Raw genomic sequence first — 142,249 nt, 5'->3', positions numbered from 1 at the left:
AGAACCAGAAGGTCACGCAGGTTTTGAAGCATGACGAACACACAAACACTCATAAGAAATCCCTTTAACACGGAGATGTTTAAATTCACTTATTAGTATTCAGTCTGCGAGTGTTTGCGTGAAGCAGTCTGACATTTTGACCTCAATTTCACACATCCCCCCAGCGAATGTTTAACACACACACATAAATACATACAAACACACACACATAAGCCCCCTGGTGCCCTGCAAGATTACAGAGGTTTACATCTTCCTCCATCTTCAAAACCCTTTTACAAGTTAATACCTCAGGTGCAAACATGCTCAAATACACACACATAAACAGCAGGCAGGTCAGCATTTGCACACAAATTGCCATGGCTGCTGCCGTGTGTGTGTTTTGGTGAAACCTCGGGAGGATTCGAGTCTTGAGATGCCGACATGTTTTCAGGGAAATAAAATCCCAGCAGGAAACCAGGTCTGTCTTCAGATCATCTCTGAAGAGCTTCATATAAAGAACAATCACCTCCCCCGTCGCTGTCTGTCTCACCTTCATTCATGACTCGCTCCCTGCAGAGAGAGCAGAGAGGAAAGTGGAGATAAGTTTCAAAGTTTTCTTCAACATAGTTTCTTATTTTTAAGATCTGACCAGGACGGCAGCATAAAACATTATAGACAGGACAATAAAACATCAGGCACACATTTAAATATAGTAAAAACCAGGGAACAATACTAAGAAGACTAAAATTACCTCAATAATAAGCAGTTCTGAATGTGTTCTGTATGAAATGACTACTTTATTTCAATATACAGTATTGATGTTTCTCCTGTAATAAGGTTACAGGCCATTTTCACACCTGTAGAGGCGACTGTAAGCTGAGCTCTTAAAATGAAACATATCATATGTAAACAAGTGTATTAAAGTAGATTAAACTCCTTTGCTGCATTATACATATTAAACTTCAATGGTACATTGTTGCACTACTTTCTTGTCGGTATTTATGCACTAGTCTACTTCCAATCATTTCTTATTCTAATAATAATGATATAAAACTTCTGTCTAGTGTCTTTCTCACTTGTTGTATCACTTGATTATCTCGTCTGGCTTGTAAGTCTCTTTGGATAAAAGCCAAATGACAAAAATGTCAAAAAGTTTGGGATTTAAGTCAGTTGTGAGCAGTTCAACCACTTGTATTGAAGTATTTCACAAGAAAAAAGTAAAGATTAGAGAAAAGTCTTTAAAAATTAACATAATTTTGTATATTTTGTATCGTCTCTCTGGTTTATCTTGCAACCTTTTGGGGGTCCCAACCCTCAGGTTGGACACTGCTCTCAGCTGACGACAGTGTGTTCACCTGCGACACAGAGCAGAAACTTTAGATGCAAGTGGACACAAATTCACATGAGACGACATGAACTGAAGCCCAAGTTTATGAGCCGAGCTTTACTTCATAAACGTAGAATCCTTCACTGCCATCAGGTTTCACTTCCTCCTTCCTTTTATACTGCCTCAACATCTTTCTTTCTTTCACTTCTCATATTAATCGTCACTTCCTTCCCTTCTTCATGTCTCTCTTCCTGCACATTTCTGTCTTCCTCCGTCGTGTCCACGTCTCTTGTGATCTCTCCTTACTCGCTTGTTCGCGTTGTTCTGGAGTCTAATTGGCTTCTGATGCATTTTTAATGTCCAGTCACCCGAACCCCGGTCTGCTTCCACCAGGTTCGGTGTGAGCATCAAAGTAAGTGTGAAAAAATAATGTAATTGTGTGTCTGTATTTATACTGCTGTTTGTGTATAAGTGTGTGTGTGTATGTGTGTAATCTTGTGACAGGAAGTCAATTTGCACTCATCTCTTCTTGCTTCAACCCACACTCTCAGCGGACGCCTTAATGGCAAACGGAGAGAGTTGAGTAACAGACAGGAAGTCAAGAGTGTTTCATGTCCTTTGCTGCTGAAAGTTGGTGGTTAACAGCTTTTCCTCAAACTATTTGACGGTGGCTCAGCTTCATTACATGAACTCACAGTGTCCCGCCGAGCTGCCAGCAAACTGGGTCACATCAATGTGTAAGTGAGAGTTGTTTTTTTTTTTTTTTTTTTAAATTACATTTATTTTTCAGCTCCACTCACCCTGCCATCAATATAATACAGAGAGTTTGTGTCACTCTCAGGGGTCCAAACTAGCGATGTCCTGAACCAATATAGATCTCCAAATATATTGGATCGGCTTCATTTCAGCTGATATTGTTCCTTTAATATTTTGGAAAGATCAATATCAGCTTCCTTTAATATTTTAAAGGATCAATATCAGCTAAAATGAAGCCGATCCAATGTATTTGGATGTTAGTGATGTGCAGAGAGTCCAGTATTTGTATCTGTATCTGTATTTGTTGAAGCAGCACAATTATTTGTATTTGTATTTGAATAAAAGTGGAAAGAGGTTTAAAAATCCTGTTTTTGCTTTTATTACACTTTTAATTTTAGAAAATTAAATTGTTACAATAAGTGTTTATGAATAAAACTCCCAGATCATAGAAAACTACTGAGCTAAAACTTTACTCTTCACGTCTTTGCAGATTGACCTCTAACTAACAAATATTTTTAAAAATATTTGTATGGAACAAATATTCGTAAAAAAAACCCAGTATTTTTGCTTTGCCGAATAATGTACTTGTATTCAGGCACACCCCTATCGGATGTCTCTAACTCTCTCTGGGAGGGTTTTTTTTATGCGTTCTCTCAGTTCGCACATTAAAAAATGTGAGTGGAAATTTGATTAGCATGTGTGATAATCATGATTGGATGAGTCTATTTTCATGGTGTAAAGACAGTAAACCTTTCATTGCTGAAGTAAACTTACTGGAAAATGAGGCTAAAATTAGAGGAAGAAGAGAATAATTATTAAATGACAGATATTATATATAGTATTTAAAACGCTGATATGTTTGGTCTCTGAAGGGTTCCTCTCTGTTATATCTGTATTGACTTGAGCCTGTGAGTCTGGGATGCCTGCTGGACTGGTAATATTTCAGATTTCAGTCGTCCTTTTGGTCAATTTATTATACATTGTACTTTTTGCACAGAGGACATAATCTGTCTGAATTTTTATTTATTTTGTTTTTCCGTAAAACTTGAAAGAAAAGCAGAGGTTGTGTTCTGACTTTGCACCTCTGGAAACCTGGTAAAAAGTGCTCCAATGCTGTTGTTCAACAAAGAGTTCACATTGACAAGATTTACGTTTATTTTTGTATAATGTATTTATTAAAATTAATTTTCTGTTTGCAGCTCAGAAATCCTAACAGAATTTTAAGTTTAAGTGAACTTTGAAGTTCAAAATATTAACTTGATTCATATTGTGATATACATCGATATCGACTGACATGGAAAAAATTACTGTAACAAACTTTTTTGCCATATTGCCCAGCTGTAATACAACATTAATTTGCATTTTCTTTTATCAATTTTCTGAAATTTCGGTTAAATTTGTGATACATTTGGATGGAAGTCTGACTTCTGTCTCATTAGCAAAAAGCAGCAGAGTAAAAAAAACCATTTAGCTGATTGCTGAACTTTTACCAGTTAAAACGACAAATGTCGCCAGCAGCGGATCATATCAGCTGTCACTCATTAACTCTGTGAATAACCTGATGAGTCGCCATAGTGACGGTTTTGTTCCATTTACAGTAGATGCAGCACATTTGGACTCTACCTGTGGAGCATACGTTCTTCTTAAAATCAACCTTAAAAAATCTACTCAGATATGTGCTCATGTTTTTTTATTGATCAACCTTGACTTTATTTATAGTGTTTTATTGTCTGATTGTTAGTTGTTAACAGTAGTTACTGTTTGTGCTTATTTTGATTTAACATCTATAAATCAAGTGTTTTATCTATTTGTCAATTTTAAATTGGGACTACAGGTGCAAATTAGCTTTTAAGCTAACCCCAGCACATATACATTGATGTTGTTGATTAATGTGCACTATCCCCTATAAATAAACAAATAAATAACTACAAATACAAAAACCACAACCTTCGCTCACTGACAACATCGCACAACCTACATTACAGCTGGAGATGCTGCACATTCGACTGGGCGGATGGATACGCTGTTGTTCATCAAAACATAGTTCCACTACATAATTCCCCTCTAACACCATAAATGGTTGGTTGGTATATTTTCTGCTCTGAATAAATATCATGTGTGAGAGGATGTACTGTGTATGGGTCTTAATTACCATATAAAGTGTGAATGTGTTCATGTAAGTGTGAATTCTTGCTTGGGTCTGCAGCTCATTAATGAAGTGTGGACGTGTGAATATGGTGTTATGTAAAAAAAAAAAAAACTCTGAATACACAAAATTGTGTATGTGGATTTTGTCAGAAGAAATTAATTAGGTTGACTGCAAACTGTGTGTGTGTGAAGCAAAGAGAAGATGAATGATCCAGAATGAAGTTTCCATTAATTATTCTTGAATATTTCTCACACATCACTGATTTCTACGAGAGAGTGAAGAAGATAAATTGCAGACAACAGACAGATTCTTGTCACAATAAGATGATCTTGCTTTTTGTGTTCATGTTTCAGTTGTGGGTACGTTCGCCTTCATTATTCTTGCATTGTTAATGATTGTTGTTTGTTTTCATGTTGGTCTCGAATGATTTTTTTGACACAACCAACTGTTGTGCTTTGTAATTTTCATTGCATTGCAATAACTGCATTATAGACGCACGCATAATAAATTATGAATCAATCAGTCAGCAACATTTCCCAACAGATCTAGACTATGAATCCAGTCATTAACTTACCAATGCTCTTGTGTGTGTATATATATATTAAGACAGGTAAGAATGATACAAGAGATGAGATAGACAGGTACATTGCACACTTAATTACAGTTTGAATAGGAAGATAGCTTCAATTTTTCTTACATGGTTTTTCATTGTGTGTGTGTGTGTGTGTGGGGGGGGGGGGGCGGCTGTACTGTACTGTCAGCAGGAAGTTGTGATGCGTCCAGTGCTTTCTGCTAAGCGAGCTATTCCATGTAGAGATGCCTGCAATCCTCCTCCTTCAGCTTCAGATATGGAATGGCAGCAGGTACAGGCCAAAGATGTTCCTAGCCAAACCATGCACACGGGTGGAAATGGAGTGATGGTCATTGAGATTAGGGGATGGAGCTTCCATTGTGTCTGAGCAGCCCCACACTGCTCACCCCTGATGGGGAAGGACTGGAAAACGGTGGCCCAAAATTCATCTGCTAACTCCAGACGGTAAGCCGGAAACGTCAGAACATCCCTCTCTGCGGTCGAAGAACCAAAATTTACCTACACGTTGCTTTGTGCAATGACCGAACACTCCTGGATATGGCTGAAACACCTGGCAGCACTTGTGGCCCTCGAACTTTTCAAGTACGACGTTGACATTGCAGCACTCAGCGAGACCAGGGGACTCCCTGACAGAAGTTGGTGCCAGTACACTTTCTTCTGGAAAGGAGTAGCTGAAGGTACACGTCACCTCCACAGAGAAGGCTTCGCTATGAAGACCCAACTGCTGCAGTGCATCCCAGAATTTAACCTTAAACCTAAAACTAAACCACGTTAACCCTTGTTTGAAGAAGTGGCAACGGGACAAAATGCCCTCACTTCACAAAAATGTCCACACAATCCACCACTGTCCTCACTTTCCTAATATTTCCTCACTTTTCCAAAGGGGCTTTTTTCCAGAAATGCCTTTGTAAAAATATTGTCACTTTCTTCACTGTCTTCACTTTACAAACATGTACTCATGTTTCAGAAATTTGTAAATAAAGTCTTGACTTTACAAATGTCCTCACTGTCCAAGAATGTCCTTCCTTCTTAAAACTGTCCTTTCTTTCCCAAAAGAATCCTCACTTTTTAAAAAATACTCACTCACTTTACAAACAGATCCTCACAGTCAACGCCCCCCCTTCTCACAAACGTCCTCGCTTTGGAAAATATTCTCACTTCTCAAAAATATCATAATTTTCCAGAAACATCTTTTATAAAAATGTCTTCACTTCCCTCAAACGTCCTCATGATCCAAAAAGTGTCCTCAATCTCAAAATGAGCTCAATTTACAAAATCTTCACTCTCCAAGTATGTCTCCTCTTTTCCACGTCTTTGTAAAAATGTCTTCACTCTTCTTCAGTGTCTAAGTATAAAACTGTAATTGGCCGTAGAGAAATACAAGTATAATAATAGCACACACACACACACACACACACACACACACACACACTCACACGTAAATTACCCTCCAGCGAGACCACATCAGTGGTTTTTCATGCTGGTGGTTTTTCAGTGTTGTGTTTTTTTTTTTTTTTTTACATTACTGCCCAAGGTTTTAAATTAATGTCATACCTTCCAGGGACCCATCATTCAGTTATTTTCAACACATTATGAAAATGCATATAAATGAATAAAAACACTTTCTCTGTTCATGGAGATAATACAATACACTTGAGGTTAAAAAAGCAGAAAATGTTTATTTTACAGAAACACTGTTTCTGTTTCTTTGGACAACCCACAGACCTTGTTGTGAACAGTTTTTATTGAGGAAAAAAAACAGAAAAATAGCATCTTACATGGACAAAAAAATAAATAACAGAAACATCTTTTCAAACTGAGAGGGGCCACAGGAAAGCAAGGTCATAGTTCAAAGTCTCCTCCTGTGTAACCTCTGAGTGTTTCCTCCTTCTTTAACATGAAACCTGCTGCGCTGTAACACACTGAGCTGCATCTGGGCCTCAACATTCATTCTGAGAGAAGAGTTACTTCCCCACAGAGCGCCGAGGAGGTCAAGAGTTCAGTACAAAACAAAAACACTATCTCCTACATCATTATGACACTGGGGGAGATTTAATAATTTCAGAATGTGTCGTGGGATTTGAATCCAGACTCAGAATCTGGTGAGCTGATAAATTATGGATGGACTGAAGGGTAGGTCTTGCAGATGGAACATAATCTCTTGGCATCATATCTTTTCTCTGAGGATTGCACTGTATTGCAATTTACTAACTCAAAAAAACCAGGCGCTACATTGAAAATGTTATATCCCTTGTATCTATGTGGCATCAACAGAAACTAGAATGAAATTTGGTGGATAAACAGGAAGAGAAACTTTATCAAGTTATGTTTATGAAAAGGAATGTATGAAGGTAAGAAAGGAAAAATAAATACCACACAAGCCTTGTGTGTATATAGGGCAAAGTAAAAGAAGTAGTTTATCTGTTGGAGGTTTGCTGGTCATCTGCAGCTCTTCTTCAAACAACATCATCATCATTGTGGCTGTTTCTGCTTGTACTATTCTTACCTGCATTATCATTAACTGATCCACTCAACAAACAACTCCAAATATCTCCATATCTTGTTGTGTCGCCCGGTTTTTAGCACCACTAATGAAGCTCTGCTAGTTCAGTGAGGAACATGTTTCACTTCCTGTAAGTTGTTCAGAATAAAGTCTCCTATTATTTAGTCATTTAAAAGCTTTTAATAAGAAGCAATAAAGCAGGAAATGTTGGGTTTGCATCAGCGGTAATTTAACACAACTCTGATACGGATTCCCCTGGGCAGGCTTCCTGAAAGCTGGCCAATCAGAAGAGAGTGGGCTCATCAGGAGGCGGGCCTTAAAGAGACACCAGCTAAGACTGCCTGTTAGAGACAGAGGCTGAACTGAGGGGCTGCATAAAGGACCAGTATGAGATAACTTTTTGAACTGTAAATTATGCAAAGCTGCTCTAGTGGCATAAAAATATAGAGCTGGAAATAAGCATAATAGGTCCCCTTTGACTACGTCTCCCAAGGTGCATTTTGGTTAGAAACAGCCAATCATCGAGCTCACAAATATGTAAAATATTGTAGATGACGTGAAGCTTACCAATTTACACACCCCGTTAGCTCTTAATTAGCTTAATTGAAGCATTCAACAACTGTCCAGAAAAAAACAGAATAAATGTGATGCCATCAACTTTACACTTGTTATACAAATGAAATATAACTGTTGTGCAGTACTTAGTCATATGTAAAAAAAAAAACTTCAACAAGGAAAGTAAAGAAGTGATGAATTCCTCCCCAAATGAGACCAAAACAAGGTTGATGGGACTATTTATGACCAAATACCTGCAGGTAGCGCTGGATGAAAAGTTGAGGGATCACCAAACTTATTAGAGTTCAATCTTATCTCACATGTGTGTACCAAATTTCATGGCAATTCATCCAACTTTTAAGTCAAAAACCATTAATGTGATCTTCACAGTGGCATTAAATCAAAAAATCAGGAGAACACCAACTCATTAGGATGCATCATCTGGGAACAATGTCTCCACAAAATAATGTGCTAATCCATTTAATGGATGTTGAGATATTTCACTTGATTAGTGAATATTTTGACCTGATGCTGGCGCTAGATGAAAAGTCATAATCAGGCTTCATGAATGTCTGTAGTTGTTGAGATATTTCAGTCTGGAACACTTTGGTGGCCATCATTTATCCAGACTGGTAGATTGATCGATAGACCATTCATGACACTGTGCAGAAAGATAAAAGGACACATTTCTGTTATAAAATATACGAAAATGAACAGCGTTTAGTTGGCAAAAATAACCCCAGGACACAAGATAAAATGGGAAATGAATTTTTCATTTCATGGGACCTTTTTTAATTCCTGAGCATCATGGCTCAGTTGTTCTGTTGTTGTGTATTTATAAGTAGAACTGCTTCCCCAAGGAGAACAGTGGTCCTGAGTTCAGCTGTAACAACAAAGCCTGTCTCTTTGCATTATCCTGGCGTCGTGAGGTTTTACCAGGCCACGGCCTCTGAAGCTTCCCTTTGCTCTGCTCAGCTCATATTCTGCCTTGTCAAGCTTCTGTCTCAGGACTCTGCCCTGTGATGACGGTAATCAGGAAGCAGCAGTGTCCTTCTGTTTGACTCTATGGATAAAAGTGCCTGCTAGAACATTACTAAGATGTAAATGCAAACAACTGTATAGTATTTAAAACTGCGTTATTCAATTTTTGGCAGCCAGGGGGCAGAATAATTAATCTGGCTAACTTTAGCAAATGTTGTCCTCTCCAATCAAGCAGACACAGAGTGACATTATCACCCCACTGCAGTCATGTTTTTGTCTCTTTTGCTGCTAGATGCTACATTTTCTTCACCAGCTAGTAAACATATCACAACCTCGTGACTTTGTACTGAAGTACTTTGAGACATTTACCATGTAGCACAAAGAAGTTGTGATATGAAGCACAAAAAGCTAGTAAAGCTCTGTAAATGGAACAGAGTTCCCGCACATGCTCAGTGGCGTCTGCCTAACACAGAACTACTCTCTGGAGACTGAAAGCATGATCACTGTTATTAGTCTTTGGAGCCGTTTCTAAACAAACTCTTATGACCAAACTCTTCATAATGAAGGAACATGTCACCCAGTGCAGCGGTGTGACTCACTGACGTGTTTTTAATAGTTTTTGGACAACAACAGAGGTCTATGGCACAGAGGAATAAGATATATCAGGCTTTGGATACACACACAATACTTGTTAGTAGATCAGTTCATTGTTGATTTGACAGCTATATCCGTTAAGTAGATTAAATATTTCAAAACATCACACATTTTTGAACAATCCCGTCCATCCTATTCAAAGAATTTACCCTTTTTTCTCCATAACTGAAGACTGATCCCTCACTGTTTCAACAGGAAACACATAACGTGGACTTGTTTGTGTTTTCTTGTGCTTGCATCGCAGTCACTTAACCTTAAAAGACCTATACTCTTCCAAAATCATAATTAAGATTAATAACAATCATAATTCTAATAGACCTCTCTTGTGTGCCCAACGAGGAGGACTATTTCCCTATTAATATACATACTCTAATATGAGTTATGTCACTGGATGAATAATTTCATGTTGGAGTTGTGCACAATAATAATTCATAATTCCCCTCATAAAATCATAAAGATATTTGAGTGCACAAATTCCTAGAACAGGATTTCATGGGACTTTAAATCATACCCTGAGTCAGTAGTAGAAGGTCTAGTGGCTTTCAGCTACACCAAGAGAAGCTGGATGCTTGCCAGCACCTTGTTTCCTCTGATAATAATCAGGTACAAACATGTTCTTTCATAATTGTTTGTTTGAATCGGGAGAAGATACGACAAGTTGAAGAAAGCAATAAAATAGAGAAACTTTTAATGATTTCTAAAGTCTCTTGACTGTTAGACCAGATAATATTTTGACAAGAAATCTGTCTCCCCAACCTGAAGTGAGTACCTAAGCACTCACTAATCTGGGATCAGAACAGCCCAACACACATATACACATATATACACACACATGCACACTGTTACCTCTCCCAACATCTCAAAGTAATTTGGAGAAACAAACAGTGGTTGCTGCAGGGAAATAAAGGCAGGATGAAAGGAGAATGCTAATGATGTCACTGTGGGACATCTGCACATTGCCTGCACACTCGAACCAAACCTCAGATGGACAAAAGGAAATGAAAGTCTACAGTAAAATGTACCCAGACACAACCCTATCACAGTGGAATCCAATAAAAAAGATTAGTCTTTTATAGATATATATCTAATCGTCAATGTGTGTTCAGAATGAATGCAAAGCAATTTTAGAAGCAGCACAATTTCATTTGCCTGGTTTAAGACATCTGTACTACTTTCTCCATATCTGATTCATCCAGCGTTTCACATTGGTCTGGCGTTGGGTATTTGTGGCTGTTTTTTCCTGTTGAAGAAACAATTGACCAATCATAACCTTGTATGAAGGATTAAGAATGGAAACGCCATTTTCCTACATATCTACCTGGCTTCATTAAAAAGTACAGAAAAACGGCCACAAAAATGGAAACAGATGTGTTTCTTGTAAGTAGACTTGCAGAGATTAAGTTAAGTGTTCCTATAGCAAACGCTTCTACAGCTTCTGGGTTGATTGGAAAAAGATTTTGGTGGGACAAATATATAAGTCATAGCAAAACAAAAAACACAGAGCCCTGCACACTTGGGCTAACGTTAGCTAACTAACACAGCAGGCATTATAATCAAGTAACATTCAACTTAGTGAAATATTGCGACAATAGACCGACTCAGTCCTGGAGCCAGCTGTCAATCACAGCTGTCAATCAACACCCACATGGCAGACATCAAAATTATTGTAAGTCTTCAAATTTTATTAACAGAGCAATAATTTCCAATTGTCTCTCATTTTTAGAGTCTATTGTAGCATCTTGCGGCTGCAGTGGCACTTTACGGTACTTCCACATTGGCTTCAATTTCAAACCGTGGTTGTTGTGGCTTTTTTCAGATCTGCCCAAACTAGCCACACCAAGGAGGAAAACTAACCAAGATCCTCTTCAACCAGACTAAACTACACAGGTTTGAAAACAGCCAAAGTCCTGCGCTTTGAACGCCCACCCTGGCACACCTATGAATGAAAGGCATGTGGTACAAAAACGTAACTCAACAAAATGTTGCCAGTGAACATAACTCAGGCAACCCTACGCCTCCCTCAAAACATATTTGGTAAAATAAATTATTAGTATAGAAACATAATTTCTAGAAAACAATGGCCCTACCACTGATCTATCCCCCAACATTTTTCATACAGTCTCTAATTCTGTGGATGGCAGGAACAGAAAATAAACCCAAGCAAAGAAGAAGATGATTAAAGAAAGACATACAAAAGAGGGAAAGACTGACCAGTTTGACCACCCTACGAACCCTGTAATCTCTTTACGTTGCTGTGGAACTGTGTTTGAATAGCTGATCACTATTTGAATTAAGTTTCTGGAAACCCAGCAGTAGGTTTCTTCATGGTTTAGAGATCTCAGTATGCAGCTCAGCGGGCAGCAGAGCCTGGATCCTCTGCTTGAGGCCATTGAAGTTTGGTGTAAATAACATGTTCAGGGAGTGTTTCTGATGCTTTACTTTTAATATTTGATATATTTTACCCTGAATAATTGATCAGCTCTACCAAATTGTGAAAAATATACAGTATTTTTATCACTTACCTCTGCTGGAAGTTTGGACCTTTTTTTTTTTCCTGAAACGGAACAAATTCTGGTGGGAATATTTTCACCAATGTGAAATATGGGAGTCATACCAATTTGACACAAAATAAGAAACTGAAAGAATAATTACTTTTCGGCGGTGGCCACTCCACTGTGAACTGGAGGTCTTAGAGGATTTAGTCAGGCTCGAAGGGGCTTCGCAGGAATCTAAATCAAAGAAGATAAAGGCACGAATGGCCTTCTGTTGGGCAAAAAACAATAAAAACATCCAAAATCAAAACATTCTTATCAGCTTAAAAAAATGCAGACTGCTTAAAAAAAGTAATGTCTCTGTCAACTCCAGTCCTGCTCAACAGAGTTTTACTCAAAGAGTCTGAGTGTGGATGTGTTGACAACAAGCAGAAGGAAACATATGTGGTCATAGCTAAAACAAGAGCAGTTTGGCTAGCAGCAGAGTTAGCAAAATAAGGTATTTTCTAAATATAAATGAAAATATATTCTACTTTTAAGACTGCTGAAACTGTGAAATATTAAGCTTGTCAGCATTGTGATCCAAATGAAATAGTCTGTTGTGTTCAAAACGTGGCTCAGACAGCCGATTGTCGTCCAATTTCAAACTTTTCTTTCAACAATATTCTCAATGTTACTTAACATAGAAACACAGGACTCTCCTGAATGATCCTATAGGTTCATATTATAACCACCAGTTTCAGTTATTTGAACTCTGTTTCTGAGAAAGTATGTTTTATCTTACTGCTCTAAATACCACAATACCCATGAACCTTAGCTCGTTCATTGAATTAAAAGTGAACTAGTTCACAATGTTCTGCATTTTTCTTCCCTGAAAACACAGCTTTTCCAAAAGAACTACAGAACTACTCTCTGGAGACTGAAAACATGATCACTGTTATTAGTCTTTGGAGCCGTTTCTAAACAAACTCTCATAACCAAACTCTTCATAACGAAAGAACATGTCACCCAGTGCAGCGGTGTGACTCACTGACGTGTTTTTAATAGTTTTTGGACAACAACAGAGGTCTACAGCACAGAGGAATAAGAAATATCAGGCTTTGGATACACACACAATACTTGTTAGTAGATCAGTTCATTGTTGATTTGACAGCCAGATCCATTAAGTAGATTAAATATTTCAAAACATCACACATTTTTGAACAAGAAATGACCCTTTTTTTCTCCATAACTGAAGATTGATTCCTCACTATGTTTCAAGAGGAAACACATAACGTTAAGGAAGTAATAACAGGATTTCATGGGACCTTAAATCATACCCTGAGTCAGTAGTAGAAGGTCTACTGGCTTTCAGCCACACCAAGAGAAGCTGGATGTTTGCCAGCACCTTGTTTCCTCTGATAATAATCAGGTACAAACATGTTCTTTCATAACTGTTTCTTTTAAGTTTGAATCAGGAAAAGATACGACAAGTTGAAGAAAGCAATAAAATAAAGAAACTTTTAATGATTAATTTCCAAAATGGCCTCCAGAGTGTGTAAATGTGTAAACGCCGGCTTGGTGTTGTAGTGTGTACGGGGAAACACACACACTGTATGTGTGAGGTGTTATTAAAGATGAATGTCTTCAGTAGCTGAGAGTCACAGACATAAAGTTTTGAGAAATGGACTAACACACTGTTGGTGTTGGTCTGTTCACGGGGTTTGTTGGCAATGACTCACCCAGACTGAATGTTTAATGGATGCAACACCTGAGACTCACCTGACAGAGAGAGTGCAGGTGTGAGCCCCCGGTGGAAACACTCTTCAGTCTGTTGTCAGGATTAATGGAGCTCTCCGCTGCAGGAAAGCAACATTAAAAATGTTTTACATGAACAGCGGGAGAGAAAAATGTTGCAGCTCACAACCTGGTTTGAACTGTAATCATGTGTGTGTGTGTGTGTAGCTAATGTGCCAAATGAGGAGGAAAGAGTGAAAATGTGCTGTTAATTATTCATACGGACATGAGAGAAAAACGGGGGTGTGTGTATGCATCTGCGGCGTCCTGCCTGAATGCGTCTGCACACTTATTGAATCTTTCATCACTGTTAGTACATAATTGTGTTGTTGAGTGAGTTTTATCAGTCTGATCACTGTTAAGAGATGTTTGAGTCCAGCGCTGCTCTACTTGGACAATAACCTCACACTGCAGCTCCAACTTCACATTTTAAACTGATCTGATGTTTCGTAAACCAAACATTTGCATGAATTTACATGATCTTGCTCAAATGAACATATGGCATAAAACCATACTGTATCATCTGGCGTGCAACATGCTAAAATCTGAATTTCTAATGAGTAAATCTTGCCCCGCTCATGGGAGAAGTTGTCATTTTTTTGGCGACTATGGCAGCTTATTTGTTGAGATGCTTCGTTTCAGTCGGAACAAAGTCCCAAACCGGAACTGAAGTATGTTGGAGACGTGTAACTGCTGAAATGGATGTGACGGCTCTTGTTATTCCTGTTCCCTTGTTATTCTGTTTTTTCTTCATAGCTGTCAGTTCTTATTGGTATCAAATATGCATTACATCCTAGATTAGGGTCATCCATAATAAAAAAGATTTGGAATGGAACATTACTGCTTTCTTTGGTTAAAAAAAGGATGTTTTAGTAGATTTTGGAGACATTTTAGAGGGACTTTTTTTCCCAAAGAGGACATGTGTTTTAGAGATGAGACTTAATTTGAGCACCATGTCTGGAGAATTATCCCCCCTCCCAAACAGCCACAGGGCTCTGAAACTGTTGGACTCCTCTACAGAGTTGCCCTCCAAATAATTGATTATATTATTTATGTGCGAGTGATACCGTTAAATGTTAACAGTATTACTACCATTGTTACCAGTCAGAGACACTTTCTCTCCAGAAAAACAACTTTGGTCATTTGTTAAAGTGGCTGGAAATTAACCATGATTCCTCTTATGGTTTTGGGAACGAGTCTTCTTCAAAAAATGACAGAATTGGGTGTTTGTTTAAACAAGTCAAAGCAACATATTAAGAGTCCTCCACTGTTTTAGCACTGCACTCCAATAACACAATTGGACTCATGATGGACAGTTTTTTTTAAAAAAGGGGTCAAAATTGATGCAGAACCAGAGATATTGTCTTTTTTATTGCACCACTTGGTGCCTACATTACCCACAATTCAACTCAAACCCTGGCCAGTCTTCAGCCTCAAGTGACATCATAAAACTGGAGACACAAATGACTGTATACTACCCACAGTGCATTACACTGTATAACTCATAACAACTGACAATCTGTACATCAGGGCTTCTCAAAGTCTGGTCCTCGGTCCGCATCGGGACTGAACGGCAAGTCAATCCAGACCCAGCCAATACCTTCTGTTATGAATACAATATGTTATGAAGTGTAATGTTTTCTATTTTGAAATAAATTTTCTATTGATCAATAAATCATAAGTGACGTTGAATATACAGTGTAGCTGGAGATCATTCACAGCGACCCTGTCCTCAGATTAACATGGTTTTAATGCGGCTCATGTCCCTATCGATGACATTATGTTATTTCTGCCGAGTTCACGCATTAACGTTACACTGGAGAATTTGCTATCAGCTCCTAAATCACATTTACAGAATGTGTCTCATGTTCTCTAGTACACAATCTCTACAACTGGTGTAAATGTAGTTGTAAGCAGAGTGAGACCCGATGGACTGGTCACTCTGTGGGCCGCTTGAGCAGCACCATTATACAAAAACAAGAGCCAGAGAGATGTGTCGTTGGCCCGCTTTGATTATGTGCACTTGAATTGTCTTTGGAAGATATCATATGAGCCAAAAGTGTTTGTTTTTTTTGAGGAATATGTCATAAAGTATGCAAATTTAAACATAATATTCTATGTGTAAAACTTGTGTAGTTGTGCATGTATCCATATATGAATGTTATATAACGGTTTTCGAATGACAGGTGAGAAAAAAGCAGGAATAACAGTTAGAGGATGTATAAAGTAAGTCTGAGGTTTTCTTTGTGTGTTTTTGTCGTTGCTGTAATCTTCAGGGACTCAATTAGAAGCGAGTGATGCTCTTCTGAGCTGGAACCCCTCTGTGTGACTTACAAAAACAACATGCGCAGTGCAGCTTTAAGGCGACACACTGAGTTTCAGATCACCAGGACGACACCTCTTTGTCTTCAAAATCTTCCCAAATGTCTGTTTCTTGCTCCTTAAGAAGGCTGTGATGCGCGGAGGCCGGTGGGCCGACTGTGGGATGTTTTAATTGTGTCCGGTCATCTTCGTCTGGCCTTTGAAGGTCTGAAGATTGTTTCTGCCTCTGGGAGGTAATTAGTTCCACCACAAGACCAGAAGGTCAGCATCTATATTATATGAGAAATGAACCAGCAACACTGATAATGACGTTTGTGTGTCAGAGATTAACTGTTGTGTAGGATGGAACTTTTCCACTGTGACATAATTTCTTCATTAAGGATTTACTGCCACTACTGCTGTGACACAGCACCTATGTGTTTTATAGATCACAATGTAGTTAATTAGTGATGTAAATGTTGAGTCATTAGAATGAATATTATTTAAAATCATGTTTCTGCTCATCCCAGAAGTCTTCTTCCTCTTAGGATTTCCTGCGGTTGCCCTGCGTTAAGCCTCGCAGGCAGAAATCCTTAAATTCAACTATGGTCTGAACTCTCCATGCGATCACAAGATCACAAAAATTTGAATGTTTTTTTCCCCATTTGGCAACTTGTATTTATTTTAAGTCCAGTCTTGTGTGGCTATAATCTTTTAGTCTTATTTTCTTATCTTTCACCATCAGTGATGAGTGGATTCAAGGTTGTTTTCACTGAGTTGATACACAAGAGATATTGAAACTGACATGAATGTTTTCCCCATTTTTTTTTAGCTTGTATTGATGCTAAATCTAGCATAGTGAATGCAGTGTAGCATCCTGAATCTCAAGGATGTGAAATGTTTTAATAACTATGACTTGAATCAAATACTGTATGTTTTATCATTTGCTACTTTGTTAGTGGATGATGCAGTTTCCCACTTTAAGTCCAACTGAAATGAAACCACTGTTTTTGTCTGCTACAGCAACATATCTGCTGTGAAAATCAGTTGTCCTGTTCTCCTTTTATAAAAAAAAAAATTAGAAACCAAAAAGGGAGAAATTTATATTTCAAATTCTTTGATTTCATGATGGCGCCTCCTACTTTTACCTTCTTCTGATTAAATACCGTTCCATCACCTGTTTAAGTAGCTGGAGCCTTTATTTCTATACAGCAAATCAAATCTTCATGAAGTGATAATGTGACGTTCTATGACAGAGCAGATGGTCACACTGAGCCTGATTGCATCCTGCTACTCTGAACAACAACCCACATTAACTTTCCTGCTAAAGTCTCCTTCTTATCTAACTTAAAAACGTGAACACACGTCTTGTCCTGCAGCTTAGCCGTCAAACAAACATTCACAGAGGAAAAGTGCACCGCTAACATCATTTAGCAGCTAGATAGCCATTTATCAACAGCGTATAAACATACCTGCAAATGTCATTTTGGGCCTGTTGGATGCTGGTTTGGTTCTTACTCTTCGATACCACTGCTAACAACACGCTGTCTGTCCACAGTTTGTAGCTACAGCAGCTTGTTTGCTTTGTCTCCATTCTATATTATGTAACACTGGTAGCCTGTCAGCTAATGTCAATGAAACACAGACACCGACACGCCCCCTCTCAGCCAGCTGAGACAAAAAGAAGCACTTTGCACTGTTTCCATGGACCTTAATTCTTCATTAGCAGTACATTTAAAAACAAATCATTATTCTTGACTGCAAAGAGGGATTATTAAATGTGATCTCAGTTCAAACTTTTATGCAACACAGTCTGGACATGATGTTTTTAATGTCAGAGAAAAACTCAATGAAAGCCGTTGGCAAGAAAAGTTTGAACATATTAATTTCAGGGGTGGAAACGACGTCAGTGTCTGAGATGGAACAATGAGTTCCCAGAGAGGGAGGAGAGACTCCGACAGAGATAAATGTCATGAAGAAAAAGAGAGACAGGATGACAGGGAGAGGAAGAGATGATTAATGTTTACAGATGGATGATACCATAGAAAAATAGAAAAGAAAGACAGAGGAAGAGGAGGAGGAAAGAGAGAGAGAGATGAAGATGAAAAATAGAAACAGAGAGCGACTGACGTGTGTCTATTTTAAACGGCACTGTCTCATTCTTTCTTTATCTGTATGTGTGTGTGTTGCCTTTGATCGCCGGTGGACGGGTTTGTCTGACAATCACATAATTAATGAGGACATTTGTGAGGAAGACATTTTGAAAAGGCAGGGACATTTTTGGAGTAAGATGACTTTTGTGGAAAGTAAAGACATTTTGGGAAATGAGGACCATTTTTGGAGAAAAGGGACATTTTTTAGGAACTGAGGACATACATAGAAACTGAAGATATTGTTGGACATTTTTACAAAGTACAAAGAATTTTTTTGTAAAGTCAGGACATTTTTTTCTCACTTTTTCAAAGGGCTGTTTGAGGGTTAACACTTGGGTTGCTTTAAGTTAATTAGAATTAGGTTTAGGAAATGTATTACATCAAGGAGAGTCTTATAGACATAATATAGAGTATAAATGTGTGTGTGAATCTCTAACCAGCTATCACAAAGACCTACCTGATCCTGGACTTTGTGTTCCTGCTGTTCCTGTGGTTTGAACCATTTTGCCTGTTTATCACCTGCCTATCTGCCTTGCCACTTTGAACTGGTTACCTGTTTTGCCTTCTCATTTCACCGGTCTGTCCTGTCCTCATTCGTGACATATCTCAGAGAAATGGTGCTTGATTCTTGTTTTGTCCCAAACAGATTGCTGGGCTAGCAAGGGGTCAGTAACATGCTCTCAATTATTTACAAAACACACAATAAATTCATTTAGAACAATACAACAATTGAACAATTGTTGGACATAGAAAGATTAACTTTTACAATCAGAGACCACATAAAAAATGGAATAAGATTTACCCCAGAGATAGACTAAAATAACACATTTCAATCTACCCAAGATTTGCAATAAACAGGTACTCCTCCCCCACCCCCCTTTTTGTTGTTGTTGTTGTTTTTGGTTTGGTTGACTTTGTGTCTCTTAGGTATTTTCTGTTATTTATTATCTTAACTTGTATAAAAAGTATAAAAATGTGCAATGGACTCCGAAGTATACAATTGTCTGGAAGATGATGAAAGGAACACATTGCAATAAAGTAACTTTAGACTCCAATTCGTTTGCTGTGAAATATGTCTGAACTTTTCAACTTGTACACATGGGGAGGGAAAATCTGTAGAGACAACAAGAGACAGCAGGGGGGAGAGGAATGAGTGAAAAATTAAAGATTTAGGGAGAGAGAAATATGAGTGATGAAGGAGAGAGAGGGGTCATTTGGGGGAAATTGACGTAAGCCATTTTCTTCCTTATTGATGTCCTCTGATCCACCCCTCCATCCATCCATCCAGTCATCCCTTCATCTACTATTTGAGCTTCATAAACTTTATCAATCATTCAAACTTCAATTCATCCACGTTTGCATCTATAAATAATCCATCAATCCTGCAGTCCTTTTTTTCAAGTGTTCACTCCATCCTTTGATCCATCCATTCATCAATTATTCCATTTATGTCTTTGTACTCATCCGTTTTATTTTTCCATCGTTCATTCACCTAATATCCATCCTTCCTTTTCTTCCCTCCCCAATCATCTCAGTTTTTCATCCATCAGTAAGTCCATCCATCCATCCATCCATGCTACATTGGAAAGCTTGACAGGCATAACAAGAGTAACTAAGGGGCTTTTTAGCAAGCTAGCTAGCTTGCTCTGTTTCAAACTGGACATTAAAGCCTCAGGAAATTTGGCTTGAAATAGTAAAAATACATATGATAGCAAAGTCGAGTGTCTCATTAAGCATCCACAAAAATATGAGTGAAAATAAACATTCAAAACTATTAGAACACCTAGTTCAAAAAACAACTAAATTTGCTGTAACAGCACTAGCTACAGGGAGCGGGCTAACTACACACGCTAACGACTGGATTTCCATGGTGCAGAGCTGCGCCTCTCCTCCAACACGGTAAATATACTACATTTATTACATGTATCATTATCACTAAAGGAGGCAGGGGAATAGCTAAACATAACATGCAATGAGCAAGAGAGAGCAGGAGAGCGAGAGGGAGAGAGGGAAGCCATCGCTAACTGCTAAGCTAACGGAACTTGCCGATCTGAAAAGCATTTAAACAACTGTGTGATTGGCAAGTAAATCGTTAAATCAAGGAGAGAGCTAAGAGTGCTTAAGCAGAACTAGTTTACTGGGTTGAGATGCAGAAACGCTACCAATAACAGACACTCCGGCAACCAGAAATGAGACAAAATGCTAACGTCAGCGTGTCACGTTGTTTATGATTGGTTCACGGAATTTATCGCTTAATTTTCATAATAAACGTCCAAGCATAACCGCGCCCAAGTCAAACCCAGGAAAGTTAACAAAAATGTATTTGTTGTTGTATGTTTAAAAAATGACGATATTGTGAATTTTGATTGAAACTAATTTCTAATACTTTTTAGATGATTACTAATATGTACTCAACTATAGGCAGTCACATTGTGGCTCATATTTGAAAAGAAAAACAACTCAGTTTCAGTCTAAATTTGGATATTTTTTATCCTTTGAAGCCTCCATTCTCAGTGTCGGGTCAAATTGACCCGAACAGTATGTGTGTATTATAAAATTGGAGGGGTGCAAACACATAAGTCATTCTCCATTTACATATTCATTACACTAATTAAACCCAGCAGAAAAGGTTTCATGCTCCAAAACTTATAAAAAATATTTTTATATATTTTTTTCCCTGTATTTTTAAACTTTGATATGAGTTAATTGCACCCGCAGCATGACAGAAGGGTTAACTAAGCATTTCATCTGTCGTTATCTGACAGTCTCTGTTGTTTTGGTTCGAGTCATGCAATCTGACGTTTCTTCACTGTTGTGACTGTTTGAGATGAACTGAGTGATGGAGGATCAGGTTTGTTATTTGACTTTCTTGTAACAAATCATGAATCTGAGCTGCATCACACAACATGCAATCATTTTCAGTTTTACTCCAGGAACACACACACACACACACACACACACACACTTCATAAACCTTAATCTTCTACACTTGCATTTCATCTGCTGGCTGATAAAACATCTGAAATGGCAAAACATTTCCTGGTAAACCCTCCAGCGTTAACTTTTTCAATCCATTTGATTGAAAACTCAATAACTCGGATCTCATTGGTTTTTACATCAAAACTGTCATTCCTGCTTTTACTCGCTCCACTTCTCCTCTGCGCTCACTCAACGTGAGCTCAATAAGCAGAAATGCAACAGTCAGATGAGAGAACACAGCATTTAAAAATCATCTCTGAAACGATCACTGATGTTGACAAGTCATAAGTTCAGGAAATTGATTTGCAGATTGAGATTCCTTTTAGGTTTTACTAAAGCTCACAGCTGACTGAAATGACCTCTCAAAGTCCCAAATGCAGAGGTCACTGCAACTTTTAATTTAGCGCATAGTCAACGAAAACATACACAGACATGGCATGTTGGCATGATGACCAAATACCATCCATCTGCTGCCCAGGATATATTTAACCTCAAAACCGAGACATGTATGGATGCACATATGGATCACATCCATACAACAATTAAAATCCTGGACACGAACCCTCTGGGGTTTCATTAGCTGCCTCGTGTTGGGTTTTAATCCTTGCTAACAAACATTAAACTCTAATCAATCACAGTCAGATCTGTGTTCACTCTGCTGGTTTTCAGTTGGCTGCATGAGAAGAAGCCAAAAACGCCCCATGTGACTGACTTTCAAGTATCCACAGAAACTACTGATGGTGGGAAACCAAGAAATCTCTACTTGGAACCATTTTAAACTGGTTGAGAACTGTTATTTTTACTGTTCAGAATATAAATTCCCCTCAAAAAGTGTTGTCTCTCTTAACCCTCGTTCAACTTGATCTTTTTTTGATGCTGAGTCAGAATCAGTACAACCAGCTGTCAAACCAAGACTTGATGGTTCATTTCTGACCATGGAAGCGAAACCACCTCATTGGAAAAGATGGCAGCACTACTTATTTGTTCCAACACGTAAAACAACGCTATATTTACCTTTTCCTGACAACTTGTGATTGTACTAATGCTGACCGTCCTCTCAGAAACAAGTATGACATTGTTGTAGCACCAACCCGCTATGGTGAGCCTGGTCAAAATCCATTTGTATGTAGTGAGGAGCTAATTGGAAAGTTACTGTGGATGGTTAGCTAAATGGTAGCATGCTAGCTAGCCGGTAACATGCTAGTGCCAGACTGCCAAAACTAGCTTGTTAGCAAAACTAACAATGACAAAAGTGGAACAATTTGTGAAATAATTTGAATGGTGCGATACAGCTAGCATGATGGTTTTCTCCATTTTGGATTCCTTCAAAGGTTAGCATTGTCAAGAGGACACAAATTCACCAAAGTTGAACTCCACACAAAAGATTTTAATAATAATAATAATAACTACTTTTGTTCTGAAATTCTGTTTTGATATTTGATCTAAGAAAAGGAGAAAGCTTCTTGTACAAGCTTCTAAGTTTATATTGCAACTTTTCGACCTGCGAATATTTGTAGTTTATTGAAACATTGCAATAAATACTGTTTTTCTTCCTGCACTTGTATCTAACCATGGTTCAATGTGCACACTGTCCACCTCTTTTGCTTTCTTTTTTGTGGGGGGGAGGGGGGTTCCTTATCCGAACCACTGGTTTTACGTTAGAGGGTATCATATACTGTATATGACTGTAAAGCCCTTTAAGGTAAATTTATGATCTTGGGTCTCATAAGTAAAACTGAACTGACTTTATTGGACTTGAAAGTATCTGACTTTGATATCAGAGGCCATGGTTTGAATCCCGTCTCCTACAGTCAACGCTGGTGTCTTAACGATGACCACAATCTTTCTCTTACATTAATAATTAGTTTTAGTTGATTTATGCGTCTTCAACCATAGAGGTGACTTCAGAAAATGCTCACATGGGTCGTGTGAAAGGTAACGACAAACTACTGAATCTATTTTGTCTCTTTGCTTTGGGGACTTTTTAGAGTTTGGCTCCTTAAACAAAAAAGGTGTTGATCAAACAAAATATTTGCAAAGCCAAAGTGTCCTCCAGTGCAAGTTTCCCTAATGAATGTGGTTTTGTAATCTGTTGTTAAAACTTCATTCAAAAATAATTGTGTAATTCTTCAGCTGAAGCTCAACTTTTACCATTTGAAGTTTCCTCTTGTGTTTCCTGTACCTTTTAGCAGTTTATCATATCAGTGTCACTGCAGCAGGTGTAGGGTTGACCCTCTCTGTAAAATACACTTAAGTCTTAAATTTCCTGCTTTCAGAGTCCATGTGTGAACATGATGTGAGTGTTGCTTTGCTGTAAACGTCTGCAGGCAAATCTGAGGTGTCAAGTGGTGTCAAAACGTTTGACACTCTCAGCTTGAGCTTCGTTTTTGACTTCTGACATGGACAACGGCATGATGTAACACGATGAAGCAGATTAGAAAGTACAGTGGAGGAGTTTGCTTTCAAGATTTATTTTAGTGGAGCTTTAAATGGAAAACAAAAGCCTTTCTCTCTCTTTGTTCTCTCTCCTGTGTCTGACACGTTTTTCTCCGAGCCAGTGTTTCTGCTGTTTAAACAGCAAACACAGCCATCAACACACAGGCTCTCATCTGGTAAGACAGCTCGATTGAATTTCAAAATGAGAATGAAAGTCTCTTTTTTGAACGAATAACATCATATATTCATATAAACAAATTGCTTGGAGAAAATATTCTGCAACCCAGTAGCGGCTTCAAAAGCACCTTTAACCAATGCTAACAATAATTCCATTTCTATAGATGTGCTGTGCAGCCTGTGCATACAGAAGACTTCCAATTACAATAGGCTGCGCAAATATATTCTTACTAGAACTCATCAGAAACGAGCACAATACTCATGCAACCAAGACCAATAAATGAAATAAAGAAGCTATGGACACCACTGCAGGTATAACATGCATAAATACATAAATCAAATAACCTGAAAACTTCAATCAACAGCAGAATAGATTCATATGAACATAACAGCAGCTGCAGCTCAGCACACTTCAGAGCAGAGAGCCTGCACTTTTTTGTACGCTGCATAATGCAAACCAACAAAACCATCTTAACATTGCAGCCCATCAGCCAGGAAACATGAGCCTCAGGCGAGAACCACAGATCTGTACTTAAGAGGCATGTCTGAATGATTTAAGAAAAAGTTGTAGCCTTCATCAATTTTAGAATTTTCTTAGAAATTCTTAGAAGGCCCGAACTAAATGTACGAATTCAGACCTTCTTCACATGAGGAGGAACCAAGCGGCAACCTCCGGGGCTGTAAAATGAAGCCAAAAGCTGCAGTTCCTTGAACGGCCACTTGAGGCTCCAAAAGCGAGTCAATCCCCATAGACCCCCATGTTAAAATGCCCAACTTTACAGCAGAAATAAACATGTTTACAGCCTGGTACAAACAACGGTTTTGGTCTCTAAAGCTAATTTCCTCTTTCATGACATCTGTACGGGGGGTGAATGTTTTTATAACTCACCCGTTTAAATTTTATTAAGCCGTAAAGTTCTGCATAATGAAGGACATGGCTGCTTTGAGTGACAGGTCCGCCAGCCGCTAAGTGGCTTGTTTCAGCCATTCGGCCCGCCTCTTTGCCCATTTCTGATTGGCTGGGAGTTAGGCAGCGTCACGCACTGCCAAGATGGCGACGGCCGGAGCGGCTCACTTTGAGCTTCAAAACCGCTCTTCAGAAACCAACGAGTGACGTCACGTTAACTACGTCCATGTTTTTATACAGTCTATGGGCGTAACCCCAGATTCACAGAGTACAGGTGTAGCTGTGGAACCATGAAAGTTAATTGTAACATTTTGGTGGCCTAAAAGAGTCTTGTTAAGTGTTTGGTTGAACTAAAAGACCCTCTAAGGAGTCAGATGTTCAATTTTCCTGGTAAGTTTATTTTGTTTTAATGGTTTTAAGCCTGTTTTTCACTAGCGAAAATTAGCAATAGCGTTAGCATTATCACAATTAACCATAGACAGTAAATGTACCATGCTAACCAAGCTAACAGCTAGTGTTAGCGCCACCCTCTCATCCAAATATGTCACTTCTGGCTCCAAAAATCCAAGATGACAACGGTCAGAATGCAATTACAGTCTCTGGACGGCCGGAGTGACTCGCTTTGAGCTTCAACAGGTGACGTCATGGTAACTACGTCCATATTTTGTCTATGGGAACACTGTTGAAATCAGGACCAATTAAATTTTAAAAAAAAGTCTTAATCTGAATGAATTTGGAGTTGAAATATGATACGAAACTAAACTAAAATAAAATATATAACTAAAGCAAACTTAATGCAAAATTCACATTCTGATCATCATATATATCACAACGCTAAGTCCTCCAAACTCAACTTCTTAGCTCTTTTTTTTCAAGTTTTAGCTTGGAAAATGAGCACAATACTGACTGCTGTGAGTGATTTTGACACTTTCTACTCTAAATTCTGCCCCTCCTTTCTGAGCCCCACTGGTTTCTTTGTATGGCTGCAGTATTTTGGATGAACACGCTGGGCATTCTGACATCTGACAATATGAAAAAAGATGAAAAGCCAAGAGCTCAGTCGTTTTCACATGTGATGAGATATAAACAACCTTGAGATGCTCTTGCAGATAAAGAAAAATCTCTTTTTGTACTTTCACATCTAGTTTAGTCTATGGCTGTGTGAGAAGAACATAATGTTTACGTTGAATTCGACCCATTTTTACATTTGAGAGCAGTAAAACACAATAAACACTGGTCCTTTTTTTCTTTTTATATTTTTGTATATGCTATAGAGAGTGTTTGGGGTTAAATATGACCCGTATTTATTTAAAAAAAAAACACTTTTCAAAACAACTGTTGCATTCTCTACATTCAATAAAATTCACTGAAATAATTTAAGCTGTTCTTCTATTTTAGGCATGAATGTAAAGGATCTCTGCTGTCTGAAAGCTTAAGGATGAATCACCCATTTATTGATGACTGATGAGGTATTTATGAATGAAAAACAGATATGTACTTCAGAAACTGGTATAGAGATTAATTATGAAGGGATACTGTGAAGGGTCAGAATATGAACAGTGTGTAAGGGTTAAAAAGTGGTGATATAGGAGAATATTAATAAACCATTGAGACAGACAGCGAGTCGTCCACATTGACTCACTTAAAATATTATTTTCTAAAATATGATGTGATTTATATTACAACTAAAATACAAAAGATAATGAGGAGACACTGAAGTTTGTCCTGTTTCGCCAAACATTCAGAAGAAAGTTGTCTCAAAGACCAAAGAACAACACGTTACTGTCCGTCATGTGTGTGTGTCTGTGTGAGAGACGTAATTAAAATAAAGGAAGCGGCGCTCAGTCTGAGGAATGATTCATCTTTCAGTCAGACACCTGGAGACTCAGGAATAATTCAGTCTTGACATACCAAACAGAGAAAATAGTGTTTCGCTCCGACAACTTTTCTTTTTTAATGGGAACGTGTGGATACATGTAATGAGCAGATAAAATACAGATTTCGGGAGGTGTGTATAAATGTAAAGTGCACTTCAAGAGTCAGTGAACATCAGTTTAATTTTCTTTTATTAAAGTCACTGACACGAAAAATTAAAATATTCTAACTTTATTGGCTGTGTTTTAAATGCAGAACGAGATGATTTAAACAGACACCCGCCAATCACATTGTATCATCTATCTATACTGTCACATTTATAATTTAAATACTTAAAAAACAGACATTTTATTTTGTTTAAACCATTTAGAAACATACAAGGCAGGTTTACTTTCTATAAAACTGTGATTAGTGGGTGTCTCATGGTTTAACCCTGAGCAAGACTGAAGCTGTGCTCAGAATAATCAAGTGAATTTTAGCAAATGCCTATAAAGTAAAAAAAGGTTTCTCAGTTTGAGTGAAAAATTTATTCTTAGCCTGAAGCTTTATGACTGCAGTTCATAAACATACGGAGACAAGGAGAAAATAAGAAAACAACATAAAAAGTCTGAGGCTCAGCTGACCAGCACACAGTCATACCAGTCGTACCAGTGAACAGTTGTATTATTGATATTTCAGTAACAGGAAGTGTAAGAGATTACACATTACAGTCTCTGCGTTCAGCTGACAGACGCTCCAGCAAGGAGAAATTAGACTCACGGTGATTCCAAAAGTTGTGTTGTAGCTTAGCTGTCTTGCTAACGTTACGTTCAGGACTCACCTGACACTGGTTTAGCTCACAGTTGGAGGGTTTGTGAATCGTGCAGCTGAGGTCCAAACTGACTCCTGCCTGCTTGTTAAACCAGAAATGTCTCACTTTCTATTTCTACGTGTTAAATATAAAGACGCAACGTGTGGATGATTCTGAGCTGATGGCTGAGTAACAAAGTAATGAGTAATATAACACGTTACTTTTGCAGCTTTTTAGTTGGTAATTAATGTAATTACTTTTACAATGCGTAATGTGTAATCAGTAATTAATTACAATTTTTAAGTAACTTGCCCAACGCTGGTCGGTTGTCCTCTTCAGATGGGCCAATAAATCACCCACAACTTAGTATAAAACTCAAAACTTATAAGAGAAAGACTCAAAAAAGTTCAATGTGAATAGGTTTACTGTGTATATAAAACAATACAGAGCAAACCGAGGCCTTTTTGTCCCGGGACAAAGAAAAACCTGATGCAAAATCATTAAACCTCATGTTATATACTTTTCATAACTCCTCCTACTGTGGAGCTTAGTTTCTAGTCTCCGCCTCGTTTTTAATTGAATTCAACCATCTGGTCATTACTTCTGAGTTCATAAGTGACCTCGACGCTTTGGTGATAATACAAGTGTGACTTATCTTCACACATCTTCTTCACACAGGAAACCAAATTGCTATATCACAGATTAGCCTTCTTGCTAACTCCCTGGGAACTGTGTCTAATTGGCGTAATGCTATTTTTGCACACTCACTGGCACATTCGTCATGGGAAGGCAGTTTCAACCACACGGTACGTTAGCTGTTCAGGGACAACACTACTTATTAACACTAGCAAGTAACTCTAGATTTCGTGTTCAGTCTGAACACATCTTAGCGGTCTACAGCCATGCTAACGGTTCTGACTGGTGATACTTGAAAAACCCAAAAGATCATTTAAAGACACCGTTGTTCTGACGGTATTTTCAGAATCCTCAAAGATTCTTCTACAATATTCCATCTGCTGCACAATGAAGATTTTAACCAGTTTTCCAAGTCTGTTACCTCTACAGCTAGCTGACGGGCTGCCATCTTTGTTTTGATTTGGAAACTGAAACAGGCTGATTTGTACATTGTACAAACTAGTTTGTTTCAAGGATACTGAATCCTTCAACAGTTACTGTTCACCATCTTAGTTTAGTGTGTTAGCAGACTTGTATTTGTTGACCCATAAAAACACAAAGTACAGCTGAGGCTGATGGGAATTCAGTAGCTTTACAAGTATTTAGTCAAAAACCAAAGAATTGGACAAACTGAAAAAAGTCAGGGGATCACCAAAGTCATCATGACTCATCTCCAGGGAAACATGACTGTGTTTACCAAATTTGAAGGTTCCCTAGAGCTGAGACTCAAACCTAAACCACATCACAGAATTAATGTTCTGTTAATTTAACCTAATGTTATGTGATTTTACTATGACTTATCTTTCTCTACAATGTCCCCATGTAGCATCAAGTCAAATGCTTCCTCACCATTGATTTGAAGAACTGCTTGCTAGTTTTCTTCATTTTGCACAACAGAACAACAACAGCCTAGTTTACAGATGAACACTTAGACAATATGAATTTAGAATTTTATCAGATTATTCCAGTTTTTACACGTATAATCTGTAGTTTTACTTTTGAATTGAGTTTCAGATAAAATGTGACAAGCTTCTACCGCCACAAATCAGGTTGTTAACTACCCCCTCCCTTCCTGTGTGGAAACACACCATCAACAGGCTTTTTGAATATGTGACAAATGGAACACGTGTAAAAACATTCAGCGAGGTTACATCCCAGTGCCTGCTGTTTATTTTTAAAACCCTGTTTTTGGCAGCTCGAGCTTTCACAGTGGATCGCTTCACAATGAACAGTGAGCATTTCCTTTTTCCCCTAATCCAAAACACTCATTTCTGAGCTGCCGGTCCGTGTCCTGAGCCAGCATCCTATTTTCAACTGGAACTCTGTCAAATCAATCCTGAACACCATCAAAACGCTCTTTGCCTGCAAAACATAATCATGGTTCTGCATGTTTTAGTCCTCTAAACACTTTACCTAATTCTTTTTTTTCATCTCTGTAGTTTTCTGTCTTGAAATGAGCCTTGAAGTTGACTTTCATAGCAAATTGAAGGGAGGTGAAGCTGTTGCTTGTGCCTGAAATCTAAAAAACATAAGAAATGCTTTTGGGAAATGGTCAAGCAACAAACACAATTTGTAGTTAATGGACTAAAACCGGGCTGCATGCTCTTGAAGTCAGATACGATTTGTAGAAAATGATTTCCTCAAGCACAAACTCATTTTCTCATGATAAAAAGGCTGAAATCAGCACTGAAGTGGAAGCGAGGCCTGAATCTGCCTCTGAAAAGCCACAGAGACGATTGTGTATCATCGTGTTGACGGCGCTCACAGAGAAGGAGGTTAAAAGCAAATCCAAGTGACGCCGGTGCCAAGCATTGTCTGGGCCTCGCGGGGAGAGAACGTTCCCAGATGAAGACGGCCAACAAAAATCCTCTCATTAAGCAATCAGCTGAACAGCAGGAGACTGACGCTCGGCAGGGACAGAGCGGGACTTGGCCGAGCTCGCAGACAGAAGAAGCCTCAGACCAGCGAGAGCCGGGACTCTGTCTACTTCTGTTAGAGTTAAAAACAAAACACCTCCAGTTCCAGTCGCTTTAACTAAGGATGATGGACTTTTCTGCTGTGTCAAACCGAACCGTCTCTGCTGCTCAAACACATGCAACCACTAAACCTTGTAGTGTAACGTCCAGGCTTCCAGGCAAGAGTGGCTGCTGAGGACAGATACATAACATGAAACCTGCTTAGTTCATGAGTTTTACAAAAAAACTAAACAAAACATTGGACAGATCGGTTGAAGCTGCAACTAACATTTATTTTCATTGTTGATTAATCTGCCAGTTATTTCCTCTATTGACTGATTGAACATTTTGTCTTTGCAGTGTTAGATAATTGTGAAAAATGCCCAAACAGTTGAAGGTAATGTATTCAAATTACTCGTGTTGGTCGACCAACAGTCCAAAACTCAAATATATCTATTTATTCAGATATTATCAGACAGTAGCAGGACGCAGGACTAATGAGACGGGTGGAGAAACTCAAGCGAAGAGATTAAGGAGAACAGGAAAGAAGCTGATAGGGCAGAGGAAAACGCTGAGCAGGTGTGGAGGGAAAAGTAGGACAGACGCAAGAAAAACCCAGAACAGCAGAAAATTACTATAACTAACTACTTAATTACAATTTCATAATGATGCAGTTCTTCTCACACGGCAAACAGAAGCTGCAAATTATTCACATCCAAGCAAACTTTAATATCAGCTCGGAGGGCCGACTGCCACTCAGGGAGGAAGTCTGAGGGCATCTGGCCCAACTGGTGGAGGGACATGGAGCCAGACTGGGACAGAACCATCATGTATTCTGTTTTCAGAGGAAAACACAATTAGAGACCATCTGGTGAACAAGAGCCAGATATTTCCCTCAGGAGTTGGTGGACACTCGGGTTCAAGAAGGGGTCTTAAATGAAACCAAGTGATTGAATCGATCCATGAAACAAGACCACGGAGCGACCAGCAGCACCTCAAAAAAGGACAGAACGCTTTTTTTTTTAATGAAGATTTTTTTTTTTTTTCATGGAGGAAGATTTGCATTTGATTGGTTTCTCTCTCGGGAAACGACTGAGTGTAATTACAGGCAGCAACCGGCAATTTAACCGATCAGAGTGATCATTGCCCGTGTAATTTGCATAATTTTCTGCACTTTGCTAAATCCGTTGAAAATGTTGAGAGGTGTAATCAACCGTCTCAGCCTCTCACTGCCTCTCATACAGGCTCCCACACACACACACACACATCTCTCTATAAAGAACACACACACACACACACACATCTCTCTATAAAGAACACACACACACACACAGTCTATTGTCTGTAGACATCTAAGACTCAAACTCTTACTGAGTGGCAACAAACCACAATTAAAAGTTTAGCAACTTTAGTGTTGGAAGGGTTCAGTATAATGTATGTTTATTTTTTTAATTAACCATCCTGAGTCCAACAATGTTATATAAATGCTAATGCTAACTTTATGCTAACACTCCACAACATTTCAGAGGGAAATGTACATTTTACGCCGCTACAAACCCTACGATGAGCTTATAAAATATGATGTATTATTATCTATTACTACTCATCACTACCGTACCAGTCAACCTCCAGTTGGAGATAAAATAATTCAATTATGCAGCTCTTTAAGACTTTCCAAGCGTTATTGGACCGAATGGCTCAAAATCTGATATGAAAATGAGTCATTTTGCTCAGAAATATTCATTCACTGTTTCACAGCTGCTCCTTTTTTCAGTTATTATTGTGTGTGTGTTTGGGGGGGTGAAATGCTTTTTGGGCCAGTGAGCATCAGGTGATGGACTGGTACTGTGGTACTGGAAGTTGTCATTACACAGTTTGCTCATAGCCTGACGATGTTACTGAGGGTTTAAGCAAACACACCTGAATCTCAGCTGTTTTTGGAAATGTATGGTCTGTTCTCTCAGAGTCACTGGCATTAGCATTAGCATTAGCGTTAGCATTAGCATTAGAGCAATTACCATATTTGGATGATTTTTGTCTGAAACTATCGCAGGAACACACTAAACCATGTGCATCTTTCAGAGGCTTTAATATTGTTTCAAAACCAAAATATATGCATTCAAATGATTTATTAAGCCAGCAATAATAATTTATATTATTCATGATATTAATTATTAATTATGATGGAAATAACATCTTTTTTTTTTTTTTTTAAATTGCAGATAAGACAATCTTAACTTTAGGTTTCTTGAGGGCAGTCCACATTTTGGGCTCTGAGTAGTTGGTTTCCTGCATTACTGTCCAATGACCCCACAGGTTTAATACATTTTTAAATACAGATATATTACAAAAACTTATTAGATCCATATATCCTCCCAGCTCTGACTTTACCTTCACACTTAATACTGTTTCAATGTCAAACTCCTGCCTGTTTTCACACGTCTCCTCTACCTTCACGTCTGTGAAACTGTTTCATGCATATAGAATATATGTTCAAAGGGGCAGAGAAGGTGAACCCAAGTGCAGACACTCAAGGTGAGCAAACAGGGATATAACAGCAACACGTTTTATATTTTCAAGGCTGTGGAAAGGGAACGCAGTCCTGGGGAAGCTGGGGCTGGTGTTTGGGCTGGGGTTTGGGCTGGGGTGTGCCTGAATACAAATATGTTATTTGGCGAAGCACAGATAGTGGGGTTTTTTAACGAATATTTGTTTCATACAAATATTTTAAAGATTATTTGTTTTCAGGAAGAAAAAGAAAAGCATGTCAAATATCAGCACGCAGGTCGGTTACATCACTATCTCAGTGTCTCTCCTCTGCTCCGCTGTGACGTCTATCAGCAGGTCTCAACGAGGGGAGTCACATCCACCTGCTACATGACGCACATTTCCTTATTTGGACATCAGTCTTGGGGTTGGGGGTGTTCCCCAGAGATAAAGCTGAACTACTGACACATGCAAAGTGCTCTCAAGAGACTCTCCATAACCTGTTGTTCCTCTTCTCCTTTCTACAAAGTTAGGTTGTAAAAAATAGGCAATAAATGAAAAGTGAAAAGCAAGAATTGCCTTTGAAGTTCCTCCCTACATGTTACATGCTGTGCTGTCTCTGTGTTATGGGTGTATAAATACGTAGAGGTCTTGTGACACTTTAATTTTCTAAAATTAAAAGTGTAATACAGATACAAATACAAATACTGGGCTCTCTGCACATCCCTAGAAACAACTGGCAACCAGGAGCTGAGACTTGGGCTGGAAGCTGGGTAAGAGTGGAGACAGAGAAGACGGGACTGCAGCGAACAGAAGACAGGTTTAGGTGAGGGAAAACAGGTAGTGAATGAAAAAATGAAGCTACAATCTGACACCATGGAAGTGGCAGAGCTGAGTCTTCATAGAGGATTGATTAGAGATGAGGTGCAGCTGGTGCAGTTCTGCTCCGACTCCAGCACATCTGTCTCCACTCACATTATCACCAGAAAGAGCAGCAGCAGTGTCAGACGATGTCCCAGGAGCAGATGTAACAATATATTTACATTTTAAAACACATCCCTCGCTTCTTCTCGAGTCGAGCAGAGCTGCAGAGAAACGCTGGATCATGATGGAAGTCGGTTTCAAAACGGTCCTGCGGGATTAAATATTCGCTAACGTCTTCAGTGGATCTGAATCACGCAGGAACAAGTGAGAGTCCCACAGCCAATCAGAAGCGAGAATCCCAGACCCGGCGTTTGTATTTCCGGAGGGAATTCACAGAGATGGAAAACAATCAGAGAAGAAGAGCGGCAGCAGCCCGGATAGATTTCACCAGCATGTTTATTAATAATCGTCTTAATGGATAAATGAAGTAAGCAACTCAGCTGGGAGATGAGCTGCCTTCTGAAGAAATATGCATGAATAATAATAATAATGAATAAAGATATTCCATCAGTGTGTGTGTGGCTTCATTTGTGTATGTTAATATTGAAAAGGACACTGAATATAGAATAAATGTAAATGTTAAGCTGTTGCCTCTTTAATGGCGGGAAAGAAGAACTTTTTTCACCCCTTGAGACGCCCTGAAGACTAATAAACAGGATGAAACAAGAAATATGGCGTTTTACCTCCTGGCTTCCGCATTAGTTAGCATAACAAGCAATTATATTTCCAATAAAGTGCAATTATTGGCACAGTTGGTGAACGTCCTTGGCTGAAAAAAAGAGTAAAACCGGTTTGCTGAACCTTCCTGCTGCTTATTAATCAATTACGCTGGAGGCGACCTCGGAGAAACGAGCATATAGAGCAGGAGGTGTGTGACCATGTTTAATCAAGGTAGCAGAGGAGAGATTTTAGATCGATAAATGTGAATTTGCAATGATATTTCAAATGTCGATGTGTAAAAATTCCCTTAAACTCTTAACTTTTAAAGGAGGCAAGATGGCAGCAGGTACGTCAGGTGTGCTGGTAGATCTGTTGGTGTTTTAAACTTCTTCTGCTGAGAATTCGACATCATCGACATTGACCTCAGTCCGACAGCAAGTAACTAAGTACATTACCTCAAGTACTGACTTAAGTACAGTTTTGAGGTACTTGTACTTTACTTGAGTATTTCCATGTGATGCTACTTTCTACATTTCAGAGGGAAATATTGTACTTTCTACTCCACATTTATTTGACAGCTTTAGTTACTTTTCAGATGAAGATTTGACACAATGGATAATATAACAAGCTTTTAAACACATTGTTAAACACACAATATGTAATTTCTGCCACTAGGGGCCGCAATCATAACATTAACAAAAGACAGAGCTTGATGATGATGATGAAGGATGAAGGATCATGGGAGTCGTTGTCTTCATTGTTAAACTCTCCTGGTTTGGATTCCTTCATTGAGGATGTTTTAACCGGTTTCTGCCTCTCCAAAAAGACAGACCCGGATTAAAACAGGTAAAAACACTGAATAAAACAGTTTCATGTCAAAAATCAGTGTTTCTCCATCGATGTTCGGCAGACACTGGACATCTGGTAGGGGTTGTTAACTCTGATAACTTAAGATCCAGACGTCCGATCACTAAAATCCTTCATCCAGTTAAAAGATATAATCAAAAACAACCAAGATCTAAAGAGTTTGTCCTAAAAAATGTGGCTTAAAACTGAATAAAAGTCAATTTATGACAGTTTCTTGCAGACAACCACAACACTGATGTATGACCTTGTGTTTGATACCCTTTGATTGAGGCGACCAAATGAAACAGATCATTACCTTGATTAAAATGACAGATTTCTCTGAGTTTGGAGATTGTTGGAAACATTTGGAATAATGTAATTTACACAACTTATAGGTCTAGTTGTTTTTAGACCACAAACCAGTGGTTTCCAACCTTTTTTGTCTTTTGACGTCTTACAAAAAGCAGTGTGTAGTCGGGGTCACATTTCACATGTCTATGAGTTGTTAACAGCTCCACCAAATAGTGATTTTTCCCTCTAAACTTCTCACATGCTTTCATTTCAATAAATGTTCAAATGATCCAATATTTCAGCAAAAATCAAAGATTAGAGAAAAAGTCCAAAAACTGAAAACAGATTTGTGTATCAGAACTTTGTTTTTTCTTCTTTCTTCTCCCATTAATCATCTCACCACCCCTCAGATTTATCTGCTGACCCTTTGGAGGGGCCCGACCCCTAGGTTGGGAATTGCAATACTTTAACTACATCAAGCTCAGTACTTCAGTCTGATTGGATGAACCTTTCAGGAAGGTTTAAAGAATTATACTTGATAAAACACACAGGAAGTAGAGTTCAGCATCCTGACTCTGGGTAAAAGGTTGACCCAGTCTGCTCTGGCAGGTCAGAGTGTTAAAATGATCAATAACAGTCCACTGTGTATTGATCGATGCTTTTAAAAGAGTGTGTGTGTGTGTATGATGTGTCTGTGTGAGTGCAGGAATGTGTGTTTTCTGTCCTGCTATGTGGAGTGTTTCAGTGTGTGTGTGTGTGTGTGTGTGTGTGTGTGTGGTGACAAATTATTGATGTTTCCTCAACTGGCCCAGTGTGGGACTGACTGACAAGTTTCACACTGAGCTGAGCCTGAGGGGACAGTTGTTAGGCCTCATATCTGACAGACACACACCAGCAGAAAAATACTCGCCGGAGGAAACTCACAGATACAAACAGCAGCAGCGGCACAGAGGAGGAGGAGGAGGAGGAGGAGGAGGAGGAAGGGTGGTGGCAGCAGCAGTGTTTGTATTAGTAGAAGTTGTTACAGTTGTAGCACTAGTTCTGTTATTTAATAGTAGTAGTTTTTTATAGTAGTAGCGCTGCTTTAATGTTTATTTACTTGTGAATGTTTTCTATATTTTCTGTGTGACGCTGCTCTTCATCACCATTAATTAAACTTTATCTAATACTCACTACTACACTCAGCTGCCAGTTTACTGACATCATTAAAAGAGCAGCAGTCAAAGCTGAAACGATGGAAAAACATGATGGAAATATGACATTTCTGTTTGTTTCATGTGTTCATTACAGTCTCCTCATCATCGCTCCACACAGATCTGGTGTTACCGTCCCAACGCTACTACTCATCTCTTCATATATGTCATCATTTATTCAGTTTCTGTGTCGCGTTTTGTTTTTATTGATACACCAACCTTTCTCTCAGCCAAGAGCAAAAACTGTTTTGCGATATGTAGATTTTTTTAAAAAAAAGTTTTCGGCGTTTCCACTCAAGGTTTTTTATGTACAAATAGAAAATGCAAATAAAAACAAGTAGATGTAATCGCACCTTATGATAACGGCATTACTGCTTTATGCAAGGATTTGATTGGCTGCTGCATCAAAACAAGGTTGTTATTTACGCAGATGGATAATAAATGGTATTTCTTTACATTAATGCAAAGCTAGGGAGCGTCATCATGAACTCAAAAGGTTTAAATATAAATTTCTCCCTTTTGGCTTCTGATTTTTTATTTTGTCAAAGGAGAACAGAAAGTAGCACATCTGGGCTAACATTAGCCATTTTAGCTAAATTGTGTTAATTGATTGATCGATTTTATGTATTGAACAGGACAGTGTGCAGTATTAAGCATAAAAGATGCACTGCACCAGAGTTAGCTTGAAGCTAATTTGCATCTGTAGTCCATTACAATCAAAACATACAACAGCGCAACAACAAACAGTACAAAGCAAAAAAAAAAACCCACAAAGAACACATACAAAATACAAAGCTACACACAACAGCACATCACATACACACACAATGTAATGTCAATTAAAAATGAATAATTAATAATGTAAACTGGGCTCAGAGGGCTGGTAATATGAAATACTGTGATAACAGTCGGACTTGGGGCGAGTCCTGGAGGCAGGAGGAGCAGCAGGTGAGTCGACTGTCCAACAGAGATGTTAAAGTCATTCAGTACAATCACTCATGTTTATCTGCAACAACAACTGGCAGAAGTAAACTGCGTCCGTGGGAGACTTTACATGCTTTACATGTGCCAGGGTGGTAATGGATGGCAGGAAACAGATGGATAACAGCTGAAGGCCAAAACATGGAAACCAGTATGTTGTACTGGATTCAGACCACAGCTGCGTGGGGGAGACCAGTTGTTTCCATCTTGAATCTATGAATTTATCCTGGATCAGTGCCAGAGTGGAGGAGTGGAAGGAAAGCTCTGTTTATTACACTGAAAACACTGAAAACTGATTGAATGTTTCCTCTAAAGTTTTCAGCCATCTGTTCATTTAATGTGACAGCAGCCTGATGAGCAGAGATGGAAAAAGAGAGAGAGAGAGCGAGTGCCAACAGTGTGATCTAGACTTCGATGCACCATTAAATGAATCAATTTGACTGCAACAATTGTGGATCAGTTTGTATTTCAGACTCATTTCAACATCAGAAGCAGAAGCAGCTGCTGCTCACAACTCCGGCAGAAACTCATTCTGACATGTTTGTTTTCTTAAACATCATAATTTCCACTGGAGACACTTCTCAGAATCTTTAATTTGTCAACTCTGCTTTTACAGTTTCAAGTTGATTTTCCTGCTAACATTTCTGTAAACAGTGTCGCCTGACAGACAACTCCACATCTGAGCTGATTAAAAAATGTTAATATGTTCATCTGAGTCGCTGAGAATAAGAAGAACTTATTAAGAACTGTACTTATTAATATATATTTACATAGTATTAACTATTTATTCTACTAAAATTACACTGGACAGCAGAGATGTGCTGGTATATTGTTTTTACTACCGTGATGAAATAGTCGTATGGTAACAATGTGAAACCATTACTGTCATTATCTCCATTTTCAGAGCGCAGCGTGAACACATCACAGCTCTCCTGTCAACTTTTACACTAGTAAAACACATCCAGACGGGAAGCTTCTGGTCTGAAAGGTGAAGCCAAAGGGAAAGTGCCTTAAACCTGCTTTCTCTCTAATGGCCAGCAGGGGGCGACTCCACTGGAGAAAATTATCCTACTTCTCACTTGATTTATTACCTCAGTTAACTGTTTCCTAATGAGTTTATGGTCTCAATCGCTACTATCAAGTCTTCGTCAATACATCATGATATTCATTTTATAAATTATGGTCCCATTTTGAGTAAAATAGACAATAAAGCATCCTTGTGATTGACAACGTTGGTTACGTAACATAACCGTGGTGTAACCCCAGATTCACAGAGTATAGGCGTAGCTGCCGCTATTTCAAAGTGTGTTTAGCATTAGCATTAGCATCATCACAGTTAACAATAGACTGTAAATGCGCTGTGCTAACCAAGCTAGCAGCTAGCATCAGCTCCACCCTCTCGTCCAAATATGGTCACTTCTTGCTCCAAAGGTCAAAGATGGCTACTTTCAAATCCAAGATGGCGACGGTCATCACCCAAAGACAATCAGAACTCAGTTAAACTTTAAACAACCAGCCTGCTCTTGTTTGTGTTGTTTTTAGTGTTTTTGACACAAGTTCATTACAGTTCGTTGTAATGTTTGTTCGGTTCGACTAAATCCAAGCCAATCATGGTGTGAAGTCATTTTACTAAACAGTAGTTTGATGATTACTGTGATAATACTGTTGATATTTTTGGCCAAAAAAAATTGTAGCATGACAATCGATGATACATCCCTCCTAGACAATAAGTAAGGCGGTTTGTAGTTAAACTGAAAATACTACTGGCTGTAATAAGTGTTTGTAGCTATTAGAGCTGCAATGATTAGCCAATCAACCGAAAATGAATCTCCAACTATTTTGATAATTGATTCATTTTGAGATGTTGTCAGTAGTGTGCAAAGCTGTCATCAAGGCAAACAGTGGCTACACTGAGGAATCTAATATATGAAACATATTTTGGTTGGTTTAACACTTTGAGTTCTGTATTATTCCACGTGTTGTTTCATAGTTTTGATGTCTTCAGTATTGTTCTATAAACCCTTGAATGAGTAGATGTTTGACTGTTACTGTACTTTTATTTATTTTAACAGAAAGTCAAAGTGAGCAGCATTAAAACAACCTGGTCGAAACTGGAGAAAGTCGAGCTTATCGCAGGAAAACAACCTTTCATTCACAAATCCCTTAATAATTTCTCTTTTTATGCTGTTATCTGATTCATTTCATAATTACCAGTCTTGTCTTTTTATCTGCAGAAATGTGCCTTTTTAAATCTCTAATAGACTTTCAGTCTGTTGTGTTCAATCACCTCCATAATTACAAAAACACTTGTGGCTTTAATTCATCAACATTTGTTTCAAGAATAGCAATCTGAGCACAACAGTACAAAGAGTTTGTCACATATTGTTCAATATTTCTCAAGGTTTCTCCTCTTTTTATCCGTATGGTGACATCAACAGAAGAGCAGGACAAAGCTGTGAAGAGGAGGGTAAACACTGGTGGACTGGATGTGTCCTTGTAGCAGCTGCGTAAATGGCTTTTTGTTGCTGAAGTCTTTATGCACACAGTAATAATGTAACTCTCAAACTGGGCTAAAAAAAAAGAAGATAAATATGATAGAACAAGGTTAGTGTTGATATATTTTCACAGTGGCTCTCACTGTTAAGATCATTTTCAAAGATAAGGTGGTTTAGACCTTGACTTCTTCCCCTTCAGCTTCACAAATGGACTTTAATAAACTGATTCTGACCCTGTGAATAAAACAGAAACACATTTTCACAACGAGAGCTCAAAAAACACAAAAAAACACCTGACAGCAGAATCAAACCTGAAGTTTGTTTCGTTCGTTCAACTTTATCGTAGAAGGCTGAGTTGTGACAAACGGGAGGAAAGTTATTGACAAGGTGAAGAAGAAGAAGGAAGACGAAGACAAGAAGGAGGAGGATGAGTGTGAGGACGAAGAGATGGTTGAAGGTGAAACAGACTAACACCGAGTCGACGTCAGAGGCGTAGCGTGAGCAGCATGTTAGCACATTTGTGTGTTTACAAAGGAGGCGTTCAGGTACAGAAGTGAGTGTAGGTCACCAGTGTTTTGACAGCGTTCAGAGGACAAGAGGTGCCCCACGTCCCCCTCTCATGATTTGTGGGTTAAAAATACTTTCTGACCCAAACAGCTGATGTGTGGCGTGATACAGCGTAGGGATACAGAAGTTCTACAGTTGAGAAAATGTAGTGCCATTGATAAAGAGCTGTCTGACGGCAAGGTAAAGTGGTGAAAATATTCTAAATATCGTGTACACTTAAACTGATATTGATTCTTTTAGGTTTTTCTGTTGGTCCACCGCAGTACAGTGCTTAGCTTACGTGCTGATACTCATGTCTGCTTTTCCAAACCGGGAGCATATCGACTCAAATCTACTGCAGGTAATATGATGACTCATATAACTCCACTTCAAAAAATGCGAACAATCCCGTCAAAGGCCAATAAAAACAGTGCAGGAACATTACGGGGGGGGATCGCAGAGGGAGAGACACGAGCTGAGTCATAACTCAGTCAAACCTGAACACACAGACAACATAAACATATTTAAGATTCAGTATGACTTACACTTCCTGAACGAACCTCCCTAAACCCGCTTAGAGGAAATAAAAGAAGTCGCTCCCTGTAACTGTAGAACTTGCTGACAGTCGTCTGTACATCCACGTTACACTGCAAACAGGAGCTGATAACAGATCATTCACATGACTGTCGATGGAGATGGATTTGACAAAATGTAAACAAACATAGTCTTAAATAAGTTAACTCATTAAATCCATCACAGCATCCATTACTGTAGTTCCAAAGAATAATAATAGAAGTGACAAAATCCATGAATATAAACTTTTATGAATATTTTTATCACATCACTAATGCTGAGAATATTATATCCCTGTCATTCATATACAGATATTTGTCCTGTGTTGAAGGTCAGTGAACAGACAGCTCAGTTATCACAGTTTTAAATTGGCTCGGGGTTGTGACGATATACGAGGGATGTTTGGAGCGCCACAGTGTCAGAGAACCTCGCTTTAACGTCAACGTAAGCCGATCGCTGCTCACTGTGTTGACTTTCCCGTCTCTGCTCTGACAGCTCGACCTCTTTCTCTCTCTCAAATCAAACGTTCAGGTAATCCCGCTCTGTTCACCTGTCTTGTTAAACAAGAAAACTTCGGCGCTCGGAGACTTTATTAACATAAACGTGAAGAGTTGTTGGAGCAATCTCATTTTCCTGCGGCGTGCTTGAATGCTCCCTCGTTTAATTTGTGGCTCCCGTGTGCTGTGGAGACGTTTAGGTTCGATCGGGTTTGTTGTCTATCACAATGGGAGTGTGTGTGTGTGTGTGTGTGGGTGAAGGTGTGTGAGCAAAAGTGTCAAGTGGATGAATCACTCAGCGTGTGTTTGAGTATGCAGGCGAGTGAATCACCCCGTCATTCAGCCTTTATTAGAGTGAAGAATGAGTCTGAACACGGTGGAATTGTTCTTGACTTCACAAATTAAGCTGCTTCATCAGAAATCTGCAGGCATGACGGCTGAATTCCAACTGTTTAATTATCTCATTTAGCTTCAGAGAGTTTTATAATGACCTATCTGGATAACATCTTACTGAGCAAACACGCCACCCTGCTTCACACACTGTCTCATAATTAAAACTGCGTGTGCGTGTTTGGTACAGTAAGCCCAGTTGTGCAGCAGCAGGCCCCTTAAGCAGCTCCAGAGCAGAGAAAGCAACCTGCTGAAGGGCAAAAGAGTTGCTGTGGTGTTAATGAATATCAATCCACAACCATCTGTGGCATGTTTACGGAAGTCTGGACTGTGCAGATCTGTTTTATTTGACAGTGTGTTGAATGGTGTTTTGTACTGAAATGCAAATCCAGATTTTCATTTCCTTTTACTGCTTATCTTTTAGAAGGTCGCGGAGCAAAATAAAATGTAAAAATGCAAAGTTATCTCTCGTTATATGCCAAAAAAATGTCCATCATCATATAAAACTGCACTTGATCGTCAGCTTGTAGGTCATATAGCTGCAGTAGCAGAGCGATATGTTCATATTACCATAAGAATTACCTTCATCATCTACCTGCTCATCTAACGTTGTGGGTGATCACAAAGTCATGTCAACGATCCGGTTATAAGGATTTGATTTAAATCCCCTTTGTGACTAGAACCTGCTGATATATTGTTTCACTTGAAAGTACTTCACATTAAAGATGCTAAAATGTTTTTTACTGTAATTTTTAAGAAAAATAAAATGGTTTTTATCTTGATTTAGCTGGATTTCTCAGTCCAATACCTATATAAGAATTGAGAGTAAAACATTTCAGTCATTATATACCTGCTGATGCTCATTTTTACCATTTTTGATAAGAATCCCTTAAATTTATTTCCCTAAAAAATGTAAACATGAGTACTGAGCAGGATATTTTACAGTTCTCAGTGCTCTCTAACAGATTATGTAATGGAGACACAGTTTCAAAGATATCTGTCTATCACTGTATCTTTGGTAATGTCTTGCTGTTGTCTGACATATATGTCAATAACAAAATATCTGCGATAATCTCGAATCAGCTGATTTAAACAGTTGGCCTCTTGTTTGGGCTTATGCTTTAATTTTAACAGCAATTATTAATTTTTCAAACATAGAAATGTTGTTGTGCATTATGTGCACAACAATATAATTGGAGGTAAAATTTCTATTTTCAGTTGATTAATCATAAAAAATGTCAGTTCTGGGCTTCCATACATACGTCTCTGAATAGTCTCAATTACTTAAAAAACAATCCGTCACAGTTAGTTGTTAGAGGAGGTGTTTATTTCCTCTGATGTTCCCACTTAGAGGAGATTCACTCCAACGTCTCCTGCTCACTTATCTCAATAGTCTCCTCATGATGATTAAAACTGTAATAACTGAATGTAAAACCTCCCAAAGCTCACATTCAGGGTGTTTAGTTCAAACTAAATGTGCACCGTGGGTACACTACCTGGGATTACAAATCCTTGCTCCTTCATTTATAAGCTGTGTTTGTATGAATGTCCAGTGCTGCACGGTGAGGAACATTAATTACGACTGAACCCTGATCTAAAAACAAAAACACAACTCTGATGCTTCTGCTGGACTGAATCACCTGCAGCTGCCAGATGCGAATATGTTGGATGTTACTCTGGATAATAGCATCTGTTTTATTGTAAGTTCAACTGTTCAGTAACGCCAGATGAACAAGGTCGTGTTCAGGGTCATCTACATACGGAATATATCATCACTTCTACAAATAATATTAAAATAGGAGGTAAAAAAATGTGCTTAGCTAAAAATTCTACTGACGTTGTAGGAGATATTAGCCAAAACATAAAGTGCATCATAACTGAGCACGTTTCAGTATGTCGAGTACTTGTCTGTGTACCAAGTATGATTTCTTAAGCATGTGTAGTATTTGAGATATTCATCGACCAGCATTCATGAAATTATACACTGTTCGCAGCAATCACAGTAATTATCCACAAAAGTATCTCAACACCAAACAATACGGCTCGATGTAATCTTTGTTTACCCTCGTTGTCAACACAAGAAAGCAATTTAACAAATGCAACTCTGAATGCGCTTAAATTACAGCAGATAACTAAACAAGTGATGCAGTTTGAAGAGTTTGGGGCTTAAATTGAGCAAAAGTAATTATGTATACTTAATAGATAGAGGCGGATAATAGAGGCAAAAGCAAAAACAAAATTAGACTTTTTAAATTATCTTCACGTGAATTAATTCACTATAATAAATAAGAGTTATACACACTCGACACACTGGTGCTGAACCAAACTGTGTTTCATCAAAAAAACATTAATTAAAGTATCAAATATAAACAGAAAGGCTCATAATGATCTCTTAGTCATTCTGTTTCAGTTTCATTTCAGCTCTTACAAGATCGATATTTTATATCTCTGATGAAAAATTAATTATAATTGAACAAAATGTCTATGAAGTCTTGTGTTTTGAACCTAGATGAGTTTTAAATGCAAAACTAAACTGCTGAATCTGTATTCATGTCCTGCTGCGTTTGGACAAACACTGAACTTATAGCTCTCGGGTAGGTTTGCACGATGCATATCAAAATATATAAAGTTCTCCAAACTCTGGTCGTCATGGAGATCTGCATACTCTCACAGCTAATTAGGACCTGTTGAGAATAAACTGATTATATTTGAGATGTTGGAGGCTGCCCTGCAATAAACCCTGAAACTCTCTCACACATATGTTTTTACAACCACACACAGGCTCAATATGCAGTATATTCACTATACTCAGTGTTTAACTTTAAAGGGCCAATACGTTCTTTTTGTTTGTTTGTTTGTTTTGCAAATTCAATTATAATAAATAATAATATATAATTCAATCTAAATAAAGATTTATAAATGTAAAATAAATATTTTGTTTGTTGGATGACCATAAATAAAAATGAGAAATATCAACTAATGTTTAACATCATCTGAAAACATTAATAACTTCTGTTATCAGATTATTCAGTGTTTTATGTTTTGTTGAGGAAGCAACTTTACACTTTTTAAACAAACACAAATGCCTTTACTTTGGTCAACTTAGTTGGTTTTGTGGTGTATTTTTCTGCTTTGCAACAAAAAGTAATTTAGATTCATTTTTTTTTTATAAAACTTAAATCATAATAATATAGGAAACATCATGTCAGCTTCACAGTTATGGAATAATTAAATAATACGGTGTGCTTGATAACAGAGTTTTGAGCGTGTAATCTAAGTTTTATAAACTTGTACATTCATGTTTGTAGCTTTAGTCTTTATTCTGTAAACTTGGACATTTGTTTGTAACTGTAATCTTAGTTTTGAAAATTGTACATTTACATTTAATGTACCTGTAAATTCTGTGCTTGTACGAGTTTATAAAGATTACAGGTAGAAAACTCTGTTCTCAAGCACACCTTTTTGAATGATTTAATATTCGCTACCCAGTAACCTTTTGTTTTGCAGAAAAGGACAAATTAGAAATGTTGACTGAAAAGCAAATGGCTCCCACTGTCCAGAAAGTCATACTCTATGTATATATATAACGTTAATGATCCATTAATGAATGCCCCTGAGTTTCTCACCTTTAAGCCATTAACAAAAGTTAGTAAGTCATCTGCAAATATTAATATTAAGGTCTGATTCATTAGGGATTCATATCGGTCCACAGTCTCAGGTAATGTGACTAAATTGTTAGTAAATGGATTTTGGTCCTAATGCTCTCATCTTCCTCATTAACTGAGCTAAAAGACAAAGAAACTCAGTGTAAAACACCAGCTAAATGGATTTTATCACAATCTGGCAACACATAAATTGGTCTTATCAAGGCTTTTAACTGAGCTAGAAACATTAACAAATTAATGCTTGAATGAATGAATATTGGTTCTTCTTGTAAGGAAGTGAACAACGTTCTAAACTAAAAAATACTTTCTGGTTTGTTGCCAGTTGTTGTCATCAGCATAACCTTGGCAGCACAACTTTCTGTTATTGTGAAGACTTTGTTATATAGGCCTACTACTACTACTACTACTACTACTACGACTACACACACACACACACACACACAGTAAGAAAGAGCCCAGAGTCGTGTTTGTGCTTGAGAATAGTATATCAGTTGTTGGACATGGGTAAAGGCCAACAGTTTGTGCTTGGTTACAGTCTTCCACACAGTCAATATTTACACAGAATTATACAATGTACAGTACAACATTACAGCCATGTTACAAAGCAGTTTACATTCATGTTTGATAAAAGTCGAGCAGCATCTGTGTCCTCCGGTCAAACCTTGTCACAATATATCAGAAGAGTACCGGCGAGGAACTGAAGAGCCTTTTGATTATTTTCTTTAGATAATAGAAAACAAGCTGAAAAACACACAAGGAGCGTTTCATTGCAGAGGTTCATAAAGACGACAGAGTTTGATGGCATCTTGTTTGCTCTCCGTCCTCCAAGCTCGTTCAACAGTGCTAGCCGAGGCACAGGTTACCAATATACATAAGTCCATATACATAAGATGTGCAAATGCCAACATTTTGTAAGATGGGAAATAAGTTGCTTTGATGACCCAAACAGACTCCTTTAAGGAGAACAGTAAGCAAAATACAGGTGGGCAGCGTTGTCACACTAGCTAACTCGCTAGCTCGCCCATTCACTAGCTGGCTAACACTAAAGCTTGTTGGTCTCTGCCCTCAATAGCTTTATTGTTCAACAAAGTTACATGACTCATTTCAACCACTTAGATTGGCATTGAGTGACACTTTTCCTTTTTTAGTCATAAGTGCAAAGCATGAAAAACTGTTATAAAACATCTGGTTCTCTGATAAAAAGTCAAAGTCAGTGGACATAAAAACTGCAGAGTAGAAGTTAACTACGACTCCCAAGTTGCATTTTGCCAAAAAACATCAAAACACCAAGTGTAAAGTTACCTGCGCTGCTAACACCATGCTAACGATTATGGGATCAGTTTGGATGAATTCAGCAGTGCCGCGTTTTGTCAAAATCAAAGTTTTGAATTCGCAGCCGCTCTGATTTGTGCCTCTGACTGGCTTTTTCTCCATAGCAACGGTGGCTGAGACTCATGGGTAACGTAGTATTCAAACTGACGGACAAAACATGATTTCTCAGAAACAAAGTTGAAATAATGAAAACTTGTGTCCATACTATAAACCTATATGATTGTTACATTATCCATTAGAATCATGACTTTCTGTGTTCAACAACATTTAAGATATTGTTGAAAAAAAAACTTGAAATGTGAAAACAGAAACAGAAACTTATGGAGCCACTTTGCAGCTGTGCTTACTAGCAAGCTTGCTAATGACTAAGCTTCCTCGTTTATTTGTTTTTTTAGCTAATTCGTTTAGCTGCTTCAATAGCAAAGCACTTTTTTGACTTTGCTTTTGGGAAATACAAACAATTCTGAGGTTGACATGAACACTATTGGAAACCTGTTTAAACTTGTTGGTTGAATATTTCTCAGGAAGGAATAAGGAGTTGTAGTTTACTTCTATCCTGTTATGTTTTTATGTCCACAAGCTTGTGCCCTTGAGTTTTTATCAAAGAACCAGATATTTTCTAACACAGTTGTTCATATTTTGTACTGATGATTCAACCAGGAGCCTTGAAGTGCTCCAACGTTTTCCTTCCAGAAACTTGGACGCCCAGAATAAGAGAGCTGACATATCCTGCACTGCATTGTGGTATAGTTTTGTTGATTCAGAGCAAAAAAAATCAAGATGACATCAAAACTGTCTTCCTGGACCTCCATTTAACCTGCTACTACTTTTAAATATAACTCTGTTCAAAACTCAACTGTAAAAACATCCAACTGAAATCCAGAGATTTTACCTTTTTGCTGTCATTAAACTAAAGCACACTGTGGTTAAAATTTTACAAAAAAGTTACGTTTGAGGTGGATACAGTCAGGTGTGTTTAAAATATCAATTAATGACAACATTTCAGCTGTTTGGAAAATAAATATTTCATTGGAAGCTGTTTTAAAGGACCAGTGTTTAGGATTTAGTGGCATCTAGTGGTGAGGTCGCAGATTGCAACCGACTGAATACCTCCCCCCTCCCCTACGGTGGCCGTAAAACTCACCCCAAAGGTCCTCTCTAGAGCCAGTGTTTGGTTTGTCCATTCTGGGCTACTGTAGAAACATGGCGGTACAACATGGCGGCTCCCTGTGCAGATATAAAGGGCTCATTCTAAGGTAACAAACACAATGATTCTTATTTTCAGGTGATTATACACTAATTAAAACATACTTATGAGTATTATATTTAATTTCTGCCACTAAATTCTACACACTGGTCCTTTAGGATGTAGTTTTTGAAAACAAAGTTTAGCAGCAGCAGTTTTTTTGAGTATTTTTTTATCAAGAATGTTGCACTCAGTCATACCAAAATATGTTTTTTTTTTGTAGTTATCTTCGGTTCGTTCTTAGAGGAAGTAACCTTTTCTATATTTTGAGGCATGCATTCATAGGAAAAAAAGAGAGCGGAGAGGAGGCAGACGAGAAGCCAGAGATAAACAGCGGGTAGGTTTTGGTGGGAGGGAACAGAGGGATTGTGGGATTGCGGGTCAGGTGAGGCGAGGCGGTGAAGCAGCTCAGAGAGAGAGAGACAGAAGATCCACAGATTGAAAGATTTAAAGAGGAAAAGACAAGAGGGACACCAGGGCTAAGTCTCCAAACAGAAGAGGGATTTTATCTGCCGAGTGTGCGTTTGACCACTTTTAAATCTCCTGATTTGCTGGTTTATTGAACAATTTAAATTGAGAGTTCTTGTAATATTGATTCACATCGCGTGTGTCATTATTCAGCCTGTTGTGTTTACAGTAAATTAAAGTGTTGACACAGCTCCTGCCAGAGGAAAACTGAAGGTTGTAATTACAATTGGGCAATTAAAGTTTAAACACTTAATGAAACGACCTACGGTAATAACATTCTGAACAATTCATTAACTTGTGGAAAGTGGAAATTAAGACCTAACTGCAGGATCTCTGTGCGTATGTGTGAGGAAACTCAATGGGCCTCAAGCAAGAAGCACTCATCAACAGATTTGCTTTCGAGTGGCACGTACGACTGATGTAAGAGAATTTGTGGCGTTCCATCAATTTAGAAAACTCTCAGACGTTCAGAGCTGTTGAACGAATCATGAACAAACAATCTGACTTTCCTCACAAGGGGAACATAATACCTTCATCTGAATGAATTTTCATCTTTGTGAATGAAACCTTTACCACAAATGGAGCAGAACAATAGACTGTATAAAAACATGGACGTAGTTACCGTGACGTCACTCGTTGGTTTCTGAAGAGCGGTTTTGAAGCTCAAAGTGAGCCGCTCCAGCCGTCGCCATCTTGGCAGTGCGTGACTCTGCCTAACTCCCAGCCAATCAAAACTGGGCAAAGAGGTGGGGCCGAATGGCTGAAACAAGCCACTTAGCGGCTGGCGGACCTGTCACTCAAAGCAGCCATGTCCTTCATTATGCAGAACTTTACAGCTTAATAAAATTTAAACATTTGAGTTATAAAAAAATTCACCCCCCGTACAGTTGTCATGAAAGAGGAAATTAGCTACAGAGACCAAAACCGTTGTTTGTACCAGACTGTAAACATGTTTATTTCTGCTGTAAAGTTGGACATTTTAACATGGGGGTCTATGGAGAATGACTCACTTTTGGAGCCTCAAGTGGTCGTTCAAGGAACTGCAGTTTTTGGCTTCATTTTACAGCCCCGGAGGTTCCTGCTTGAGCAGAACATGTCGCCTTATATGGACGTTTTAGGGACGTCAATTATGCTAATGATCAAAACTCACTAACGTTCATCTTCTTCAAATGGTAGTGAAGATGTTACTGAGGTGTGTCAAACCAGGCAGAAATAGGCCCAAAAGTGCAACTGCAGAAAAAGGTTAAGAGAGTTTGTTGAATCCGAACACTTCAGAGACAGATATACGATAAACATACGATAATACGTTCTTGCATGAGGCCCAATCAGAAGAGGAGTTTCCTCCACAGCAGCTGATGGTGTAGAGTCGGTCCGGTCACTGGAGGGAAACCCACAGTGTCATGATCCTCTGTGAACACGGCTTTAGATTCGTCCTCCTGTGGGTTCAACGATCTGATTTGACGATAGAAAGGTGTAAAATTTCAACGACAGTTTTGTTTTGTTGACCGACAGCTGAGAAAAGTGTCTAATGTGCCGAAATTAAAATACAAACATTCATCTGTCTGCTTTTTAAGTAAGAATCTGAAGAATCTCTGCTGTTTTAAACTGCAGCCTGTTCGTTTGAAACCTCTCTCTCTCTCTCTCTCTGTCTCTCTCTCTCTCTCTCGTAGGAACAGGAACATGCTGTCTTTTTGCCTCATTATCCCACATTTCATTCATTTCCCTCCTCCCGCTGATGCTCTCATTCCTTTTCTCTCTGTCCTTCATCTCTTTAAAAAAAAACAAAACAAAACAAATCATCATCATTTTAAATCTGAATCATTTCTATTTTGATCACTATTTCACACTCCTTTAAGTGATCATGTCTCACAGATTTATCCAACATTTGTCCACCTCTGTCTTTTCTGCTTTGCAGTCCTTTATCCAGTGTCCTCTATAGGATAATCCGGGAAAACCGGCTTTCACACACACAGCTGTCTTCATTACGTAACAATGTTGGGAGATTTCACAAAGCTTGCATCAGACGTCCTCGTCCAGCTTGGATCAGTCCAAAATCATCAACCGTTGTTGATGTATTTATGTTTTTGGCTCGTCTTTCGCCTGACAAAATCTTTCTGAATGGTGTTCACTCCCAGCAGCCTCTGATTTCAGCTCATATTCCTGCTTTGCCTTAAAACGTCACATTAAAGAAGGCGCCTGTTGCTGCTGCCGAAAGGTCGTAGGTTCAAACCTGTAAGCCACTCTGGGGTTAAACGTACGGGCTGAATGCTTCACGTATGGAATGACGATGGAGTAAAGCCCTGTTTTGTTAAGATTTGCATGAAAACTGAAGTCCAAAGTTGGCGTGGAGTAAGTTTTTAAAGTTATTTTCTAAAGTTTTCCGAAAAATGAGCCATTAAATATCTCAGAAGTTTTTCCATCAATCAAAAACCGAAGTCGGAACAAACCTCGTCACTTTTCCGGTGTCACAAAGCTGAATTTGATGTGATAAAATCCCCCCAAAAAGTCCCCCGTCATAACGAGGCCGGTTTTACCAAGGAGACCTTGAGTCATTCACCAGCTCTTCTTCTTCTTCTTCTTCTTCTTCTTTTCTCCTGTCATTCTTCTTCTAATCCCTTCTCGTCTACGCCTCCTCCTCCTATTTTCGGCTTCCAAAATCGGTTTAATCCCCTCGTCTCCTTCCTCTCACTCTGTTGTTTCTATTTTCTCTCTCATCTTTATTTCCGTTCTAGATTTTCTTCTTCTGTTTTTCACCGTCACTGTCAACGTCACCCTCTTCAGTTCCTCCTCCCTCAGGTGCTCACACGTCGGTGGCATTCAGACAGGTGGACACCACATCCTGCGTTTCGAGCACTATCTTCTTCGTCCTCCCTCCGCCGCCGCCTCCTCCTCCTCCCTTGACCGGGTGAATGCTGTCCAGCCGGCCGCTCCTCCCCCTCTCGCCTCCTCTGCGACACTTGAAGACGGCGAGGAAGGCGGCGCGGTAGTTGCGGTTCATCCAGCCGTACAGCAGCGGGTTGGCGAAGGTGGAGCACATGGCGACCACGTGGAAGACGGTGTAGAGCAGGCGGAAGTCGCGCATGTCCAGCACCGTGCTGTCGATGTCGGTGGCCAGCTGGAAGGCGTGGAAGGGCAGCCAGCTGACGGCGAACACAACCACCATGGTCACCAGCATCTTGGTGGTTTTGCGGCGCCGGCGGTGGCGCTCAGAGCCGGCGCTGCTGTTGACGCCGCTCTCCGCCGGGCTGACGTGGCCACGCAGTTTGGACCAGATGCGAGCGTAGGCGAAGGAGATGATGGACAGCGGCAGGAAGTACTGCAGGATCAACATGGAGATGCTGTAGACGGTGCCGTCGGTGTTTTTACCGGGCCACTTCTCCGTACACACCTGAGACAAGAAACACAGAGATTACTTTAGCTTTGATCAGATTTATATCGATCATGGATTTGGATACTTTTAAGCTGTGTCTCAGATCACATACTTCTGTCAGTACACTTTCATGTAGTTCACTATGTACTTAATGGCGTAGCGCGCGAATCTCTACAGGGTAGTGTTGTCTCAAATCAAACACAGCCGTTGTGCACTTACCGGAAATGACGATGACAAATTAGCATTAGCTAGCGTTAGCATTAGCTAGCGTTAGCATTCACGTTATCGTTCGCGCTACCAAATGATTACAGACTGCTAAATTAACCCAACAAACATACTGATGGCTTATATCCGACAACAGTATAGTGGTGCTTAGTGCTAAAAACACATGTATAACTAATGATTTGTATAATGTGGTGATGTTCACCATAGTTACAACGTACTCGGCCGCCATTTCCAGTTTGAAAAGTGGTCCCTCCCCTTCCGCTACCTAGCCAAGATGGCGACCATTGAGGGCGAGAAGTGTCCATAGTTCCACACTCAACTTTTTGACCGTTTTGAGTGCACCATCCAGGTTCCCACAGTGCATTTCCCATAATTCTCAGTGTAAACGCACTTATGCGCTCAAAATGTTAAGTATAAGTACAGAAGTACGTGATTTGAGACGCAGCATAAGATTTTCATTTGGTAAAGTTTAAATGACATTTATATGTTTATGTGTGTTTAGGGCTGCAAGTTATTCATTCAGTTAATTTATTATTTATTATTTATTTTATTTTATTATTTATTTATTATTGTAAATTTGATCAATCTAGTTTAATTGCGATTATCTGAACATATTTAAATTCAGTTTAACTTTGCTTAGTTTGGGTTTAGTTTATTCTGTCAGATTAGATCCATTTAGATTAAATCCTAAAAGAGATTACTTCAATTTAAGTTATTTTAGGTTAGATATTTTTAATATTAGTAGATTGGGTTTAAAATTGAAATGATTTCTTTGGGGAAACGGAGTTAAAGCAAATAACTTTAACTAAACATCATGAAACCAATAATTCTAAAATGGGAGCACATTGAATATGATGTGCAAAGAGTTGAGCAGCATTCAGACGGAGGAGATGAAAGGAGCTACAGCTGCTAGTAGTCGCATCAGGCTGCTTCTAACATCACGTCTATGAGGCTGATAACCTCTGATAACGTCTAGACAACCAAGTGACAACATCCAAAATGATGACAAGAGAGGAGAAAAAGCGGAGAGAGAAGAAGGACAGTGAGGAGAAGAATCCGCCAGGTTGAGTTTGGATGAAAGGCGAGTGAAGAAGAGATGAAAGAGATGAAGGGAGGAAAGGTGAGTGGCAGTGATGGAGGGGTGCCAGCGGGTAACGAGACGGAAGATCAAAGAGCTGGACGAGCAGGGAGGCGAGAGGGACTGATCTGCTCGAGTGTTTGATTCTGAAACCCGGTGTTACAGGTGTGTGTGTGTGTGTGTTTATACACCTGTATGGTGTGTCCAGGCTCCAGAGTGAAGGAGCCGTACTCTCTGAAGATGGCCAGAGGGCTGGCGAGCACGGCGCTCAGCACCCAGGTCAACGCTATGACCCCGAAACACACGTCCTTACGCATCCTGGTCTCCAGGTGGTACACAATACACCTAAAACACACAAACATAGACACACACATCAGTGATAAAGAGGACATATCTGTTATTTAAATCCTGTTCTGATGTTGGATGTTAAAGTTCCAAAACATGAGGTGAACGTATGTAGAAATGCTGCCTGCAAGTCAAAATCCAGGGCTTCAATCTGATCTCAACACTTCGTTTGCAACGTTATTTTACTTTCCCGACAAAGTGACGTCAGGTTGTCACATGCCCATAAACGTGCATCTGTTCTGTAGCCTTGGTTGCTAAGGTGGTTGCTAAGGTGTTTCCATGTGTTGTCCACTCTCATATTTCAGATGTGATTCAGCTCCAACATGTACGGATGGATTTGAGAAGTTGACATTTGGAGTAAAGACGGAGAAAAAGAAGAAAAATCTCATTACTATAGTTTGTTTACGTAGCCTCCGGAGCCGGAGGAAGCTTCCTGAAGCTGACCAATCAGAACAGAGTGGGCTCATCAGGAGGCGGGCCTTAAAGAGACAGGAGCTAAAACGGCCTGTTTCAGACAGAGGCTGAACTGAGGGGCTGCATAAAGGACCAGTAGAAGATAAATAAGGAGTTTTTAACTGGAAATCATGTGAAGATATTCCAGTAGAGCCCCAGAATGTAAATATAGAGCTGGAAATGTGCAGAATATGTCCCCTGGATTGGTTTGATACTGAAGAAAACTAAAAAATGTGATGATTCCCAGACAAGTTCTACAGTTATAAGGAGCGTGTTGTTGTTGTTCTACGATTTCAAAGCAGATTTATGGATGTTTGTCCGTGATGCACATGAGAGATGAAGTGTAAGTCACAATGAATCCAAAAATATGTCCATCATGTCTGTTTGTTCAGATTTGACTGAGTTATGACTCAGACGGGGTATGAGTTTTGACGCTCCCTGGGGAGGCACCTCACAGTTTGAAAACTACTGGTCCAGACGTACGAGCTCAACAACTATCAGGTGCATTGCCATGAAATTTGTACAAATCGCTCTGGCAATTTAGTTTTGTTTGAGGACTTAACAGACAAATAAAACACAGAATCTATGGCATTGTATTTCCCAAAAAGTTAAACAATCCTTTCAAATATAAAGAGCTCCAGGAACAGGTTTGGTGCTTTGTTAGGACTTAAATGTTTCCTGTTGCTTTAAAATCAGCTCTGCGGGGTCACACAGGTTGTTCACCTGAACCTCACCTCACTATTACTCTTCACACTTACATTCAAACTGCCAAAACAGCAGCCAGCCAAAGCCTGACTGTGCCGTCAGTGGTGCAGCGAGGCCACAGGTTTTGGGTTTACATGTGAATCTTCATAGTTACTCTCTTCAACAGAGAAGCCGTGTTAAAGACTTTACAGTTTTGGTCATTTAGTGGACATCAGCCCACCATGAGCAGGCAGGTGGAGGTTCAGAGTCCAGATGGTCGACACAAACTTCTTTCAATCTTGAGTTGTTCAACTTTTGCCAAAACTAGAAACACAGAAACGGTGCTGTTTTCCAGAGCACTGGTTCCAAACCCCGAGGTCCAACCCATCCAAGGGTCACCAAAACTTCATGGGGGGTCCATGAGGCCCTCTTGATTTTAAGGAGTGTAAGAAATTATTTTTTTTACATATACAGACAAATTAAAGGAAAAACCAACATAAAGTGTCTTGGCATTGATGCTATAGTCTCTGAAATCTGCTGGAGGGAGTCCAGACGTTACTAGCAAAACAACAACCAAACAAATAAATAGCTCCTACACCCATTTTCAATCTAAGTTCATAGTAAATAGTAAACAATGGTTCCTTAACTTCAGACAGAAGAAAACAAAAATCGGCATCATCATCAACTCTAGCTAGCTAGCAAATTGACGTTAGCTCCATGAGTTGGTTAGAAACTCTGTCTCTGGATATCTTTTCTTAAAAAGAGAAACCAGTAAAAGTGTCTTACTTGATGGCTACATACATGTTATCATGGTAAGAGACTGAGGCTAAAGCTAACAGATCCCAGGCATCCTCACCAGTTGTCTCTTGTAGAAGAAATGCACATAAATTAGCAGCATTATTCTTGTATTGCAGGGTCTGCAGGGTTTTCATAGTTACTATATGGTCTGAATGCTTGACCCCTACAGTGCTGGCATGCTTTGGGTCAACTTGTTCCCTTAGAGGGAAGGGTCACTGCAAATCAATACAAAGTGGTTGTGAATCATCACCTTTATCCTATGATGAAACATTTCTATCCTGATGGGAGTGATCTCTTCCAGGATGACAACGCCCCATTTCACAGGGCACGAGGTAGTGCCGGGAAGGGAGGTAGCAGGGAGAGTTCAGGGACAGTACGTGCGATCAGGTCAGGGTCACAATGGTTTCCAGCCGGTCTGGTTTGAGGAGGGTGGGGCTTTTTCCACCTGTAGCTACAAGCCATTCTTCAAAAAGATACTCCCTCATTTGGTGTTGTGATGATGGTGGTGGAGAGCGCTGTCTAACACATCAGTCCTAAATCTCCCATAGGTGTTAAAGTGGGTTGAGATCTGGTGACTGAGAAGGTCAAACCATATGATTCACATCATTTTCATACTCATTAAACCATTCAGTGACCCCTCGTGCCCTGTGAATTGGGGCATTGTCATCCTGGAAGAGACCACTCCCATCAGAAATGTTTCATCACAGGATAAAGGTGATCACTCAGAACAACTTGTATTGATTAGCAGTGACCCTTCCCTCTAAGGGGACAAGTGGACCCAAACCATACCAGCAAAATGCCCCCCACATTATAACAGAGCCACCAGATCCCCTCACTGTAGGGGTCAAGCATTCAGACCTGGACCAGTTTTTCCTTTAATTTATCATCCATTTCTGTATATATACAGTATATCTCTGCATGTAATTCATTTATATGAAGAAAACAACTCAATTTAAAGATCCCCTCCAGACATGTTTTAATATGTATATAAAATACTTTGAATAATAATTTGTGTCTGTTTTGGTTTTTCCACAAAAAAAAAGTTTAATTATTTTGTTATAATCCTTAAAATTACATTTTCTCCCTCATTAAAAATTCCAGAATCTATAAATATGTAAATATTGTTCAAAAGTTAAACTGTTGGACACTAGATGTAAAATCCATTCTCAGTGTTTGTGCTCTGAAGGCTTCAAGTTCCCACATCACACTTGAGTAAGTTAAATACTGGACCATGATTGGCTGTATATAAAGATGAGCCAGCTGTCAATCACAGCTGTCAATCAAACGCCCACCACCTGTAAGTCTGCAAATCTTCTTAATGGAGCAATAATTTCTTAAATGACCACCAGCACACTTATTAGAGGGCCCACATTTAGAGATTGAGACCATAATGACTCATTGGAAACAATGATTGACAGTATTTCTGGAGAGAATTGGAGGTTTTTTGGGAGTCTGTTGGAGCCGTTGGTGACACTACTGCACTTTAAAGGTATTTCTGAATGGGCTCCACTTGCTCCTGATTCAACAACCACCAACCAGCTCCTCATCTTAAGCCCCACCCACCTGTGTCGGTCCAGGGCGATGACGTTCAGCGTCACCGTGGAGACGTGGACGGCGAGCCCCTGGGCGTAGGGCAGCAGGAAGCAGAGGGTGCTGCCGAACTTCCACTCTCCCTGCAGCGTGTAGACAAGGGTGAAGGGGAGGCACAGCGTGTTGACCAGCAGGTCGGCTGCAGACACAAGACAGGAAGTTCACTCAGGACAACTTACGGACAAAAAGAGCCTGATGTCTTAAAATAGAAATTGAACTCTTTTTAGATTTTGGATAACGTTTGATTTTCTGATGAGAAAATTTGACTTTTGGCACAAACATACTGCACAGTGTTTATATTCGGGGCTTTCTGGTGGGGAGGAGGCATGTGATGTGAGATGGTAACAATCTGCTGATGCTGCTTTTACATTGCAAGAAGGACGAGGAGGAGAGAAGAAGAGAGCATCAGCCTTTAATTACATCTTGTGTTTATCACTACACTAGCTGTGTTTCCATTAGGGATGTGCAGAGAGCCCATTATTTGTATTTATATATATTTGTTGAGGCAGCAAATTTATATTTGTATTTGTATTTGAATAAAAGTGGGAGTAGGTGTAAAAATCCTGTTTTTGTTTTTTATGAATTTTAGGATATTAAAGTGTTAAAATGAGTGTTTATGAATAAACTATCTTATGAAGAAGGTCCCCACACCGGGTCTTCCAGATCATAGACGACCCATTGCAGACAGACCTCTACCTATTTATACACCCATAACACAGAGACAGCACAGCGTGTAGGGAAGAACTTCAAAGGTGATTCTTGCTTTGCACTTTTCATTTATTGCCTATTTTTTACAACCTAACTTTGTGGAAAGGAGAAGAGGAACAACAGGTTATGGAGAGTCTCTTGAGAGCACTTCACGTGTGTCAGTAGTTCAGCTTTATCTCTGGGGAACACCCCCAACTCCAGGAGTGATGTCCAAATTAGGAAATATGCGTCATGTAGCAGGTGTATGTGACTCCCCTCGTTGAGACCTGCTGATAGACGTCACAGCGGAGCAGAGGAGAGACACTGAGATAGTGATGTAACCGACGTGCACTCTGGTATTTAACATGTTTTCTTTTCTTCCGAAAACAAATAATTTTTAAAATATTTATACGAAATAAATGTATAAAACCCACTATTTGTGCTTTGCTCGATTACTTCTCAAGTAATCGATTGGTTGTTTGGTCCATAAAATCTCAGTCCATGATTCAAAGATATTCAGTTTACTGTCATTGAAGACAAAATAAACCAGAAAACATTCAAGCTGAAACCAGAGAATTTGGACAGTTTTTCTTTAAAAAAATGACTCAAAATGATTAAAATAATTATCAAAATGGTTTTCTGCTGATCTACTTACTGGTTAATCAACTAATTGTTGCAGCTCTAATGTGGTTTGAACATATGGGATCATGGGTCTTTGTGTGTTTAAACCATTCAACTGGGTGCCAGTTTTAAGGGCTTAATTGTACCAGAGTCCAGAGCCAAATTGTCCATTTTTAGACGGTTGAAACAGGCCAAGCTTTGTCTACATTTGTGCTTCTTATCCAAACGGTATTTATGTGTGTATGAAGACACAACGTGCAGGAATGTACAAACTTCATCCTCCCTTTGGGACATTTATTTTTCCCCTCAGTCACAGATAATTGAACAGGCTGTGTGCATCTCTGCTGTATGTGCTGATGTTCAAGAGGTCACTGAGGTCACTTTCACATTGTTTCTCTTCTGCTAACAAGCAGAAAATAACAAAGTGAAGGATGAGGTGAAGAAACGTGAAACCACACCGACATATCAGTACTCAATGACCATTCTTCTCTTTTATAACTGTTTTTAAATTCTAATCACTGTTTCATTTGTTTTCTATATCCAGTGTGGTCCTTTGCTTTGGCGGTACAGATGTATTTACATGTCATCTGAGGACGCAAACAGATTCTCAGCTCTGCCCCCAATCCTCACAGAGAGAGAGAGAGAGAGAGGCCCTCTGATCCGACAGACAGCAGGTCACATGACCAGCACGGTATGTGAGTCTCAACATCTGCTGCTGCTGCTGTTGAGCGTCCATTAACATCTGCATCTAAACACACAGACTGATATACAATCCTCCAGTCTTTGTTCGGTAATAAAACACAAATCAATCCCTGAAATATTTATGTGAGTTTGTTATTTTTTTTCAAGTTCGTGTACATTTTCTCTCCAAAAACTGGAGTCAAAGTCAAAGTTTTACAAGTCAAAGTTAAATAAAAATCCAGCTTTCATCTCAGAGGAACAGAACAAGGATTCTGCCCCCCCCACATAACTTCAGGCAGAGCTTTGCTGCCAGTTTTGTTCACCCTTTGTTCAACAAGCTCCTCCGGTTGAACATTTTTAACGTTATCAAACAGTTTCTGAAACTAATCTTTTGGTTTATGGAGCTTGTTGACAGAACAATAACACATTGTAGAAAGCACCGAGGTTGAGAAGAGTCGATCTGCATTCTTACAGACCTACACGACACCCCCCTGAACCCTAACCCTAACCCTAACCCTAACCATAACCATAACCCTAATCCTAACCATAACCCTAATCCTAACCCTAACCATAACCCTAATCCTAACCCTAACCATAACCCTGAACCCTAACCCTAACCATAACCCTAATCCTAACCATAACCATAACCCTGAACCCTAACCCTAATCCTAACCATAACCATAACCCTAATCCTAACCTTTAACCCTAACCATAACCCTAATCCTAACCCTAACCATAACCCTGAACCCTAACCCTACCCATAACCCTAATCCTAACCTTTAACCCTAACCATAACCCTAATCCTAACCTTTAACCCTAACCATAACCCTGAACCCTAATCCTAACCCTAATCATCCCACTGCTCATGACTAAACCTAACCAAGCGGGTGTGTCATATAGATACTGTGAGAAAAAAAGAAAAGTAAAAAAAAAAAAGAAAATAAAAGAGAAACAAAAGTATCTTACATAGAAACATGTCTTTCTTTGTGACATGCAGTAACATATACATACATATGTTTGTCTTTCGGGAGGCTGAGAAAGTGAAAGTCTGGGATTTTCTGTTTGAATTTGAGTAAGAAATCTTCTCTAATTTCTTTGTATTTTTGACAACTTGTGAGAAAATGAATTTCTGTCTCAACCTCTCCTGTTCTGCAGTGAGTACAAATCCTCTTAGTTATTTCTAGCCATTGTCTCTTATGGTGTTTGTCTGTTTACAGGATGTTTTATTTGGGTTAAATATTGGGCTAATTGAAACTTTCTGTCCAGTGAATTATAGCATTCTAGTTTATTTATTGATTGGATTTCTGTTTTCCACTGCTTGAAATATCTCAGTTTATTATCTTTGTCTATTTGTTTTATTTGTGAGTTGGGAATTATTTTCATAGCATCATTTTGACTTATGAATATGATTTCCTCATTTGTTCCATTCCAGATGCTTTTATCTGGGTTCAGACAGCTTTGCTGCTCTAAATAAGCTCCGTGATGGTGTGAATCTGAATCTGAGGAGAAATTGGCCCAGTTCTGCTCTGCATCCGTGGTTTGGACAGTTTCTGTGGACTCTCAGTATGTTTTTACAGAACTCAAGATGTACTTTTTCAACTGGGTTTGAGTCCCAGTGCTCTTGTTCAATTAACGGGCCCCAAACTTCACTTCCGTACAATACAATAACACTTTGGAAAATTTTAAGCCAAATCTTTACTGGGGGGTTTAACTGGAAAAGGACTTTTCTTATGCAGTAATAAGCTCTAGGAGATTTATCTGCCAGTGCACTTACAGCCTTGATGAAATGTCCTGAAGCAGTGACAGTCAGGCCGAGGTATGTGTACTCCACTGTATGACTCAATGTTGTCTCTCCCAAAATAAACTCATGTTTTTTAGTTTGTAATCTTGCTTCTTTTTTTTTGAAATATCATAATTTTAGTTTTATCTAGATTTACTCTGATTGCCCAGTTTTCACAGTAATCATGGAGTATGTTTGTGTGTTTGTGACAGCAGCAACAGGTCATCTGCATAGAAAAGACATTTAACTTCCTTCCCCTGTAAGTCCTCCAGTTCTCTCTGTCTCTCAAATTCAAATTCAAATTCAAATTCAAATAAGCTTTACTGGCAGATCAGAAACCTACAGACTTTTCTCCCCACATAGATGGGACAGTTTCTGAAGATATATGATTTATTTTGTCAAAGAAAACTTCTCTCAAATCTTTATATTTGTCACAGTATAATAGGAGGTGAGATTCTGTCTCAACTTCTCCTTTATGACAAAGTGAAGCCAGCCTGTTCTGCCTGTGACGGCCTGTTTCTATGGCCAGACTGTGTCAGGTACTCTGCCACCATGTACTCTCTCTCTCTCTCTCTGTCTCCACGTCTTTTTCACTGCTGTGTTGTTTCTCTGCTGCTCCGAGGTTTTCTAGCAGGAGATGATTCTTCATGACATCAACAAAACATCAAATATGAAAGAAATCTGCCTGTTAAATGTTTGGGAGCACCTTGTGTTTGGTTATGTTTTAGGCTACATGCTCCTTATAAATAATATAAAAAAAATGTTATTATTTCTGGAAGCTATGACAACACTTCTCCTCCTTGATGAAATGAGAAAACGAGGTTATGGATGTCTGCGCTGCCTGCAGGATGTCCCTTTCACAGACGTGAAGAATTTCCAAAAAATACCTCGAGGAGGCTCTGAGATTTTTACACACAGGGGGAAAAGTACTGGTACAGTGGGAGGATAACAATGTTAAACCATAGCAACCAGTGCTGCTGAGAAATGTTCTCAGATACTGTAAACAGGTGGAACAAAGAGAAAAATGACAAAGTTTCACAGCCCATGTGGATCCTCACATACACCTGGCTCAGTGAATTCTGTTAGATCCTCCAGAATATCCTCTTTATGAGATTGTACCATAACGTTTCACCGCACTGCGTTTGGGAATCAGCTTCTACTGTAACGGCCACAAATCAATTGAACATCCTGCCTGATGATGTGAGGAGCTGCAGCTTCATCAGCACTTTAACAAACAACTTAAAGAGTCTGTTAAACGCTGTTCAGCTCTGCACTCACTGATATTCATATTCTATCTTATGGACTTGTTTTAATTTGACAAACATACATCTTTGATGGTTTATTGTGTGTGTGTGTGTGTGTGTGTGTGTGTGTGTGTGTGTGTGTGTGTGTGTGTGGTCCAGGTATTCCTCACTTTGTGGGGACGTAAATCTGTTTACTAAGGATGTGAAGAGAGCCCAGTATTTGTATTTGTATCTGTATTTGTTGAGGCAGCAAAATTATTTGTATTTGTATTCAAATTACACTTTTAAAGTTTATTACGCTTTTAATTTTAGAAAATTAAAGTGTTACAATAAGTGTTCATTAAGTGTTCCCTTGGGAGCACTTCATTTGTGTCAGTAGTTCAGCTTTATCTCTGGGGAACACCCCCAACTCCAGGAGTGATGTCCAAATGAGGAAATGTGCGTCATGCAGCAGGTGGATGTGACTCCCCTCGTTGAGACCTGCTGATAGACGTCACAGCGGAGCAGAGGAGAGACACTGAGATAGTGATGTAACCGACCTGTGTGCTGGTATTTAACATGTTTTTTTTTCTTCCAGAAAACAAATCATTTTTAAAATATTTGTATGAAACAAATATTTGCAAAAAACCCACTATTTGTGCTTTGCTGAATAACATATTTGTATTCGGGCACACCCCTACTGTTTACACAGTCATATTGTGGGGACTCGCCTCCCTTATGGGAACAAAAAGCAAATCCCCTTAAATCATTAGTTTTAAGGTGAAGACTTGGTTTAACGTTAAGGTTAGTTTAGGGTTGTGTTAAGGTTTGGATAAGTCAATGTAATGTCCTCTGAAGTGATGGAAACATGACTGCATGTGCTGTTTCTTTGCTCTGATCCTCCAAAGGACTAAAGATGCAAATTAGCTTAAAGCTATAATCTGGTACAGTTTATCAAATGGTGACATTTATGTTTGAGTTGTCCCTTTTAAATAAATAGATAAATAAAAACATGGGGACACACGGCTACAATAAGGTCAGAAGAGGTGAATAGCTGGTTGTTCTTCACTGACTGACCTCTTGACCTTCCAGTGATCTGTGTCTGTGGGTCTATAAAGATACAGAAGATGTCAGAAGATCTTTGATTGCAACAACTGTCACACCAAGAGGTGATGGAGCATCTCACCAGTCTGTGAACACAGGGAACCGTTTCCATAGATACAGATAATGTAAAGTGCTCTGTATAAGCATGTGAGAAGTGCTTCAAGTGTTTTCATGGAGTTGATATCCTTTAAAGGAAGAGTTCACAGTTTGTCAGGTCTTAAAATGACAGTCAGGAACACTGAAACATGTTTTTCTATAATCGTTCCTTCTGTTCATACTCGACGTTAACAGATTCATTCTTCTGTGCTGTCAGAGACGTGAAAGCAGTGAAGTTAACAGACCTCTGAAGCTCCTCGTCTCTGCTGCAGGCTACCAGCTCCAGGCTACTTTAGCCGCTACCAGCATAACACACTCACACATCTTGAGATAATACGTTTAGCTCTGCTGCTTTGAGTTTGATCCTTTTTTTTAAAAACTGTCTTTGTGAGTCAGACAGTGTTAAATGTTGAATCGAGACTTTTAAGACTCTGTTTAACAGCTGTGTTCAACACATACAGATAAAATGAAACTTTAGTTGAGCTCTCAGGATTTAATATCATGAATTTGTAAAACTCAAAAGGCAAAAAGAAGTTAATAATGTTTTTCCAGGACACGGCCAATCGCTGTGTGTGTGTGTGTGTTTATTAATGATACCCAGCAGCAAGTTATACTCTGCATCCAATTTTCTCTACACTTTTCAGAACAACAGATACTCCAGGCGTTATACAGATCCACATCACACACACACACAATTAAAGAAGTGCCACTTTACACTGTCTATTTATTTCTTCAACGTTATTAACTCATTTGTTTGTGATTTTCTTATTTCGTGGCGGCTGCAGAAAGGAGGTGAGCGAACACAGAAACCAGGAGAGTAAACACTTTAATTTGAATTCCTCCTGGACAGACCCTTCAGCTCCTTTTAAACTCAACAATGACTCATAGTTAAAGAGATTTTCTGTCCGCACAGCTCAGCCAATAAACACCAAAATGTTTCCTCCACTGGAGACAAAACAACACCTTTTTCATTAGAGATTTAGTCCTGGTTTAAACACCGAGGTACAAAAGTGAAAAAGTACTTTAAAAACTTTAAAAACTTCTGACTGAACTGAACTAAATAGAGATTAATGACACTTTTATAGGAGTATTGTTCTCTTCCTCATCAATATGGGTTTCATTTGGTTATGTTTCACCTCAGAAATAGAATAATAGAGTAAGATTAAAGAAGCTGAGGTCAGTGGTTTCCCATCCTGTGGATGTCAAGATTAATATCAGGGGTCATGAGATGATTAATAAGATTGAAAAGAACATTAAACTCATTAGTTGTTTTTTTTCCTTCTAATGAAATGCTCGATGGTTTTCAAGCCCCAACAGTTTTTCATATTATGGATGTAATGAAGGAGGATTGTTCTTGTGGTTTTAAACTGAGATGGTTGTTAATTAAAGGCATAAATACGATGGCCCCGAGGTGCAAAACGCAATAACATCAGACAAAACACAACATTTTAGAAAAACCTCTTTGTTACTGGCTGCAGACACAGACACGTTTTGCTGTGTTTTGCAGCTCAAGGCCACATTACTGTACATATAATTTATTTACTGAAAAGGTGATTTTTATTGTAAAGTTGTGAATCCTACAGGATTAGTAGCTGTCCGTGGTCCTGAAGTCTCTCTCTCTCTGAACCAGTCGCTCTCCATGGTGCTGGCATTTCTAAAAATGTTGTGTTTTCTGTTTTCTTGCTGTGTTTTGTGAAATGCTGCTGTCATGAAAATGTCGTCGTGTTTCCAGTGTTGTTGTTGTGTTTTGCACTAATAGACTAAATAAGAGATCATAAGCATCACTGAAATGTTCCCCCAGTGGTTTATAGCATAATAAAGTGATGTATGTGCATATAATTTACTTTATAATTTACACTTAAAAGTGATTTTTAGTGTAAAGTTGTCCCTACAGGATTGGGAACTGTCCGTGGTCCTGAAATCTCTCTCCGAGCCTGTCGCTGTCTGTGGTGCTGAAATCATCCATCCCACTGTGTGTTTGCTCGTTTGCTTTGTTTTACTTGTTTAGCATTACATTAGCATTTTTCCCTGGAGTGTGAGTGTTATGAATAAAATGTATTATTGTTCTTCTTCAGGCCTGAAAAGCTCTCTGACAGCAGAGATAATTTCCCTCCTCTGCACCACTTCACACTCAATTACTCCTCACTGTTAATGTGTCTTATTCTCTTGCTTGTGTGCTGATGTGGCGTTTATTAATTCACCTATTTATTTGTTTAGTTGTTTACATGTTAAATCATGAATTTATTTTGCTGTGATTCATTTATAATTTAGTTTTTTATTGCTGTTGTGTTCTAGTTGATCTTTTCACTCTCGTACTGTTAATGGTTTTAATTAAAAAGTGAACTTGACTTTTTTCTTTATAAAAAAAGGAATTTTCTGTGTTTTTTGATGTTTTAGGAATTAAAACTGACTTCCCCAGTTGTTTTAAACACCCTCAGAGCCTCTAAAACGATCGTGATCCGGGCAGTAAAAGTCCAATTAATCATGCACCAGCGTGAAATTTCACAATTGAGCATCGTGTGTCACTTCGCAGGCGATGGGACTTGTGAATCTCGCCTCTTCACGCTCGTCTCATAAATAGAGCTGACGTGACATCACCCACTGTGTGTCGAGGCTGAGAAAATGATTATTTATGACACGGTACTGAACAGATGATTGGCTAAATGCTGGTTGTGCCGTCTATCGCTGCTATACTGGATATTTAAATCTTCTTTGATGTTTGAGGTCAAAGTTGAGATATTTCCCAGCTCATTAAAACATGTGAAGCTCTGCAGGCAGTTGGGCTCCGAGTCACATGATGCTGTTGAGAGCTCATCTGTAAGATCTTCCCTTTTTCTATATCTGGTATCAGTTCGCTGCCGCTGAGTCGTGGTGGCTGTTAAAGTCTGATCGATGTGTCTGAGACTGATATTATTAATTGATTGAGGCTTATCAGCAGCTATTTACAACAGCTGCACAGCCAGCAAACACACGTCTAGAAATGCTGTGGAAATTATTCCAATGATGCAACATTATATTTGCTCATTGAAGATAAGCCAGAAAGTATCTGATTTATATGTCTTATATATATATGAGCAGTAAATGGTAAAGCTTTTATGAGCTGTAAAACATTAAAAAGATAAGAAAACACTTTGAATCACTTTAAAAGAGCTTCACAAGTCAAAGCCTCTTTTGATCTTTCTATTCCCTCCGGTTCAGAAACAATAATATCAAATAAAAATAGACAGTAGGGTTAATGTATGTACAACATGAGTACATATAAACTCGCAAAACGCTCCTCTGTGCCCTTGGGAGTTCGAATTAAAGGATCTTTAAATATTTCTGTTCTGTATTCTGTATAAAATTTCTATTTATAGACTCACACAATCATATTTTGCAACAGTAACTGTGGTTTCTCTTTACTTTGAGAACACACCAATAATAATTTGATTTCATCTCGCAGTCTCTTGTTCCCACAAACAGCAGCAGACATCACAGGAAAATAGCGTATAACAGCTGACAGATGTCTGAGTCACCATCATTGCCACTGACCTACAGAGGGTAACACACACACACACACACACACACACATTTATCTTTGGGTGTCAGGGAGCATTTCCTGTCTGTGATGATTCTGACGGCATCGAATTAGAACAAAACAAAGTGAGAGCTGCTGCTGCTGCTGCTGCTGCTGCTGTTGTGTGTTTGTTTGTGTGTGTAAACATACCAACAGCCAGGTTAGCGATGAAGAAGTTGGTGACGGTGCGGAGTGTCTTGAAGCGGTAGATGACGTAGATGACCAGAGAATTACCCAGAACCCCCAGGACGATGATGGTGCTGTAGGCCAAGATCAACACCACCTGTGAACAACAGCAGTGGTTCAGTTCACTCGACTGGAAATGATCAACTAACTGAGGGGATTCGTCACTGGACGGATTCAAGTCGAAGACACGGAGAAGGTTAATAGTTTCAGACTGTGGGAAGAGGGCAGAATAAACATTATTACAACATAAATACAAACAAACAGACTGAGGGCCATTTTTTAACCACGTTATCGCAGTGTGGTGGGTGTTGGTTGTGAGCGCAGCAGCGCAAAGTGCAGAAGGGCTGAGTGAAGGTGAATATACTGTAGATCAGTCTCTCATTACTGATGTCATAGCTCTGAAACAGCTGAGCCAATCACAGTTAAGCGTGGTAATAACAGCTCAACAAAAAAAAAAAAAAAGTGCTTCTTCAGGAAATGTCCGGACAGTTCAGATCAGCACGAATCTGCAGTCGACGACAGACGTCAAACATTCACGTCATCCATGTTTATGATTTGGCTGTCGCATAAATTATGTTATTCTTGTTATTCTTGTAGCATTCAGCTCACATTTCAGTTAAATCTGTACATGTGTGACAGTTTAGGACCTCAACAGTCTTCACACCAGAGCAGGATACATGAATGTAACTTGGTTCTGGTTTCTTTTCACGCAGAAAAATCCAAGCAAACCAAAATAAATCACTAAAAGCTCTGCTCATTGGTCAGCTGTGTCTGGGGGCGGGACCACGATCGTAAACACAGGAACAAGATCCTGAAGAAACTCTCCTACTGCCCAAATACAACGTACTATGTTGAGCAAGTCCAAGCTAGTCCAGCTAGTTGTTATCCGCATCCCAGCATGCAAAGCTCTCCTGGCGTACTGCTCCAGAGTTTGTTTGGAACGGATCGAGACCACCTTCTGACCAAACTAGTCACACCAACCAGAGTCTGATACAACTGGACTAAAAAGTGCAGATATGAAAACACCCTAAAAGAATCTGGATTGAGCCTGAAGGTCTGTAATGTGAACGTAGCCTGAGATAACTGTCAAACACTACAAACAGGTGAACACAATATCCAGTTAAGATGCAATAAAAGTATAAAAAATTTCCAGTTAAGATGCAATAAAAGAATAAAAAATATCCAGTTAAGATGCAATAAAAGAGAAAATCCAGTTCAGATGCCAGAAGAGGAATGATTTTCCAAAACTATCTCAAATAAAGTAATAAAGATTTATTACAACGTTGGGCTGTCAGACTGCTTTAAGGCAACAGGGATTATTTTTATGAAGAGGAGTCTAATCGTTCTGTATTTGCAGTATTTACATGTCCGTGAATATTTTGTAGCACTAACAGTCAATAAAAGCTTTACAAAACGCTGCCGGCTGCTCGCGGGAGGAGCAGTGGGTGGTAAAAGGTCACAAGGAGAAACTGAGCAGTAGTTTGTGGTTGTTTAATGGAAACATTACTGTGGAAAATGAACCATATGAACAAAAACATTATGATTTATTACAGTGCTTCTTTTTTTCTTGGCTGATTGGTTTCTACAATTACTTTAATCAATATATTCAATCAGTGTTTCTAATTAGGTTTAAGGGGTAATAATGAAACTTGTACCTGCACACTCAGCAGTTTGATGGGGTCCTCTGGAAAATTCACACCCTCGAACACCAGAGTGGGCAGAGCTGGGGGCGCTGCGCCGGCGCCGGAGTTGTAGTCGTGGTAACCGAGGTTGTCATCGTCAGGCAGGAGGCGGAGCTCGTCCTGTGTGGCGTTGGCTGTGCTGACGGCCTCCATGTCCGATCATATGTGTTCAGCCGGCAGCGGCATTTTACAGACAAACAGTCTGTTAGACGGGCAAAAACAACACAGAGACACAAGATGAAGTCAGAACAGAGAATCTGTATTAAAGCTGCATTTTTTGGCCACTAGGGGGGAGAAGATCTCCACAACAACATATTACTGCCTTCTGTTCTTTATTTACACCTCAACTTTCACCAAGTCTTGAGAGAAACATGCTAAATGCTCCACTACATTCACCAGCTAACTGTGTCTGTTAGAGGATACATTTGCCAGAAAGCAGGAAATAGGAGTTAAATTGTGAACTGCGTAGTTTCACTTGTTTCAGAACTTTTATAAAGATGTCTGAACATCTTTGTTTTCATGCACACAAACAGCAGATCACAACAAATCACTAGAAATGCATTTCCTGTGGAAAATGCATGTGAATGCTGAAAACTGAAAGGAATCGCAAAGCATTGCTGAAAATACTAAACACTTGTTCAGGATCCCCATCTGTACAAATAGAATTCGATTACCATGGCATGTTACATTTAAGAGATTTGACATTTAACCAGTAGAATGGTGGTGTTTTGTTCATGACCACAAGGTGGGGCTTTTGGTGCCATGATTCAGTATGTCGTGCAGATTCTCATGGAAAACCTGTGTACCAAGTTTCATTTCATTAAAGACAACAGAATTGCTGAAATATCATGTTATAAGGTTACTTTAGCGCCCCCTTTGGGCAGAACCTTATGAAATATTACACACGTCTGTAAGGTCACCTTGTGTACAAAATTTCCAAATTTGGTCACAATCCGATGCAATATTGAGGAGTTATTGACCATTAAGTGCATTAGGCCACGCCTTCAAAAGTTTGCTAACCAACAGAAAAACCGTAAGTGATATCTGAGAACAAATAACTAAGTTGTGTTCGGGGTCCTTTAAACATGATATGCACCAAGTTTGGTGAAGATTGGATGAAATATGTGCCAACAGAAGCAAAACATGTTTATTAATAAAAACAAAATGGCGGAAAAATTTTATGGGCGCAAATGGGTGTGGCCTATATCAGTCTACTCAGCATCATCCAAGGACCATCCTGACTAAATATTTTTTTGATAGGTCTTATGGTTCATGAGTTATTAGCCAAAAGGCTAAACGTGTAATAACTGACCACATGGTGGCGCTATAGGTACAATGTTTTAATATGTTCAGCACTTCGACATGAGACACCTGTACATCAAATATGAACAGTTTAACACTTTTAGTTTTTGAGATATTAGCTTTCAAACATTCCTCCCATAGACTTCAGCATGCTTTCAGCATTCACACTAATCAGGTTTGAACATGTAATCATGTTATGTGAGGCTGATGACTCCAGTTTGGTCAGAAGCCAGATTTCCCTCCAATAAAACCTCCGGAGTTTATAATCTCAATAACAATTAATCCACTTGCAAAACAGTATCAACCTTTGTTTTATAAGTAATTAATGTTGACAGCAGCCCTGTGATCTTTCTCTTTTTAATATGTATGTATGTCAGTATGTATTATTTTTCATGTTCGTGTCCCTAAAAGTGCACAAAGTGTTTTAATGACTCAGCGGTTTTGTGTTCGTGTAATGAGGTCACTCCAGCAGGAAACTACCTGTGTTACTGGGTTATTCTTAATCCCTCAACCTAGAATGAACCGGGATTATGTGAATAAATGAGACCAGATTACTGACAAAAGTAGATCATCAGATGACATGCAGTGCACTACGAACGACATTTCACCGGCAGATCAGCCGCGTCATCAAGGTTTGATTCAAGGAAAATTTGTAATTGTGATTTTTTGACCAATATTGTGATTTAAATTATGATTTTCTATCATTTGAAGCCTTTTATTTGTCATCTACATAAAAACAAAAATGTGATTATTCTTGACTTGACTTGCTTAACTCACAGTTATTAAATATTACATAAAATACTACTTAAAATTTACTCAGTAATATTCAAACATACATACAGTATTTGTGACAGCTTGTTATGTTAACCCATAAGAACCCATTTCTCCTTAAAGGAAAATTATGGGGAATATAAAACAGACCAAATGAACCACAAGGAACACATTTCTGATTTTTATTTTGAAATTCTACCTTCAGTGTCAAAGATCTGTAATGTAACATATATGTCATAACAATATTTCCTTAACTTGTTTTAATTCAATCAATTTGTTCAAGAAATTTGGTCAGAACAGGTTAAATGTAACACAGGACGTCTTGTTAAATGAGTTGAAACCTTCCTTTAGTGACAAAAAAACAAGAGTTTTAAAATTAGCTAGTTCTGTCACATTTGCTGACCAGGCACACTGCCGCCATTTTGGAAGTGATGTCATGGGTACACAGATTCACACATCGTCACATGACTGCAGCAGGATGTTCAGTAGATGTCACTTTAGGGACTTCATGAGTTAAAATCAAGGATAAAGCTGTTATAAGGAACTTTCCGCGTTAAAGCATGTGATGATATACTTTACAACATATGTTGAGACTTTTTTATTTCACTTTTCCAACGGCAACTTTTATTAAAAAGACCGGACGCCATCTTGGACGAGGGTATGATGTTGTCACATCCGTGGTTGGAACTTCCTGCTCTTCGTGACAGTGCAGAGACTTAAACTCTGCGGTTCACAGGTGGGAGGATGTCACACCAGCTGTGTCATAGCGTCTTAATGCACACACACACACACACACACACACACACACACAGCTGTGACCTCTCCATTTCACAGCTCTGTGATAGGCCAGTCCACCAGCCTCAGGAGGTGTTTCAACACACACATAAACACACAGATATTAGCGCAGGAATACTCACACAGAAAGACACTTCACACTCACACACCAACAGGGGAACGAGTGCACTCACAAACAATCTAAACGCAGTCACACACACACTCTCTCACATGGGAAAACACACACTTACACACACACACACACACACACACACACACACACACACTCCAGTGAGCTGAATCACTGAGCAAGTTGCCGGAGGGCGTTCAGCTCCCTCCTGCTTCTCGCCCGGTGGATCAACACTCGTCCGCTGAAACACGACGCAGCAAGACGCTGTTTTACAAACTCACCTCGCAAAAACTCAGAGATTTGATACCATATATGCTGGTTTTTGTATATATTTAAATCTCTATGAACAGAAAGAGGCACAGAGAGGTCAGAGGTCAGAGATAAGTGTTGATTGTGTGTGTAGCCTCATGCTCCTCTTTCCTCTCGTCTATTCAGATTCTGTTGCGTAAATTGTTGTTGTGTAAGTTTTCACATATCGTTCAGTCATTTTATGTATAGAAATATGTGTTTAAATAGAAAGTTCTTCAGCACGACCTCAAAGTCAAGCTCAAGAGGAGTTTATCCTGTAAATGAGGCTCTCGTACGTTGTTCATCTTTTTTTATTTTCTATTAATGTTGCTGAGCAGATGTAACAGAGCCGTTCAGTGCAGCTGCTTTATGTTCAAATGTATCATTTTAAGTGCTGAAGCAATTTGTTTTAATTAGTCAATCGACTAAGAAGAAGACAATGCATCGTTTTGGAGATATCTGTGGGTTTAAGACTGTTGGTCACACATAACAAGCGGTTTGTAGATGTTACCTTCAGGCTCTGGTATATTTCACTGAACAATTAATAGAGAAAAATATAACAGATTCATTTATATTTCTAAAGAAGTCATTAGTGGCGGCCCTGATAATCTTTATGTTTTGCAAAAAGATTTAAATCTCGTCTGATTCAATCTTGAATCTCGCCCTGATGAAGGTCTGAGGATGGAAACGTTGTGAGTTCAGGTGACTGACGGTGCAGAGTCTATGTTACTATAAGGTGGGAGTCAAATCACAGACGCACTTCAGCCCCGTTCAAAATCAGAAGGCATCCAGTTAAACATCTCTTTAGATACTTCAAAGTCAGATATTTTCTTCAAACCGACTCTCTGAACTTCCAAACCTTCGTCTTCTATAACTGACTCCATCTTTCGACTGACTGAGATGTCAACAGGTGTGATTTTGAAGATCTATAGAAACGTCGCTGTCCATGTTACGAGTTAGAGACGCTTGGAGAAGATTTTCATCATCCTTTAATGCCAGACATCATTTAATACAGTTTAAAATACTCCAGGGTCAAAATGAGTCATATTGCAGCAACCTGTATTAGAATTAAGATTGAACCTGATTCTTTATACCAAACCTCCACCATTCAGACGCTGGGTCAGAGATCTGTTGATGTCTTTGGGTCTAGAGAAGATCAGGGTAAATAAGGGTAAATTTAGCCTTTTTTTATAAGATCTTTGCCCTGGAAAACATCCTGTAATTTTGCTAGCTGTGTATTTTCTATATACGACCCCTTTGTGTGTGTATTTGCATTTTATCATATTTTATTAGTTTGCTTCTTTGCATTTCTCTGACTGTATGTATTTTTGTGGCGTTGGAGCCTAAACTGAAAGCCACTGAGAGGCTGCAGAGACGGGCTGATAACGTAACAACGCTTCCAACTGAGTCCAACTTCTGCTTCTTGCTTTCGATGGGATATTTACTGCACCATTAATGGTCTTCAACGTATTAAAGGCAAGAATCCATAACCAGCATGTGCATAAATCTCCATTTCACCAATGAAACACAAAGCGCTCACATGGCGTGGCGGTCACCTGTCACCTGACCGAAAGTTCCTACCTACATAGTAAGTAACCCGAAGCACAATTGGGACACCTACTGGACCAGTTTGGTGTCCGACATACACGAAACTCTGGAATTGGTTCCTACAGTTTGTGTATTTGTATAATTGATTGATTATTAAACGATCTATGGACCTGAATTGTTCTTGTTCTGTTTGTATTCTTAATAACAAAACCAATAAAAAACAGTTTACAACATCAGATGGAAAATCTTGGAGAGATTTGCCAAAACCAACCACAAATTACTATCCTCATGTTTATTTTCACAGACTGGTGCTGCTGGAAACTGCTGCTCTGATTCTGAAATGAAAGAGAGCTGATGATGAAAAATGTAGCATCAAAGTACAGGAAAAAAAAAACAACTAATAAGAGAAAATATTAATGCAGTGTGAACTTCAAACTGGCAGCCATCAAAGACCTCCAGCTCCTCTCAGTAAACGCTGTGATGATGTGATGATTTTACACTTCCAAAATTAGGATGCGTCGCTGTGCATCATGACTGCTGACCTAAAAATAAAACATGAAGTGTTTTTCAAAGAAACACTGCCCAATTAATGCCTCCTCCCTGCAGCACACAGTCCTGACATACTTCCTACTTTAGTGGTTTTAGACCCGTCGTATCACTGCAAACATCACATGTCAGACTGTCTGACTGAAATAAAGTGTTTTATTTCCCCCAGAACATCCAAAGAAGAAGAAGGTTAATTTGTGGCAGTTTAGACTTCCTGCCCTCAGAGCCACATGTTAAAAGTTGGAGTAGAAATCATCACAACATGAGTCTTTCTCTGTCTTTTCTCTGTGGCTGCAGGCATCAATCTTTCATCTGCACCAGGGAGCAGTTTTCTAAAGGCTACAGTTTGAGCTCAGTGTCAACTTTTAACTTCTTCTCTTGATTTAGACTCGTTACGACAAACCACTCGTGGTCTGCTGATTCCCAGACATCATTAAAATGATATTTCAGATTGTAATGTTCTTAAGAACCATACTGGTGTAGTTTTCTGTAAAAAAGATTGTTTATTGAGTGGAAAGAAGTCACAGAGAGGTAGAATAAATTGATATACAGTTCTTGCAGATCTCTTTTAATAACTCTCAGAATGTCGGTGGAAATTTACGCCAAAGACTAATAACAGCGATCACATTTTCAGTCTCTGGAGAGTAGTTCCTTCTACTGTAATACATTAATTCTCAAAGAACTTCAGTACAAAGTCCAGAGGTTGTGATATGTAGTACAACAAGCTAATGAAGCTGTAAACAGAACTACATCCCTGCACATGCTCAGTGGCGTCTGCCTTACCCCGGGATTCCACCGGGCACATGTGCGGGGTGTTTTATTTTGAAAATTGACCGGATGCTCAATGCTGTCTCTATGTCTGACTTCCTGCCCAGCTCGATCTGCTCTGTGCTGCTTGACGCGACTTCTGTAAAAAAATAGACGAGGCACCTGTCTTTAGCGCAGTGGAGAGCCGCTTCTGGGATGCTTCTGAAACGCGCCGCGGCGCGCCCAGTGGAATCGGATACATCGACTAGATGGCCGATATCAGCTCCGGCAGCCGTGACAGACCTGGAACGCAGCGCACACGCTCCCGGTGGAAATTAGGGGTTACACAGAACTACTCTCTGGAGATTGAAAATGTGCTGTTATTAGTCTTTGGAGCCGTTTCTAAACAAACTAACATGACCAAATTCTTCATGATGAAGGAACATGTCACCCAGTGCAGCGGTGTGACTCACTGACGTGTTTTTAATAGTTTCTGGACAACAACGGAGGAATAAGATATATCAGGCATTGATACACACACAATACTTGTTAGTAGATCAGTTCATTGTTGGTTTGACTCTGCACGTATTATAGACAATTTCAGCCTCATTCTTCAAATGGATATTGTATATTCTGACACAGATTGTGTCCAGATTGTTGTTGTCGCCTTTAGGCTTTACATTGTAGACAAGACTTGTTTGCTGTTTTTTGTTTTATGAGTCAATTTTAGAGATTTCAATCAGGTACTGATATATTGAAGTGTAGTTCAGACCCCTATCAGCATCAGTATCAGTACATGTTGTTCAGACCACTACAGAGGTTATAGGGAGTCAAGAACTGCATTCTCTTCAGCTGATATATGAGAAGTCTGTGCTTAGTGAGGCACCGATAATGATTATTACTAATGTAGCAAGCAGATATACATGTGTATTAATGTTTTTGTCCTGTGGGCACCCATAAGTGTTTGCTTTAATGTAATAAAATGTGTACTTTTGATGTGGTTTGTTGGCCTTTCAGACTCTCTCACTTGTTTTGTTTTTTTTGCCTGCTGTGAATTTCCTGATAGAAACAGAACAAATTCTCCTAATCTTCTTCTTGCACCTTGTACAGTTGCTTACATTGTCTGATAACTAAACATCCACTCTGTCAAACACCGTGCTTTAATTGTCTAAATTTAGTCTGTTATCTCCTAAAACCAATCCTTGTTCTTTTGTGGAATTTACTCTGAATTACTAATTCTCTCTGAGCAGAACACCAAAACTCTGCTCGCAGCATTGATGTTTGTGTGTTCAGCACAGCGCAGCACTTTGATATCATGTAATTGTTGTCAAGTGGCTTCATTGACATTCAGCGAACGAGTGAAATCTTGCTGGACCTCTCAGAGGACAGCTGTTCATTATTTATTTGCGAAAGCTGGCCCGAGTGATTAGCCTGAGTGATTATCTGGGTCAAATCAAAGAGACGCAGTTATTAGAAAACATCAAGAGGCACATACAGGATGATGTATCCACTCCAGCATTAGCCAAGTGTGGGAAAACTCTTTAAATTTAATCAAATAATGGTTCTCAGAGGTGTTTGCATAAAACTGAGTGACCCAAACAGAAGCAAGGTTAATAAAGCCTTCCTGATTCGGCTGAAATTCCTCTCATCGTTTCCTTCTGAAGCCTTTCAGCAGCAGGAATCCGGTTCTCTGGGATCAGGCAGCGCTGCGGTTTGAATGCTTTCAGAACAAAGATGAGCATGAAAGTGACGGCAGCAATAACAGCAGCCGAGACACAGCGAGAATCATCTCCTACTCACGATGATCTTGCACTTTCACAGAAACGTGGACTTTCTCTCATTCATGGAGATATTCCTGACGACTCCTTGGTTCAGTGACTAATTAACTGTCTGGCCAATTCAATGGTTAATTGATTGTCAAATTAACTGGCTTGATTCAGACTGGCTGCATTTACAGAAGGAAGCACATTCACACAGGATGTTCTCAGTGGTTTATAATGGAGTGCAAACCCAGCTGACCCAACTTAAAGACTCACATGCATCTTCATTAATGTTATTAAAAAGCACAAACGATCATAAGTGGCTTTAAACTGACTGTGGGTTAATTGCAGTGGAGAAATAATACAGATTTTACCGTTTTATAGTGCAAATAGTTCCTGCTGTATTGACCATGTAGGTCAATTATGAACTAATACATACAGTGCCAGCGGCCAGGAAACATGCTAAAGGTCTCCTGATGGGTAATAATGATGCAATGATGCATCTAAAGAAGCAACTTAATGTCGACACTGAAGCTGCTGAGATTGTAGACTTTCTAAAGAAACTGTTGAACTTTGGAAACATTGTTAATAGTTGCTACCATTTTTAGATAATGAAGTCTCTGATTCCAGCTTCTCAAATGTGAATTTCCTGTTTTTTTTTAGTATTCGGTGACAGTAAACTGAATATCTTTGGGTTGTGGATAAAACAAGACATTTGAGGACGTCATCTTGGGCTTTGGGGAAACAGTAATCAACATTTTTCACCATTTTATGGGCCAAGGAACTAATTGATTAGTCGATTGTCTCTATTGTCCCTCCCACCAGACGGTAAATGAACTATTTCAAAAGTGGTTTAAACTCAACATTGGAGCGTCAGAGTCACGCTGTCCTGTTTACATCACAGTTATGTATTTAGGTCATTTTGAGACCAGACTTTGTAGCCTCACTCTGCGTTACGATGCTGTTTACGATGATGCAGCTAAAAAAAAGCAACGATTCCAACTGATTATTCGATCATTAATCTTTATTGGGGGATTAATGTGACATTGCGTCTTCGATTTTTCACCAATTTTGGGGGGTCAAGTGTGCAGAATTACTGGATTTTCTTTCAAAAAATAAGAAAATAATAAACCATAAAAATCATTTACCAACTTAAAAAAGCAGTAGATTTAGAGTGGAGTTAACTCTTCAAAGAGTAAGTTCACTTTCAAATTCTGCTGGGACCCCATCTTCCAGTAAATTTAAATAATTCAACAGACAAGAGGGGGAGGGTTGAGGGCATCTGACTGACCATAACTGCTCGGTGAAGCATGGATAGCATCTTGTATTCCCACGGTGCTGATAGTCAGAGCTAACCAGCCATGAGCAGCTGCTGTCAGACTTGCTGTTTCTCTGCTGGAAAGACAGAATCCGGTGGAGCTTTGACAGTTACTAGAAGCATGATAATGCCCCATTGAGAGAGTTTCTATGTGGGTACTTGTGTTGTAGTTGAACAAGCAGTTTTTTGGTGAGAGTCTCATTGTGCGAGGGGAAGAGCCAGAACATGGTTGTAAATGAGTGTTTTTTGCTCTGTGAGTTTGGTGAGCAGCATATTAGTTTTGTATTACATTTGCTTGAGTTATTTTTGATTTTGGTGTCATATTTAAACTCCAAATTCATTCAGATTTCGTTCGTACCTCCAAGGAAATTCAAAGAAAATTGGTGAATGTCATAAATTGTCTTAAATCACTCGTACATGCCAGTTAAAGGGGACATATTATGCTTTTTGTGATTTTCTGTTATTTGTATACTGTTACAGAGGGGAATGTATGTAAAAATGTCGCCTTCAAGTCAAAAGTCAGGGCTTCAACCTCAACTAAATGCTTCGTTTGTAATGTTACCTCAACTTCCTCCTCGTGATGATGTCAGGTTATTGACACATACCTGCAACTGTGTCGTTCACGTTGTCCACTCTCATATTTAGGATCATATTCAGGCTCCAACATGTACGGATGTGTTTGAGAAGTTCCATTTGGAGTAAAGAAGGAGAAAAAGAAGTGAAATCCTGCTACTATAGTTTGTTTACATAGCCTCCGGAGCCGGAGGAAGCTTCCTGAAGCTGACCAATCAGAACAAAGTGGGCTCATCGGGAGGCGGGGCCTTAAAGAGACAGGAGCTAAAACGGCCTGTTTCAGACAGAGGCTGAACTGAGGGGCTGCATAAAGGACCAGTAGAAGATAAATAAGGAGTTTTTAACTGGGAACCATGCAAATATCTTCCAGTAGAGCCCCAGAATATAAATATAGAGCTGGAAATGTGCAGAATATGTGTCCTCTTTAAAAATAAATCAGTGAGACACTCAGAGAGATTTCTGATTGGTTCCTGACAATCTAGTATAATGTCCTTTATGATAATTTTACCTTTTTATTTATTAATATAAGTCATATAATTTTCGTTTGTCAATGCTCTGCATGTTTATAAATGATTTTACTAACTATTATATACTCTGTAACATCTGTCCAACAGGACAACAAAAAAATAGTCTCTTGGCGTATTTACAGCAATGTTTATTAATGTGCACCGTCCCTGTTAAATAAAACTTTAAATACAGTAAATAAGAATCTGAACTGATTTCTTTTTAAAACATCATATCTGTGACAGTCCATCTATAAATGGCTTCTTCCAGGGGAAAATCAGAGGAATCAACAAAGCCTATAATTATTTTGACATGATGTCTTTTGTTTTTCTTTTTTATTAGCTATTAGGTGTTGTTTCAGTTGAGTTTCCCCCTCCCTTTCTTATGGAAATTTTCCAAACAAAGTCTGTACTCCATATTTATTTATTTATTTATTTATTTATAGGCAATAATGCATATTAATCAACTCTGACATTTTAACTACATTAATGTAAATGTGCTGGGGTAAACTCAACAAATAATTTGCACCCGTAGTCCCAAAAATAAAATTAATTTTGATAAATGGATGAAAATCTTCATATATAATAAAGCTGCAATCAATATAGGAGGAGAAAAAATATTAGAGGTTAAATGTAAACACTGCAAACACCTCCTGTGTTGTTGTTTAGAGACACAACAAAGCTCGCAGCTGGAGGTGAAACAGGAACTGGAGCAAGAAGAAAACAGCTCTGTCGCCCTGCGGCCTGCGACGCTTAAACACAGGAAGTCACGCCACGCTGAGAACGGCCATTTACTTTACTGCCGAGTGGGAAATGAAACGGTCCGAGTCGAATCAAAAATCAAAGTCACATTTAAAGTCAGTTTTATGTATCCAGGGAAAGATGAGCAACGCTGTTGTGTGATCTCACCGGACCATCAGGACCAGAGCAGCTTGTCCGGGGTTGAGTGTGTGAGAGCTGAGGGATCAATAAGTGCCACTAATTCACTTTGGCATCTCAGCTTCCAGTGAAAATCTTTAAATAGATTTTCTTTAAAAAGATTCTGATCTGACTGAGGCTAAAGAAAGGATTAACTGACTACTTATTTACTGCAAACAAGTGGACATTAAGTGATACAGAATTATTCATTAGATTCATTACATCTGGTTTGAAAAGTCGTAAAAAGATCTACTGACTATATCACATATCTAGTACAACTGAACTAGTATTTACACTGAATCTACATGATCTAAGATAGGAAAAGTAAAGATGTGGGTTTATTTCAGATATTTTAGCCAAACAGGAGTCATTCCTCAGCATTCTGCTATCCAAAACTGACTAAAAACACTTTATTTTTCAGAATCAAAGGACAAATAATTAAAGTTTTAACATTAACCTATTGCATTGTTGAGTTATCTAAGACATTTTTGTGTTTTGTGATGAGAAATGTTAAAGATATCATTTAAAAAAAACATAGTGACAGTGAGGATATAAGTTATTTTGGGCGTCAGGTCCTCCGGTCCGCCCACCGGACTGATAAAATTAAAATAAAGAAATAAAAACCAAGGATAAAATCTTGCGATTAAATGTTGAGTTATTTAGAGGTTATAGTTTAAAAAATGAATAACAATGAGGAAAAAACGTGGCACAAGCACGAAACATATTCCAACTGAAAAACATCAGTTTGAAAGTCGTGCTGAGTGTCACAAAAAAATGGAAAGTCAACTTCATTAACTGCTGTGAGTCTGAGTTCTCACACATCACACACCACTTTTTAATTACTTATGACATTTACTAATCTCACCTTTGGATCATAGACGTCCTTCATTAAGTTTGGTGCACATTTTAACATACTGAGATTTGGCGTTTTAACAACATTCGCCATTTCTTCATGAACTACGACATAAACGTTAACAAAAAAAGACTGAAAGTTTAAAACCATGCTAGCAGCTCTACTTAGACACTAGCTAGATAGAGCTAAATGCTAACACCAGCATGCTAATATGCTCACAATGACAATGCTAATGAGATTTAGCAGGTATAATGTTTATCATATTCAGCATCTTAGTTTAGCGTGTTAACATGCTAACATTTGCTAATCTCGGTAGTAAACACAAAGTACAGCTGAAGCTGATGTTAATCTCATTAGTTTTGCAGCTTTTGGTCATTAAAAAAAGTGTCTGATAAACTGAAACTTTGGCCAGATGACAGACTAGATGAAAAGTCAGAGGATCACCAAAGTTATTAAAATTCAGAGAGGAACATGAAGGTCTGGACCAGATTTCATGGCGACGCATCAAGTGATTTATGAGATTTTTTGTAACTAAAAACCAAAAATGTCAACCTCACGGTATCATTAAAGGTAGAAGTAATGGGGTCAGTAAGATTCATTCTAAAGGACATAAAGTGAAATTCCATCCGATAGTTGTCCAGACAACTCACTCTGAAGTCAGCCTCATGGTGGCACTACAGGAAACGTCAGAGGATCACTAAAGTCGTCTGGGAACCATGAACGTCTGAAGCAAATTTGGAGCCAAGACATGTAGCAGATGTTGAGATGCTGGTTGCACTCAAGGAAAAGTCAGAGGATCACCAACATTATTAGAATCACATATGTGTTTGTTTATTTACCTTATTGGAAAGCTGCCAGCTCTTACATTACCTCCATGCTAGTTTGATGCACTGGACTAATGACTGGCTTCTTTGCACCATCAACCTGGAACACTTTGAAAAAGCACTTTGAAAATGAATTCGTTGGTATCTCTTGGTCATTTTAAATCCACTATAACAAACCTTTTAACTTGTGTTTGTATCTGTTTTAATTGATTTTGTTGTTACTCTGTTAATTGTATTTATATGTTTGTTTTAACTGATTGTCTTCTTTCTTGCTCGACATTGTAAATGAGGGCTTTGCCATCAATATTTCCAAGTTTAAATAAAGTTGTGAAACTTGTGAAAGTATCTAATTCTGGATCAATGTGTTTGACCGACCGACAGACCAACACTGCCATCCCTGTGTTGTTATCTTGGCTAAAAATGAAGTGTAGAGTTTGTGTATCTGCAGTGAACTCTGAGATGTACGATAATGCAATCACATCACTCTACCACCTTGAAGAAGACTCTGACCTCTGACCCCTCACACAGTCAAACTGTCTCAGGCAGAACATAACAGATGACAACTTAGACGACATCTACTCAGAATGAAATGTTGGTAATTTGTAATCTTCACTGATCTTTCTTGACCTGCATGAGAAGTGAAGTGCATCAGAGCTGGAGGTGCACTGCAGAGGGCCCGAGGTGTTGTAAATTTAATCAGAAAGGAGAGCAGGGGACCTTGAAGGCAGCACGCTAGAGTCTCTGAATTACATTTCTACCGGAATAACAAATGGACTCCTCTGTGCTGAAGAGCTGATGGTGAGAAAACTGACATTAAACCCTGAAGATGTGGAGAAATGTGTGAACTATAAGCTTAATTTGATTGATTCAGTGATCAATGTAAATAAAAAAAACAGCAACATAGGGGGTAAAAACATCAAAACAACATTCACTTTCGTGCTGTTTTTGCTGCCTAAGCCCAGTGTGAAACCCCTTGGCAGCTCGCTCCCTTTCATGAGAAATCAGAGAAAAGAGAGAATAAAGGAGATAAAATATTTAAAACTACGAGGAGTTCATCCTCGGGGGCCAGATGAGCAACCGTGAAGTTCACCAACGAGTTTACGCCGCGGCATCTTCTAATCATCTTCCTGTCAGTCAAAACTCTGGGGTTTGTAGGTCTGTGTAACATAATAACGTAACATGTGATGCTTCATAGCAGTAAAAAACATGAATATGCTCTTTGGAGGTCCAAACACCTCGGGCAAATGTCAACAAGTCATCATAACTGAACAACAACAAGGGAAATATCTCACCAACTTTAGCCTCTTTTAACTCAATTTTTGGTTTTACAGCACATTTCCTGTCTGGATAATAGACAAATATGTGTTTTTACCCTTTCAGTAAAAACACCCGGACCAAAGCCCCATGCTGAAACAACTTCCTGTAATTAAACTAGTGTTGCCAAGTTGTTTTTTCATGCAGGAACAACAGCCAAGATAATAAATTGTGTTTACTAGGTCACAACTCATAGTCTGGACGACTTGGAGCTATTTATCGTCAAGTGGTTTGACTGAACTGAGCACAGTGGACAAAAAAAAAAGATTAAAAAGAGGTAAAAATGATAAACTCTCATCCAAACACTTCAGATCCCTCAACTCATTCACTGACTCACAGACAGAAGCTTCAAACTGCTGCCCTGAAGGTTACTGACACTCTGATACCAATAGACCAGAAACCTTCGTCTCTTGATGCATGGATTTCATTACTTTGACTGCCGCACCAGGAACTGCAGGACTTAAAGGGTCTTAAGATCCTTGTAATTGTGGCCATTCTGACTTTGATTCATGCTATCTTTGTACTCGTCACTTCCATCATGGAAGAAGTTCCATATGTGTTTAGCTACTAAAAGGTGGCTAATTTCTGGGTTTACTCAGACTCTCATACAAGCATCAGAAATTATTTGTATAATATTTGAGTTTAAAGGTGCATCAATTAAGATATGAAGATATAAAACCAAATGAAAATCTGATATGAAGTGGTATCACTGAGCAGTACTATCACTACTGTAGCATACCCCACCAAAAGATGGTCTGGCACTTGAACTGATGATTTTAGGTTTAATGTAAGAGCTGGGTACAAAGCACAAAACAAACAATATATTAGCCACCTTACCATAGCTTAACATTAGCTCGCATTAAGCTAAAGCTAACTCTATTAGTTAAACAAACAGTAATAAAACGTTACGTAAATTACTTTAAGATATGAACCATGCGTTAATATTACAATATTACACCAAACACTAACCTTGTGCCTCATCGGGGGGGGGGTGCTAAAACATTGCATTTTGCCCTCTTATTTCTTTCATCTTACTGTTTATCTTTACTGTTGCGTGCAGCAGGAACTGGGTGAGTACCGGAATGCCACCTTCAAAATAAAAGCCATTCTAATCAAAACAGGACATAAGGCACTATAAACCTGAAACCTGAAACCTGAAAATATGTAATAAAAGTGACAAAATGATGTTCAACAGGGCTATCGTTTCTTTAGGGCTAAAACATAAATTGGGTTATTTACAACTGCATTATTCCGGCCCTGTGTTGTAACAGTACGGTCCGTAACTCCGCCCCGCCGCCATCTAGCCCAGGTTATAAAGTGGCGTGATTCAAACAGCTGCCAGACAGACTTATCAGCCAGCGATGGATGATCCTGCAGCCGCTACCAGCCAGAACAAATCCCAAACATCACCAGTTAAACCGAAAAGACGGTGTTACTAGAAAGAGCTAAAACGAGGAGAAACATGTGTTTGGCGTTTGGGAGATGGAGAGCATTAAAAGAGGAGGAAGGACTGAAACTAGACGACGATGTGGCCAAACAAATGTAAATATGACCAAAAATAACGTCATAAATACCCTGTAAAGCTTGTAACTTCACATGTTTCTGAGGAAACACTGCAGTGATCATCTGTTTTCAGCTCAATTCAGGCTTCAAACTGTTTGTTGTATCCAAGCATCTGAAGTTCGGAGGGTGTAGTTTTAGGAAATAGGACAGGAGGGGTGAGGAACGGAGTCTCACTCACCCTCTAGCAGTCAGAAAAAGTTAGTTGTAATTGCTTTAAGGAAGAGTTTTCCTTTTCTTCCTGGACAACAAAGGCTTTTCTTTGTGCTACAAGAACGTTGCTCTACTTTCTGTCTTAAATGTGAACAAAGCTTGATTTTAGGTTGTTTAAAAACGACAACTGATGCTGTTGTTTTTCTGCGGAATAAAGTCTAAAACTGGCACAACACTGGGAAAAAAAAAGTAACTCAAACAGACAGTCTTGAATAATAAGTGAGACATAAATTACTTTATGATTTTAATAAGTAAATGAAAATGTGTCGCACGTCACAAAACCTGCAGAACTTTTCTGTTCCAGTTGACAGAGCATATGAAGGGAAGATGGCAAACAGAGGAAATGGGCGACGGGGGAAAAAAAAAGCTGGTGAGCGAGCGGGGGGGGATATAAAAACCAATAAGACAAAGAAATTATAAGTTCTCAGACTGGTGAGAAGTGGAGCAGCAGCTTTTCCTCCAAATCCCAGCAGCTCATTAAACTTTGAAAAGTGACACTACTGTGCTGATTAACAATTGATCGTGAATGAGACTTCACATTGTTCATTACTTTGTCAGCAGGAGAAACATCGCCTCACACACACTTGAAACCTTCTGTCATCACCAAAAGGCAAAAATGACGGATTTAATTCCAAAACAAAGCGCGGCTCAAAAACTAATTACCGCTTCTACTAATTTCTGATTTGTGACAAAAGGTCTTCTGCTGCCTCATAACCTGAGGAGCAGTGGAGGATTAATAGATTTTAGATTTACAATCATATTCAGTGTCAGTGATTTCAAATGCCAGAGTTGTTTAAATGTCAGAATGCAGCTGGGAGAAATTAAAGTAATTATCTCTGACATTTGCATTTTTATAAATAGAGTTTTTATATTTTTCTGTTTAAAACACTCTGGTCTAGCAGCTGTTTTACAAAAAAAAAACTGCAGAGAAAGTGGTTTGTTTTCAAAGTTTGTTTGGAATAAAATAAAGTAGAAGGAGAACTGAGCAATGATGTATGGACTGTATGGATTTAGAAGAAGCTGATCTGCTCATTTAGCAAAGAAAAGTAGCAGCTGATACTGTAGATTATTACATAATACAAACATCCTGTATGGATATAGATGGATATCTCACAAATGTAAGTAAGTATAGTTTTTTGGATAACAGACAACAATATGTACAGTTTGCTGGTAGTAAATCGGAATGTGTGGAGATTAAATGTGGAGTTCCACAGGGATCAGTATTGGGCCCTAAACTTTTCACCTTTAAATATGAAAGAGGAGATATTCTGCACATCTCCAGATCTATGTGTATATTCTGGGGCTCTACTGGAGTATGAAACAGGCTGTTTTAGCTCCTGTCTCTTCAAGACTCTCCTCCCAAAGCTTCCTCTGGCTCGAGGCTACGTAAACAAACTACAGTAGCAGGATTTCACTTATTTTTCTCCTTCTTTTCTCGAAATTTAAACTTCTCAAATGTTGTAAATGTTGGAGCCTGAATCAGATCCAGATTATGAGAGTGGACAACCCCAGCAACAAAGATTACAGAGCAGACGGCCGTTTGTGGACATGCAGATAAAATAAATTAAAAACAAACATTGCAAATGAAGCGTCAGAGCAAGTTGAAACCTGGGCTTTGTCTTACCAGGAGCATTTGACCACGTTTAACATCCAACACCAGAACAGGATAAAAATGACAGAAAATCACAAAAAAACATGATTTGTCGTCTTTAATGTTATGATTGACAGCTGATCACTGGAAAATGTGATGCAGAAATATGACGGTAACAAGCTCTGAGCTGCAAGGATACAATCAACTGCCAGCACCCTCCATCCAGGTGTAAATCACACCCTGATTAGACGGAGAGAATAAAAATCAGCAGCTCTGGCGCTTCAGTTATGGGGCTGAAAATCTCTGCTCAACACTCAACAAGCTGCTGTCTGGCAGAAATGCCTCTTTCAACCACAGAGGTACCACACTGCTCACCAACAACATTGCCCTCCATTTGCAGTCCCTATGATGTGTTGCGAGGATAGGTAGCACCAGTAATATCCCCCTCCCCAGTGACCTACTGTATCCCTAGCCCCATCTCATCATGCCTTTTCAAGTGGTTGCAGGTAGGTGATCCCATTTTATTACACAGAAAACTGCACAAAGGTCAGCCAACCATCGAAACCTGACTCAGATGAACGCCTCTCTCTCTCTTGCAGACTGCAGTCTCAGCTACTGGGCTGAATGAGAAAACTGTACAACTTGCTTTATTAAAATGTGAGACCTTTAACAGGAAAGGTTGTGCCGGTTAGAGACCTAATTAAGCTGAAGATATTACTTTCAACTGAAACCTGGCTGGACTCTAGTGGTAGTTGTACATTTACAGAGGTTTTTAGGTCTGATAGGAGAGGTGGAGGTGTAGCAACACTCTTCTCTGATGTGTTTTTATGCAGGAAACTCACTTTTGGTGCGTACACTTCATTATAAGACACTGAAATGCACAACTCCTGTCTCATTAATCATAGTGCATCAATAAAAACAAACAGCACTTTTATTGATGAATTCAATGACCTGTTGTGCCAAACTTTTAGATTTAGATTTTATATTGATTTCTGGTGACTTTAATATTCATGTAGATAACACTACAGACTACTATAGAGAGCTAAACCTGCTGGAGGCCTTTGGTCTCTCTCAGCATGTCCCACTCATAACCTTGGCTATACCTCAGGCTTAATTATATCCAAAAGGAGTTAATGTCCTTTCCCTGTCAGCACATGACGTTGCATTATAAAGACCATTACTGCATCTTTGTCATAATCAATCTTGATCCTGGAAGGGTCACCTCTGTCAAAACTGTGCAGAAACAGTGCCTGCCTGCTAATCCAGCTGATACCTTTGCTACCAAATTCTGTATGTTGTAACGTGTGCTGTGTCCTGTAATGACATGATATTCACCTTTAATCAGGGTACTAAACTGGTTTTAGATTATGTTGCTCCTGTTAACATCAAAGTGTTGTCTGATAAAAGTCCTTGGCTAACGGATGAATTAATAGGGAGAAAGTAAAGAGACAGCAGAAGGCTGAGCATAATGGTGTAAAACCCAGACTCAAGAGCATCTTGATATTTACAAAAATCTATTAATTTGTTATAACTCAGAAGTTAGAAAAGCAAGGCAAGAACATTTTAAAAATATAATAAACAATAATACACAGAATTCAAGGACTCTCTTTTCAAACTTTTAAATAACTCCAGAACTTCAGTTCCAGGTGATTTTATTTCCACTGATGTGTGAGGATTTTGCAGCCTTCTTTCACAACAAAATAACGACTATTAGGGCAAATATTCCCTTAATGACTCGTGTTCCTCCCACCCTGCCTCCTTCTCAGTTCACTACTATTTAAACAAATGTTGCACCAGTTAGTGCTGATGATCTTGGAGCGGTGGTTCTTAACTGTTACACTTCTTACCTTGATCCCATCCCCACCTCCTTTTTTAAAAAGCGTTTTTAACCGTTTAAACACCTCTTTACTATCTGGTATTTTTCCCATCTCACTCAAGTCTTCAATTGTTAAACCACTAAAGAAGCCCACTCTAGACCCATCTATTATTTATACCTAAAAGACCAATCCCTTACCTCCCGTTCCTAAGCAAAGTTATTGAAAAAGACGCCCACAAGCAGTTAATTGACCACCTGGCAACCAACAAAATACAGGATCTCTACTGATCCGGTTTTAGCGCCAACCATAGTATAGAAACTGTCACAGTTATGCAGACGAATGGACCCAAATGCAGAGACAACAAGCAGCTGACAGGAACTGAAGAATATGGTTATTTATTTACTAGACTTCAGTTACTGGCAGATGAAGAAAAAAAAAAAACTGGCTGACTTGACACATGAGGAGCAAAAAAGCTCCAAACACTGAGATACATTGACCACGAACTGACAAAGAACTCAAAGAACAGACAGGTATAAATACACAAGGAACTAATCTCAGAACAAGACAAAGCTAGAGTGGGGCAGGCACTGGAAAAGGAGGGAAACAGGTTAACAATGAAGACAACAAGAGTGTGGCAGGAAATAAACAGGACAAGGCTAACAAGACTAAACACTGAATGGATGTGAAGGGGGAAAACAGCCTGAGCAGAACTACAGCAACACATGAGAAACACAAGGTTATAAACTGTCAAGAATAAAATCAAAGCAAGGCAGAGATAGAGCTCAAGAGAGCAAGAGCCCTCGACTCAAAGGAAAAAAACAATGCCAAGCTGCAGTTATCACAAACAGTCTGTAACCCAGAGCACATTCAAAACACACACAGAGCAACACCAAAAACCCCAAAACACAAAAAGTCCAGAAACAGAGTCCATGACAGAACTTAGTCAAAGTTATTAATGATTTACAAGTAAATAGTGGCAATGGTGGAGTTTCTATTTTAGTATTATTGGATCTAAGTTCAGCATTTAAAACCATTGATCATGATATTTTAATGGAGAGGCTTGAGAGGTGGGTTGGCCTATCTGGGTCAGCACTGGACTGGGTTTTTATCATACCTCAAAGGACGTGATTTTAGTGTTTGTCTTGGGAATTTTAGCTCCAAAACAATTTTTTTTCATGTGGTGTTCCCCAGGGCTCAATTTTAGGCCCATTACTGTTTAGTTAGTGTGAATGCTGAAGGCAAGCTTTTCAGCTTTCTAGAATATTCCAGTGATTTTATATATTCTTTAAAAATATTAAAATTTATAATGGGAAGTCTATGGGAGGAATGTTTGAAAGCTAATATGTCAAAAACTAAAAGTGTTAAACTGTTCATATTTGATGTACAGGTGTCTCATGTCGAAGTGCTGAACATATTAAAACATTGTACCTATAGCGCCTCCATGTGGTCAGTTATTACATGTTTAGACTTTTGGCTAATAACTCATGAACCATAAGACCTATCAAAAAAATATTTAGTCAGGATGTTCCTTGGATGATGCTGATTAGACTGATATAGGCCACGCCCATTTGTGCCTATCAAATTATTCCGTCATTTTGTTTTTTTCAATAAACATGTGTTTTGCTTATGTTGGCACATATTTCATCCAGTCTTCACCAAACTTGGTACATATCATGTTTAAAGGACCCTGAACGTTATTTGTTCTCAGATATCACTTACGGTTTGTCTGTTATTGGTTAGCAAACTTTTGAAGGTGTGGCCTAATGCACTTAATGGTCAATAACTCCTCAATACTGAATCGGATTGTGACCAAATTTGGAAATTTTGTACACAAGGTGACCTTACAGACGTGTGTAACATTTCATAAGGTTCTGCCCAGAGGGGGCGCTAAAGTAACCTTATAACATGATATTTCAGCAATTCTATTGTCTTTAATGAAATGAAACTTGGTACACAGGTTTTCCATGAGAATCTGCACGACATACTGAATCATGGCACCTTGTGGTCATAAACAAAACACCGCCATACTACTTATTAACTGCCACATCTATTAAATGTAACATGCCATGGTAATCAAATTCAATTTGTACAGATGGGGATCCTGAACAAATGTTTAGTATTTTCAGCAATGCTTTGCGATTCCTTCCAGTTTTCAGCCCTCACACGCATTTTCCACAGGAAATGCATTTCTAGTTTGTACTTGCTGTCCTCGGGCAAACTTATCAAGATACAGAATGTGTGTTGCCATAATTATGCTGATGACACACAACTACATATTTCCCTGTCAAACAATAACCTGAGAGCTATTGACACACTATCAGAATGTATGAAGGATATTGATAACTGGATGTCTAGCAAGTTTTTACAGTTAGACAGTGACAAGACAGAAATCCTAGTTATCGGGGCAAAGGCTAACAGACAGGAAATCTCTTTTACATTGTCACAACTGTCTCTGGAAAAGACACTCACCTCACTTTCCAGAGCCACATTAGCAGCACAATTAAAACTGGATTTTATCATTTCAGAAATATCTCAAAGATGGACTTGCTGCTCACAAGAATACTTAAAAAAGCATCTCGATCGACTGCAGCTGCTGGAGTTTTAACTAGAAAAAAGAAATACAACCATATAACACCTGTGCTGAGGTCCTTATACTGGCTTCCACTAAATATTAGAACTGATTTTAGCTTTTATGCTCCAAGCTGCTGGAACATCCTGCTCACTAATGTTGGGTCTGCTCCATCGTCTTTTAAGACTAAACTGAAAACATTCCTTTTTAGCTGCACCTTTCAGTAGTCTGGTTTGCTGGTCTTAATTATTATTTTATTTTATTTTATTCCTTCTATCAAAAAGTTTTTTAACTCACGTGTATTAATATAAGTAAGTAAGTTTGTTTTAATTGTGTTTACTTATGTCTAATGTTTGATCTTGTACACTATCCACCTTTTTTTTCTTTGGCTGCAACGTCTGTGGTAGTTCACACTCTGTGAAGCAAATTGTGTTTCCACCAGGAATGAAACGTGTTATATAAATTAACTTTTGCTTGCTTGCCTGCTTTTATCCATTCTGTCTCACTGAAGCAAAGAAATTCAGTTTTACAAAAAATCAGCAGTGAGAAATGGGCTTGGTACTCCCTCTGCATGGTGATCCCAATTGTTTAGGCATGTTTTTTTCCAAACAGCTGGTAATTAAATGCCTCTGTGTCCCTGTTCATCTGTCTGAAGAACAAAAGTCGATTTTTTATTTTTTTTAGGAATGAAAGCCGGGATCTGTAGTTTCAGCCAAAACCTTTCAAGCTCAGTCTTCCAGATATTGGAGGACTGAGTGATGATGATGATGATGAAACCTGACAGTAAAGTCAGGCCCAGACTGCACACCAGATCAAAAATGGCCCGGTCCTTTATTAAGTAACAATAACAATTTCAAGCAACAACTGTGTTACAGACAAACACGAAATACGTCTCAAAATACAGTCTCAGAATGAAACACTGCAGCTATAAATCATCAATAAAATGTTGAATACAGTCATATAAAATATTACATCCTAGAGATCCAGACTCCTTGAAACAACCCAATGATTAGATCTAAAAAAATATAAATATAACTCGTCATTTAGGTTCTAAAACATCCCAAAATACCAACAACCAGATGAGAGAACAGACACATTTAATTACAGGTTTGTCACCCTTGTGTTTTTTTCTCTTTTCGCCCACCTTTATATTTTCTTTATGTTGTTAGTATTTTATGGAACTGAACTGCATTCAAGAAAAATCATTTAGAGGCCTTATCTCGTAATTATGACTCACTAATGACTCATAATTACAAGATAGTGTTACACAGTATTCTGTGACCCGATTAGGAATTTCAGCTATATTGCCACTGCAAAGGTTTTTATCATATGTAATTGCATGTTTTAATTTGATAGCTGTTATCAAATGGTTCCATAGTATTTAGATTGGGGGTTATTAATCATTTTGTACCAGCTGCTTCTGAATGAACTTTCAGCAGATCAGTGTGATTTCCACCTGAACGACTTTTGATGCTAAATGTTTATTGTATTTTGTTACTCGTAATCTTCGTCTACATTAAGCTGGCTAAATCCCAGAATGCCGTTTTCGAGCAAAAACAACAAGTGTCCACAGCAGGAGTTTCAGCTTGTTTCTGCAAATACCTCCATCCACATTAAAACACCAAAACAGATGATTCTCCTCCTACTGGGCATGTGCAGAGGACAGAGGAGTAAGTCAGCCACAGAAAACCAGCAAAGAAGAAACGGTTTTCTGTTTCTCAGCAGATTCCGACAGTTTAAGCAGAGAAAGGTGGTAGATATCTACGTTTGACTCCAGACACACTGTCGTAGACGATAAAGAGAGCAACACTCGCATGAAGCCGTCCACCAATGTAATGCGACGCTACTGCCACCATCTGTTTTGTCAGCAATATGACAGCGCACAAAGCTCAGTTTTCCCCCGTACACAATACAATGCCAAGCTAGCGTTTTCACATTTACACACTCTTGACGATGTTTCGAGAAAAGCTCAGTTTTCAGGGGAGAAAAACACTGTTTTAGTCTGGACGGAGGAACAAGACAGAGAAGAAGACATAGTCTGAGAGTCAAACAGGCCAACGTAATCCCTCCAGCAATGACGTTTATGATGCTATTGCTTCATTTCACATCCGTCAACATATCAATGTCATGTACATAATTGCATCACATCATCAGAACATCTGATTGAACTAATAATAAAACCATCCACATTATCCCAGTGACAGTAATATCTCCCAGAGTCTAAAACCAAAGAGGAAATAAAAGTAAATTAAATCCGGTAGCACTCTGTCTTCTCACATAGTGATGATTAACACATCTTAACCTTTTCTCATAATTACAAGAAGTTACCTTGTAATTATGACGCACTAATTATAGAATAAGACCTCCATTTTTTTTCCCTTTGGTGAACGCTATGTGCAGCTGTACTCTCTCTGGCAAAATGATGGTCGGTCACAACCGTTTTATCTCATGGAAGACAACCAGTTTTTCATCTAGTATGCTTTTTAAGGCCCCGACAGAAAAACGAGCATGGAACTGATGCTCAGGCTTGTTCTTAGTCGGCACATAATGAGTGATTTTAAGAGAATTTGTTGAATTCAGTTTTCTGGGGGATACGAGCGGAAAGTCACGAGTGATCCAGACCTGACGAACGAGCAATGAACATGAACATTTCAGACTTAACTGCCTTAAAAATGTTCTCACTAAAGACTTAAATTGAGAAAAAAAAACAACAACTACATATAAGTTTTTACCTTGTAAAACCTCAGAAGAAGAAGAAGAAAAATAAGACAGCGTCGCACCTTTTTAAAACATGAAATGTGATGTTCGATGTATTTGCATGGCTTGGTCTCAATTATGTAAAACAAAAAGCAAAACACTACTGCAGTGTCGCCTACACAAAATTCAGCCTGCAAACACATCATTTATCTGAGCTTCATGCACACCTTGTTCACATTAATCCCTTTAAAAAACCTCCCTGCTCCCCGTGACATGATACATGTGCTTCAATATGTAAATCATGTGGTACTTTTAGCTAAAAGTGTGACTGTTAATTCCCAACTCGCCTCCTTTCCTGCTGAAATACTGATTATTGAACTTTAGGAAGAACATGGTTATAAATCATGATTTTAATAAAAAACATGTCTACTTCTGTTTTCTTATCAACACCATTTAATGAAGATAGTCAATGACATGAAAGATGTGAGATGTTCGAATGCGGCTGAAATCTGAAAAGTGCCTCCAAACAGTTGAGTGAAGCACGTTTGAGCTCGGCCTCTTTCTGCATCGCGCTGCCTGGGATGAGGACGAAAATAGAGGTGCTGCAAGTGACAGGGAAGTGAGAAAATGGAGTGATGAATAAATCAGGGGATGGTGATGCGTAGCTAAATGGAAAGAGAGAGAATGCATTAGAGAGAAGGGTATCTGTGTATCAGTCGATGCCTGTAAATACAAAAAGCGTGCCTAACATTTTTAGCGGAGAGAAAGTGACCAGAGAGCTTTGGGGGTTTTTAGCTAAATGTAGGAGTCGTCCTCTTTACCAAAAATGACAATCAGTTGTCAGATAAAATGTTCATGGTACATGATGGGATATCTGCTTTTAAAAACAGTTGTCACACATGAAGCCTGACAATTTATTAATCAGATGAAACACATTTCATCCCTTTGAGTCCATTAAAGAAGTGAGGAAGACATTTTGCAGGTTGTTAAAGCTGAGAAATTATGGCTGCTTTAAATCATGATGGTAGTAAATGTCTATAATAAGGATAATAAAACAAATCATTATTCATAAAGCACCTTTTTAAAAAGGGGAATTCTGGTTTATCTAAACCTGACATACACTCACATAAACCAAGAACCAGAGCAGGTAGTTTGTTTACTTTCAGTCTGACTCAGTTTGAAATGACTCATGTAATGAAATCCTGTTTATATGGAAAGTTGTAGGAGTCTCAGCACTTTTCCCATAATATGTTTTTTTTTGTGTGTGTGACTCCTCGTTTCCCTGAATCTCTAAAACAGAGCGTGTGAGAGCAAAGTCAGCGTAACACACAGAACCACAATGGACATGTTAACGGGAAAAACATCAGGACAAAAGTAAACTTTACTTATTTAGACTTTAACACATTATTTTATTCTGAGAATTATGTTCATAAGTATTCAAGACATTTATGTAGGGCTGCAACATACAGTGATTTTCATTACTGATTCATCTGCTGATTATATTAATCATTTGGTCAATAAAAATGTCAGAAAACAGTGAAAAATGTCCATCACAGTTTTCTAAAGCCCAAGCAGAAATCTTCAGATTGGTTGTTTTGTTTCACAAACAGTCCAAAACTAAAATAGATTCACTTTACTATCATGTAAGTTAAAGAAATGCTGCAAATCTTCACAGTCCAGATGCTGGAACTTCATCGATGACTGAACCGACAGTCCAGGAGTCTGAGAGGAGCGTCAACAGGTTTGTGACTGACTCTCTACGTAAAAGTGTGAATTACCTTCTGCTTTAATGGAAGTGTTTCACTTTTACGAGATAAAAGGCTTCAAGGATTCTCGTCTCTGTGGATTATTTATATCTCAGGGAAACTTTCCCATCAATGGATCCAAAAGTCCAAAAATAGGTGTTGGATAAAGGGGGGCTTGTCTTATAATCAGGGTGGTCTTATATTTGGCCGTGTCCACATACTTTTGGCCATACACTACACTGCAGCTGTTCTCCCTCCCTCCCTCCATTCATCTCCTGCTCTCTCTATCAGGGGAATTAATTAAAGCTGACGTTATTATTGAGGTTACGGTCGACTTGGTGGGAACATTCAGCCATAAAATTCCATGTTTATCTTCTTATCAACAACCTATTACCACACACACACGCGGGGGGTGGGGGGGTGGGGGGGGGCTGTCAGCGCTCTGTTAGCCACATGGCCACTGGCTTCGGTTCCACGTTTAATACGTTCAAATATATTGACTCATTATGGTGCTTACTGGAAAAGAGAGAGAGAGCCCAGACATCATTATTTTATAGCTACAGTAGCAAACACACATGTACACACACACACACACACGGCTTCCATCCTCCTCCAACAAATACAACACAAACAGGTATATGTTCTTGCTGCCAGAGGTCTTAGGTGAAGGTCTAATGAGTTTTTGGAGCAAAGACAGAATTTATTCAAGTGTTTTCTCTAGTGGATCGATGACTGGGTGTCTTTTTATTCTCTCTACATCCTTGTATTTCTCGCTCCGATGAGGAATGCAAAAAGCACCATGTGAAGAAAAATCCATCTTGTTTTTATGTTCTTTAAGAGGAGGAACGGTTGTATTCATACAGATGTTAGACATGAATAATACTGGTGGTGGAAACTGTGTTGTGTATTGTGCTCACACACAATAAACCAGACAGTTTAATTCCAGAGTGTCTTTAGACTCCAAGAAAATATAATATATGTTTTTCTTAAAGGACACGTTCACAATTTTTCAAGTGTGTCTTAAAAAAGCTATGTAATTATTCCACATATGTAATTATTCCACATTAAAATGTCTAAAAACAGCTAGACCTATGTTATATATGTTGTTGAGTTGTGTACTTACATTATCCCAAATGAAATCTGTAATTTAATCAAAGTAACGGACCGTTTCATTTGGTCGCCTGTCGATGGCGTCATACCTCCTCTACCAAAGAGTAAACACGCACAAGATGCATACGGCGGCGCTGTGTTTGTCCGCTACAATGGCGTCTACCAAAGAGTAACTTACACACATACAAGATAATACATCGGTGTTGTGGTTGTTCCACACAAACTGTTATAAATGGACTTTTATTCAGTTTTAAGACACATTTTCATGATAAATTTAGGTGGTTTTTAACTATATCTTTTAGCCGGAAGAAGGATTTTAGTCATTTGACGTCTGGATCTTAAGTTATCAGAGAAATAAACTGGACAAACGTTAGCAGCAGCTCGGCTAACAGCCCCTCCAGGAAGTCCGGTGCTCGCCGAACATCGTCGGAGAAACACAGATTTTTTTGGTGAAACAGCTTTATTCAGTGTTTTTACCTGTAATCTCCAGGTCGGTTTGCTCTGGAGAGGAGGAGACCTCTGCAGGTAAAAACATCCTGAATGATGAACACTGGAGTAATCCTATCCCGGTGAAGCTGGTTATTTAACAATGAAGACAACAACTCCCATGATCCCTTGCTACTTCACACCGTCATCACACTCCGTCTGTTGTTATTGTTTTGATTGAGACGCCTAGCGGCTGAAATTACATATTGTGCGTTTAAACCAGCGGTCAAGTGTCCAAATGAGCAGTGAAAGAGGTTTTCCTCGCTGTAATCATTCCTCCTGTTCATACTGGATATTAAAAGATCCTTCAAATGTGTTTTCAATGGAAGTGATGGAGGCCAAAATCCACAGTGTGTCCACACAGTCATTTAAAAGTAGATGTGAAGCTTCTATTCAGCTTCATCAGTCTGAGTTAGTCATATCAAGTGGATATCTGACACATTTACAGTCTTTTTAGCATCAAATTCCCTCTTTGTGTTTCCTCGGACAGTGTTTCCCTGTTGAGCTGCAGGTGGAAGTATAGTAACAAAAAGAGGAACTTTGGCACTAAAAAGACTGTAACGTTGAAAGATATCTACTTGATGAAAGTTTTATACTAAAACTAACACTTGTCCGTTATGAGAAAATTAGCTTCCTAGCCACTGTGGCTAGCACGGCCGCTAAGAAGTTAGGAAAAAGTCTCTTAACTGTCAGCTTTGTCAAGATGGTTCGGTTTTGTTCAATGACGTGAATTTCGTGGGTCACCAAAGTTGCATTCGGCGCAATTTAAATTTTTTTCACATCAAGTTTAAGTTTGCTAATTAGCCTAATTGAGCTCTTACATTTTATCTTTTGGGCATACTCTTACTCAGGCTGTTACCAGCTGAGCCTGGATATCAATAATCTTTCACATTGACTGAGACGCTTTACGACATGTAATATTTCTTCCTGTCACAGCTGTTGGTGATCAGCTTCTCTTGAAGTGTATTTATTCGTTTCATCCTCAGATGAATCTGTCTCCTCTTTTATCTGCCATCTGAGCTGAGTTTGAAGGATTTTTTCCTGGCAGGTAGCGTTGACATTTACATCCTGCAGCTAGAAAACACACTCTCCTCTCTCTTCCTCCTCTTCATTTAATTTCACTTCAGTCCACCTCGGCTTTATTGCCATGATAAATCCCAGTTACACACGCTGTCAGCCAGGTGGCCTGGAGGTGACGCAGAGAAATCACAGGTTTGAGCTCTTATCTGCTCACACAGACTGTTTGCAAGCTTTTTGTTTTTATTACTGAGTGTTCAATCATCTTCACTTTATTTCTTTCTCTCCCCAGGCTCCTTATCTTTTCTCCTTGTTTAATTCTGTCTGTCCCTCCTTTCTTAATCTCTATCCTCCCCTCCTTGCTTTCCTTGTCTTTCATAGTGTAATCAGCTGTGTGCTGGTATTTGCCATGTTTCCCCTCCTACACCACTGCAACTGTTTTCCTCTCTTCTCCTCACTCCCTTCTCTTTTACCGCCTCCCGTTTTTGTTGCTGCCGACTTCTGTTTCTATTTTTTATCTCTTAAAAGTAGTTGCAACACCCCTGTTCTCCCTACAGTCTGCCTACTGATAGTTGATCAAAAGTCTTGATCATTGCTTGAGGCAGCAGCAGTGAAACACATCGACTTTTCATGTAATATTTAGCAAAAGCATGAAAATATTTTTAAAGCTTCTACAAACTCACAATCTACCCACACGAGGTTTTTACTTTACCTGATTGACATACAGGATTTGTTGCACCTGTAAGAGCAAGACTCTTAAAGTTCAGTTCATTACAGTCGATTCACTCACAGGGACGAAGTAAATCTGTACAAAGTTTTTGTTGTTCTGTTGGTGAACTTTGACCTGAAAACTCACAACGTTAACCAACAACAACCCGTCTCAATCAAGCCTCCAGGGACAGCACCAGGCTGCAAAGCCAATTTGACATAGTAGCCAAACGATGTCATTACAACTTTTCGGGTTGACGTGATGCAAACTGACCCGACGCGTTTCGGCTTGTGGCCTTCATCAGGGTCATTCAATGTCATCCAATGACCCTGATGAAGGCCACAAGCCGAAACGCGTCGGTCAACTAATAAAGTTGTTCTTCATACTACAAGTGTTGCTGGAGTTCTCATCTTTCTAGACTTCTTTCCCTTCTCCGTGCACCTTGGAAGTAGGTGAAGTTGTGCCAGAGACCCTCACTCTACAAACGGTGAAGATGTGTTTGAGCGAAATTACTTGTTTTATTGTCAGAGTTTGATCCATTCGGTCCGATAACAGTTGGAAAGTCTAGAAGAGCCGCACAACTAAATTATTAAAAAAAACTAAAAAACTGGAGGTGGAAGCCCGCGGAAACATGGCAGACTTTATAATGGTGCCATCTTTGAACATGGTTTCCAGGTCTCCTTAACTTTTTAACATCCACCGGGTTGCCAGCGACCTGCTTAAGCCAGTTGTAAACAGTAGTATCACACAGCAATGAGTAATGGCACAATTTGGCCAATTGGAGATGATTGGAGAGGTTCGGAGACACCAGTGACACCACAAACTAAAAACTCCCCAGCTCCCATTAGGTTAGACCTAGAGGTCTGGAATTTTATACAGATTGACAAGATGTAGAAGGTTTATGGTGTTCTGGCATAAAGCATGTCCTAGTTATTGTTATTCAAATACGACTCATTATAGATGAGGACCAAAAACACTTTTTTGAGCCTTATTTGAACTGATGTAGTTTTGTTTGTGTTTTAGCCACATGCTAAACAAACACATTTCCAGAAACTAGAAGATGTCACTTGTCAAATGAAGCCTAATACATGCATCATTGTCAGGAACGAGGAAGCAGGAGTGGACCCAAATGCAGAGGCCGGAATGCAGATTTGACGAAAATCTCCTTTAATCTTGCAACGGTCAAGAACAGAACAATGCAAACAGAGCCGAACAGAACTAGCAGATAAAACAAATGATCCAACAAAGACTGAACAAAAAAACAGGACTTAAATAGTAACTGAACTAACGAGAAGATGAGGTGCAGGTGGGGAGATGGGTGGAGAACTCAGGAGAAGGGAATGAACAGACGGACGGAGCCGATTGGCTGGGGGAACACTGGGAGCAGGGCAGGACTAACGAGGGTGATGCAGGGCAGGTCAGTCAATCAGTCAATCAATCAATCGATCAATTTTTATTCATATAGCGCCAAATCAAAACAAAAGTCATCTCAGGACACTTTTCACATAGAGCAGGTCAAGACCGTACTCTTTAATTTACAGAGACCCAACAATTCCCCCCATGAGCAGCACTTGGCGACAGCGGGAAGGAAAAACTCCCCTTTAACGGGTAGAAACCTCAAACAGAACCCGGCTCTTGGTGGGCGGCCATCTGCTTTGACCGGAAACCCAAAAGAACACAAAAAGTACAAAAACCAAACAAAGTCCAGGCAGGATGTGACAATCATGGCCTTACAGTTCTTCTGTTTGGGTATACCAAATAGGCGAAAATTCTATGAAAAAGGGTGGATGTTGAAGGGTTAATACATCCATGGTCTCACAGAGCTGACATGTGAGGGGATGGAGAGCCAGAGAAAACAAAATGGAGGACGCTAATGTAGCTAATTAGCTGTGTATAAACTCAACAAAAGAGCAATGATTCACAGACAGGAGTCGATGGTGCAAACATATCTTTTGAATAAACTTTTTGAACTTATTGTCCCGTTAGCAACTGAGCTAAGCGAACAAGCTAATGAGTTTACTGGCCGTTAGCAAGCGTGTTAGCTCTGAGAGCTTCCCTCTTCAGTTCCTTTTATTGAACTAAACTGTGTGCAGTAGTGAACAAAATGCCAGAGGAGAGTCAACAGAACAGTAAGAGAGAAAGTTACGTGAACATTGTGACTGACTGAGTTTAGCAGTTAGCATTTAACCAGCTAACCCTGCAAGTAGTTACTGTCACCAAGCTTCATGGTTTTTACATGGACAAGCGAATTACACTTTGTGGTGCTGCTTTATATTATAATTACTTCATGAAGTTTGGTGACTTCACCAACTTTAGCAAAAGTTTGAGAAGCCACAACAGCTGAAAACACAGAGACATCACAGTCGCTTGCATTGTGTACGCCAGCTGTTTAGTTTTCTGAGAGTTTATTTCACAAGTTAACAAAAGCAAAGAACTCAAATCTGTTTGCTGGAACAAACACAAGACGCACATCAACAAGCCGACAGCGTCCTTGAGACACTCAGTACTGACCTGCTCACTCACTATTACTTACTGTGAATCAGACCTTCAGTTTGACTCTAGTCCATCTGTTGTTCACCCTGTCAACGGGTCCTTGAGCAAGACAATGAATCTTACTGCTGTTCAGTCACTGCAAAGCACTTCGGATCGATGCAGTTATATTTCATTAGTCAGTGAGGGAAGATGCATCAAGTTTATTTATAAAGCCTGAAAAGTTTGAGAGGGTTTTATAGTCTGTGAAGCAAACAACAAACTCTGTCCTTACAGACTTGATTCAGACAGCCTGCTCACGTACTTTCTTCTTGTACTGGGTTTGTTTTTTTTCTGGTTTGAGCCCCTTAGTTCCAACAAAAATTGAAATCTTAGTGCTGCAGCATACAATATCATCTCAGAATATAGTGCTTTTCCAACTTTATGGCAAGTTTGAGGAAGACTTGCCAGTAAACTCAAGAGGATGAAAATGTTTTCACAAAGAAATGAGGCATCCTGGTGCAGTCTGAGATCAAAACAAGGGAGAAGAAGTAAGCTTTTTAAAACATTTCTTAATTAAAGCTGCTTTACAAATATCAAATTAAACCTCGTTATGTTTAAAAGCATCATTTTAGTGGTGAAACTCTTGTTCCACCGTCTCTAATGTGAGAATTTGCTGCTTTTTTTCATGATTATAAACTGAATATTTTTGGGTTTTGGACTGTTGGTTGGACAAAACAAGACATTTGGAGATGTTGACTTGTGCTCAGTGAAACTGTGGATGGGATTCATTATTATTATGTAACATTATATAAACTAGATGCATAATTAATTGAAAGAATAATCAACAGATCATTTTACAATGAAAATAATTGTTAGTTGCAATAATTTCTTTTTGCCTGTGGCTCTCTGTGACTTCATACTTTTTACATTTTTTTGTTTTTTTATTGATAAAAAACAAGAATATGATACTAAAGAAAAGCCAAAATAGGCGATTAACATGAGCTAAGAAGGGAGACGATAGATAACATGATAACGGGGGGGGTTCCAGGGGTATGACGTACATTATGTGAGATATACAAGATAACAGAACGATTGGGTGTTTTGACAACCATCGTAGACTGATGCTACAACGCTTTGAGAAGCAAATCAGTCACATCCCATAGAAAATGTGTTCATTCACCCTGAGCAAACACGGCTTTCACTGTGCATAACAAAGCTAAAATTAGCTCTTGTTGGACATTTTAATGTTATTGTAGCTAAATTAAATGTCCTCACTTTATAAAAAACTGTCCTCACAATCCCAGAAACGTCTTCCCTTTTCCAAACTGTTTCCACATAAATGTCAGTTTTAAAAAGTATCATCACCTCATTAAATGTGCTCACTAAGATAGATGAACAGCTGCACACACATCACTTCCTGCTTTTGAAGTCGATGGACACCAGCTGTTATGATACATTAGACAAAAAAATCAAGTATAGTAGATTATTATTACCTTGTGACAACGACCACAACCTTAAAGATCCAGTGAAAATGTTACTGGACCAGTGAAAAGCTTCAAAGAGTTTGTTATATTTGGCAGCCAGAAGCTAAACAAGAACATAACTGACCGTCCTTCCTTCCCTTTCTGTTGTAAACACGGAGGCCTTTTTCAGTGCTTAGTACTCTAAGCTGAGCAGCTTAATGTTTCTCCTGTTTTGCCTCTTATAATGTAGACAAAGCAGGTGTTAGCTGCACATTTAGATCTATTATATATACTGTATAGTGTTTAAAAGTGCAGACATTAGCAGTGTGTAAACAGTCAGACTCCTGCTCTCTGTCAGGTCTGTTAGTGTGGTCCAAGTCAAATTCCTACACAGTAGAAAAAGAAGCTCTGCCCTCTCTGGATCCTCAATCACGCACGTTTGCACTATTATTATCCTCATGGTGAAACAAATAGGAGACACTCGGCCTCTTCTGACAACAAAACAAAATGGAGAAATAAAAATAGCCAGAAAAATGTATCTAAATGTAAAACACATGAGTAAACGTTTGGTTTTAGCCAAATGACAACATGGGTCAGATCAGTAGTCTGAAATCTCAACTACTTTCTAGACTGCCATGAAATTTTGTTCAGATATTCATGGTCCCCAGAGGACGAATACTACTGACTCTGGTGATCTTCTGTCTTTTCCTTTAGCGCCACCATGACGTTCACATTTGTGAAATCCGGCGCACACATTCAGGTCAGCCTCAGGATGAATCATAATAACTTTGGTGATCCTTTGAGTTTTCAGCTGGTGCCAAACTTTTAATTTGTCCGATACTTTGGTTTGTGACTAATCACTTGCAAAACTAATGACATCCCTATCAGCCGCCACTGTACTTTGTGTTTAGTGTTGATTAGCAAATGTTAGCATGCTATCTAAACTAAAACATGGCAAACATTATACCTGCTAAACATCAGCATGTTGCCGTTAGATGTGTTTCCATCAACATATTTTATTTGTTCAATCTGAACTATCACAAGAAAGCTTTTATGCTTAGCAGAGCTGGAAAAGTTGGTGATAAAAGTAAAAAAGGGAAAAAGCTCAACGGAAACAATCTGAACAGCTGAAAACATCAGATCTGTGTGGAGTGATGATGAGGAGACTGTAACCTTCCTCAATTGAACACATGAAACAGACAGAAATGTCATATTTCCATCACGTTTTCCATCGTTTGAGCTTTGACTGCTGCTCTTTTAATGACATCATCACGTTGTGTTTCTTCTTCTGCAACGGTTTAATGGCGCCGACTGGAGAATTAGCGCCACCTGCTGTTTATCTTGATGTCTTTTTACATAAAAGCAGTGGACAAATGGGGACAAACATTAATATGAATTTTTCTTTTGCAGATGTTCTGCATACTTTTTATATATTTGGGTTGAAACCTAACTATTGTCAGCATTTAGCTCATGCTAAGTACAGCCTCACATAGCCAATAGCATGGCTGTAGATCAGACTACACAAATTCAGCCTGATTTTGACATGATTTTGTTGTCGCCAACATATTTCTTGTGTCGGGCCTGATTTTGAACGTTGGGAACAATAAACAGGTGTGTAGTGTGACATAACTGAAGAACAGCGATGTGGCGTCTGGGATGTCCTACGACACCCTGATGAAAGGTCTAGCATGTCAGAATGTTTTGTATTGTCCTGCCTAGTGTGACATCTCCTACGATGTGTTCTTTAACATCCACCAATAGGATGACAGATGCTCTCCGGCGCACATCTGTCAACACCAACACACAAAGTCAAAGCTGTTCTCCAGCGGCTGTCTGGCCGAGCTGAGAAGCATTTACAAAACCTGCCGTCACCAGTGACTGTTTTCTTGATTTCAGTTATAATTCACTGTATAGTTTTTCAGTTATAACTGAAATAAGACAACAGTCACTGATGACTGACGTTTTGCTGCCTGAATCAGCCTGTGGAGGAGGTGGAGGTGACTAAACGTGGCTTAACTCAGCTGGACAGCTTTGACTTTCTGTGTCGGTGTTTACATACGTGCACCAGAGAGCACTTTGGTTACCACCTGATATTAAAACATACCTTTGTATCTTCATTTACCAAAGTAGGCTATATAATTTCCAAAAACCAATCATTTTTTTCTCCATGAGACCTTCTGTTTACATTAGGGGTGTGCCCGAATACAAATACATTATTCGGCAAAGCACAGATAGGTTTTAAATGAATATTTGTTTCATACAAGTATTTTAAAAATTATTTGTTGGGGGTGTTCCCCAGAGATAAAGCTGAGCTACTGACACATGCAAAGTGCTCCCACGGGAACTCTCCATAACCTGTTGTTCCTCTTCTCCTTTCCACAAAGTCAGGTTGTAAAAAATAGGCAATAAATGAAAAGTGCAAAGCAATAATGGCCTTTGAAGTTCTTCCCTAAACGTTACACGCTGTGCTGTCTCTGTGTTATGGGTGTAAAAATAGGTAGAGGTCTGTCTGCAATGAGGTGATGAGTAAAGTTTTATCTCAGTAGTCAGCGCAGTCGTCTATGATCTGGGAGACTCCAGTTCAAAACCCTGTGTGGGGACCTACTTCGTAAGGTAGTTTATCCATGAATTCTTATTATAATATTCTAATTTTCTAAAAATTAAAAGTGTAATAAAAACAAAAACAGGATTTTTAAGCCTCTCTCTACTTTTATTCAAATACAAATACAGATACAAATACTGGGATCTCTGAACATCCCTAGTTTACATAATGTAATGGTTTATGTAATATTCTTGACACCCAGTAACGGGTCCACAATCACTTTTTCTTTCTTTTGTGACTTTACAGCATCACACAGAGCTTCTGTAGCCATGATTGACAGTTTCTTGACTCTCCTCCTCGACGACTTATGAACTTTCACAGGGTCGTTAATGATGATTGGTCGGGGTTGTACCTCAACCAAGACACACCAAGAATTAATCTGACATGGTGACCATCATGAAAGACAAAGATATCATGTAGTCTGATCCCGGCATTAGTCTTGAGTGAAGAGTATGCTGCATTAAAACTATATTGTTTTTGGATTTAGTTAACAAGAATGAAATGTATACCGCCGTTTTGTATTAACAGGAAGTGATGCCATATGGGCGCCAATGGACTCAAACTGCCCCGTTGGTTGATTTCACAAAACGTAAAGGTATGCTAACATTTATAAACCATTCATCCAGATGAAACAGACAAATATAATACACACGTTATGTACATGTTTTTTCTAAAGATGAAGAAATTTGATCTACATTTTCCACTCAGTCCCTCATTCGGAGGGAAATCCACTGGATAGCTGTACGGTACAAAACAGGAAGAGGGCGCTAAAGCCTTTGGTGTTTCTTTAAAAAGGAGCGAAAGGACGACGAAAACATCCAGCATGTTTATCTTCTTCAGGGACGGGGGGGGGGGGGTGGCAGGTGGGAATGGAAAAGCACTGAGAATGATGGGAAAACTGCAGAAATAGCTCCACTGATGTGAAATAGAGGACACAAATTCTTTGAACACATCTACACACACTGTACTTTTTTTTTTTTTTTAAGACAGTGTTTCCTTGATTTATCTGTGACATTTTCTCTTAAATCATGGCAGCACTCGTGTTTCCTCCCCTGAAACCTTTACAGTCCTCAGAGACTCCAAAACCAGAATCACTGTTGAACACGCCTGCCAGTGTGAGTGTGTTCGCTCAGAGAAACAGGGACACGGAGGACACGTGTTGTCGACAGTTGGAGGGCAGTAAAACAGAGAGAGAGAGAGAGAGAGAGAGAGAGGAGGAGGATGACGGTGAGGGGGCGAGAGACCTGGCAACAGACTGGCAGAGAGAGAGAGAGAGAGGGATGGACGGAGATAGAGGAGAGAGATACTGAAGGGAAAAGGGCCGAGATACAGATTGTTAAATGAAGCTGAACTGATGAAACAATGAAATAAAAGATATTACAGCAGCTCACAGGGACTAATTCATATTAAAGCACATGTAGCTTTAGGAAAATGTAGGAAAAAAATAACTAAAATTAAGAAGGAAACATTCAAGATAATCAGAATAATAACTGGTTTTTACTGGTTGTTATCACAGGCAGGCTGGAGGCCACAGGAGGCGCCGTTCCTCCAGAGCAAATAGATGAATGAGATAGATGATGGAGGGAATAATAGGAAAATTAATTACAACATGTTCGTCCACTAATGTGACACCTTCTGCTTCCTCCTCCTGTCTTTCCTCCTCCTCCTCCTTCCATCCTTTCCTCTCCTGTCTCCCCCTCTTACACTCTCCTTTCTACAATCTAGGAAGTCCAGCTGGAGCTACAGATTCAGTCCTCCTCTAACCTTTCCTCTCCTCCCTCATTTACCTCCTCCTTCTCCTTCGTCCTCCTGTCTCTCCCTGGTGTCCCCTACCACCTCCTCTCCTCCTTTTCTATTCCTCTCCCTCACTACTTCCTTCCCTTCCCTTCCTCTTCTTATCCTTTTGCTTCTCTCTCCCTCCTCGCCTCCCCTTTGCCTCACTATTCCTACCCTACAGCTCCTCTTCTTACCCCCCGTTTTTCCCTTCCTTACTCCCTCCTGTCCCTCCCTATACCTCTTCCTTTGAGTTTCTCCCCATCCTGTTACCACTTACATCCTTCCCTACACCTCCTCATCACCTCTCTGATCTCCTCATTTCCATCCTTTTGTTGTTACTGCACCCTGACTTTGGTTTTCAGAGCTTCACAGCTACAAAATTAATCTCCCGATGGAAAAAACCCCCCCAGCTCACTGAGGTCCTTGAATAATAAATATAATCTATGAGCATCTATAAATAAAGAAAAGGGGACAATTCGAGTGACATTATGAATGACTGCTCGACGTTTTATGACAGTAAAAAGCAAACATTTGTCCTTCATCCAATTTACTTTCTGATAGGAGACAAACACATCACTTCATATGTTGAGAGGACTTATGAACCCTTGAGGACAAGAGGCGGACAGTCAGGATGATTGACAGGTGATGGAGGGAAGAAAGGCGGGGCTAAAACTGCATGTGTGTGTGTGTGCAGAGATACAATAAACACACTGTACCCTGCGGCTTTAATTGCCCAGCATCTGTAACCATGGCGCTCTCATTAGACAGATAGTGAGACAACGAGGAGAAACAGAAAGAGAGATAAAGTGACTAGTCGATACCTCACTTGGTGTTTACATGTGTCTACATCCTGGATCATGGTGTGTGTTTTTGCACATATGCAGTGTGTGTGTGTGTGTGTGTGTGCTGGTATCTGGCAACACACATTCGCAGTGGGGGGCCATTAAACGGCGATTGGCGGCAAGACCTCGGCACAGCAGGAGAGCTGCAGGCTGTTGTGATTACGTAACCGTGCAAACGGTTACACTTGTCACTTTCAGGCGTCTGCTGAGAGAAAACGGCGCCGGTCCTGGAGAGACGATGACGTGCGTCTAACAGCTGCACACACACACACACACACACTCTCTCCTGGCTTCTGATTCATCACAAGGTGACGAAACATCTGGATTCATTAAGCTGAGAGTCCAAAAAAAAACCTCTTCAATCAATTTTTGGTTATTAGCAAAAAAGAAACAGATGGCTCTAAACTGTCACGATCAATAACATTTTTAAACTGTAGATTTCTGCCTTGAGTTTTTAAAAAGTGCATCATGTCTGTCGTTGCCTTTTAAGCTGATTTACTCTCACTTTTAACCAAGCGGCAACTTGGCTGGGAGTTAGGCAGCGTCACGCACTGCCAAGATGGCGACGGCGGGAGCGGCTCGCTTTGAGCTTCAAAACCGCTCTTCAGAAACTAACGGGTGACGTCAGTCTATGGGCGTAACCCCAGAGTCACAGAGTACAGGTGTAGCGGTGGAACCATGAAGTTTATTTTGTTTTAAGGGTTTTGAGCCTGTTTTTCGCTAGCGAAAATTAGCATTAGCGTTAGCATTATCACAATTAACCATAGACGGTAAATGTACCATGCTAACCAAGCTAACAGCTAGTGTTAGCGCCACCCTCTCGTCCAAATACGGTCACTTCTGGCTCCAAAAATCCAAGATGGCGACGGCCGGAGCGGCTCGCTTTGAGAGCTTCAAAACCGCTCTTCAGAAACCAACGGGTGACGTCACGGTAACTACGTCCATATTTTTATACAGTCTATGCTTTTAACAGACAAAAACATGAAACGTTGCGTAGCATGTAAACGTTGTAGCAGCTGAGCCTAAACTTAAAGGATTACTGGTGATTTAAAGCCTGATATATCTTCTTCCTCTGTGCCGTAGACCTCCATTGATGAGTTAATAACAGCGATCACGTTTTCAGTCTCTGGAGAGTAGTTCTGTTTAAGGCAGACGCTACTGAGCATGTGCAGGAACGTGGTTCTGTGTACAGCTTTGCTAACTCATTTTACTACAAAACACAACCTATAAATCTCTCAGAGAACTTCAAAGTCAAGAGGTTGTGATCTGAAGCACAACAAGCTAGTGAAGCTCTGTTAACGGACTACAGTTCTGTACACAGGACTACTCTCCAGAGACTCACAACGTGACTGTGACGTGATCGCTGTTATTAGTCTTCGGAGCCGTTTCTAAACAAACTGACGCGACCAAACTCTTCATGATGAAGGAAGATGTTACTCAGAGCAGCGGTGAGACTCACTGATGTGTTTGATTTATAGTTTTAGGAAAACAACGGAGGAATAAGATACACAGTAGAGAAAACTACCAGCCACATCCTTTAAGTTTAACTGCTGCAACCTTTAAATGCTACTGATTTAATTAGCAGGTGATGTTTTGAAGGAAACACGGGTGATTTGCAGTGTAAATATTGGACATCAGGGCATCCTGAGTCCTGCAGGTGCTTATGTTTAGGCAACAAAAGCACTTTGGTTAAGATCAGTTAAATATTAATAAAGTAAACACGTCCTGTCTCGTGCTTCAAGTCACTTTTGATTTCTTTAATATTTAACAAAGACTCTGATCTTTGTTTAACTTTAACTAACTGCTGCGAAAGCTTAAACAAAAACCCTAAAAAGGATTAATCATGCTTCAGTTGCTACAAGCAGATACTAGGAAAACAACTGAAATATGTTGTCAGGGGATATTTTGCAGATATGTTCATTAAAAACGCTCATTATTTTTTGATAAAAAAAAACAGGATAAAAGGTTTTGCTTCTGTTCAGAATTACAAAACACAAGCAGATTAAATCAGCCTGAAAAAAAAAAAAAAGGCTGAAAGATTAATTTCACAGTGAAGCTGCAGTTCAGCGAACATGAGACGATGTCAGGATCTGTCAGAACGAGCTCGACGGCTTCGCTCTAATCAATCAGAGCAACATTTCACAGAGTCAGAAGGAAACAGAAACCCCCCCGAACCCCCCCCCCCTGACATTTAACAACTGTAAAAGACTCCGTCAGTCACAATCAGCTGGAGATGTGAGATGATGATTTCTGCTTTCCAAGGACTCCCAACACTTCAAAGTTTTATTTGAACTCATTACGTTTTGAACATCTGGAGCCCAAACTTTGCTTTCCAGAAGGTTCAGAGGTGAATCTCAGAGCAGAAACTTGAGTTTATGTTCATTTTTATTTCAAAATCTTCTTCTTGAACCTTTTTCTAAAGATCATTTCCTTACTTCTAACAATATAAACGACTACTTTGGCAGATTTGATGAGGGATTTAAAGTGGTTTGGGTTTAATACTGAATCTATCGGAGCCATAACTGTGAAACGTCCTCACTGTGGAAATCACAGTTTAGCAAAATAATCTTGACTCAAGGTCCATTTAGCAGCCTTTTCTGGAGCTTTCAACCACATCTCACAGCCAGAACATTTCAACTGGACAACTAAACCTTCTAATCTACAGAGAAATTAACAGATTGCTTTTTTTTTTTTTTGCAGGAAATGGAACAATATATGTCAGGCTCTTGTGCATCTGCATTAAACATCTGTTTTAAAAGATACAACTTTCACCAAATCACATGTAAAAGAAATCACTCTTTTTGTGCATTTCAGTGTTTTTTACGAACCAACGAACCAAAACTACAGAAGTATGACGTGACGAGTTCCTGTATTTCCCGTCATATCATCCAACATATAATCTTCCAAACCTGCTGAGTCATAGACTTTCTGCTGGTGAGGATATTAAAATTTGTCCAGTGTGATGCATTATTAGAAGTGGGTCACCAGCTGTCAGCTTGGAGGGAAACACTGCGCCTCATTAAGCTCCTGATATGATTTTTTTTAAAAAGATAACAATTCAGGCTATTTCCTGTTTGATCTTTTGCTCTGCAGAGACATCACAGTCGGACATATGAAAGTTTCTCATCTCAGGCAGATATCGTAACTTTAAGGTCGTCTCCAGAGTCGGTGCGATATATTAGCTGCTGAATAAAGCTCACGGAGCACACAGTGGTGAAAATAAATCAGTGATGGACCAAAACATCTCAGGAGAAGCTGAAGCCTCCTCCGGCTTCTCCTCATCATTGGAGAGGAGAAGAAGAAGAGCTGCTTTAGGCTTGTGTGTGTGTGTGTGTGTGTGTGTGTGTGTGTGTGTGTGTGGCACTCACATCTATTGTGCTTGTCATTAAACAGCATGCCAACACTACCTGTGAAAACCATGTATCTCCAAATCCTGTATTTTCTGTGATAAGAACTTATATTTTGAGCTTTTAATTAACAATCCAAGAAGCTTTAATGAGATAATCAGAGAGTCAGTGGTGAGAAGTAACTGAGTACAGAAGCAGCTGGACATAAAGTCGCTTAAATGAGCTCCACATAAAGCTGAAACATGAATGTACTGGTTATAATGGAGGATTTATACTTGTAATAGAGTATTTCTACTCTGTTTGTTTGTTTTTTTTCCTTGTGTTCCTCTGCGTGTTGTTGGTTGCTGTAGCTGCAATTTTCCATTTGGATTAATAATATCTATCAATCAATCAATCTATCAATCAATCAATCTATCTGATAAAATCATGTTAAAAATCATCAAACTTGGAGATACGTGGTTTCCATCGGACTCTACAGTGTTTCTGTTTGTCTCTAAGCACGTGCGTTTCCTCTGCGTGTGCGCGCGAGCTGTAGGTACCGTGTATCAATATATATATATCACATGCACGTGCAGACTATAGGCGCGTGTGAGTGATTACTGTGTGATGTTGATGTGCGCGTTCTTCCAAATGCATCTGCGCACGTGTGTGTGTGTGTGTGTTTACCACCTCATACCTGCGCGTGCCTGTATAAACGTGCAGCTGTGTATATATATATACACTCACAATATAACCTATATCACATATGCACTGAGCGTGTGCGCGCGCGTGTGCGGCTGACACACTGACCTCTGTGTCTCGCGGTGTCTCCGAGGTCTTTAGGACGGAGCTCGGGTCCCGGCAGCGGTCACTGACCCCGGCTCGCTCCTCTCTGCTCCCCCAGCAGCCCGGACTGAAACCCCGCAGACTGTCACTCGGATCCCGGCTGCCATGAAACACAGATGCGTATCAACAGCCGGATGTCTGGAGATGGTTGCGAGTTTAAATCCCCATCGTCTGGCTCCGCGTGCGACCGTCCCACCACTGCCTCCTCTCTCTCTGTCTGATTTATTTTATATCTAAGCCGGATCTCCCTTTTTTATTTTAATTTTCCTGTTTTTTTATTATTAAAATCACACAATTTCCTCTTCAGAGTGGCACGTTTCTGCCACTTTGGATCCGCGGAACCAGCTGTTATATTCGGCCACGCGTCCCGCAGAGGAAGCGCTCTGAAGACCCGAACATGTCCGACAGATTCAGCGTCCTCAACACAGGAGAAGTGGAAGGAGAAAGAAGGGCTTTTAGTTGAGGATTTGAAACGTGAGCGATCCCCTCTCCTCCTCCTCCCCCTCCTCTCTCTCTCTCTCTCTCTCTCTCTCTCTCTCTCTCTCTCTCTCTCTCTCTCTCTCTCTCTCTCTCTCTCCTCTACGCCGCCGGTGTCTCCGTCCGTGCGCTCTGGACACGGATCCGGGAGTGAAGCGCTTTACGCGCGGCGCGTAAAAGCCTAGCGGAGGATTTATTTTCTTCTCTCCTTTATGGGGGGTGGAAGCGAGGAGGAGGAGGAAGAGGAGGAGGGGAGGAAGAGGTGGTGGGTTTTAGGGAGAAGAAGAAATTGTTTTAAAAAAGAGAAGGTGGAAAAAATGGAGAGAGAGAGAGAAGTAAATGAAAGTGGTTGTTGTTGGAGAAGAGGTGGGAAGCAGAGAGAGCAGAAACAGAGATGGAGGAAAATGTTGGAAGATTAGGAAAAGGGAAAGGGGCAGTAAGAGAGGAGAAAATGCTGAAAGGAGGAATAAGAGGAGGAGAGGAATGGAGGAGGAACAGAGAAGCTGGTGGAGGAGGAGAGTGTAAGAGACAGAAGGAAGGAGGCTGAAGGGAAAGAAAGAAGAGAAAACTGTGGGAGGAGAAGCAGGGAAAGATGTAGGAGCTTTAAGAGATGAAGGGATAAGAGAGGAGATGAAGAAGAGGAGGAGAGCAATGATTTTATAAGCGCAGGCTGCAGAGAGAAGGAGGGAAAATCTTTATTCAAATGTTGACATGAAAAAGATCGTAAGTGATCTGGCTTCTGATCAAAAAGCTGCAAATCCTCCAGAGACAGAAACTCAACTCTTTAATGTTTGTCTGAGCATCTTTGTGTGTGTTTTGCAGCTGGAAAACCAGCCTGTAAACGGACCGCAGGCTGTTCCTCAGGATCAATAAATGTGTAGATATGATGTCTATCGATTACTCACCACACGAGCTCATGATTTGTTTCACGGTGGCGAGGCCGGAGGCGTGTCTGCGGCGATCAACACAGCGTGCTGCAATTTATACGTGTCAGAAGTTAAATAGATTTTCACTTAAATCACCTTCCTGTTTCCAAAGACCAGAAGTCTGCAGATGCTCATTTAAACACCAAGAAACAAAAACTTTGCTATTGTTAGATTTTTACTGTTCTACTGATGGGATAAAGACGTCATCTTTGTCCAGACAACAGTGAGAGAAGACAGGTCTCGTTAGCTTGTTGCGTTTTCCCTTTTTCACACAAAAAAAAAGTTAAAGTGAAGCAAAATACATCTGTAAACGTGTGTTCAGGCAGAAAGTGATTTTTTTTTTTTGCCTCACATCACTTGCATGAATTTAATTAATTCCTTCAAATAGTCAATGGAGCAAAATAGCTGTAAGCTAGCTAGCAACAGACACACCGACCGTGTGTGTTTGTGTTCAGCTCCGACTCTTTCTTTCATTTCCCTCCAGTCTCTCAACTTTTTCTTTCTCGTCTTTGTATGAAGCAGATCCATAAAGCTCTGGGATACGCACAGATCCTTTATGTTTAAAGTTGAAACACTTGCAGACTGTCTCAACACATATCCATGTCTATCTCAATTTTATTCATTTTTCATATTGTCTTTTTAGATACAGTACTGTGCAAAGGTTTTAGGCACTTTAGATATTTCGATTCGTATCTATAATACAGCACCGACAGAGAGGCGTCTGATCGCTGCCAAATGTATCCTGCAGCATGACAACGAGCCCAAACATCCACTCATAGAGAACTATCTTCAGCAACAAGAAGAACAAGGAGTCAAATATTGATTTCATTAAGGTTTCTGTTTGCTCAACTTTTTTATCAAGTGTAAAGTTAAAACTGTTCGTGACATTATTTTTTAAAATATCCTCACTTTACTTCTAGTGCCTAAAACTTCTGCACAGTGAGAGTTTCTGAACCTTTTAGAATTTCCTGCATCAGTGTGACCTGAAACGTGATCAGATTTTTACACCTAAAACTAGATAAAAGGAACTCTTTGAGACAAAAACATTAAACTTTTTCATTTATTTATTGGGTAAAATGATCCAATCTTACATATTTGTGAGAGGCAAAAGTATGTGAACCCTTGCTTTCAGTAACTGGTGTGACCCCCTTTTGCAGCAATAACTTCAACCAAACGTTTCAGTAACTGTTTATCAGCTCTGCACATCAGCTCGGAGGGATTTTAGCCCGTTCCTCCTTACAGAACAGTCTCAACTCAGGGATGTTGTGGGCTTCTCAACATGAACTACATGTTTCAGGTCCTTCCACAACATTTCTATAGGATTAAGGTCAGAACTTTGACTTGACTTTCTTCTGCTCTGATCATTCTTTGGTAGATTTGTGTATTTAAGGATGTTGTCTTATTGCATGACCCACTTTCTGTTGATCTTCAGTTCATTTTCCTGTAGAATTTGCTGGTACGACTCGAAACTCACAGCTCCATCAATGATTGCAAGCTGTCCTGGTTCAGAGGCAGCAAAGCAGCCCAAACCATGATACTACCACCACCATGTTTCACAGATGGGTTCAGGTTCTTATGCTGGAATACAGTGTTTGATCATCACCAAACATAAAGCTTCTCATTCAAGCCATTCAAATTTGGTCTCATCCATCCACAGGACATTGTTTTAATCATCTTCTAGTTTATCCACGTGGTCTTGAGTGAACCATAGACTGCAGCCATGTTCTTTCTGGAGAGAAGTGGGTTTTTCCTTGCAACTTTGCCATGAACACCATTGATGTTCAATGTTCTCCTGATGGTGGACTCATGAACATCGACTGTAGCCACTGCAAGAGAGGCCTTTAGTTTCCTAGACGTTACCCTGGGGTCCGTTGTGGCCTCCCAGAGTATTACACGCCTGCTCTCGGTGTGATCTTTGTTGTTCGACCACTCCTGGGGAGGGAAACAATGGTGTTGGATGTCTTCCATTTGTACATAATCTGCCTGACAGCAGACTGGTGGAGTCCAAACTCATTAGAAATGGTTTTGTAACCCTTTCCAGCCTGCTAAGCTCCAGAAATCTCCTTTGTTTGAGCCATGACACACTTCCACAAACCTGTGTTGTGAAGCTCAGAGTTTGATAGTGAAGACACAGATTTCTCTTCTTTGAATAAGACAGGGCCTCCCAGACTCTCACTTAATTGTCATCCCATTGATTGAAACACCCAACTCTAATTTCCCTTCAAATGACTCGATAATCCTAGAGGTGAAATATTACTTCTTGTTACTATACTTCCACCTGCAGCTCAACAGGGAAACACTGTCCGAGGAAACACAAAGAGGGAATTTGATGGTTAAAAAGACTGTAAATGTGTCAGATATCCACTTGATATGACTAACTCAGACTGCTGAAGCTGAATAGAAGCTTCACACAGACTTTTGAATGACTGTGTGGACACACTGTGGATACTCACACTAGCATGCTATGTTAGCATTAATCTTACAGTACTGCTGAAGTTTTAGAGGTCAGCCAAAGTCAGTAGGATTCACCCTCTGGGGAACGTGAATATCTGAACCAAATTTCATATCAACCCATCCAATAGTTGTTGAGATATTTCAAAGGACCAGCAGCCTGAAGGACTAAAAATCAGATAATACACATGAAGGATTAAATTTCCTATGAACTCTGTTATGGCCGGCAGCACAACTAACAACATAAATCGCAGATTTGAGGTCACTAGAGTCTGATTAGTAAAATAAATCTGTGAGTACGTACGTAAAATATAATAAGAATTAAATATAAGAAGAAAAAAAAACATCACATAGTCATTTATGCTCCAGTTACAGCACAGTGCACTCCTGTTAATACGGCTCACGGAAACAAAATAAATTATTTTTCAGCCTGACTGGTTGAATTTTTCTGTGCAGTAAAATAACCGCCAGTCATGCATGAAGGTACTTTGTCTTCATCCATCACACAGAAAACGGCGGATAAAGATATCACAGTGAACAAAGTCATTCTCCTGACAGGCAGACAGAACTAAATGCTGAAGCTAAATAACAAGCTGTTAGTCACATTTAATAAATCTGCCTCAGGAAACATCTTTATCTTTTGGTTTTTTTTGTTTTTTTTAAAGAACTGCAGAGCTCTCAGGCTGTTTCCACACATTCACACATGGAGTCTCCCAGCAGTCATCACAGCTGGATCAGGAGGTTTCATCCGGAGAGTTTCTGCTCTGAAGCTGCAGGTCTGAACTTCTGAAACAGATCTGGAACATTTATGCACGTTGCAGCACAATGTTTGGTGATTAAACATGTTTTACTGGAGGGGATAATTGTGATTTTCCTTGTATTTACATCCTGTAAATGCTTCTCTATATATTAATTTCCATTGTTATTGGAGAAGTCCACCAATCCAGGATGGGATTCACTGATACTGGATAAGATGCAGAACATGACAATGGAAACCGTGTCGGACGATATTGTTGTGTTTAGTCTATTTTAGCTTGCTGTTTGTTTGGCTGCGCTGTAAACAAATACCCCAGTCCTTCTTCTTCTGTTGTATTTCTGACAGAGTAGCTGCTCTGGTGGTCGGTACCTGGATTATTAAAACACACCCTCTGCTACCTCCGCCAACATTTTAACTTTAAACTTTTCATTAATATTGCATTTTATTAGTGTAGCACTCAGAAACAAATGAATTTAAAATGCAGAACACACAATGCACAACAAAAGTACAAAAGACATTATGCAAGAACAGTAACATAAATATGGGAATGAAGTGAAATAAAATCAGAAGATATAAAAGAATTTAGGAGGATTAAAAAACATGAGGTGCAGTAAAAACCCATAAAAACACCATCAATGCATAATACACAGCGTATAAAGCCAAACTCATGTATATTGATGAGTCAGATTAAGCTACACGGCGCTTCTCCTTCAAATAGAATCGCCCTGAAGAAGCTGGTGATGAAACTCACAGCGACAGAGGAATTTGAGGAATCTGGAGTCCACTATCCGCTGTGGGTCACAGTTTACATCATCAGTCATGTGTGAGTGTCGTCAGGAGGTCTGTTTCATATGTGTGTGTGTGTGTGCAGGAACTTATGCTGCACATATGCATGTGTTGGGTGGTGTGGAGAGGATATCGCATGTTGACAGTGTGTGTAAGAGTTCGGTTCAGTGATGCATGTGTGTGTGTGTTGGCAGGGTGCTAATCCAAAGTGCAATGATGTGTGGCTTTGTCATGCCAGAGTTAGTATATGTGTGACCATTTTGGAAGCAGAACAGAACATTCAGAGCATCGCAGAGGGGAGACGAGGAATGAAATATTCACTGTTCTTCTCTGTAATTTAACTCTAAGTGAAATGACAGCATCCGGTGTTTGATGGACGTGGACGTCCAGCAGGATCGAAGCCTCGCCCGGAGAGCTGAAGGTGAGGCAGAGATATATCCGTCAAGTCTGGACACACGGACGTGAAACACATACTGATATCATTCAGTGTGACTTTAGGCCGGCACACACATCCTGTAGGCGGGGTCACGGAGGGTCGTGTCAGTTCACCGGCGAGTGAGATGGACTGAAGTGCAGCTCGCAGCAGGTCTCATCCAACATCACACACACTCAATTTTTTAAACTTCTGCCCTCTGATAGAAAACCCTCCTGTATCAGAAGAACAAGCACCTGCTTAAAAATCACAACTTGTTCCTGCGGCGCTTGACTGAAATAGAAATATGAAAACACTTTAAACCGCTTCCCGCTGAGAATACACAGCCTATAACATTCAGGAAAACATGAAATAGTCTGAAAAACAAAAAGCTGCTTCATGAATTTAAATGGACTCACCGGTTTGTCCAGATGTCCGTAATGGCATCAGTGTTAAAACATTGATACTAAAATCTCCAGAACTTCACAGAGAATATTCCACACACCTTAATCTTCTTCATCTTTAATCAGGTGAATGAAAACTTTGCATCTCTGCCTCAAGTATTTTCCTACAGAGTAATAATCCAAAACACAGCAGCGAACCGCCGAATGTGTTGGAATTATTTCTGGGGGACTCGACACGCGCACCAAGGCTTCGAAAATATCAACCAGTGTGTGTTGGTCTTCATGCTCCCAGAGGATATCATTATCTCCAATGTCCATCACCAATAAACCCCCATAAATCCAGTCAGACATCAGAGAAGAAACAGCAACCTGCCTGAGAATCATCACGAGTTTTCTTCAGTATCACAGTGATGCAGTGATAGTCGTCTGTACATCATGTTACACTGCAAACAGGAGCTGCTAACAGATGATTCACATGACTTTTAATGGAGACTATTTGACAAAATATGATGTAAAAACAAGACTCAAACAAGAATCTGTAGCTGACATCACAACAGGGTCTCGTTCCCCTGATGCGTTTATGTTTTTCTGTCGTCGTATCAGTTCCCAAACGGGCCGATATGTCGGTGTTAGCATGTTTCCATCTGTCAGATTAGCAAAAATATTTTTGTAGCGGAAGGAAAAAACTCAGAGATCCACTTTAAACTACAAGAACGTTTCACCCAAAGACTGTATAAAAATATGGACGTAGTTACCGTGACGTCACCCGTTGGTTTCTGAAGAGCGGTTTTGAAGCTCAAAGTGAGCCGCTCCGGCCGTCGCCATCTTGGTAGTGAGTGACGCTGCCTAACTCCCAGCCAATCAAAAATGGGCGAAGAGGCAGGCCGAATGGCTGAAACAAGCCACCTAGCAGCTGGCGGACCTGTCACTCAAAGCAGCCATGTTCTTCATTATGCAGAACTTTATGGCTTAATAACATTTAAACGGGTAAGTTATAAAAAAATTCACCCCCCGTACAGTTGTCATGAAAGAGGAAATTAGCTACAGAGACCAAAACCGTTGTTTGTACCAGGCTGTAAACATGTTTATTTCTGCTGTAAAGTTGGGCATTTTAACATGGGGGTCTATGGGGATTGACTCGCTTCCGGAGCCTCAAGAGGCCGTTCAAGGAACTGCAGGTTTGGCACTTCTGCATTGGCTTCATTTTACAGCCCCAGACGTTGCCGCTTGGTTTCTGCCCCACCGACGGGATTTAAATGTCAGGAGGAGCAGCAAGTTCACTGAAAAACAGTGTAATTATTACTGTGGTTGAAGGTGAAAAACATCCCACTGAGCAGCAGGTGATGTTAAAACCACCAAACCTCCTTTAGAGAAACAAATCCAACCCGAACGGAGCTTTACATCATTGTATAATATATCCAGTATGTGCTGCACAGATATAAGACAGAGGAAGAGTCTCTCCTCTTCATTCATCCAACATGGCGTTTGTGGGACATATTCGTTGCACTGTGATAGATTATTTAATAGCTTGTGTGTTGACCTCATTAAAGGGCCTATTAAGAGCACTAGTCCCTCTGTTGTTAGTCAGATGAGCGAAGCCACTGTGTTGAATTAATCAATTAATCATGGTCCTGCACACATGGAACTGTTGTTTAAACAGAGTTCCACTGACAGTATTCACTTTTTAATTAGGCTCTTTACAGTCATTTCAATGCGATTTAAAACCTGCAAATCTCCAAAACCTTCTTGAAATGTTTTAATTTTTTGGGGGGGGAATATTTCTGCTGAGAAAACAGAATTTGATCAATTCATGTCGGACTTCTAAATGTTTTAAAACTCTGCTCTTTTGTGGTGGAAGTTTGGTTCTTGCTGATGTTGCAGGACTTTACAGCGGCGTGGATTCCCTCTGCCGCCGCCGCCGAACGTCCCCCGTCAGAAGACAGATTAGACTTGTCAGGGACCACCAGCAGTGTGAATATCAGAGTCAAGGCTTCATCTACCCAACACGCACACACGGTTATATAACACAGATCACACACACACACACTCTTTCTTTCCGTCAGTCCGAGGGAATTTCATTTCCCACGGTTGTCTTAAATCTCCACACACACATATATTAACACTCACACATGGAAACCCTCCTCGGTAGGAAACTTAGTAACGTGCCCGTGGTCTATATTTGTCACCGCGGCGGCACGCAGTCGATTCTTTTTCCTTGTCAGCGTTTGAAGCCTCGCTGTAATGAGCCTGCCAGTCACAGCGTCTGGGATTAAAACACAGAGGAAGATGCACCACAGATGATGATGATGATGATGACAGCAGCAGCCTGAGAGAGCAGAGAGGGAAGAAAAGACTTTTCTTTTAAAGAGCTACAATATGCACGTTTGTGCCTGCAGGCGGGCGGTGGGGGGGGGGTGGGGGGGGGTGTTTTGTCAGTCGAGTCCTTCCTCCCACTCAGCTGTGAGCCAGAAGTCAACTATTTTATTTTTCTCTCTTCTCTCTGTCTTTTTATTTTTTATGTTTCCCCACTCAGACTTAACCTGTCAACCTGTCATCATACTCTGCCAAAGCTGGACCTCGAAAATATTCAGTTACCTTGTGAAAAGCGTGCAAAGTTAAAAAGCAAAACAAAACGTGCATAGATTCAGTCAGGTTGTTGGATGTTAGTTTATATGTAAATGAATTTGAAGAAAAAGACGCGTAAATTGTGCAAACAACCTCAACATGTCACATGAAATAAACCATCAGCCGCCACATGTTCAACATTCAGCACAAACAAACCTGCTCAGCTGCATTTTGGATTGACGGAGCAATAAAATATAGAACAAGGAAGACAAATACTGTAGAACATCTCTCTCTTCTTCTATCCTCCCGTCGTCTGTGAGGCGTTTTATCTCTTTTCTTTCAAACAATACAAAGCAACCATAAACACCTGCATTATTCCTGAACAAGCTTTACTTGTTTATTTTCTAGTTTTTCTATCTTTTCTATGTAACTTTTGTTAGGGACCGAGCTCAAAAGGCAGAACTACTGTTGTTTTTCGTGTGTTTGTTTGTTTGTTTGTTTCTTTATTATTACACCACTTAAACCCTAAATTTGACCCCCTAAACATGTTCAAAAACTCACCAAATTTGGCACGCACATCAGGTCTGGTGAAAAATTTGATAAAATATAAAAATTAACCCCTAAAGTGCCAAAATGTGCTCTCTAGCGCCACCTATGTAACTAAAATGGCCGCCATGGCCCGTAGGAATGTCATAGAGAGATCAAACCAAAAACTCAGTTATTCGTCTCATCAAGACCTACAAATCGTATTCTGACACCCCTGACCTAAATCCAACAGGAAGTCCGCAATTAGCCTTTCAAATTAAGACTCTGCCCAAATTTTGGCGTTGATGATATCGGCGTCAAACTTTAATAGGTGACTTATGACACTGTGCTGAAAAAAAGTTGTTAAAAACTTTGTAATAAGTCGAACGGTTTGGATTTTATAATTTTGATGACACAGGTGTGAGCAAGACAGATATGTCTCAACCTGCAGAAAATTCTCATACTGTCAATCAAACTTTCAAAATAAAAGCACACCACACTTGTAAGAAATATCCCTCATTTTTAAAAAGCAAAATGATCTGATCCCGACGGGCCAGAGTGCGAGGTCCTGACCAACGCTGCTTGCAGCTTTAATTTCTTTTGAGTTTTTATTCACTTATTGACGTCACTGTGGACAAAAACATCTGCCAAATGAATGCAGTGTGATTAATATTTAGCATGTTGACAGACAGATAGAATATTAACATTTGAAAGGCTGTTTTGCATAAAGCGTTTCACAAATAAACAGCAGAACATGTTTGGAAGTGACGTGAATGCGGCTCCGGTCTGAACCCCCATTGAGGTCTTAAACTGCCACCCATGCACACATTTAACTTCAGTTTGAGCTGCATGAATACAAGAATAACAACAATAATGTCATTTGTGCGACAGTTGAATCATAAACACAAATTGCTTCCAGTTCAGCCTCTCAATAAATGAAACTTCCTCGTCTCTCCGTCGTGTCCCGTCGCTGTTGTTGTTGTTTATTTTTACCGGGCTGTGAGGCGCCGACGCTAAATGATAACGAGGTGATATGTGCTGCGGAGAAGTGAGACGTTATAAAAGCCACATGAAGTCTGATCTCAACGTTCTGACAGTGGTCTCATATCCAGAGATCAGACATGAATCAGATGTGGGACCACATATTATATGCAAGTGGCCCCAGATCTGATATGAAACAATCTGATCTGGTTTATTCCTGTGTCAGTTGGATGTTGGAGCCACTTCAGCATGTAACATGAACACAGATCCGCTGGTGAGATAAAGCTAATCTATAGACATAAAACCCACAGAGCTCCAGGCAAACCAACAGCTGTCCCAGTTCTAATCATGCCGATACTCACACAGCTCGCTCACCGACGCAGGTTGAAGGCTGAGCAGCACCTGCGCACCTTTGTGGACTGTAAACATCTACTCATAAGAACATGTGTGTTCTCATTGTTGTGCTAAGTGGGTCCAGAGTGACATCTGACTGCTGCCAGGCGTAAACAATAAGCTGATCTGCCGTGTTGTATCATATTATACGTATCATATTAACATTTCTACCTGTTGAATAATGATGTTTTATGGTGTCAGTGTTGTGTTTAAAAAGTAAATGAATGCAGGTTTTTAACATTCATTGTGTATTTATTAGCATATTAAGGTGTTAACAGGCTCGCTACCTTCTTTCTCTATATTTTTAGCAATGGAAACTGCTTTCTTGACATTTTCAATGATGAAATCAGAACTTTTTCAGTTGGTGCGTTTTTTTTTAAAAGGGTTTGACTGACAGCTGCTCGGTGCATTCAAGGTTTGCTCTCAGTGTTTAGTTTCACTATTTATTGGTGAGTTTAGTTTCTCTACGCTGGCAGCGGCTCTATCAGTGCTGTTTATACGGAGTATATTGTTGTAAAGATGTTTTCCTTCATGAGCTGCCTTAAGAAAAATCTCTTTAGGAGAAAATAGAAGTTTCATGGAGTTCAATTACAACACCTACTTCCTAATTCATGCCGAGCAGATGGAGAGCATTCATCCAGGGGATGTTTAGCTGAGTGTTTACGCTCTTTCTGAATATACGGGATGTTTTTTTTAATTCCATGAGAAAATGCAGAGGAGGATATGTGAGAGCTGGTGAGTTGAACAGTATCAAACATTATGCTTGTCAGCAGTAGATTAAAATGATGCGTGTGAAGCAGATGGCCTGCAGGCCGGTTTCATTTCCATAAAGCGGAATATAATCAGAGAGCTGTAAGTTTCCTAGAAGTTTAAATGATCCTTTGCTTCACAATCAAAGTTTCCAAAACAGTTTGTCCTTGTTGCTGCACAGAGCAGCTGCTGTCTTTACTGTTCGCCTCTCCGTTCACTCAGGATGAAGCAATTCATTCTCATGGTTGTGATTTAAAGCAATCAGGCATCTTAAAACACTTATCTGATGATGTGTGGGTGGTGGAGACGAAGGAACATCATTAAAACATCATTAACACCTGATATTATTAATTTACCTCTTAGAAAATATTATTATTTGAAGTAATTAAGGACAAAAACATCTATAAAAAGCAAAAACCACCAGATTTACTGGATAAAGTTAACCTAATGTTGTACTGGTGTAACACTGGGTTACATTGACCCCCACTGGGTCAAATGTTAACCCAGTGACTTTTATTGTGAAGAAAAATGATCAAGTTACAGATTAATTTCCTGTCAAATGTTTCAGTTCCAATTCAATTCTTATTAATATTTCTGATCTTGTATCTTTTAAACACAAGAACAAAACTTTTTCTTCACTGAACACTTTTTAATGTCAGTTTTTACATCTTAATGACCTCATGAATGCATGTAACACAATAAATTCATGGGTTATTTGCATGATGAGAAATCAGCTTCTTTTCTGAAGGAATATGAACTGATTTCTTTCTTTGAAGTCGTGTATTAATGTTGCTGCTTAGTGTCCAACAGCGAGAACATGTAAAGAAAGTGAGACGTAAAACAGGATGTTGCCTGAAACGATATGACGGTCTATTTAAACTGACAAACATCCCACTCGTCACTGACGCTGTCAGTTACCTTCAAAGCTCTGCTGCGGCGATGAGCCTTTAAGAGAAACGTTTCCTTTTGAAATCAATAAAAGCTGAAGAGCTGCCTGTGTAGCGTTGGCATTCAATCAAATCTGATGGAAGAGTTTAAGCCTTCCAGTGGATGAAACACACACACATTCTCCCTCTAGTTGGTATTGTGTGCCAAGCTAACGTTAAATCAGATGAATATCCATCTACAGTGTGATATATGATCCAAAGAAGCCTACACAGTTCTCCAAACTCTATGAAGAAGATATCTGTAACATAGAATGAAAGTCTTATTTTGTCGACACATCACAAACGTCGAGGATTAGCTCGTCTCTCCGCCACAAAGCTCTCTGCGGTGCGTTTCACATTGTGTGTCATGTTTCACATTGTGCGCCGCGTCTTGTGACAGTAAATCACCATCGTAATAACGGCAGTGACGAGCGGAGCTGCCTTCATTTGCTGGAGCTTTGTCAGTCAATATTACTGTAAATCTTTCCGGCGTTTCTGCATGTTTTTACTACACGTGTCAAGTTCAATATCATTTACAGAGTTTAAAAGGGTTTTACATGTTTTATGGTTTGTGGGGACTCTGACTACACGCTGCGTTGTGGGGACTCGACTCCTGTTAGGAAGAAAAGCTCATGAGGTTAAACATTTCAATTTAGGGTAAAGACTTGGTTTTAGGTTTTGTTTGAGTCAGGACATGGTTAGCTTAGCATAAAGACTGGAAACAGCTAGCCTGGCTCTCTCCAAAGTTTAAAAATACATCTACCAAAACTTCTTAAACCGGCATTGGCTGATTCTCTGGCCACTTGGGGGCCTTTTAAGTTGATATGTTGAACTTGTTAGCAGGTAGTGTACAGCGGCTTTTTACAGCTTTTTACATTACATAGTTTATCTTATTGTGCTATATCTTGGGTTGCCAGACACAGTTGGCATACACAGGTTCTGGTGTCTCTACAGACATGATGGAACCAAACCTGACAACTTCAGGAAGCTGCACACAATCACTATAAGGGGCTGTTTGTTCCCCAAGAAATAGTTCCAACACAAAACCATCCTTGACACCTGAAATTTGTGTTTTTACATTTCCACTTGTGTGCAGATTAAACAAATGAGAAACAACATATTGATTGGTGAGCTTTAGAGAGGTTTATTAAGTCAAGCTAGTAGGCTAACAACATGAGACTGATATCCATCTCCTCATCTAACGCTTGGAAGTAAGTATATTTCCAAAAATGTTTAACACCCTTTTAAGTTAAAATTAGGCTTAGATTTAATTTAAGGTGAGAGTCAATACATATTCTCACAAGAGACAAAATCAAGTTTTTGTGTTTGTAAAAACAAGTGGAAATAAATCCAGTGCACTCAGAAAAGATCTTTTTCTCAATTAAACTTGTTTCAATAATTAATAGAGGTGAGAAATGTCTTTGTATTCTAAAACAATAATGAATAAAGCAAATTAAAAAAACTGAAACTTTGTTTTAGAAAACTCTTCAAACTAGTTAATATACAAGAGACAGGTTAATTTTTTTTTTACTGCCCTGACAATAAGTTCAAACTAAGAATATAACAATCCAATGACTCAATAAGAGATGAAAATGACTTTATTTTAGCAGGAAATTTCAAATAAGTTCTTCCTATTCTGACAACATAATGCTATCACTGTTTAAAATCTGGATAAATGTAGCAGGGAAAGTCTTTCACTGCACATTTCACCTCCTCATCACTTAATTAAACCATATCATTAAACCTTTAAAATTTAAGACCAGTCATTATTTTATTAAAACAACAGCTACTAATGTTGCTGCCAACAACATCTCTGCCTTCCAGCCAATGTGAGAGTGAATCTTTTCTCAGTCTGGAGGCATCATCTCAGTCCTCTTGGCCATCAGCCTCTGCATCAATATTGAAATTTTTACATTTATTGATTGATTTTTCAGAGTCAAACGTCCCCAAACGCCCAATTTGGGCATCTCACTTGTCTTATAAATTCAGGAAACTTGTTAACAAAGTTTTAAACTATTCAGAAACAGCTTGCTTCATTTAAAAAAACAAATAGATTTGAACGAAAACTGCAATTTTTAGGCATATGTGTCAGTTTTATTCAGTCAGTCACTCTTTACTGTAATGTTTGTATGTTTCCAGACAATAAGTGAGATAAATTTAGTGACAAAAAGAAGATTTGAAGTGACATTTATTCTAACATACATGTCATGTGTCATTTGTAAGTGAGTTTATGGTTCGTTGTTACACCTGAAGGCTTGATTTTAAACAGCCTTCCATCAATGACCTTTCTATCTATCATCTCTTTTTTCTCTTGCAGCACATTGTGAGTAATGGATAGATAGACAGTCGGACACAAATATTTAGTACCAATAAAAATGCAAAGTACCAACAGTGTTTGTTGTGTCGACACTCCAAATGTTTGGCAATGTTTTTCTTATTTCATGTCATATTCAAAAAGAAATTGTGTTCCTTGGCTGAGGTGGATAATTTGTTTTCTATTTTCCAGAAGAATGAGGAGAAAGGTAGATGAACGCAGTGTGTGTGTGTGTGTGTGTGCGTCATATTGATGTACGGAGGAGAGTGAATGTTGAAGGTTGTTCAGGGTTTGGAGTTGATATTAACCGCAGAGGACAGCAGGGAGGAGATGTGACTCGGTTTGTAATGGAGATGTGATGGAACGTGGGGATGCAAAGCAGAGTCTGTGTTAGGAGGGAGAGGTAAACTACATTAAATATTAAAAATAAAAATACATCTCAGTATTCATGTTTGAGCTCATCAAGTCGTCAGTCACTCCTAAAGTATGTAAATAATATATGACACTGAACAAAACTCAAGTCAGCATCAATAACAACTTGCAGGTTTTTGACTTGGTCAGAGGTGGTGAGGGATTAGGACTCCACCGAGATGCGGATCTGCTGCCTCGGAGCCTTTTTCTCCAGACTCAGATAGTCCAAGTGTTGTGGTTGACGGTGTCAAAAGTTGAGCTCATAGAGATTTTTGATATCGGTGTTGAACCCTTAAAGATACCCTGTGGAGATTTCTTGTAAACAAGTTAAGTTAAGTTTCCATTTCATGTTTCTCACTAAATCTCACTGTGTGAATCCTTGAAGTCTAACGAAATGTATCAAATACATTTCCTACATCAAAAAATATTAAAAGTTTGAATCCTGTGTTCTTTACGTCCATGTCATGGATGTATAAAGAGAACTGGATACAGCGTCGGAGGCGGGGCCCCGTTCATTCCTCAGTGGCGCATGAAGCAATAAAAAAATCGACTTCCTGGTATGAAAGTACCCGGATCTTTGCGGCCCATAGAGCGAGCGCACTAGTGACTTTCGCTGGCCGAGTCGGCTACTTCCGGTTTAGCCCTCCGGCTAACTTGAATGAGGATAAAACAATTCAATCATGCGGCTCTTCAAGGCTTTTGAAATGTCATCGGACCAAACGGGTTTAATTCTGATAGTGAGACGAGTCATTTCGCGGCGGTTGTGACGCTCAGAAAAATGTATCCGCTGATTTACAGACGTCTCTTTCACAATGTAAGTCACGGTTTGGTCGCTATGTCAAATTGGATTCAAAGCCTGGTGCTCTTCCTGTATCCAGTTCTCTTTATACATCCATGGTCCATGTGGACTAACTTCTTCTTCTCTGCTTTTGCAGCATTTCTTGGTGCATTACTGTCACCTACAGGTCAGTGGAATATCTATAACCATTGGTGGGAAAAAGGAGGATGGAAATTCAAATTCATTCATTCAATGAATTTGAAATGTTTTTTTATAGTGTGGTGTTGCTACTTTTAAATAAGTAAAAGCTCTCAGTAGTGAACAGGCGGCTTTAGTGAGGCTACAAAGTCTTGAAGTCTTTTTGAAACGGAGAGCTGTGATGAAAGATCACGAGAAGATGAAAATCTCTATTTTACAAATATTTGTCTTTGAAAGCAATAAAACAATAAAAAAAAGCATCAAATATAAATTATAAAATAAAATAACTTCAAAACAAGATCATAAAATAGGTCTTGAGCTGTTTTTTTAAAACTATCATCAGAAGTTGCTTGTCTTATTCGTGGTGGGAACATGTTCCAAACATTTGGTGAATAAAAACAGAAAACGATAACAATAACAGCAGCGATAGACGTGGAAGGACACTGACAGGACTGTGAAGGACGGCGAAGGCTCGGCCTGAAACCCAGGGTTTCCTGCGAGATGAGAAAACACAAAAAACTCAGAGGAAGAAGCCAAGTTAGTGACATGCATTGATGGTACATGAATGCATACAGATACGGTGGAAAGTGCTCCATACTCAAGGTATTATACTTGCTGCACAGCCTTATGGGTTGAGCTTTACTGGGAGAGGGGGGCTATTCCTGTGATACTTACCATGACTGAGAGTAGTGCATTATGGATGAAGGTTTGGGGCGCCTCGCCCAAGCCTGCATGGAGGCGTTTCCACAGGAGGGACGTGTGTTTTCCCATTCATGCACATCGATCGTTCCCCGAAAAAGCATCAAAATTTATTAATATAGAGCTTTTCACAGAGAATGCAGAGAATACACAATCTGTAATGAAATTACACAGTAAAAAAAACAGAAAAAATGAAAATAAAAATACAAAATAAAAACATGGAAACATAAAATGTTGACTTCCTCCAGGTTACTCAAACATGTCTGTCTGTCTAAAAAAGTGCAGAATCAGCAGAGCATTCAGAAGCTTAGGTACCACCAAGCTCAGTTACCACGGGTCTTAAAGCTTATAACTTAAAATCAGAGCATCTGATAACTAAAATCGTTTACCTTGTTAAAACATATAAATAAAACCACCAGGATCTGAAAGTGTAGCATAAAATGTGGCTTAAAACTGCATAAAAATGTCAATTAATGGCAGAACACCAACACATGCGCACTAGTCACTGGTGAAATAACACTGTTAATGAGAATTTTCACTTTTGATACTTTAAGTACATTCTGTTGATACTTTTCTACTCCAGTGTAATTATGGATACACTGACTTTTAATGTATTTTTGTAGTGTACTATCACTACTTCAATGTTACAAACGTTTGTCTTCTTCTCTTATTGTTGCGTATTTTCTCTCTTCTCTCTGAGTCTTTGCCAAGTTTCCATCAGATCCCAGCAGGTCTGTGAACACGGACAAAAAAAAAAACAACAACAAAACCCAAAAAAGCATTCATCAGCCGCAGCAGCAGGGAGTCGAGGTCGGCTGTGAAACGTCAACTCTGACCTGCTGAGAAGCGAGAAGAGGAGGATCGAAAGGAGTTCGCACAACGAAAACACTTTGAAATGGAAACCTTTCCTTTTTTTTTTTTTTTTTTTTTTTGGACATTGCAAGGTCGTTGTGTGTTTGTGTGTTTCAGACGCTGCTCGATGTTCAACACGTTGGCATTGAGCTCGCAGTAGGATGCAACACTTACTGAAAACATGGTTAGAATCTAAAAACTGTGACTGACATGAAAAACAATATAAACATATTTTACAATTACATTATATTTAGACTTATTTATAATATTTATACTGTACTGTACCATTACATACCATAACATACTCATACTTTAACTATTTTTGACTTATTTCATGCTTTTGCACCTATAGTTAACATTAAAGTATGATGTAAGCATGATTTGAACATATTAAAATAATTTTTTGTTGAAGTATAAGTGTGGTGATATTCTATATTATTATTGTGTCTTCTGGTTATGTAAACAAATCTCATCTGCAGGCACAAAACAACAAAACAAGACCTCAGTTTTCATCCAAAAACTATTAAAAACACTTCAAACACGAGTCAAACTATTGCAGATCCAACATACGAAATACTCACAAAAAGCATCAGATGTGGATTAATCCGCCGCTAAAAGTAGTCCCCACAACAAATGTTTTATTTCTTCCTGTTTTTAGTAACATTTGCTAAAAACTACAGTGATCAGCTGTTTTAGGAAATTACTAAGCCTTTTTTTATTAAACTATATATTTGTGAAGCATTTATACAGATTTACATCTTCAGTAGGAGCCAGTTCGCTCGGAGTTCAGACAGACAGAATAACAAAGTCAGAACGTTATTTATTTGTATTTGTGCAACGCTGCCTCACAATGAGTGAGTTATAGGTCAGCTCCATGTGGTGCTTTGCATCACAATGAAGGAACGGATCAAATATGAACTTCTACAACATTGACTCAAGGTCACATATGATGAATTTAGTTCTGCTCAGACAGCAGGGCTCATTACAGCCGACTGTAGCAGAGTACTAATGACACCGCAGCACCTGGTGCCGGAGAGTTTATGGTCTGATCACTTAAACATTCAGTTATTCAGTTATGTTTAAAATACAGCTAAATATTAGAAATCAGGGTTGTTCTCAAGTGTTTTCTGTGCTTTGGTCGACCGTCACTGTTGCTGACTCTGAAGTACTATCAGAGTTTCAGAACATCACGAGACAACCGGTGAGATCCAGCATGGCGGATTAAACCACCTTTACTTTCTAAACTCTCTTGAAACAGCGAACAAGCAAACCAAACCGTCATTTTCCCTAAATTATACCACCGAAACTCTGGAAAACATCATGAGTCCACCAGAGAACCAGCCGAGCAGAGACTGGTTTTTGGCTGTTCTGTATGCTGTGTGGGTGCATTTCCTGGATGTAGTGGAAGTTTGAACAGAGCAGCTGTTCTGAGTGATTTTTGTTTTTGCTCTGATTTATACATGTGGTCTTTGACTTTGAATCTGCAGCCGTATGTTGTTGTTATTTAGAGGTTTTGAGTCTATTTCATGGTAAATCAATGAATTTTATGAGGAAAAATTGCCCCCTCAGGCTCTTCATCCTGGCGTCGGTCCTGAGAGAGACAAAGGTTATTTTAATATCCATTTTACCAGAATAATATATATCCTGGGTGTTTGTTATCTTTGTAAAATGCTCATTTTGTGGCCTAAAGGATTTCTGCATCGTTTGTGACTTGTTTACAACATCGAGTATAAAGAAGATGCCCGAGGTTAAAATGAGCATTATGCCTGTTAAAAAGTGTTATGATGCTACAGTCGCTTTTCACTCACAAATGTTGTTTGCTGTTGCTGGTTTTTTTTGGTGTGTGTGTTGTTTTTTTGGCTAGTCACGGTTCACCACTGTTGTACATGCACACACTCCTGCAAACACACAGACATACAAGCAGAAAAACCTTTTTATGTCATCATCATCATTCTTCTTCTTATTATTATTATTGTTGTCATAATGATTCATTGAAAGTTTTCTCCCCTCATGTGATTCTTTTTATTTACTCATCCACTCAGTGTTTTTTCTACTGACCGTCACTGCTGCCACTAAATAATAACTCAAATACTTTAAATGTCCAAACTCACCAGACATCTCCTCCATGCACATCTACAGTTAATCTCTATTTCAATATTCTACATGTTAACCTGTATCCATCCAGCCCTCCTATCTGTCTTTCCTGTGTCTTTGTTGTTGTAAATAAAATTTAAATAAAAAGAAATCTTCCTGCCTTTGGGATTGTTTTCTTGTCTCATTTCTATATGTCAAAATTTGTGTGGTAATAAATCACAGTGACAGTATCAAACAGCTGAATGACATTTTAAGGGTATAAATGTAAATGACCAAACCTCAAAAGATCTGAAACCTCCCAGAAGATCTTTTATTGGGGAAAAAATGAAGTGTGTGAAGCATCCAGAGTGGAGCAGTATTCACCATCACAGTGACTGATGTACAGTAATCACTGAGGCGGGTATACGGCGACGTTTTCTGACATTTTGTACAGCTGCAACAATTAGTCAGTAAATCAGTAGAAAATAAATTATAAACTGAATCATTTTGGTCATTTTTCAAACAAAAATGCAAAAATTTCTTTGCCTTCAGTGTCTAAAATATGCAGATTGTCTGTTTTTATCATATATGACAGTAAATTGAAAATCTTTTGGTTTTAGTTTGACAAAACAAGCAAACTGCAATCTGAGAAATTGTGAATGTCACCATTAATACAATTCACACATTAAAAGATTAATCAAGAAAATAACAGGCAGATTAATTAATTATGAAAATAACTGCAGCCCTGATAAGTTTTTAATAATTCATTGACAGCTGATACCCTAAAATGTCTTAATTTATGTGCAAAAACTGCAAACTTTGTTATTTTTGAATAAATAATCTGTGTGCAAAATAAAAACAACATTTAAATAAATATTTTATAAACTTAAAAATGTTCCAAAGAGTGAACATCCAGAGGTGAAAAAGTTCTTGGCTGAGTGTAAACAATAAGACACAATTATTTACTTACAGAGAAGAGTAATATAACATTATTGATCACATGAAGTAACAGCCAATCAGAGATATGATCCTACGATGACATATTGTACATTCTTTAAATAACTCCTTTAAATATATATAACTTAATTCTATTTGTGTGAAATATTTAAATATGAAAGAATAATTAACATGAAATGAACAATTTAATATATTTGTACAAACAAACAGAAGACAGATTCATTCTCGGCTGTTATTCACTCAAAAATGCATTTTTAAGTCAAAAGAAATAGTTTCTTTCTTATTTTATTTGTGAGTAGAAGTAAAAATAAAGGATTTTTACTTTTATCAGTGTGATAGATTCAGGCCCTGTGCTCCAATTTTATAATTTTATCAACCAATAAAGACATAAATCACGTACAGATCAGATACAGGTTTATAAAGCAACAGTCTGTGGTTGTGTTGTGAGCATTAATCATCCTCCCCATGTGTATTCATTAGATGTTAAAGCAGTTTTATTGATGTGTTAATGGTAATATCATCTTCATCACCTCGACGCTCAGTAAACCAGTGAAGTCCTCAGACACCTCCGACTAATCAAAAACTTCTCTGGTTTGAACAGATTTACATACATCAGACGAATCTCTGCAGACGTTGTTGACAGCTTCGGTTTATTGCGGGAGGATGTTGAGAAAACAATTAATTACAGGCGGCGATGCTGCACAGTCATGTTGTTTACACGTCTGATTATCACAGCGGCTGTCTGTCATATCTGTGATCTGACGCCGCGGCGTCTGTTGGGATAAATGACTCTTTCAAGACGAGCGATGAGGAATTGTGGGTGTTTAAGACTGATGGAGGAGAGCAGATAGAGTCTAAACTATTATAAGTTTATTAGATGTTCCTGCTCTATAAACTCTATATAATAGATTAATAAATGGTTTGTTGACAAAAACTGTACATTAATAAACACTTAATGTCCTTATATCTGCTTATAAATACATTACAGTAAATTGCTGATTTGTTTCATTAATTCTTTTACCTGTTTGGACAATAAAATAAAAGACTGGCTGATATAAAATAACCTTATTGGGGGAAAAAGATGCGTCTTTCCTGGACTTTTGCCAAAACTTTCTACCAAATTCTACAGAAAATACATCAAGTATTTCAGATTTTGAGATCCAACATCTTGCTAAGTGATAAACAAACAAACATTTATTCATACAAAAAACAACAAAATCCTTCCCAACACTGATTTGGTTAAATTAATTTAACAGCCATTTATATAAAACATAGTTATAGCAAATTATAATTTATTTTTATTTATTTATTGTTCAGTATTCTTGTTATAATCCACTTTTTCCCCTTTACTGGTGTGTTTTCTCGTTCAAGCAGAGGACAAAACACTGCCCCCCCAAAATTACATGTTATTTATATACTTCTACATTAACATTAAATACAGTTTTGAGGGAAACATGTTTTCTGCCTGCCAACGTGGCAACATTTTTCTAATCCAGGAAGTCTGATGTTCTTGTTCTGAACCAAACCGAGTCCAGGAAAGACTGTGGTTCTGATTAAATATTGAAAAACTCAACAGATTCTGTCTTAAAACTGTTAATCATGTAGTGAACAGAACTTTTGTGTTCTGTATGAATATTTTGTGATGATTGCAATGATTAGAAATGTTTCCTTATTATATTATGCAGTTATTTCTTTGTTTTTTTTACTGTTTTTTATCTTTTACCGTCTTTATCTTTCATCGTCCTTCTGTCTTCTCTCTGCTTTGCTTCTTTTGTTTTCTTGTTTTAACTTTATCTTAACTTTGCTTTTGTTTGGCTTTCTGCTGTTATATTGCCTTCTGCTTTTACTTTTGTCTGTCAAAGCACTTTGTAAACTCTATTTGTAGAGAACTTTTTAAAAAACAAAGTTATCAATATATCATTTCTAGAGTTGCAGGTGAATAAAAATCAGACCTGAGTGAGTCACTGAGGTTTTTTTGTGTGTTTTAATGATCCTAAAACAGAAAGACATCAAAAACAAACAAAAGCTGCTGTTGAATTGTTGCAGAAGTCTGAATTCTGCCTCTTAATGTCTACTTCCTGCATCACACATTGTGTGACATGCAGCTATTCATCATCTAGGATTATTGTGATTATTGTTTTTGTGTGTTACATCTGCCTATATGCTTTTGACATTGAGTAATGAGAGGGTTTTTTTTTCCTTTGCTGCACCGAAAAACAAATTTAACTGACTCTGGTTGCAAAACCGTTAAATTAAAGTAAAACAAACACTGCTGCAAACACAAGCTGGGTGGACTGAAGCTGAGGAGTCAACCGTTTTCAGACTTTACTTACACTAACTGCAGATCTCAGCTTTAGAAAGACAAACAGGAGGAAACAGACGAGGAAAATGAACTGTTTTGCTTTAAAATACTCTCAAGGGTGTAAAAAGACATTCTGCAAAATCTAGTACATCACTTTCTCTGAAAAAGTAGCCGTACAACAATTTTCCAGGAGTTTTGTGTTACTTGTCCCTCTCTGCAGCACTGAAGGAACAGCCAATGCTAATGCTAACGCTAACGACAGATCCTGCATGAGTGTACAAAATTGGTCTTACATATTTACTTGCATACATCAGGAAGCTGATTTCCCAGTGGGATTGTTACAGTTTCATCTCTACCACAGTACGCTGCATTAAAACAGGGCAGATGCAGGATAAAAACGCATCATAAGGGGATTTTCTGTAGCTGATATTCATGAGAGACTGTTTTTCCAAAGTCAGGAGTGCTTCACCTGAACGTCTGTTGTTTCTTTTTTTTTTTTTTTTTACTGCGTACCACCATCCCTCTTCTCCCGCTTTTATCTAATAATCACAATTCACCTCATCCTTGGCTGCTCCATTTGAGCATCCATCATAATGTCACTACTTACCCCCCCCCCCCAACCCCCCATTTATCCATACATCGCTCCCTGTAGGTTTATTTGCCAGAGAAAAGACTGCTGACACATAAAAAATACACACAACCCCCATCTCCATGCTGTCAGAACAGGTGTGTATATATAAAGTATGTTTGTGCATGTGTGTGTGTGTGTGTGTGTGTACACTTTTATTACGCACGTTGTGGGGACACCTGTTTACACACTGACATTGTGGGGACTCGCCTGCCTTTAGGGACAAAAAGTCCCCGTAACATAAATCATTACATTGTTGGAGTACATTACAGTATCAGGTTAGGGTAAGTCTCCAGGAAATTAATATAAGTCAGTGTCCTCCGAAGTGATGGAAACATGAATGTGTGTATGTGTGGGTGTGGGTGTGTTTGAAAAATATGGTATGTCACGTTTCTGGAATTAGCACCATCCAAGCGTAGAAACCTTTCCTGGGAAAAAGCAACACTGTGACTCACTGCTGATGTGTCACATAAAACCAGAAGCACAAGTGTTATAAACTGTGAAATCCTCTGTGTATGTGTGTGTGTGTGTGTGTGTGTGTGTGTGTGTGTGTGTGTGTGTGTGTGTGTATGTGTGAGGATTAGCAATTTCTCTCATCCTCCACTTCCCATTTCTTTCCATTACTATCACCTCTACTTCCTTCTGTGTTCAAGTACCAACAGTGTTGGAGGCCTGCTGTTTGTTCTTGGAGTATCACAGGTGTAAATCATAAAGAGACACTGTAATAAAGTCAAAGGCGTCTCTCTCTATATCCACTCTGCTGTTGTAGGACACGCCCGTTTCTGTGACTTTTATCAACTAATTTGTGGATTTTTTACTCCTAGAGACCAAATTGGTCAACAGACTGTGAAAAGATTTTCTTTTTTTTGTCATAACAACAGCTGCAAAGACCTGCTCGCTGGTCCTCCTGTAATTATAATCCTGTCTTGAGTGATGTCCTTGGAAGAGTTAATATTTTATTCCCCACTTCCCCATGTAATGTTAATCCTGTGCAAATGGGGCTTTAGTGGACAAAGTCCTGTACACACACACACACACACACACACACACACACACACACACAGATGGCTGTCAAGCTGCCATGCAAAGCGCTGGTCTGACTATCAGGAGCAATTAAGTGTCTTGTACAAGGACACTTCAATATGTTGCAGCAAATTTATCTCAAAGCTGGCATTAGGTGGCAATATGACTTGATTTGGGTATTAAATCACCAATATATTAATCACATGTCACCAAATTTGGCATACAGATCCAGTATGTCCTCCAGTATTGCCAAATTTGATTTAACTATTTAATAAATAGCAGTTTTATGCCCAGTTGTACCAATAAACACATTAAACCTGCTACTTGTTTATACTTTATTGCAAGAGTGCAAAACATAGATTTACATTTGCTTACATATAATAGTGTAACATATACGTACATGTAGCATCCAGACAATAGTTGTGTATTTTACTCTGAAAGAGAAAACAAGAAAAGAACAAACAACAGTAGGAAAGAGAAAGAAGATAATCAATACATGCCTCCTCTCATAATAATCATATTTAATCCATTTCTTGATATTCCACTTGTGATTCTAGAGGTCAATCTTTCAATTTCTGAAACTTTTGTTGATGTCCAATTTTTAAATGAAGGTTTAAACCACCTGTTTAATCTGTTTTTAGCTCTTTGCTTCCCAGTTGCTTCAGGCTGGTTTGCCTTTAGGTAAAAGTTGCTCCAGTAAACCTGCTTGAGGTGCAGTTTCTGTTTTTCTTTGTTCTCTAATTCTGACATTTCTGTTTCCCTCTCCTAACTGTGTTTTTATTTATTCCCTCTCTCTCTCTCTTCCATGCCACTTTTCATGCTGAGTAACCTGCTTTAACCCAGAGGTCTTATATCACTTCAGACATGCGGGGGAGCAACGTTGACACAAAGGGCATTTTCCCTAATCGCTGTGAAGCTGACTATTTCTTTTGATGTGAGGTTTGCTTTTTCACTTTTTTACCTGTCAGCTGTGATCTGGCAGTCTAGACCACTGCATCTGCATCTGCCTGCTAAGTGCTTTAGATTAATAAAGAGTCAAAGCGTATCTGCTTTAACTGTTTGTGTTGAAGAGAAGAAGGTCTGAATTAATCACTCAATGGTTTTTGGAGACATTTTCAGTTATGTAATCGTTAGTTTTTGAGGACATTTCCCAGAAACGATGGTGCAATTTGGTGTTAATTATAAGTGTTTAGTTTGTACCTGCTCACTATTGATTGTTTAACTGACTGACTACATTTTAGCATATTAGGTTCAATCTTAAAAACTTTATAATGAGTATTGATCAGCAATGGATCCATTTCCCCTTTACAAAGTTATATAACCCATTTAAAGAAATGTCGTATGAATGAACAGTCACACAGCAGGAGATTATTGAGAAAATGTCATGGAAATTAGCAGGAAAGTAACGTCCCGTACTTTATCTTTACTATTCCCAAGTTAAGACTGTGTTGTCATGGTTACAATAATAAGCAGGTGGTTAAAGTTATAGGACACACATTTATAAATAAACAGTGTTGTGTTAAAGTCGGATATTTTGTTGACTCATCCATCCAACTGACCTCCTCCCTTTGTGGACTTTGTTGCTCTATAATAACATCACCAGACTTCCTCCTTTGCGCCCATCAAAATCAAAATGGCCACTAAAGAGCGCTGTTACTTGAAGGTAAACATATGCCGTTTGGGGCACTTGATGGGACGACTGATTGCTTCGTTTTTGTTGGGAGGACACAACTGTATTCATCATCCACCTCCTCTGTCAGTCATTATGTTCTCCTTTCTGTATGTTGGTGGAGATGGTCATCCATGGGGGGTGTCTAGTCTTTATAGCTCTTAACAGTCTTGATTTCTGTTCACAGTTTAACACTAGAACTGCCAGGGCTCATTATATACTTAAAACCATCAACAGGTAAAGAAATGTACCCGTGCACCTGGCTACCGCATTTCTAATAGTAAACAAAGTACTTTGTCATTGTATTGTTTGTTTAATCATCACCTGTGTTTTGGTATCTTTAAGAGCATCGTCAGTATAATTCAGTTTAAAATGTCACTGAAAATGGTTATTAAAAGGAAATATTTGTATATTTGGATGGTGTGATTTTATAAAATGACATTCATCACATAATGAGATAACTCACGTTATTTAAATTACCAAAGTAGGACAATAATGAGCCCTAATAATAACAAACAACCAACACACAAATCAACATGACAAAGTCAAGCATAGTTTCACCTGATCAATTAATAATTTGGGCATTTCAACAAGGTGTGAATAAGAGAAGAAAACTAAGAAACTTGCGGTTACCAACAAAGCTTTTTTAAAATCATAACATAACACACACACATATATATATATATATATATATATATATATATATATATATATATATATATATATATATATATATATATATATATATATATATATTTCTCTGTTGGTGTTCCATTCATGAAAACAGAGGAAGGCAACGGGCAAATTAAGGTAAATAGCCTATAAACAATAAACAGTAACATGGCAAAACAAAAATGAATGAACAATCAATGAACTAAAAAGTTTTACACACAATGAACATTTGTGAGTAAAACTTGACACAGTTGTGATGCTGCTGCCTAGCAACTTAAAATGTTTAAACATAAACTGCGTGGAAATAAATGCATTTCATATACAGGTAAATTTTACCCGGCGGTGGTTATAGATATAATCTGGTTTCATCTTCACTATTTTTAACAATCAAGGGTGCTTCACAACATTATTTTAGGAAAAGTTTTACTATGTTTCATTAAAACATAGTAACATACAATTGAAACTAACTGATTCTTTGCTCAGCAGATGATGAACGATCCAACAGCTGCTTCACAACTCAGCTCACGTACAGTTCTCCAATGTATGTAAAGACACAGATCAATGACAAGCAGATGTTTGAGAGTGAGCACCAATATAAAGAAATATGGCAGAAGATTGTTCAGGCTTTCACCTTATCAGCCTCCTAAATACATACCGCATGTTTGTCAGCTCATGCGTCGGCGCATCAGCCTCTTAGTGAGAGCGTCTGTAGATGAATGATTGTACGGATGGATGATTCTGCAGCTTGGAGCCTCGCCATCACGAGATTTAATAAGCATGTACCGCTCAGGGCTTTGTGTTCATCAATCTGAGGTTGGCAAGGTGGAAATAAGTGATATATTTCAGACTCGTTGTTGCTGATGAGGTCCTGCTGAAGACGAGTACCTAACATCATTCAGCCCGCGCAGCTCATTTCGTTTCTCTGTTAACTGATGATTCGCTTACAGATCTCACATATTTCTCACTAATGTTGCTGATCATGCAAAATATCTCAAATGTGATGGGAAGCTGTCGGCGCTCTGGAGTGATGGTAATGCTCTTGATAGAATATAAAAAGCTTTAATTCCCTTTAACAAACATCACTTTTATGTAGAGCTGGACCAGGACTGTGTTGTACCAGCTAATCATAAATCCTTTACTACATTCACGCATAAAGTCCCTCTTAACTTACCCTTAGCCCTAACCCTAACTCTAACCCTAACCCTTACTAAATCATGTTTGCACCATTAAAATTTGAGAAATTGCTTAGCTAGTAAACACTTTTAGTAATGTGTGAATTTACTTCCAAAAAGAAGCAACCATGTCAACAGGAAGTCATTGTTAGCACCAAAAACTGTTATGTTTTATGTTAAAAATGTTATTTTTAGAAGTTATGAAGCTTCTAAAAATAACATTTAGGAGCTGAACTGTTAATGCTTTATGAATATAAGTGTTTTATCTGCATATCTGGAGATATATGTATGTTTTAGAATAAGTAGTATTCATGCAGTTTACAGCGAGAGGTAAATATACGATAACGCTAAGCTAATCGACATTATTTGGTCATTTAGTCAAACTTTGTTAGCATTGTGTTTTGTAATTTGAGGTGCATTGTGGGTTTTTTTTGTGAAATGTATAATAATGTGTTGATCATATTCCATATTACATCTTTTACTCTTCAGTCTAAACGGCTCCTCAGGTATTAGCATGCTAACGTTACCTCTGACAGTTGAATCATTAAGCTAGTTTACGTAACAGTTCCATCCGCGGTTAGTAGCTGGTTTTAAGTTAGTGACAGATAAATCTCCACGTAGTAAACACTGACATTATAATGACGCTAAATTTGAATTTATGAACAGATGCTGCAACCGGAACAGGAAGGGAGTAACAGGAAAGAGACACGTAAAAACTGAGAAATTTGGAAAGAAAGTGAACAAGCAGGAGTGAAACTAAAGCCTGTTTTAATTTAATTAAATCTTTCTGGAAACACAAGAAAGTCAGTGAGCAACTAGAGGAAGTTTGATCTGTAACAGAAATCAGCATTACTGTCGCTTCCTTTTTGTTATTCTTTCAGAAGAACTTTTTCAAAGACTCCACTTCAAACGCCGTCCTGCCGTCTCTTTTGCATTGCCAACTGAAGGATCACACATAACGCTGTTTTTCTTTTTTTTTTTCTTCTTTTTGATTCAGTTTCAAAAACAGTCTGTCAAAATTTACAAGAGAGGAGTGGAATCAGACTTTTCTTCTGTCTGATCATGATGAACTTAATTGGAGAAATGTTTCCAATTTATACTAAAGGACGATGTAGCACTGAAAGGAGAAGAAAAACGATGAAAAGACCAAAAACAACAAAGAACAACTCCATGAGGAACATTTTCAGGTGTATTGGTGCCAGTTTTTGCCCACATTTGTTGGAATGACATCATCTTGTTCTGGAAAAACAGATTTTCTAGCCAGAGCCAGAGTTGCTACACTACTTTCTAACACCACTGTAAGGGATGAAATGGTGTAAATATGAGTGATTTAACACCAGGATAAAAAGTAGGTTTGAAAGGCTTCTCTGTTTTAAAGTTTCAAATATATTTCACCAGAAGTGTGCTCTGTTGTCACAGTGTACTGACACATCCTGGAGAACAATCTGACATTTCTGTCTTACAGTGAGAAGTTGGAGGTAAGTGGAAACAGGATTTTAAGCTACTTTTAAGTTTCTCTTTAATTTCGCTGATAGAATCTGCTATTTAGAAGTTGACCTAAATTTGGCTGTTAAATTAGTCAAAGTGGCAGGTGATGAACCAGCTGCCTGTAAAAAACAAAACAAGTTTGGCAGCAATGAAGTTTACACTCAGGCATCGAACAAGCACAAAAGCCTGCGAACAGCGAGGAACACTTTGACGGTTATGCAGCGCTGACTTTATTCCCCAAGCTGACACGGGCGTCTCTTCTTCAGATCTTGGAAGTTTGGAGTTTGAAGTTTACATTAAGTTTAGTTGACTGGGTGAATGAACGAAGCTGCTTTAACAAACTAACAGACACAAATACTCGGTACGATGTGACGGGGCAGATCAGAACATCCTTTAGACTCTTTAGAGGAACGAGTCTCGGTCTGGTCACAAAGAAAGTCTGGAGCAGTTAATTTGTGGTGGGAACGTATGTTTTAGCATATAATCAATTACAGAGGTAACCGTCAGTTTCTCCAACAGAATATTAACTGTTGATGTTTGAAAAACCCAGAAGATCATTAAAAAACACGTATCCTTGTTCTGAAGTCATTTTAAGAATCCCCAAAGGCTCTTCATCCATCTGAATGAAAAAATATTACATCTGTTGAACAAAGGAGAAAGAGGTCTAGTCTGTTTCCCAAAACAAAGATGGCAGCCCAGAAGCTACCTGGATAAAGGTTCTCTTTTAATGATATCTTTAACATTTCTCAAAACAAAAACACAAATGTGTCTTTGTCTATCTAGAGTCCAGTTTGATGAAATATATGAAAGTGACAAATGCAGGGATTAAATGAAGGATGTGAAATATAAAGTCTAGTTTGAAAACCACACATATACAACCTCAAA

The 142,249-nt window shown here is 39.1% G+C and overlaps 1 protein-coding gene across 1 annotated transcript; it reads right to left on the bottom strand.

Moving 5' to 3' along the window:
- Positions 1-46,026: 46,026 nt before the first annotated feature.
- Positions 46,027-112,285, bottom strand: npy2rl (neuropeptide Y receptor Y2, like). The gene is made up of 6 exons (XM_067579959.1): positions 111,740-112,285; positions 68,739-68,967; positions 67,048-67,180; positions 57,123-57,288; positions 53,471-53,624; positions 46,027-51,994 (listed from the first exon to the last, which is right to left on the bottom strand). Exons 2-6 carry the CDS (start codon positions 68,916-68,918, stop codon positions 51,407-51,409), a joined length of 1,221 nt encoding a protein of 406 aa, XP_067436060.1. The 5' UTR covers positions 68,919-68,967; positions 111,740-112,285; the 3' UTR covers positions 46,027-51,406.
- Positions 112,286-142,249: the final 29,964 nt, after the last annotated feature.

Source organism: Thunnus thynnus, chromosome 22 (genome assembly GCF_963924715.1).
Source record: "Thunnus thynnus chromosome 22, fThuThy2.1, whole genome shotgun sequence".
In the NCBI taxonomy this organism is placed as follows: Eukaryota; Metazoa; Chordata; class Actinopteri; order Scombriformes; family Scombridae; genus Thunnus; species Thunnus thynnus.
Note: the sequence above shows the minus strand (reverse complement) of the source record. Positions and strands in the feature narration are given on the sequence as shown.

Bases quoted from the DNA above. Each gene is read 5' to 3' on its own strand.
- npy2rl (XM_067579959.1), bottom strand. From the start codon at position 68,918: ATGGAGGCCGTCAGCACAGCCAACGCCACACAGGACGAGCTCCGCCTC. The intron at 57,289-67,047 runs GTATGTTTACAC...TTGTGTCTGCAG, and splicing joins CATCGCTAACCTGGCTGTTG to CCGACCTGCTGGTCAACACG. The intron at 51,995-53,470 runs GTGTATAAACAC...TTCTTGTCTCAG, and splicing joins AGCCTGGACACACCATACAG to GTGTGTACGGAGAAGTGGCC.